The sequence below is a fragment of the Patagioenas fasciata genome, chromosome 7 (assembly GCF_037038585.1).
Source record: "Patagioenas fasciata isolate bPatFas1 chromosome 7, bPatFas1.hap1, whole genome shotgun sequence".
NCBI lineage: Eukaryota > Metazoa > Chordata > Aves > Columbiformes > Columbidae > Patagioenas > Patagioenas fasciata.
The window spans coordinates 25,790,441-25,911,507 of record NC_092526.1 but is presented as its reverse complement, the minus strand read 5'-3'; the positions used below and the strand labels follow the sequence as shown (position 1 = coordinate 25,911,507).

General features: G+C 41.3%; 2 protein-coding genes across 3 annotated transcripts; one reads left to right on the top strand and one right to left on the bottom strand.

The window, feature by feature from the left end:
• Positions 1-44,036: 44,036 nt before the first annotated feature.
• On the bottom strand, positions 44,037-100,427 carry UBE2E3 (ubiquitin conjugating enzyme E2 E3). 2 transcript variants are annotated; one of them, XM_065841308.2, is made up of 6 exons: positions 100,243-100,427; positions 98,848-99,050; positions 96,673-96,723; positions 47,685-47,817; positions 45,773-45,920; positions 44,037-44,674 (listed from the first exon to the last, which is right to left on the bottom strand). In XM_065841308.2, exons 2-6 carry the CDS (start codon positions 99,039-99,041, stop codon positions 44,577-44,579), a joined length of 624 nt encoding a protein of 207 aa, XP_065697380.1. In that variant the 5' UTR covers positions 99,042-99,050; positions 100,243-100,427; the 3' UTR covers positions 44,037-44,576. The 2 variants fall into 2 exon arrangements, with proteins under 2 accessions (XP_065697380.1, XP_071667260.1); XM_071811159.1 differs by lacking the exon at positions 100,243-100,427 and adding an exon at positions 99,802-99,822.
• LOC139828396 (uncharacterized) lies at positions 99,306-109,478 on the top strand. The gene is made up of 4 exons (XM_071810748.1): positions 99,306-99,352; positions 99,813-100,427; positions 100,590-101,378; positions 109,336-109,478. Exons 1-4 carry the CDS (start codon positions 99,306-99,308, stop codon positions 109,409-109,411), a joined length of 1,527 nt encoding a protein of 508 aa, XP_071666849.1. The 3' UTR covers positions 109,412-109,478.
• Positions 109,479-121,067: the final 11,589 nt, after the last annotated feature.

Sequence of the window (121,067 nt, the reverse complement as noted above, 5' to 3'; positions counted from 1 at the left end):
TGTATTTAGTGACAGCATAAGGGTTTGTTTAGTCAGAGCATAAGGGTTTGTTTAGTTGTCCACTTTGACTCTAATTCTTTTCTAAAGTCGCTGCTTTCCAAGATATAGTCCCTATGCCAGGCATGTGATTTGCATTCATTGTCCCCAGAGGTATTTTGCGTTTAGCTGTGTCTGAATCCACTTTGTTTCAACTAGCCCAGCCTGATTGTTGAGATTCACCATATTTGAGTCATCTGTAAATTTTATTCACCGTGGTTTTATGTGTACTTTCCAGTGTGTTTATGTGAATATTCAGTACTGGTAGAAATGGTTGCAAATCCTTGTAAACTTTGCATAAAACTCCTGCTTAAGTCCCAGCTGAAAAGTTAATGATACATTGTATCAATAAATCACATATTAGATTATTTTATTAGACAAATCTAAACAAATATCTGTCAATAGGAACACTGTGCCAAATGTCTGACTGCAGCTTCTTACGTTTATGCAGTTACTTTTACCAACCACATTTTAAAGATTTTCAGGGACTGAAATCAGGCTCTTGAAGTAATGAGACAATATGGAAAATTTCCAGAAGACTGAAGAAAGCTCCTTTCTTGCTTTGGGACTCTGTCTGTGAGTATTGTAATGTTCCTTCCTGCTACTGGCTGAGTGATTCCAACATTTTACTACTCTTAAAACTACTGTGCAATTAGTGGGTCACTGTAACCAAAGAGATTCCCTGTGTAAATGATGACAAAAAGCCATCTGAAAAGGTGAGCTATCAGATCAGAGAAGGTGGGAGAGACAAGGAAGAACTGAGCATCCTTCAGTAGGAGACAGCATGACTGACTCACATGTTTGCTAACACTTATCAAGTTTAATCAGTACTGGTAAATGTCTGTTTGACTGGATTTAAACTATAAGCCTTGGTTACATTTAATGAGCAAAAGGAAAAAGAATGGGAAGCCCAATAGGGGTCTGCAAACTGTTTAAATCACTGAAGTCCCCTCTTATCCTAGCTACAGTGTCTGACTCGCTTTCAAAGAAAGCAAGACCTGAAGGGCACAGTCTATGACTAATCACAGAATCATCAAATAGTTTGGGTTGGAAGTGACATTCAAAGGCCATCTAGTCCAAGCCCCTTCAAAGAGCATGGACATCTTCAACTAGATCAGGTTGCTCAGAGCCCCATCCAGCCTGGTCTTGGATGTTTCCAGAGATGAGACATCTACCACCTCTCTGGGCAACCTGCAGACCCATATGAGCACTGCATCTGGGATCCTTTTCTGTGGCACTTCATCTTGATTAATTGTTCAGTTTATTCCTCTAGTGATGCTGGCTAAGCTATTTTTGGAAATCAGCATCTGCAAGCCATGTGAGACACACACAATCCATGCACTGCAGTCCATTCCCTGCAGCAGTGTTTCTTGGGTAGTCCAGCAAAAGCTTGAGGTGCTTCTCAACAAAGATGAAGCTGGAAGGAGGAGAGGGATGGTCACTGGATTCCAGCTGGCCACCACTGCTGAAAGACAGTGGTCTCAGTTTCCCCCCCTCCAAATCCCTTTCCTCCACAATTCCACCTGCTTACATTCATTATTCACATGGTGCCAGCTATGATATTCTTCTGAACTGCATGAGATGCAGCAGCTCACTTGCAAAAAGACAAAGTAGCCAGTCTTTTGCTATGCTGTTGGAAGTTGCTTGTAGAAGGAGGTTGTGAGTGTTGGGAGCTGTGCAGAGCCGGGAGCCAGGCGCAGAGGCAGAGCAGAGCAGCAGGGCAGGAAGAGTAGGAATGGGACCTCCCTCAATGGCTGCTGGGTACCAGAGTTACTCCATGGTCCTGGGCTGCTCTCCTGAGTCCTCCAGAGCCAGAATGTGCAGTGCAGCTCCTGCCCACCAGCCATCCGACAGGTGTGGGCAGCAAAACACCTGCTTGGAAAAACCTTTTTCCCCAGAGGTTATTTAGACTAGCTGGTTTCAAAATGTTTGTGTCTAAGATTTCTCTTAGCTATAGAAAGGCTGTACAAATGACGTAAACGCAAGTAGCTGCATACCAAGTCAATCAGTATTACTGTCTTTAACTAGGAATTTCCCTAGGTTATTCTCCTCCGTATTTGTTACAAAGCTTTGGGCTTTCAATTTAAGGAGATGAAAGGGCATTCATTGTGAGATGAGACAGGGAATTATTTTATAAGTGGACATAAAATCTGTGCCTCATAATTTGGAAGGTTTCATTTTCTGATTTACTAAGCTTTTGTTGGAGTTTTGATTTATACTCTGGTTGATTTAATTTGCAAAATTTCTTATTCTGACAATTACTAATATTATGTGGGTGGAGAACAAGACCTTGTTTCTTCAATTCCCACAGGAAAACTACAAGGATTAAAGGACATCCATACAGAGAAACAAATGCCCTGTCTCCTGGGGTTCTTGTAAACTGGCACCCACTTAAATTTCCTTTAGGCTACTAGAGACCAATTCAACATTAAAACTTCTATTTTTTTTTTCCTTTTATCCTCTGTAAATAAAGGACCTTCCATAGATATTTGGGTTGAAACACTGAATATTCATTTCGTAACAGCTCTTTTATAGGCTACTGTGGATGATAATGATATAATTACAATCCTTTTAAGCCTGTATTGTCTACATGAAAAACTAGCAATTACCTGATTAGAAAAATTCTGGAGACCAATATTAAGTATACAATAGACCACAAGTCTCGTCAGCCATGCAGTTATGGAACCAGAACTCATGCTGTTCCTAATCAAAATTTATCTAAAAGCAGTGCTTTGTGCATGTGCAAAACACAAGTTTAAAACCTGGCTGTCTCATTTTCCTTTAATAATATTAAACAGTAACAGATGTTAGTTTGAGTTGAAATTTGTTTTATTTTGTCCATTTCTTTTAAAGTTCATTCTAGTTTTACACTGCTACAAATCTGTCTTAATTTTATAGTTGACACCATTGTGAAATGCCACTTTTAGCCCAACTCATTTGGAGGGATGGAAATGTATCCAGGCTTCGCAGATGACATATTGCTGTGTGAGGTCAGAGCAATCTTCCCAGAAGGTAGTTCTTGAACAGAGTATGCAAGAAAGTTATTAACATGTTGATCTTTTTTACATGTTATACAATCAAAAGCTATAAAAATATCAGCTTCACTGCAGCAAGAACATTCACTGTTAGAGAGAGATCATTAAAGTGTTGATAATGCTGAAACCAGTGAGAATGGCAGATGTGGTGAATAACAGAGACACAAATGAGCAGGAAGTTTCACATGCTTGATTGAAAAACATCCGGTAGGTTGGCCATACTTTGAGCAGTTCTGCCCTGCTTTTCCCATGACAAGGAGCATGAGACAGGCGAGGGGAGACTGGAGAACTGCACAGACCCTGGGTCAGTGCCTTAAACACATGAACCTGCTCCATCAGATACAAAGGTTTGAGGTTGAAGTAACTTGAGGTAATTTCTGCAAAAATGAAAAGATCTCAGACCACTAAGAACAAGCCTAGAAAAACTATTACAGTTAAAAAACAAACAAACAAACAAAGTTTCACTCAACTTCCCTGAAAATTAAACTCTCAGGAGAAGTACAGAAATAATTTGAATCACCTTTTGGATCCAATGTAAGCTTAACTGTTTCTATATTCTTCAGCGTCTCAAGGACTTTTTGGATGTGTAGTCACTAGCATCATGTGATTTAGATCTGCAGTAAAGCTTTCAGGACAGGAAAGTTTAAAAGCTGGAAGCTGGAAACAACATTAGACCCTCTCAGTGTGGGGGAAGATTTAGGTAAATCATTTTAAGTATAATATAGGGGCAAAATAATCAATAAGGATGTAGGAACAGGGGAACTGAAGGAAGAAGTGACCCAAAATTGGAAACAGGGTAGATGTGTTAAAGGAAACAGGAAAGCAAAGCCATACCCACAGAGAGTGGAAAACAGTAACTCAAATGCAGGATACTCTGTTTTAGAGTCTGGTATCTGGTATCTGTGACATTAAAACTGAAGTGGCATGAGGCTTGCCTGAAGAGTCTGGAAGGGGAATAACTGCATGTCCTAGAGACTGGCATGCCCTACAGAGAATGCAGGGTCTTGGGGAACATCTCCACCCTGGCAAAAGCAAGGCAGCTGTGCTACTGTTCAGACTGGGTATGTGTGGTTTGCCCATGGTAATAGAGCTGAGAATACCTAATGCTGATGATGCTGGAAGTGGCAGGGAAAAGGCGGCTGGGCACCTGGGGTAGGAGCATGACAGCTCCTGTCCAAGCATGTCTTTCATATATCTGTGGTGGAATCAGCCACATATTTTGGAAAAGTTTCTGTGCAAACATACCTTACTAGAACAGAGATCATCTCTGTCTTTTTTTTTTTTTTTTTAAGAGTAAGCAACATCTGTGGGAAGAATGATCATCTAATGCTTACAAATCACGTATCAGCATCTGAGCTGATCTTACTCAGGCACTGTGTCACTGTTAATGGCTTGTCTTTGTGAAGTCTCACGTCACTGAGGATTATGCACAAGTGACCCCAGTATCCAAAAGGCAGTGTATGCAAAGATTTGGAAGGGAAGTAATTTTAATTCCAAGTTCCTTTTCTGCGCCTGAACTGTAATAATAATAAAAACTATAATAACCCTATAATCCGAGTTTTTAAGAAACACTGTTTCAGGCAGTTTAGTGATGTGTGTATGAGAAACTGACATTTACACGTACATTTTTGTAAACCAAAATCATACCAGCTTCAATGTCAATAAAAATATATGACCCTATATCTTGAAATTTGTCTGTGTCCTGGGAAGTGCCCCTAGAACTGTTCTTCAGTAACACAATTTCTGGCTTGGATCTCAAGCTGTATTTGATGGCAGTATTTCCCATTTGTGACAGAAACAGGCTACTCTCCTACCATACACATTTGTGAGTTCATGAACTATCAGAGGAAGTTTTCATATTGTGAACATCTGTTTTTTCACCATTCAGCTGCACAGCTACAGCTGGGAAAGACATGAACTGAGCTATTAGTCATTTCTGAAATAAAAATAGATATAGTCTATGACTTTATACTTTGGCTATGAGCCTGAGACAATCATTTAAGGCTTTCTATTCAACTACGTTGAATTACATTAAACTATCTAATTACAGGATTCTCACTTAGAAAACATTTGAAAAGAATAGAAGCAAAAACACAATCTTTTCTGATAAATTAAAACGTCTTTTAATGGGATGTCTTCCAAAGGCACATAGTTTTTGTAGTACTACTCTTCACTTGTTGACTCGCCAACACATCACAGGCAACATGTGTGGATCCAAGCAGCTGAAAAACTGGCATGCTGGTTACTTTCCTGGAAGTAGTGACTTCTGAAAGGTCATTGCATGTAATGATGTAACAGTTCAGGTATTACCTGTGCTCTCTCCTGTAGATTTAGCACTGAGTAGTATGATAATATGTAAGAAAAAATATTTAGGAATTGCTTATTATGACTAATTTTGTTTGAGAGCTAATTTCAATATGGGAAATAGGAGAGGTCCATGTATTCTTATGATGAAGTACTGGTACTGGGCAGGTTTATCCAGTGGAAACAAATGGAAAGGGTGCATTCCAACCCATCCACCTCTGCTGCATTACTGCTTCCCTGTTGGGGAGACCTGTGGATCTCTCAAGTGGAAAAGGTATGAGCCAGGACTGGGATCAAGGAGAATGAAATTTTTTTCCCCATGAAACCAGCAGAAAATTTTGAGCAAGACTAACTGATCCTCGCACATTCCTGTAAAAACTTTCAAATAGAGATGATTGCTAGAGCCTTGCTCTGGACTAATCTGACTGTGGTAGACTGACTCTGCGAGAACTGTGAGGGTCTTCTGCACAGAATGTCATAGATATCACTGGTTTTCAGATGAAACCTCCCTGCTTCTGCCAAGAAAATCTTGCCACCCAACAAAACCATGTGAGGAGGCATGTAAAAGGTATGGAAGAGCCCTTAGAACTCTCCCACTTCCTAGTTGTCACCTGAATCCTTTACACACTCGAAAGAAGCAATTTGGCTAAATGACAAACATGAAGACATACGTGTGTTTCTGTAACCCACAACATGAAGACTCATCAATGAAAGGCGCTAAGCTAGAAGAGGGTGCCAGCTGAATCTTTGCTGAGAGCTCTACGTTGTTTCTAAATTAGGCAAACTGTAAGCAAGAACCATCCAGGACACCAGAGCAAAAATGCCATTTTGCAAAGTAACCAAGGGAAATTAATACTCATCTTACTTGAAAGACAGCAACTGTCAATACTACAGATTATCTCAGTAGCATCTTGGAGTCAACATGGATCAACATGCAAAGGTGTCAAAATCTGAATTAATGAAAAATTGTTTTTTCATTAATACAATTTTCAAAGCCATTGACATAGCTGATCCTTAGATTACAAGGAAAACCAAAATAACACTTCCAGATATGTAACTGCCTTTGATTTAGTAGTATTCAAGTTTCTAAAATACCTCATGGTTAATGGTTTTCCAAGGCTACATTCTATGCTCCACTTCTCTGTCAATAATCAACCTATTTTTTGGTGATTGCAGGTAACACAGGTGTTGCTTTGTTTAGTATACTACTTACCCACCACTAACTCTAGCAGTATGAGTATTTTTACAGTTTTACAGTGATCAGTGTGCTCTCTAGTGGGAATCAACATCTTCAAGCAGCAACTAAGCAAGCTCATGAGATGCCATGACAGCAAGTACTGGTAATATTTCTGTAAACACAATTTGACAAAAAGATATTATATACTCCTATACCAACAGTCAGTCTCAGTGTTTGGACAAGATCAGATAATAAGCAAAAAAATGGCTGCTTGAAAATGAACCTCACAAAGAGATGTGACACTGATCTGCGAAGGAAATACTTGAAGAATCTGCAGACATAGTGTGGTCTTTTAATGGTACATGTGTACGAGTAAGTGGCTAAATCCATCATTGTAGTCATTCAAGTAAAACTTCTTGCTGCTTCTGGCTGGCAGGAGAAAGTGTCCCACCCTGGCAAGCGGTGGCCTCATCTTAGATATGTGTCTTTTCTAGAGGCATGGAAAACAGCAACACATCTGGCTATGAAACTGAGGCTGTAGGAAGCATTGACAAAGAGCGGAGGAGAGTGATCCCATGAGCACCGGTCTCCCAGTGAGCCTGTTCTCTTCTTTGCACTTTCCCTTCCTCACTATAAAACTCAGGAAGAGATTTGAGGCTGACAGCAGAAATCCCTGCCATGGGGCAAAAGTTCACGTATGCAGAAGACAGAGCTGCTCTGGAGTAATCGCAGCTTAGAGAACAAATCCGCACCAAACAGAACTGCTACTGCCGACATCTCCCCCTCCTCCCAAATGAAACAGCTCTGTTGCCTGTCTCCTCTCATGCAGATGCAGTGGGACAGACCTGTTTTATTTAAAAAGAAAAAAGAAAAAGAAAACTCCAAAGTACTCATTCCATTAGGGGGAGAATGGAAAAAAACTAACAATGTGATAGATATTAGTCATCTTACTTAGTACACTGTTTACTCTAACTTTTCTGTATACTGTGGTGGCAGGCATTGGTGTTAAAACTTGTATAATCTTCTGAAAATTCACTTCAAAGAAAAAAGTGGGGATCAGGCATTTTTTTCTTTAATGTTTTCCCGTAAGTGGGTTAAACGCTGTTTCTATTTACAAAATGTGTGACTAAAACACAGAGCGTGTGAGAAGTCATCACAGGAGTGAAATGGGAACTTGGACAAGCTGAGGGTGTGGCAATCATTTCTACCCACAGGCAAAGATCAGCTGTCCTCCCTCCTCCTAATCTTCCTCCTTCTGCTCTTCCCACCCCACTTCCTACTCTCCTACTGTTCTCATGTGGTGAGTTCTTCCATATGCTTCTTGTTTTTACAATTCCTCTCTCTTCTGGAGGCTGGAGTTAACTTAAATCATCATCTTCAAATATCTTCTCTTGAAATACATTTTTTCTGCAATGCTTTCAAATGAGAAATAATAAGAAGTTGCATCAGCGTAAGAGGGCAGAATATTCTGACAATAGATTATTTTCATGAGTTATCAGTTAGTGTAGATAAGAAAAGAAGAATTAATTGAGTCTTGCTCCAACAGGGAATTATATTTTGCTGATTATTTAATTGCTTTTTCTGCTTACAGGATGGCAATAATACACCTATTAACTTCCTATGTTAAAGAAATTAATAGTCATTCATACGCACATTTCCCAACCAATACATGCCACTGTTCAGATGTTCTTGATACTGATACCTCTGCCCAGACCTGTGAAACAAATCCAATCTATATAATTTAGAAGAGACCTTTTTTCTTTCTGTTTCAGCAAGAACAAGCTGCTTCTATGGTCCTTCCTCTGGCAAACCACAACACAGAGCCCCAACCTCTGGCTGAGATATGAACCCAGTACAGAAGATAGTGGAACTGCTGGTGTCCTATTCACAGGAAGAAGTACTCATTAGCAAAATTCACTTTTTGGAAATATGTGAATGTATGTCAGCACTTCTACATTTCTGTACTGTGTTGCCAGCTAATAGAAGGGAGAAGCTGGGTGGTATTGATGCACTACAGGAAACAGTGGTGAAAGAAAAGGATGATGGACAGAAAATTAGGTGCTACTGCAGCTGTGACTAGTGAGAAGAAAATATGCAAAACCATGTGTTGGTATTTCCTCTGATACATCTGCCTCTATGCCTCCCAAGACTGGAGCATCTGCACAAACTCTCCTGATTTTACTACCAAGATTAAAACAGCTGCTGTGGGAATTGCTTCATTTTCCTGCAGTACAAATAATTAATCTTTATTCAGCCCAGTTATTTCTACCAAGTATTACACAAGGTTCGAATGCCCACACAGATTAAACAGAATTTCTCTGCATATTTATCAGCAGAGTGCACAATGATATAATGAATGTGTTGAGCTTCATTTTGAACAACCACCCTACTGTTGCAACTTGAAGCACAACAAAAAGTTCAAACATTTCCTGAGGTTTTGAAAAAGTCCAGATGTCTTCTGTCAAGTTGAACTGCTCCTTTTCTGCAGCCTTTATCACAGTCTTGATGAAAACTAAGATGGTGGAATTGCAGAGGTGCTACTAGGTAATCTGTGTGAGCCACAAGCATCCAAATTGCTCTTCACAGCACAGTTTGAACAGGTCATATCCCATAACTGACCCAAAGGGAAATACACAGAAACTGAACACAAACGTGGCTTGACTTTTTCTGTTGATGTCATCTCTTCCATTTGCTGAATGTGGCTGTACTTCCTTTGGCCTCAGTGGCTCAGCTCCCAAAATCCTGCTAAGAAAAATATAACTGCAGCATTTAGTTTATTTATTTATGTTAACAAAATAGGTATATTGAAAGCAAATTGAAAAATATCCTCTTTTCCAAAGTGTTTCAATTCCTCAGCATCTGGGACACACTAACAGGAATTGTAACTGGGAGGCTAAGGGATCCCAGACAACCATCTGCAGCCTAATCACAAAAGAGGCCAAGAGCAGCCCAGGGCCACCAACAGAAATGCCTCAGGAATCTGTGGAGTAACCAGATGCTTCTACATGCAGGAGAAGTCTTTGCCATTTATGCCCCTGAGGCTTGCCTGTGCTTGGAGAGGAATCTGTACTGAGGCCAGTACACCTGCAGCATCTCTCCTTTAAAAAACACATTTATTAAAAGTCATCTCAAGTTCAAGATCACAAAATAAATGAGTAAATGGATAAATGACCGAAAAATTATATTACTGTTTTTGGAGTTACTGCTCTCATTTTCTCAATGATTAGCTAAATAAAGATGCAATGGGGATGACAGGCTCATCTCAAACTGCAAAGCAGCATATGAAGCAGGCAAAGGTTCCAGGAAACATTTGGGCATGCTCTGATTCCTTCTAAAAGAGCAGAGATTGGTGAGAAGGTCACTCCTTGATTAGTGGAGAATTTTATTTACAGTTTAGTTTCAATGTATCAATTATGCCCATCTAATTATTAGGGTTTGTGCTGTTTTGTTTTTTTTTTTCATGGCTGTGAATGTCTTATTCCATGAGGTTGATTCTTACATTCTTGAAAAGAGCTCTGATGAAAGTAAGAGCTTGCTCCAAGTTTCAGTGTTGAAAAACACCTATTCTGCAGAGCTTTCTAATGTTAATTTTTATATTTGGGTTTACTTTGACTTTGGGTGTTCAAAATCCAATGCATATTTTTATAGCATGTGCCAGCCACTGGACTTCCACAGCTGCCCAATGACAAACCATCTTTACAGCACGCTAAGATAATTTGATCTCCATCACATCTTTCTGATTCCCAGTGAATAAAGTGCAAAAGAAGGTCTGGGAGATATTTATTTTTTTATCTTGACAGCTGTGACACTGTCCATCAAAATATAAAAGTCTTTTCCTAAAATAGGGTCCCATGAATAGCTCAGATCTATTACCAAATTAGCAAATCTGATTTCAGCCCAGAACCTCTTCTTTTTGAATGAAGAGGATGTCTTTTTCATTTTACGAACTGCAACTGCACATCTTTTTATATTTTCATTTTTTTCATGAGCATTTTTGCAGGTTTGTTGAAAATAATTACCAATTCAGATTAGATCTATAGATCAAGCTCAGTGCAATAGTCGTTACATTTAAGTTTGACAGGCATTGATTTCTTTTAACATCTTGTGAAGATCTTCTTCCGTATGACTGAAGATTGTAACGTTGGTGTTCATGTTTCATCATTCAAAACATAGGTTTCTACAGAAATGTTCTACAATAAATTTCCTGCCAAAACCCCAAAGGTTGATATACTTTTGGAAGGACAACTTTCATAAAATTTCATTTACGAGCTCTGAAATATTTCCTTGAGTAACGTAGAAAAGACTTTAATCCAGAAAGAATTTGGTACAGTAAATTAAATGGAAATGCACTGGGAGCAAAGGAATACATTTGAATTGTTAGATAAAAGTTCCCTTGAAGCATTTCACAAGACAGAAATGTATAAACATTTGGCTGTGTTGTATCTGATATCCTGAATTGCTGCATGATCAGAGGCCGAGGAATTATCTCAGGACATATGGAAATTAGAATGACTACAGATCCATATGGGAAACATCTCCGAGAACAGAGCAGAGATTTACAGGCTGATGTTACTTCCTGTGTAAAAAGAAAATTCTTTTTATAGGATTTGTCCTTGTCCTGGGTGTTTCCAAAACTTTGTTTCCAGAGTTTTATGTTTAGTTGGGTATGTTTTCTTGTACCCACTGATCATTCATCAGGCTTTCGTGCTTATTATAGCATTACTATTGACTGGTTTTCTTTCTTCACAGAAGAAATTGTTTTGAAAAATTTTTATTTCCTTCCCCTACAGTATCTTTGAAATGTTTAAGCATGTAGAATAAAACTGTTTTCCTAGGTCAAATCAACAGCAGACTAGAGGCAGCAGAATATAGAAATGACTGAAGATTCCCTACGCCTCTCCTCAAATGTTATCTTAACCACATCGGGGCTTATTTTGAGCACACATAAATATGAGCATATGTAAACCTGCCTGTACACTGAGGTGTACAGCTCAGCTTGGCACCACAAGATCTCAGGACAAGAGCATCACATCTCTGCCCTGCAACTCCAATACCCAAAGTGGAGCTGAAAACATCCAAGGGAAGTGCTCGGACCCCATTAACCTTAGGATGACGTTCTTTGTTCAGGAGCAGGCAAACACAGTGCAGTGTTTGCTTACGCCAACACATGCATCTATCCAAGTGAACTCTTTCTTTCCCCAAACATACAAAGACCAACCAGATCAAGTGACTTTTTGTTTCTAAGAAAAATATCAAAACCTGTTTGAGAGAACTGGTTAGGGTAACTAGCTGTCTTCTGTTCTGAATCACTGAGGTTTAATATTTGTACAGTAGTTCATTAAAAATCCAGGTTAAAAGCAAATTTACCTGAAAATCAGCCACACAGGTAGCTTCCAGGAAAATAGAGCTTTAAAAACAAATAACAAGATTTCCTATATAGAATAAAAGAAAGAAGAAAAGACTTCAAAAAAACTTTCAAGTTCTCTAAGCTATTTGACATGAAGTAGTTTACAGCCCTCAGCTCTCAACCTGGAATCACTACAACTCAGCATCTCAGTCCTAGTGAAAATCTTACCCTTTATCTGTAGCTTAAGTGATTGATTCATTGCAGAAGGGTAAACTATAATATTTAATGACAAAACGATCTGGGATATGATGCTGAACTCTCACTTCTTGCAGTGCAAAAAAATCCCATTATACTTGCACAGTTGAACAAATGTATTTCATTGTATAGCAATTAATATGTTTGCCCTTTTTCTGCCTTTAAAACAAAGCAAACAAAAAAACTAGCACCTACAAGAATTAATTTCCATATGATTCAGGCATAGTACCAATCTTGTGAATGAAACTTTTGTGCGTCTGCACCCAGAGCAGGCAGTTGTAGGGTGGTATTGCTCAGGAAGCATTAGCAGGCAAATCTTCAGTCTGAAGAAAGAAACAGCCTTTATTATTGCACCTATACATATCTAAGTCAAAAGTGTGACAATTGTTGGCTTGCAAGGAAGGGGACTACAGAGATTCCTGGAGGGGACTGGAGGAGGCACAGAGCTGCGGCAAGGTCCGCTGTCCCACCGCGTTCTGCTCCAGGGCAGCTGTCTGACTAAGAACAAAAACTGTTAGTGTCACTTGCTGACAAATTCAGCTTTGTATCTCAGTACCCAGATGGAGAGAGGAAAGTAGAGTAAGTCATTTGGTTACCAGTCATGCTGTCAGTTGTACTGTCCGCCTTCAAAGCTGAAGCAGAAGCTCCTCCCTGCCCCCAAAACACTTCTGTGTTCAGTAAGAAACAAATACAGCAAATTTACCCTTTACAGTCTGATTTGTTTCATATTGTCAGCACTTGTAAAGTCAGTAACCAGTTTCAAATGCTGACAATGGTTTATTTTGCCTCACTCTTTGTACTAAAGAAAATAATACTGCAGTGCACTTCTCACCTCTGTCTCTCAGCTTAAAGTAATGCTTGGTACCCGAAGGCAAAAAACGCTGAGAGGCTTTTCCATCTTAGCACACTCCTGTTGCTTTTGCTACACGTCAGGTACCGATGCGTACTGCTGAGACTACATCTTTATTGCTTGGGGAAGCATAAACCGGAGAGCAAATAAGTTGTGCCTGCCCCATGCATCCCTCCCTCCCCTCATCCCAGGAACCTCCGAGAACCTCTGCCAGAACCACAGCCGTGCCCCAAGGTGTCACTGCAGCCAGCAAGAGCAGCAGCAACTTCTCTGCCCATTGCCAGCTGTAGCACTACCAGCTTGGCCTTCCTGCAGGCACGGCTATCTTATGGGGGGAGATGAACCTCAGGGCAGATGTGGCCTGTCTGAGTTCTGTGTCAGGAGCACAAGGAAAGACTCATTCACCTGTGGATATTTACAAATCCACCTAGGAGGAGAAAACTTAAATGCCTCTGCTTTGCTTTATTTCTTGTGACATGTGCATCGCATTACATCTGGATGTGTCAAAATGTGTTCCGTCACATGATGCTCTGCAACCTGGTGGCACTGAGGGTGTGTGTCAGGCTGCAGAAGTAGTTTACTCGAGACAGACTTAAAATGAACAAAAGAAAAAAAATTAAACAGCAGTTTCCAAGCCAGGAGATCCAGCAGAACTTGCACTCTTTTCTATGAAAGCATGTTAGCTGGGACATCTCTTTTCACAGAAATGTGTCCTTAGTAAAACCATCAACTATATTGCGCCACTTGTATCTAATCTTTACAAAGTGATGAACTGAAGTTTAGTAAGCAAGGGACGAAAAAGAAAATCAAGCTGAAGTAATCCTTTGTTAATTCAGAAGATTCGGGATATTTGAGGTTTTCTACTGCAAACTGTTAATTTGGCTGCATTGCACATTGTACTTCACTTCTGCCACAGTGATGTTAAATTGATATAACCAAATGTACAGTTTCAAAACACTAACTCTTAATTTCATTTACTTTATGTTATGTGGATTTTAAAACATGAATTTTAAACATAGCCTGGTGCTTGTTTTTCCATTCAGCATTCCAAAGAGAAAAAATGTGAAACTTAAAAATATCTGAAGGATCCCAGTTAACCACTGAAGCTCATATCTCACTGAAGTAACTGGATATAGGACTACCCAAAACTGTTGCAAAAGACTGAACTAAATGACGGAAGTAAATAGTAATATATGGTGGTTGGGTAATATTTGTGACTGCAAATGGTAAAAACACACCCTTCTTTTAAAAAAGAAAGCCTAATATATCTTGTATATCACGTATATACTAGAAATGGGAAGGAACTCTTAAAATACACAGTGTATATTTTTTTCTACACCCGCAGCTTTATTTTACAAAGCTTCATGTGGCAGCTTTTGCTTGCGCAGGCTCTCCTGTGTGGTTACACTGGGAGTTTACAGGCTCCTGCACACAATCAGCTCAGCCTCACCCCATGGGCTTCCCACTCTGAGTGGGGAAAAAAGACACCCCGGTGCCACAGAAGGGACTTCACAGGCCTGTAATGAAACTCCTGTAGCAGTAATGGTGTTACAATCAGCCATGACAGTCTGCTAATTCAGAAGCAGGGTTGGTTTGCAGACAGAGCCAGTATGTTTTGTTAGACTAACTAAAAATAGCAAGTGAGAAGGGAGATGTGTCCAAGCACACAAGCATGAGGTGAAGCTGAACCAGAATACGTGTCCATTTTCATAGTTTCTACAGTTCCTTCAAGGTCTTCTAATAAGATGTTGAACTTTCCAGTAAAAACCAAGGTAAAGTGCATACACCAGGGATTTGAAAAACATTTAAAAAATTCTTTTCTACCAGGATGACTTGAGCTCTTTCAGGAGGCACATTACAGAAAGGATCTATTTCTTTCAAGATGTGGGTGAAACAGCCCTTTTTAACTCCATAACAAAAGAAACTCTTGCTGTTCTTGCTGTGGAAATGGAAGAGAGGGTGTTCCTTTCAGTCCAAAACAAATTTTCCCTTTCACTTGCAGCTAAACATCAAGAGTTTTACCTTGAAAGATGATTTTTTTCTGTCTCCATGCAAGTGAAAAGAGCATGTTAAGTGTGTAACTGAGTGTGTTGTGCTGGACTGTTTGTCTCTAAACTAGTGCAGATCAGAATATATGGGTTCTTATTGGATTCTAACCATTATTGATTGAGTTTTGATAATGTGAAGATACAGAAACAAAAACCACACAAACTCATAAATTTCTTTTAGACTATTTCCATTATAATATTTAAAGAAAATACAGAAGAAAATGTGATTCTGCTTCTCTTTTTCTGCCTTTAGCGCCAAGAAGTTACAATATAGTAATGACAGTTTTATGTGTTCTTGTGATAAACAGCTAGCAATAAGTTGTGGTCGAGGAAGTGGTTTTCTGTTCCATATAACAGCAGGTACAAGTGGTTCTGCTTGAATTAGGCACAGAATTTCTATACTACTAAGAATGAGAAGTCAAAGTAAGTTCAGAAGCAAGTAACAAGAGTTACACCTTTCACACCATGAGGCATCTACTTGGCCCTGGCTGAGTGAAGCAAGGACAAGAACATTATTTGCTTGTAGCAAGTGCTGCCAAAATCTGTTTTGTTCCCAGAATTTACCTGTCCTTAGGCTTGTCATGCCTTCCCCACCCTCGGCATTACCAAGTTCCCAGGCTCTGCAAATGCAGAACTTCACACTACCTGAAAACATTCACACATATATTTCCCACCGTTTAGCCCTAGCTCATCAATATATACATATTACCTTTCAACAGGATGCAGGCCTGATATTTTACTGCTTCAAGACTGTTCCAGTTTGGCTATGTTGTGCTTATTTGCACCTTTAACAGGCCACAGTAAAACCCTAATTTGCACCTTTCAAGGGAGGAAATTCAGAGGCAAAAAGAGAAAGGTGTTACTGTTGAAAAGCTGTCAAAACAGAAACTTAATCAGGGAAATCCATATAAAAGGGAATGTGGGGCAGTATGTGATGACAGCCTCTTGTTACAGTGCCTGTGCACAGCATGGGGCTCCAGGATCACACTTCTGACGCAGCTCAGACACCCAAGCTCAGACACACGCTCTGCTTTCCAGGTGTCTAAGCTAGGTAAAGCAAGCTCTTCAGCATCCCACTTCTTCTAGAATGTGATCAAATCCATCATTCCTTTTGTTATCTCCTTTTGTGCTTGCTTTGTGCTACAGTAATTTGCTAACTGCAAAATAGGCAAGTGCTTTAAAAACATACAAGCCTGATGCGAGTCGTACTTATCAGATGTGCTGGTAGTGAATCATGCTGACAGATTGGCTCTGTTTACCTCAAACAAACTGTCAGAAACATTCAGTACCCGAACCAAAGCATGGAAAAGGATTTCAAATGCACACGCAGAGCAGATCATAGCCCAGCGTGTCATATTTTGCATATTTCATAAAGATATCACACGTACATTTGCATGTAAGAATCCGAAAGATACAAAGATATTTGGTATCTCTACAAGAGAAAGCAATTAAGACTCATGTAGCTAATGGGGCAGGAGTGGATTTTCCCTCTCTCATTCTGCCCAGTGAGGCTGGCTGGGGGCTGCAGGAGCTGCTGAGCTGCAAACGTGGCTGTAGTTCCTCCAATGTTCTGTCCCTCCACTTCATACAAGGTCCCCAGTGGTTTTGTGCCACCCTGTGCTGCACCGGAGCTCCCAATGGACTGTAGGACCACGGGGCAACCTGGGATACGGGAGGGCGGACAGCACAGTCTGCTCGAGTGGCCAGAGAACTCATTTGCTGCAGGCAACAAGCAGCATTAAAATGTGTTTGCTTTACATTGACTGGGAATTTCCCCCTCTATAAGGGCCTGTATATAACAATCTTGCTTCTCTTTCTCTGCTTTAGCCTCACAATTCTGGTTCTAAGATTAGTTTTCTTAGCAATTTTAGAAACATTTTTAAACTGAGTTTCTTGAAAAGACACATTCCTTCAAAATGATCACATTTCCAAAGTTGTAAACACATGTGCACACAGCTGTGATTTCTGATAACAACCATTACCTGCCTGCCACAGAGACCCCTCTGCACATGGCTGGAGGTTGGGAACCCAACATTCTTAAAATAACCCTTAGATTGGTAAGATTGGTGTGATTTTATTTCCATTTTATTTTCTTTTAAAAGAAACCCCTTCTTTGTTTTAAAGAGTTTTTAAAATAATCTACATCCCTGCACAAGATTCAGAATTAAGAATACAATGATACAAATCCTGGTTGAAATTTATACTTGCAAAGTTCAATACTGTAAAATCCAGGTAACTAAATAGGCCATATTAAACAACTTATACATAGCCTTGCTCAGTGTCTAAATGGAAACGAAGTGGGATGATCTGAGGCTAGAGCAGACGGCACAGCAGAGGGTTGTTTTGTTTTTCACTTCTTGTTTTTTTGTGGGTATTGGTTGGTTGGTTGGGAGGGGAGTTGTTTGTTTGTTTGTTTTTGTTTTTCTAGCTGTGAAAGTGTCAGAAAGCCTCCCTCCATGGCTCTGAGGCATCATTTCTAATTTCCATGAGCATGGACCAACCCAAGAAGTTCCAGAACTGCACTTACCCAAAGGGGCAGGGAAGTGTTTAAAATTCGAGCAAGGTTTCTCATTAGAAAGAAATATAAATCAGGCGTTTAGAACCAGGAACATCCTGGTGAGAGAGCCAGCACTAGTTGCAGTTTATTTATGTGTGCAGGAATTCAATTAGGATCAACTTTGACACCCACCGACATTGTTGAGACAGGATGACTTAGGAGACAAAGGCTTTCCAGGGCTGGACTCTGCCATAAGAAGTGGCTTGGAGCTGCAGCACCTGTCCCATCCCCAGGGCTCCGTGCTCCCCGGGGAGCGGCAGCTTGTCTGCATCCTGTGCCACTGGACGCAGCACACAGGGCACTCTGGAGGCTGCTGTGGCTCGACTCACAGCCAGTGGATGTGATACTAGTGCCTGTTTTGTGTTTATGATCCAGACCAGGATTAGAAACTGACATCTGGCCACTCCTGACAATAATTAATTAAACTTATTTTCCCCTATCTATTTTACTTCTAGTGAAAAATGGATTTGTTAATATAGGGGAAAAAAAAAAAGGAGGAGACGCTAAATTCTTGACTTTGTAGGGAACCTGGTAACAGTTCTTTCCTGCTAGGTGAACAGAACTCCTGACTTACCCAATGTGTAGTTTTAAAACCATCATCATATTATGAAAGTGACAGAGAAGACCACGGTGCTGTTATTTTTTGCGCTTTACTTCCATTGTGTTAGTTTTTCTTTGGTATTACTTTTTTTTGATCTCCTGCCATCACCACCTTCAGCCATTACTTGTCAACAGCAAGGGAGGAAATGGCGAGGTGTTCTAGACAAAACACCTCCAGCATCCTGCTTGCTGGCAACTTCGTTTTCCCCACTTTTATAATTATCTGTTACTTAGGGGAGACTAACATTTGTAGATGAGAAGAAGAGCGGAGTCTAGAGAGATTCTTGTGAGTCTTTCAGATCCTTTTACAACTGTTTTTTTAAAAGGATCTGTGACCTGCAGAAATCCACCAGAAAGACAGAACTACAGGCAGACACAAAAGCTGCCTGAAAGATTTCTTTACATAGACATTTCTTTCTCTCTGTTTTCAAGGCATTTAGCAACAGCATTTTATTCTCATAAATGTGTCAGATAGACATTTTTCTATTTTTATACAGCTTTTCACCTCCGTAAGTCTGGAAATGATGTGCAACTTGCCAACTCCAAATGAAAATGCAACCTTCTGTTCCCTCTTGAGTAGTATGATCTGTATCTATAGTACAGGCTAAAGGAATGGGGGGAAGAAAGCTAATTAAGACATTCTTCTCACTCTATGATACTAAATCAAACTGCAGATACATTAAAAATATTCCCTTCACAGTACTTTGCGTGTTATATAAAGTCCTGGGAACGAATCGTCCTTAGACAGATGATATTTTTAAATGACAAACTAAAATGCAAAAAGTTTCCGATGACATTGACATAGTTCTGTGAAGCAGACCCTGCTCAGGCTTCAGCTTTGGGCTGAGCATTTAAGTGACTGAATCTGTCAATCACCAAAGGGCCGTGGGCTCTTTCTTGTCTCCTTGGGTTTGTTGACAGCAGCTTCTCAAGTCCCAGTGCCCTGATGCACCACCTACACAGATGTACTCACAACATTTAAAGTAGTAAGATAACTTGAACTGTGTTTTGGAAATAAACACAGCTTTTTCTTAGTGGGTGAAAACAAAATTGTTGAGGAATATTTTTAATGTTTTTACAAGTGTAATTATTTAATTGTTCCCTCCTGGTTTTCGTTTTTCTTGCTGAAACCTTTTTTTTTTATTTTTGTTCCCTGATGAAACTACTAAAAACTCTGTCTTTGGGACACCAGAGGGGGGCACCTTTCACATCAGCAGAAAAAAAAAAAGGCTTCACAACCAAAGGGTCTGGTGCGAGACAGATATGTTAACATCTGTCCTCCTAGCTCTCTTTCTTTATAATCTCTAATATCTAGCAGTTGCAGTGGAATCTTTCAGTTCTTCTTCATGCTGTGAGATGTCACAAGCTGCTTATAAAAATGAAAGATACTGTGAGTCATGAGTCTCTTTTTCCAGTAATAAACCTGAGTAAGCTCAGGGTCTATTTGACCCCTGGTTTATCAGGTTTTATATTGTATAAGACACAGGAGATGAAAAGATTCTGTTTTGTTCGGATGTGTTACCTAGTTCACTGGAACTGCTTGTGTTTCAGGTACAAACAAACTTTCCTGCAACTAGCTGAAGATGCCACGTGGAAAATTCCTGTTCATTTACTCATCCTAGAACTGTCAGTTTTTGCATGTTCTGTAAACCCCTAGTTCTGCCTCCCTCCCTCATTTCCCCACCACCACCTCTAGAAAGTAGCATTCTGCTTTCCTGTGTTGCTATGACAACATTAACACTTGCCTTTTGAAGGCAAAATATGTGGCTTCCTTCCATAGTTTTGTCAGCGTGCTCTTGTGTTAGAGGGACACATAGGGGAATGAAAGCAATTGCAGATAAACCTTTAAGCAGCAGGCTACAACTTTATTTCTCAACATAGAGGGCATTTATGTGGGTCTAGCATGGATTTACCTATGATATAAATCCTCAGTGTAGCCCTAAGACAGATTAATTCCGTTCAGTCTTCTGAATCTTCTTCCTTGGTACACGAGAAAATTAAAGGAGAAACAGTGAAAACTTCAGATCTGCCTCTCTCTCCTACCTCCTCTCCTGCAGGCAGAAAGAACATGAGCAAAATGCACAGTGACCTCTACTTTTAGGACTTGTCAACTAATTCCAAAAGGGAAGAGCAGCTAAAAGGAACTGAAGGTTACAAAAGGATGCAAGCTACTTTTTAAATTGATCAGGAGGCAGAAACAAAGAGAAAAAGCCCTTTCCTTCGCCCCTCAGCTGCTCAGAGGAAGGCCTTTGCGAATGCGGCATATTGCACCGCACAATATAGGAACTAATGCTTGTACCTGATAAGAGTGACGGTTGGTTACAGGGGCAGAGAGGGCTGCTGTGCTCCAGCTCCCAAAGGCTTCCTCAGTGCCACTACTTGCCAATGACTTTCAATATTATGACCAGCCTGACTGACCTCTGCCCTTTCCCAGGTCGAGAAGCTGGCTGGTATCTCCTCTGCAGCAGAGGTAAAGGACAACTTGAGTGAAAAGGCAGGTGGAGCAGGAGCCTCTCAGTTTGCAGACTTTTGCCCTTGCAGAAGGCCATTCCCTCACATGGCCACGTTTGCCCTCATGGAGGGCAAAGAGCAGCTCTGGAGGGGACATGTTTGGGAACAGTCTCAGGTGTAGCGGCAGGAGCACCCTGGGCACACACCACAGACTAATCCCTCTGTGCCTCAGTCCTGCTGCCTCTTTCCCAACCAGCCTTTATGTCTCTGCACAGATTGACTGTGGTGCATTTATATCCAGCAGCATTCCTCCACAGTAAGGGGTTCTTTGTTGTGAATTTATGGCTGGATTATGTTCTTCTTTAAGCCACCTCATAGGACAAGACAGCTGTGACACATGGTCCCCACAGCCCTCCCGCACTGGAAGCAGGCGTGAGCGTTGGGCACTACTCTCACTCTCTATTATGTTTTGTCACAACCAACCCCTCTAATGTGGTAAGATAATTAGGCAACACCCTTTTCCCTGAAGTAAGCAGTTTTAAAGTTCGTGTTTCAACCTAGTGGTGTAAGAAAAATAGGAAATGAAAGATACATATCTCCTGAAAGCATATTTTCAAAATTTGAGCTGTATGTGCAGTTTTGGTTTGTGTTGCATCATTCCTGCCTAAAACCCCACTCCATTTTAAAAATCCACAAAATAGGTACACAACAGCCAAGTCTTCCTTATTTTTCTTTTTTTTTTTCCTGACTCCTGAGTGACATTACTGCATGAATGCAGATAAAAGTATATTTATTTGTCCATGGTGCTCTCTCTCAGCTCATTTTTCTATCCCAAGAGAGCAGTCTCAGAATTTTAAGTTTCCTAAATCAAATAATACTAAAAAAAATACTTCAAGCTAGGGACAGTAAGGATTACTAGCTCATGCAAAGTTCCCAAATCAGAAAGGGCAGCTGCTGTACTGCGATGTGGCCACGTCACACCATGTGTATATTCTTAAAAGACTAAATAATCTGTACCTGTAGCTCCCATCAGGTACATACAATAAGATATTGCTTTTGTTCTGATCAGCACAAAACGTCAGTTTGGAGACACACACGTAGATGCAGAAGCTGCAGCCAATGCCTAACCCATTTAGGGCGTGCTGGTTGCTGGTTTTATTAATAATTTGGTTGCTTTGTTTTCATTTTAAGACACAAGCAATGAAATTATCCTCATCAAGCATGGGAAACAGTTCATAGCCTGACATCTTCTGTAACAAGGGATCTCTTATTTTCAGTCTTAATTTTCTTTCCTTTAATTTCTACTTCTTAATTGGAGTAGTGCATGACATGCTAACTAATTTCTCTCCATCGTTAGGTTGTAGTCCTGCACGTATTTATGCACATGATTAACTTTGTTATCACAAAGAATCTGAAATGAAGGTGGTAAAGCAATAAACGTATGTATATGCATAGTGTGTTGGGGATCTGAACCTCCTCAAATATCTGTTGACTCGGACAGCTATAATCTCCTTAAACGCTGCATTGTCAGCCTACGTATTTTGTATAGGTTAGTCTCTTTTCCAAAAGCAATCCATCCAGATCATTAAACATGTAGTAACTTTTACCTGTTAAATATCCAGTCTCTTCAGTTAATTAAGTAACCAAATAGGAACACTATGAACACAATATTCCAGGTGTGATTTCTTCACATCTGTCCATCATCATATAAGATGCATTCACACGATTTGTCACAACCATTGATGTACATTCATGTTCAGACAGATACAGCTCCCAACTGGAAATGCTCCCGGGGGTGAACAGCATATGTTCCATTTTATGACACTGGAATAGATGTGCATTGCTCAAAAATTTTCCATACTTTTTAAAATGCACGGAATACATTAAATAAGAAAGAGTAAGAAGATTTGGTAGAGCAGAGCATTATCTATCAGGAGGAATCAGGCAAGTATAAAGGAGCAGTGTTATTTACAATGCTCTAAACTAGAATTCATAATTTAATGTAATTCAAAGTCTTGATCTCAAGGAAAAGCACTAGAAGTTCCAGAATTTCATGGTGTTTTCCTTATGCAAAAAAGCATAAGGAATAAATAAATAAATAGGAAGTGCAAGAATATTAAATAACACCAGCGTAATCACTTTGAGTATAGGAAGAATTAAATGAATAAATAAACACTTATGTAACCCTCATTCTCACACACTCCTAATGTCTTTCTCAAACACAGATGATCTGACATTAATATCCAGCAAAATCCAGGCTCTCTACAAGTGCAGTGCAAAACTGGGAGCCATCCCTAGGTTTCAGTTGGCATTTACACAAGACAAGAGCAAAAAAGAAAGTTCCATGAGCTCTCACCACTACTGCAGCCCCTGCAAGCAGGTGGAAAGTCTTAGAACAAATTCACAGTGCTGTCTCTTTTAATCATGATTCTTCCACACATTATAATACATTTAAGTGCTGTGCTTGCTCTTTAAGGCGACCTCATCTTGATAATCAATGTAGCCAGTCTAGCGAAGTGCCACTTTCCTGCTGTGAGAAAGCACAATCCTTCTTACTGCCACAGCCCCCTGCTGACCTGTTTTACAACATTTAAGCAGGAAACTGTTAAACCTTACTTCTCTTTCTTTCCTCTGTACAGAGAGAAATCTTCTTTCCTGCTGGTTTCTCACTTGGATTAAGAGCCGTTAAGATATGCCCTGGCTTTTACCCTGAGAATTGCCCTAATTTTAACCTTGTGTGACAGTTATCTTAATTTTACTCAGATTTTAAAAAATGACTCATTCAGTAAGACAAACTGTGAAAGTGTCTGGTAAAAGACTGGATTTCCAATAAGCACGGTTAAAAGGTCACCTACACTAAGTTTTCTTCAGAGGCAAGAGGCAGCTTCAGCGCGTTCACTTACAAACCACATCAAGTCCATTCGAGGCGGTCTTGTTGCTGTGAAAAATGCCAAAAGCAAAGACACTGGACTTGGAAATTTGTGTCTGCAACATCAAGCACGTGTTTCTGTGCCGTGAGCCCCCCTTTTCCCCAGCAGCACTTTTAAAGAAGGGGAAAATGAAGCTTAGCGGCTGATAGCTCTGTCAAGCTGAAAAAGCACTATTAATACATGTTGAGGTTTATGACTGGGAAGCTGATACAGGTGCAAGTTTTATGAGTTTTAAACTTTACCTTGACCTGATGGGTAAAGTTAAATCCAGAGGCTTTTATGCCATTATGAGTGGCTCTGTCAGTGAGCGTTGTAATCTAATTAGTTTTGATGCAGCAAATCAGCAAAGCCACTACTGGTTATGACCTCTGCCAAGAGCACGAGAGAGCCAGACAAATGAAGCTTAAGATGTTATTAGTTGTTCTGTCACAAAATTCCAGATAAAATATGACAGGATGTTGTTTGACTTCGGCATCGGTTCTCCAGATGGCACTCAGCACTGGCTTGTAGCAAGGCTCGCAGGGAGGCTGCCACATTGTCTCTGTCAAAATGAAACTTTTCCAATTACAAAGAGATAATGCAAAGAGATGCAAACTTAATCTCCTGAACGAAAGGTTGCAAGCTGCGTAACAGCAGTTGAGGGGAGAGATTTCACATAGTTCACTTGCTTTAAATACTGCTGTTCAGGAAAGCTTTATTCTCCTGCCCAGTGAAACAAAGAAATCAGAGGCACTTGAGTCTGCGCGTTAGGGCAGCTGTGGCTGGACACAGCCTGGCCACTGCAGCGTTGGTGGAGTTAGTGGGGCTGATCCTCCTGAGGGGCTGTTGGTGTAAATCAGGAACAGATGCCACTGAGACAGAACGGTGTAAGACGGATCAAAAAGAAAAATTAAGGGCCTTTGAAATAGTGGAGAGCTGTTCACTTTTATTTAGTGGTAGATCAGGTGACTTCTGCCAGTTTGGTTGAGGGAAATAATGTATTTTCTTTCTCAAATTTTTATGAAATCTTTTGTGGAAAAAAGAAACAGAATGTTATCTAAGTGGTGAGCTTACAGGATTTGACACTGATGTTACGAGATACTATCTTCATGTTTATAGATCTGTACAATGCATGTGGAAGTAATTCAGTAGCCACAGTGACAGAATGACACGATAATGGCCTGATAACCAACAGAAACAGCATCTCACCTAAGGATCATTTTCAGCTGCTGGGAAGCATGGGGAATTGTATAATGACTAGAAAATATGGTAAAGAAACTATCCTCCACTTGACCTGTGTACATAAAGAACTCTTGAATGAATGTACCACATCCAATTTTAAAAGCTCTTAGTAGCCTAGCTTTTATATATCACTCAGAGCCATGACTGTGCCTTTTAGGGTGTGAGCATCCTCTTCCATCTGACATTCTTCTGATGTTTGAAGGCAACATGTTTCAGGAACATTATTTTAAATACTCCAACACAATACATCCCCTTTAAGCATAACAGAAAAACCCGCATCCTGTGAGTGTGGTCAAATGCTGGCACAGGCTGCCAAGAGAGGTTGTGGAGTCACCATCCCTGGAGATGCTCGAAGCCCAGCTTGGCTGGGGCTGAGCAGCCAGTTCCAGCTGACTCAGGTTGGGCCAGAGGTGGACTGGACCAGCTCTAGAGGCACCTTCAGGCCCAGCTGTTCTGGGTTTCTATGAGTCTAATCAAATTACCATCTAATAAAAATTATCATCCATTGCCAAACCAATTTAAAAAGAAAGTCAAAATCAATTCAAAAAGAAAGTCACATTCTTTATCTGATTATAGGGGTGTACTTTTGACAGGAAAATACATAAACAGAGGCAAGCAAACAGCAGCATTATTTTAGATTCTCTGGTCTCTAACTAAAAGTCACCCGAAACGCCCCACCAGCGCAGAAAGGGGGTGATTTCTGCCGGCGCACAGGTGAGCACCAAAGCAGCCATGAGCGGCTCGGGCCGCACGCACCTTCCCGTCGGGACAATGAGCGCTTTGTGCGTTTCCAGGGACGACTCCACCCCGCAGCCAGCTCAGCCCAGGCCTCTGCCCCGCCAGCGCCGAGCGCCCCGCGCCCGCCTCCCCGCCCCGGCCTCTGCTGAGCGCGCAGCGCCTCCTAGCGGGCAGCGCCGCTCCCGGCCCGGCGGGGCAGCGCTGGCGGAGCCTGCGCGCTTCTTCCTCCGCATCTGCGCGTCCCGCTGTGCCGTGTCTGTAATCACCTCTGGGGGGAAAAGTGTCCAAAATTGCCCCACGCAGCAGCGCACGGTTCACCCTGCGGGTGCTCGGCAGCGCTCCACCGGGCCCCCAGCGGCGGGTTTTTATCTCGAACCTGCAGCGTTTATCCGACGTCTCCATAGTGCCCTCCGCCCGGGTGCTCTGTGCCGCTACTCGGGACGTGGGGACAACCCTCCCCACGGGGGTGGCAGCAGCCAGGGGCGAGAGAGGCACCAGGGCGGCTTTCCTGCCTGGTGCTCACCGGGCACTGCCGGGGAAGGGAGGAGTAGGCGGAGGATGGGGAGGCTTGAGGGGGCTTTTCCCTCTGTTGGGCTTTTCCCTCTTTCTGACCTAGCAATATTGAAGCTGTGTGAGGTGGAGGTAGGAAGACACTACCCTAACTAAGTGGTGTTACATTTTTCCTTTTTGGAGTACTAGTTGTAAACATAAGGATGACAAGGGAAAAGGACTTCGAGGGCTACAGGGAAATCTGGATTGTGTCACCTGCAAGGAAATCTCCAGGCAGGTCTTCAGGAGGGGCATTCCTGTGCTTTTTTTTTCAGCCTAGTGCAAAGAGCAAGTTCAGAGACAGCAATTTCTGACTGGAGTCTGTTGTTCTAACTGCACCACTCTTGCTTCATGTGCTTCAGAATGTTTGTTTTCTAAAGTCTTTATATCCCTATCACTTAAGATAGTACCTAGATGGTCTTGATGGTACACTGATGACTGTCATAAATGCCAGTGTGTCTCTGCCCTAACTGTTTAGTAGGTAAGAAATATCTCTGCTTACTAGAATGGAGAGGGATGGTGAAATACATGCCTATGCACACAGCCAAGAACGGCTTTATTTTCAAAGATTATGTTGTCAATAGTTTGCTTTCGCGTGCTACATTCTTTTTCCTCTAGATTAGGACAGGACTTTAGCATAGGAACAAACAGCCATGACAGCCACAGTGCTGCCATCATGGAAAGTGCGGTGTTAAAGAATTAGGTCACCAAATGATACAAGGCCTTACCTGCAAAGGGCTATGCACCTTTATTTCCTGTGGAGTCCAGTGGGAATCGAATACTTTGAGAATCACCATCAATGGCATAGCTAGAGGTGCTGAAAACTGGAATCTGAAGGGAGATGTGACAGCATTTTCACTGCTTCAGAGGCACATTTATTCAGACAGCCAAAGACAGCAAGATGAGGGAGGAGATTGTCTTATAATTGTCTTATAATTGTGGGATTTGTCTTCTCTAGGGCCCAGAATGCAACTATCCTAGATTTTATTTATACATACAGTTAAAAATAAATAGTGCTTTTCCCAAAAAGCTGTCCCTAAAAGTTGAAAGAACTTTTATTGGAAATCAAAGCTGCACCACAAAAAGTGGATCCAACAAAAGAGCACAAAGTAGATAAGGGACAGCTATAACTCTACATGTGTTCATTAGTGCCTTGTAGGCAGCAGCTTGTTAGTAAGTGCTCAGCTGAGGGATGAGGCTGCTGGTGGAGCTTTATCATGGGGAGACCTCAGAAGACGGCCTGGAGCTGTTTGCTGGCAGAGCAGAGGCATGACTGACAGGGCACTGCAGCACAAGCCATCATCTGGTGAATGAAGACACAGGTCGGACATACAAAGCCTATAAAGAGACGAAAACTCTTTTGCATGTTTGATTTGATAGAGATGGGAAGGGTCTTTTTCCCTCAGCAAAGTTTAATGCTCTCTCAAGTGAGCAGCAGAGCAGGGCCTGCCACCGCTTACGGTTTGAAATTATGTTCTTCCTTTCAGCCAAAAAGAACTCTGAAAAGCATCTTAGTCCGAACCATACCTGCAAATTCAACATTAATAGTACTATAGAATAAGAGAAGGGCATTGTATTTTCATTGAAATAGCAAGATGTGAAGATCTCCAGGGCAATTGAAGCAGGACTGAAAGGGGTAGTATATAAATGGGATTAAAGAAGTAGACAAATGCAAAACGTAAAGAGAGGAAATTAGAAAGGCACACACAGAAAAGAGCAAATATCTAAAGCAGAACAGCATGGGGGAAGTGACTCTAGTTTCACATAGGTGTGGATGAAAACAAAACAGTGGTGAAGGGAAACACCCTGTAAGGTGACATCCGCATTTACTGAAAAAATTAGTAGGGCTGTGGGTTTTATGGGTCTAATTTTGCATTGTTTGCAAGATCCGCAAAACCTTTTGCCTCTAACTATTCCTGCACAATGAACTAATCTGTCTTATCTTTCTAAAGAAACTTGATTCTTGTTTCCTCATTGAGGCAATATAGGTTTGATGTAATCAAAAGTTTTGCAAGAACACATGATATTTATCAATATTATATTTTGTGGAAATTATTGAGAAATCCCCTCTGTATTTTTTGGTCACGTGAACCCACTTTGTTCTGGCTGCTTATCTGGATGTTGATAGGGGTGCTCTGGAAGACATACGTGCAAATGGTAACATCAAAGTACTCTGATCTTATCTTCGTATAATGACAGAATAAATTTGTTTTGGTATTCCCAAAGTGCATATTTTTTTCCATTCCATGAGTTTCAAAATTTCAACTCCCTTTCTTGGGGTGAAAGTAAAATCTGAAATGTTAAGCCTGTTGTTTGTTCACATCAAAGCAGCAGAGGCAGAGAGTAATCAAGGCTTAAAATTCTCTTCTATTGGACATTATGTCTGGACAGTTTTTTAATAATAAGATTCTGTGGCATGGTTGAAAACATTCTTTAACAGCTGTTGATGTGTTAATCCAGCATGGGGAAGATAAAACTGAAAAGATATTTCAGCCATAGGGTTTATATTTATATATAAAATCAGTATACGGTTAAAGCCAACAGCATGTTTACATCTGGATCCTGTATGATAGTGGTTGATACATTTATTATGGCATGTGGCACAAAACAGGATTTGATAAAGTTTTCTGCTTAGCCATGCTTCTCTTGTGCAAAATAATATTTATAACAATGTTCTCTACAAATCACACCATAATGCTGAATACTGTTTTGAAATGCCCTGTGCATCAGCAGTATTTTCCAAAGGTTATGTCCCTGTGATTTGTGCTAATTAGCAATGAGTTGGCTCTGGGGCACAAGGCATGGTCAAGGAGGATTTTCAGAGGTTTAATTTCAAAAACCCCAAATTAGCTGGTGTGAACAGACCTGAAAAATATCGGCTGGAGCAGGATCTCATATAAGATCAATCATTTGGAGATAGGTATGCAGAACTGAGAAAATAATACATCTTCATGTGAACTTTGGGAAAGCCTGTACTTAAAATCCTAGGCAAGGACCCAGGTGGTACTTCTCATCCACATGACTCACTCTTCAAGGCCTTCCAGAATCTGAAACTGCACAAATATTTTCTCGCACAGTCCTTCACAACTGCTAATTTCTGTGTGCTCCTGTTTCCGTCTCCTCAGCTCCTACAGTGCTGTCCGTCCCAAACTGAACCCATGGGAGCTGAATATGAATTTTTTGTGAAAAGCCTAACTAAATCATAATAACCTGTTCAGAGGAAACCTTCTAGCTCATATCCCAGTGCTAAGCATCTCTGTGTATGTTGCTACAGCACCTGGCAGCGTGTGCTGGAGGCTGGAGTGCCTGGCACTGGTCTCCAGTAAACAGTAAAAAACGAGTGAACATGTGAAGCAAAGGCAGCTATAGCAGGTACTGCTGATCTCAGCCCACTGGAACCTGCTACCACTACCTAGAAACAATGAGCGGATGGGCACTGAGAATCCTTTCCCCCTGCAAGTCAGCAAGAGTGAAAAATTGTGCCTGTCCATGTCCTGTACATGTCCAAGTCCACTTAAACAGACATAAACGAAGTTAAAATAGATGGAAGATAGTACTGCTAGTCATTCTCTAGGCTATAGGTATAACATGGGGTAATGTTTGATACTGTCAAAGAACACGCAATTCACAGCCCAAAGAAAAAAATATTGCCGTTTTTTCATAAAAATCTACTAAAGACTGGAAAGAAAACTGCACGCAATTTCTGTAGTCAGTAGTAAGCACTGCCGGCGTTGCTCTGTGTCTGAATAAAAATAGACACTAAATGTTATGAATATAGAAATAATCAAATATAACAGGATTTGAATTTGGAGAGAAAAATGGCTTATTTCAGAAAGTATCTTAAGTGCATTTATGAGTCATGTAGTCTAAATGATGAGAGAGTTCAAGCACCACAGACAGATAGTAAATAAAGCCCAAGAAATGCCCAGTCTGACGTGTTGGTCTATCAGGAAATGGAAGCATTCAATAGAGAGGAAAATTGATCAGCCACTGATGGGAGATAATGGACTCATCTGCTAAGGGAGTTGAGATAATGTGATATTTAATATGACATTCCTGATAACCAGTCAGGAAGATCTACCTGTGCCAGGTTTCCAAGGTTTTATTTGTAATTGAATGCAACTGAATATCACTAGAAAGCAATGTAAAGGGGAAAGAAGTCTCCTGCAATTTATTGTCAAGTGCAGAGCACCTTCAAGTCTGAAGATAGAGTCTCAATCCCAAAGAGTTTACAGGCCCCAATTTAGGACAGATTTAGATTTAAGCAAGTAGCTAAGCAGGGCAGCTCATTTTGCTGCCACTGAGAAGGGAAGATGTCTTCCTGTCCTCCCTGTCTCTGAATCTCTGTCCCTGCTCTTGGCTCTGCAGTCTCACCCACACCTGTGCGTGAGCTCTGGCACCTATTTGACCTCAAACTGAGCTCATGTAGTGTAATGCAGCTGCACAAAACTAGATCTTTTTTGCTCTATATTCCTTGTCTGCTGGTTTAATGAGCTGATTTGGTCTGTAGTTCATTTCTTAGCTGTTAGAGGGCTAGAAATTACAGCTCCTGGCAGGTACAGTCCTTAGTCCTCTGCACATGGTAGTAGCTGTCTGGACGTATGGGGGCTGGTGGGGCATCTTATAGTTATGTAACAATGCGATTCCTGAAACGTTTGGAATGATTGGGTTTTTTTCTTTAGTGTAGGGTCTGATTCCCCACATCTGCACCACTGTGGTATCTGTTGGTTTCAGTGCAGCTGGTGTAGGGCCAACAGAAAAATTAGGTTGGTAATGTTTGAATAATTTGTGAAAGACATCTGGGCTTTACATATGTGTAAAATCAAAAAACGCTCTTTTTCTGTTCTTGCCACTTTTTCTCTATAATTCCAGCAAATATGGGGTTCCTCCAAAAACAAGCATTCACATCTTAATGCTCAAGTCATTAAGAAAAGATGTAGAGAGCAAGCAAATTGTCAATAAGTGGCATGTCAACATTTAGGGATGCAGACTAAACAGTAGTGTTGATAAATCACCATAAAAATAACCTTATTTGGGCATTATGTCTTGAGCAGAGCTCCTCCTGATGTTGACAGAAGTTTTCCCCGCAGAAAGAATTTCAAATTTGGTTTAAATTGTAGCGTTCACTTTTCCATCGAGAAGATAAGCGCAAAATTAGTCTTCTGCCACATTTCTTACCTATCATGTACTTAAATAACTATTTTCCTCAGACAAAAGCCTGATATTGGCACTGTAAAGCACTCCTACTGGAAGAATACAGTGCAGTTCTGAAGTAAGAGATGATGAGAGGGAAATAAAGCATGGAATGATTTGATGACAGCTATGAGGAGAACACAAGTGGAATGGAAAACTTGAAAAAGCCCATATCCTTGTTATTTAAAACCACAAGGTTGCTAAATTAAATGAAGGGAAGCAAGCAAGCAAGCAAGCAAGCAAGATCTTGGCCAATGACAGCAGCAGCCTGCAGAGTGCAGTGAGAACCCGTCCAGGGCCGCAGGGCGGCTCTCCTTTGTGCGGTCAGTCCCTGGGTTGGATTTGTCGGTCACACCAGCCCCAGCATGAGCTACCGCACTGTGTCACCTGCACTGAGGCTGGTGAGCTGCAGCGGGTCCAGAGGCCACGGCAAGCAGGGCTGGGGCTGTCTGCACCCTCTGGTGCAGGGAAGAGAAATGTTTGAGCAGTGTGCTTCTCTGCTCGGTATGTTTCCCACAGGGCCACTGAAGCTTTGAGAGACTTTTCAGCTCTCAGTCTCTCGGGAACTCTGATTTTTGGGAACCAGAGCCTGCCTGCTGAGACCGCTGCCTCTGAGTCACTCTGTGCATAAGCCTGCAGCTGCTGGTGACTTCCCCCACCGAAAGATCTTATTTTTTTTCATTTCTGTTTTCAGAGCTGTGGCAAAACAGCCCTGCCTGGAGCTGGGTGTCAGGAATCACAACTTCATATCCATCATGCTGACTTGGCATTTGAGAAGACACTCCTTATTGAGGCCATTGCCTCTCTTTTTCTTGTCTGACAGCAGATGTTTCTGATTTACACCCATACCACATACAGTTTCAGAAATACGTATCTCTTCAATTCCAAATGATATCACCATATTTGTCAGCTTTTAGATTCATTATGAAGCTATGTATTGTGTGTTCATTAAATGGAGTGTTTCTTTGCCAGTTTGGGACTTCCTGGATTTGGCTAATTGTCTTCTGGTTTGTTCATTTTTAATCACTATTGCAACCCTCTGATTTCAACTACTGGAAAGAGTCTTGAGGTATGTTCTGGAAATCCACAGATTTCAAGATACTTTTTTCTCTGCTGGCAGGTCTTTTCCCAGGAAATACTCTTTTCTCTGCTTTTCATGGCAGCCATTGTCAGCTGTTGCACTCGGCAGAGCAGAACAGGAGAGGATGGGTAGTACTTGACATAAGCTGTTCCTGGAAGCACCAGCAGCTCAAATGAGCACAAGGGCTTACCTGGTGACTTAGGAGGGATGGGGTGCCTTGGGTTTGTGTGGTTTTGACACATGGCAGAGTGTAGCTTCAGTCACAGTGCAGGATGCTCCTCAGCATGGAAAGACAGAGCAGAAGTGCGTAACTGAATTCAGGCAAAAGACAGGAGCTGAGTTTCACCGTAAGACAATGAACTGTCCCTAATTTTGTAGTGAGCCATGATCACTCAGTACATGGACAGTGAGGGTCTCTGGTTTTCAAGAACACCATGTATTACCTCTATTTCTTTGTTAGCGTCATTCCCACCTATGCAACCACTCCTGTCCCAAAACACCTGAGCTGCCATTTAAATCAGCTCAGCATGTAATTTATTTGTTGTTATTCACTGTGTCTTTTTTTTTTTTTTTTTTCTGAAGTTGCTGAGAAATACTGAAATGGAGGATATACAGACCAGTACCTTGGAGCACTGGTCTCAGTACAGCTTGACGTGGCACAGATTTGTTAGGGGGTTGAATGTAATTATGACTCTGTAGAAGATAACAATACTGATCCACCTACAGGATTCTTGGAAGAATCTGAAAGAGAATATTTAAGCCAAAATTTCCAAATTTACATTCCAAAAGTTTAAGACGTCAATATATTATCAGCACGTGGCTTGATTTCAAAGGCCTTCTTGTTGATGTTGATGCACAGGCTGAGGCCCACCACTGCCTTCAACAGATAGGAGAAAATAAGATTAAGAATCCTTCTCTCTTGGTTATGTCTTTTGAGGAGGTCAGAGAGATAAACAAGGAACAGTAATTTCCAGATTTGCAATAAAAACCTAAGTGACATGAATCTCGGGTCTTGGGTCCAATCTGTCACTGCTCCAACCTGTACGTTTGGATCTGAGTTGAAATGGGGGAGCACGTGGCAGCAGCTGGTGGCAGCTGTCCAGCCTTAAGTACAAGGAAAAGTCAGGTATGTAGTCACAGCTCACATAAATACTTTTGTTGAAAAAAAAAACCCACATCAATCTCTGTTTCAAAGCTGTCATAACCAGAGATGGGTGTCAGGGAGTATGTTCTTTTTGTTGTTCTTTGACCTTTTCTAATCCAGCGTAGACTTCCAGCATTCCTAACCATATCCTTGAAGAAAGGAGTTTCCTAACATGCTTCCTCACTGCTTTGAGGAATATTTGTTGTCTTTAGTTTGTTTTGAGGCTGGGCTGTACTTGCTTCATCCTGGCACTGGATGAGACAGTGAGCAATTAGTCCCAGGCATCGCTCTTGAAAGGCAAGCAGCTGCTCAGATCAAATCGTGTACATAAAGTCAGATTCTTTTCCTCCTGTTTATCACTTTACATCTAAATATAATGGATTTTATTTGCTGTATTAAATCATAGTCACTGTAGGGTATTTTGATAGTTCTTCACAGTCAGCATTCCTCTTAACCACTTTGAATAACTATAAATCAGCAGCAAACTTTGTCCCCTTAATATTCAGCCCTCTATTGCTTGCTTGCTTTCATTAATACCTTCTCTTATCTTGTATCTAGCTTATTTTTTCTAAATTTTTAAAAATCTTTCCTGATCTCCAGTATGGATGCTGAACAGAAGTATATTTGGGACCCTGCAAAAGTAGCATTTTGTCTTCAGTGAGCAGAGCTGCAATGCTTCTCTGTTTCATTTATGGGTGCTTTCTATAGCTGCTCAAATCTTGCACTTCCAGTCTTCTCATCTTTTATAAAGTAAAAAGTGTGGTAGTCCCACAGCCCTGGAACCAGCTTCATCCCTAACCCTTGCCTGGGGCTAAGGCTGAGCCTGGGACCCCCAGTCATGGTCCAGAGGATAAACTGACCCAAGGACCACCAGTCTTTGGGCAGCACAGCCTCTCTCTCAGTGGTCTCCATCCAGCAGCACTCCAGCCCAGCACTGGCTTTGTCTGTCTCCCATCCCTAGCCCTAATGGGGTAAGAGCAATGAAGGCCCAGTGGGATCATGGGCATGGCAGCCAGGATGGGGAGATATGCACCTTCCCCTCCATGTCTTTTGTCTCACAGTCGAATTACCATCCCTTTCCCTAGGAGGAAAATGAGTAGAGCCATCCATCTGTTTATTTCCCACCAGTCAAGCCTAGCTCCAGCATGTCTGTTTTGTTTTCTTCACTCCCACTGTCTTGCTCCTCTTGTTTATCAGAGAAGTCCTTTAGACCAGTCCAAGCTTTTGGGTTTTATGCAGTCAGGCTTCACTTCTGCCATTTGCATTGTGTTGGATTTTTGCAGCCTCAGTGGCAGGCTGAGCTGGCCCTTGGTTACCGGCTCTCCGAGGAGCAGAGACCCCACGCTGAGCGTAGCTGGCTCCTTGCCACCTGCTCCTGTGATAGAGGAAGGGTGTCAGAACAAAGCTGGCGGCATGAATTGGCATGATGAGGTGAGAAAGTAGGGTGCATGGTGCTCCAGCTGATGCTTGCCAATGTAATTGCCCTCCAGGCAATAATTCTTGCCAGTGTGGTGGCCTCCAGGGACCCTCTGCAAACCAGCATAAGCCAGAACCGCTTCTGCTTCCCCATCACTCAGCTGCCATGAGTGTTAACCTCACATTAATCCAAGACTGAACCCTTAGATTCATGTTAGTCAGTTTTTCATAACAACAAATTGAAGGAAATTAACTCTTCTTTCAAAACCCTTAAAGTGGAAGGAAGAGAAAGCAGTAGAAATGTTTGGAAGGATGGCCTTGGGAGAAAAAGCTTTTGTACTGCTGCAAAGTATAACACCACGAGGAAGGTATGCTCACCTGGAACTCGGAGTCTGCTTGGCACTTGCTATGGTAACTTGGCTATTCTTAAACCAGCAGAAGCAGCTCCCAAAGCCACCTTCCCGATGTGTCCCTAACAGAGGCCAGGAAGGGCAGAGTCAGTTATATGGCAACAAAAGCAGGAAAATAAGAACTACTGTAAATTTAAGGCAGAAAAAGAAAATGTGGGAAAGATCTGAAAACAACAACAAAAAAATTAAATCTGAGATTCCAAGACACAGCCAGATGCTCACAGTAAAGGTCACCTCTAGTAGGTTGGAGCAGGTAGCACCTGTGGGGACTTTTAAACCTTCCCTTCTCCAGAGCATCGTGTTTCCCAAAGGCTTGAGTTTCAGGGCATCACAAAGACCTCATCCCCTGCCACCTTCTGAAGAGCTGGGGTTTGAATACCAAGGACTAGCTTGTCACTACACTTTCAAATTGCTCTCAAATAAGCGTCTCAGTTGATTCTTGTTTTGTGAGAGTTTTTTATTGAGTGTGGCAAAGGTTCTTCACTCTGGGTGACTGCTGTTATACAAATGAATTGGGTCGGGTCACAAAATGTACCTCCTCTCTTTCTAGCAGCTAGAACATCCAAAAAAGAGTGAGCAAGAAGGTCCCTTGTGAAGTAGCAACTGCCTGTACGAAGCATCTCAGTGATAGATGGGACAGATGGGTCATGGAGTGCCTGTGATAGGGGCTTAGTGCCACATGAGCTCCCACAGTGCTGCCCTGTGCCAAACTCCCAACCTGAATCCTGGCCTGACTGGAAAAAGCCTGGTCATTCTTAACCAGCTTTCCAAGCATCTCTGCTGACTGTTTCAACTATTAAATGTTTTAAAACTTCACAGCCAGGAAGTACTGGTTCCTCCCAGTGTAGTCTGTGGGACTTGGCAGGAATTCTGTAGGAATTCCAGCACATTTGAAGACCTACATCACGTTTAAAGCATAAATCTCAGCAATTTGCATGAACCGTCCCCCTTTGCACTTTATGGCTCTGTAAATGTCTTTAATAAAAAGCCTACCACAGGAAACATCTGAAGACCACTGCTATTTCACAGCGTCACTACAGGTTCCCAATGCAAGTTAATAAGGCACACACAAGACCTGACGTTTGTGATGGTAATTGCAGGGGCCTCACTTTGAATGCTGGCTGAATCTGATTGTGCATGACTTCCTTTGCAGAGTGTCTGAATTACAGCTTAGGCTGAGGCCTGAAAAATCAATGTCTGCTTTAATCACCCAACTAAAGCCTTTGAAAATCATTAGAAATTTGGTAAACTTAGAATATTTATTCATACATCATTTTTAAGCAGACAGTGGCAGACCAGCACAGCTCCATTTGTTAAACTGGGCAACTGCTGTGGGAGGAGTAAAAGAAGCAGAATTAGTGCATTATGGCTGAGTAGACAACTGTATCACCAAAGCTGAAATACTGAGAAAGTCACAAGTTACCTGTCAGCTTTACCTAATTTATAATGTTTAGCTGAGGTCACCCTTCAAGTGGCAAAATTCAAGACAAGGGCCAGGAAAAGTCTTGGTGGCTACAGAGCAGTAGTGCTCCCCAAACTGCCATGGGTGTGGATAAACTCCTGCGAGGCCCGAGGAGAAGAACAGAGGGTGCAAAGGAGAAAAGGAAGCAGTTCCATCAAGATCCTTCATTGCTGGAAAAAAACCAACTGTCTGTGAACCAGTGTTCAGAGTGGGACTTTCGGGTGAATATGGCTTATGAGAAGAGGAAGAACTTTCTAATACCAGTGGCCTAATATTTAATCAAATGAAAAAAACAGAAAGTAAACATGATATTTCAGTCCAACTGGACTAAATCCACCCATCTGCAAAGATTTAACTTTGAAAGATCTGTCTTCTTAACTTGCAAATTCATTTAACTGCTTCTTCTTTGGAAGCAGTGGCATCTAAGTGCAGTATTACTATTCTAAATATACGATCTCTCTTTCTGAGAAAAAAAGAGGTGCTCAGAGAGGATGAGCATGTAGGTTGAGAGGCACTGACCAGTACACCAGTGCTTCATGTTCCTCTAGGGCTGTCAGGCTTATGTAAGTGATATTTGATTTTGTAGAGCTTAAGGTAGCTTAACAAACTGGGGAGAGATCAAGTACTGGGCTGGTAGAGCTGTTTCAGATAATCTGTTGCAGTGTCTTATTTTGAACATTTTTGGGGTAAAACCAGACTTTAAAGTGAATTGCCTGTCCTTACAGTGCAACACAGTGGCTGTTGAGCAGAACAAGGCAGTATGTCACCCTGCTGGCCTCCCCACAAGCAGGGGCACTCCAGGCCGCCGGCCCAGCGCTCCTGTCCCAACGGGTGGCGGTGCCCGCTGGCTGCCGCCCCCGCGGCTCTGCCGGGCGAGGGGAAGGCACCGGGGCTGGCGCACCTGCACCCAGCTCCCGCTCACCCCCCCAGCTCCGGGGGTTCGCAAGCCACCTCGCAAGTCACCCACATCGGGAGGACAAGCGGCGGCCGGGTGCGTCTGGCGGGCTGCGGCTGCGGGGCAGCGGGGCACGGCCGGTGCCCTGTCCCCCCGACACCCCCGCAGGCGCGTCCCCCGTCGGGCTGGGCGGCGGTACCCGGTGCGGCAGCGCCACCTAGCGGGCTCCGAGCGCGCCACAACCGTGGGTCCGAGACATCGCCCGCCGCCCCGGGCACCCGCGCCGCTGAACTCCACGGCCCAGTGCGTTTTAAACGGCTCTGCTGTCCACCGGCAACTTGCCGGGCAAGCCAGGGCCCACCTAGCAGAGGAACAGGCAAACAGTCCGGGCCGCTCGTGAGCTGGCCGTGATGGGAGCAGGGGTGGCCACGGCGGGGAAGCTGCAGGCACCGCACTCCCGGCTCCTCCGCCTGGCTGGGGAACGCGGCCACCCCCGCTCCGCCGAGGAGCCGGGAGGGCACCTGCAGACGCTGCTAAGCCTGAGATGCTGTACTCTGTCAAGAAGCAGGCACCTGCAGGTAGCCATGCTTGGCCTAGTAGGAGCGACAGCCGCTCCAGCTGGGCTTGAAAAAGCCCACTTAAGTGAACACTTCTCAAATGCTTTATTGGGCTGTCTCCTTGGCCTGGTATTTATTCAGGTATTTATTACATTTTACTATATTTTCTGCATTTCCTCATGGAAATGCAGGAACTTAGCTGACCCAGAAAGGGCAGCATATGGTTTGATTTCTCCTAACTTTAGTTTTTCTCTAATGCAAAGTTCAGATATTTAATTTTTTTTTTATATACATGGCAGTTTCTATTTTCCTTCTCCCTCATTGCAACAAACCTCCACAATACTTCATCTTTTTCATTTATTCTGTCTGCTACTTTATAAATTCTTGGATCCAATATTATGCAGTAGACAAAGGAAAATTGCAGTAAACTCAGTTATTTACCTGTATAATATACTGAACTAGGTAACAAAGCTGCTAATAAACAGCATAATCTTCCAAAAGAACTAGTCTGTAATTGAATTCTTAGTTCAAGAAAGGTAATTCAGGTCATGCTACAGTAAAGTATCAACTAAATCTATTAATGAAGCTTCAGTGATACTTCAATGTTTTTAATTTTTCATTAATTCCAAATTATGAAAAAAATCAGCTGGAAACAGCAACACTCAGAATTTAACAGAATGAAAGATGTTGCTTGTATGTAATAACTGATCATTCCAGCACTGAAAAGATGGAAGTGAAAAGACAGCTTCACAGCTAACAGGGAAACACAGGCAATGGCAAAAAGGCACAGGATGTATTAATATTTCACTTCAGAAACTGACAAAAGATTTAAAATAATTTATCACTTTAATTCCATTACCTATAAATTAAGAACCATAAGTGCAGTCGATAGAGTCCCAGCTTGGTTCAATTTTTCACAAATATATGCAGATTTAAAATGCTGGAATACATAAACACAACCATAGACTTCCACGCTTGCAAGAAGCTGCCAGCCTTGGTATAAGAAATGCCAGCACGCACCGCTGTACTTTAACAGCTTCATTCCACTTCCATTTATTGCTTCTGCATTTCCAGCCCCACTAGTGCTGCCTGGTTCCATGAATGAACACTGGACTGCAGATTTCTAACCCAACCGTATCCTTCAGAGATACATCCAATTGTGATGTTCAGAGGAACAGTCTCCCACAGGATTTGCGATTCACCCCTGTCTCCTTATAGGATATCCCAGAAAACTAATCTCCAGGATGACAGCTCATTCAGCACTCTGGAAAATATACCCACGCTGAGCTCTTCTTTAAATAATGACCTGACATTTGTTCTGTAGAGGGAGACAAAGCCCAGACTGATGAAAACAGTTGGCAGCTGCTTTCATTTGTGCCACTCAGAAGCCAGCTGGTAATTTGTCCTCCAGGACCCATCACTTCTTGGCAGACGGACCTGTCCAGTGCACTTTGGTATTACTTTTGCTGTTACCTCCCACCCCAGTGTATGCGGCACTCACAGAGTCAATATTCAAGGCAGACTAAACTAAAACTGATTGTTAAGAGTCATAAAGGATTTCATGGTACTAAGAACTGAGGCATAAGTTAACAGATGAATTTCGTGATGATAAATACAAAGTAGCGGGTATTGGAAAAGACAAATTTGTTAGACCTACATCAAAGGTTAAATTAACTATTGCTTAGAAAAGAGATTCCAGCATCTCTGAGCACACCTTAATGAAGACAATAGCTAAGCAATGGTCAAAAAGGCAGAGTATTACAAATTACTAGGCAAGCAGACCAAACCAGAAAACATTATTCCATATGAATTGTGAGTTCACCTTTTGTGTACAGCATGCAGCTCTTGTTCCTTTAAATTAGCTGGAGCAGAATTACAAAATGTACAGACAAGGGTGACCAGGATAGTCAGAGTGTCTTCCATACAGGGAGAGATGAAATAAGTGAGTGCTTTCCAGCCTGGAAGAAAAGTGGTTACTATGGGCTGATAATAATGATGGTACATAATATCACAAGTGGGATCAAGGAGGAGAACAGAAACAATTGTTCATTATTTCTCACAGTATAAAACTAGGAGATATAAAATGAAGTGTTCACACAGTAGGTTACATGAAATAATCACATAACAATGTATTTTTTCACGCAGTCCATAATTAGGCTGTAGCATTAACTGCCAAAGGATGTTGTAGAGGGTAACAATTTAGGATGGTTCAAAGAGATGTTTATGTTGGACAACACAGTCAAAAAATGCTTCCCAATTCTTGGAAACACTACCTAAACAGATTGGGCTGCCCACACCTCACCTGCAGAAGAGCAGTACCAAGAAGAGTGAAAGAGAGACAACTACATGCTTGTTATCGATGCATGTGGTCCCACCACATCTTACATCCCTACAGATGCAGAGCCTGTGCTCAGATGTAGTCACCATGAGGGGATGAGAGATGTATCTTTTTCATAGTATGCCTTGTGCTCTATCTATTCCTGGAAGGTTTGATTTTGTTTTTGTTTTTTTTTAAAGGATACTCCAAATCGTTGCTGGTATGTTGGATGCTTTCTGTTCTACCCAGCAGCAGAGACAGTCATAACTGCACTCCAGAGAGACACACACGCAGAGAGGTAGGGGAAAACAAGCTGAGGCAGGTTTCACTCTTTAAGGATAAAGAAGCAAAAGCCCCTATGTGCTGCAAATGTTCCCAGCAATTATCTTCCGAGTGCATCATCTGCTCTTCCACCTAAGCTACAGTTGAATGTGTCTAATTATCATCGACATCAGCAAGGTCAGGCAGCGGTACAAGCAGCTGCGCTGTTGTTTCACTTCTCTTTATAAAACATGTTCTCTTTATTACATGATGTCTCCTGTTGTCTTGGGATCCTCTCCAGCCACTTTCAGTCAGGTGGTTAGTGAGGGAAGGGAGTGGTGGTTCAGCCCTGGAAGTTACCATGTGATTTGAACACAAGAGGTTCCACCATGCAGAGTTGAAGGGGATGCTGTACACAAAGCAGCGTCAAGTTCTCAAATGTATCTCCTTCCCTAGCTATGGCACAGGTCACAGAAATACAATGCTGGTTTATGGCTGAATCAAATTTCATTTTAGTCACACTACTGTCACTGTCCTTCAAAGCTGTTTTAGTTCAGGATGCCTGCACTGGCCTTCCTTCTTTCACATAAATATCCAGTGCTGAGTTTTGCTGAAGAAAATGCAGGAAAGCTGAAATTCAATCTTCAACCTGGAGACAGGAGTCCTTCCTTTGCCACCTGTGTCCACGCAGATGAAACCCCAGGGCAGAAGACCATGAGATGAATGCAGAAGCTGCTGCGGTCTCCAGCTCTCTCCGCTGCAGTGCCATGGTGACCCAGGCAGGGCCACAGGGAAGCTGCGGTGGCAGGGGGGCAGCCCTGTGGCTCAGATGTGTCCAGCTGACTTTAAGCCCTTCAGTCCCAAGCCCTTCAGCTCCTCCATCATGTTGCAACCAAGTGGAGATGCTCTCTGTTCCTCAGCAGTGTCACAGCCAAAAGCTGGGGCAGTCGGTTCCCCCACGAGATCACGGAGCCTGGTCTAGGCACCTTCCCAGCCACCGGCGCGTGTTCCTTACTCAATCTCAAAGACAACAGCGCAAGAAAAGCCCACGGAAAATAGAGAGGAAGGGGGATGTGTCTTTAGACCACCCTTTAGCTGGTCTTTTCCCAAAAAATGTCATTTCAATTCACTTTTTCTGAACCCAGCAATTGGTGATAAGAAGATGGAACTGAAAAACTGTAAAACCAGTGCAATGCTGTGCTTTGGTAGTGTCTGGTATTCACCCCAGCACAGCCAGGAAGGAAATAATTTGAAAACACCAGATGCTCTTTGCAACTGGTATTTTGGATGTATTTCCAGCAGGGATTTCTCCCCTCCCCATGAAAACAGACACACGTTCTCATTTAACAACTAATTGATTTATTTAACAATACAAATTTCTTTCTACTGCATGGTTTAGCAGAGAGAACTTGAGAAACAAAATTAGCTTCTTTTCTTTTTTTTAAAGTTTAAATGTTTACACAAAAACAACCTTTACTTCAGTAAATATAAAATTTACACACAAAAAAACTACATTAAAAAAAGAACAGAATCATGACAAACCAACAAAAAAAAAAAAAAAAGGATGGGAATTCAGTGTAAAGGATCCAATTGCAAGGAAGGCAAGATGGGGCAACACTAACAAGGCATCCCACTTGTACACCTAGGTATCTGAAGTTGTAGGTACAATACAAAACCAAAATACATTAAAATTAGGATTAAAACCTGTATTTTTATACCATAATATTTTATGATATAAATATCTGTAAATTCTGTAGGCAACACAGTTAACATGTGAAATACATAGTTAGCTCTTCACTGGGAAGTCACTGGAGTGGTGCACGGGCACCGTGTCTCCCACGAGTGCGCTAATGGTCAGCAGCAAGCGGACCCGAGACACCCAGCCCGGATGCAATAGCCCCTGGATTCTTTGCCAATCTGTGCTATTTCTCACACGTCCAGAGACGCCATGAGAAACTCTGGTCACCTGCAGCAGTGATTTCCAGCACTTCATCTCCTGGCATGAGTCTGTTACCTGACTTAGGCATATTCACCTGCCAGATCCCCCGTTTCTCATTCCCTTTTGCACTTTATAACCTGAACTCTAAAGCTATCCTGTAGCTACCAAGAGACACTGGCTTCTGGTTGAGATATTTGGGATACACAGTTCTTCAAGCCACCTTCAGGAATCTGTAGAAATCTTTAAAGTAGAGTGGACAATTTACGGTCAAAGGTTATGTGATACAAAAAACAGGGACTTATATAGTGATGGCTAACTTCAGATCTAAATCTTTAACATATTTTCTATTGCTTTAATATTTAAACTTAACATTCAGTTTTCATATATTAAATGAGCAGAGCATCTTATTGATGGAAGTGCTACATTATCTCCAAAAACACCATCTAGTAAGGGAGACTGTAAAGTTTAAAATTAAGCATAATTCTAAAAATCATTTAAAGGGATCAACTCTCTTTTTTATAATCAATATTGTGACTGGCAACTTATAAAAGCTTAAATTATAAAACTATTAGTGACTCTGCTTCTTAAACTGTATGTACTATAAAGCTGTATATCTTCGTTACTTACAGATGTTACAAAATTTCCAAGCCAGAAAGTGAAGGGGGGAAAATGTATTCTAAAAGTTTTACAGATTTCATTTTCACTAACAAAACTGTTTTTACATCATAAAAATCTGATTAAGTTTATTCTACTTTTTTTTTTTTTTTTCTGGACAGATGTCATAGTGTTCAACCATGCTTTGGAAGACCATTTTCAATGGGTAACTGTAGTTCTCTAGATCAGCGAGTCTGACTTGCTTTGCTCGGAAACAAAAGCACCAGACTATCTCTAACCTAGCCCTTGTCCTGCAAAAAAAAATACACAGCAGGACTCAGGCAGTCTGTTATGAGAGCAGGACTGGCCCTGAAGCAACCAGCTACGTTAACTTCTGGAGCAAGCATACGCTACGCTCTCATTCCACCTTGAGAAAGAGTCAAACAGTATTAAATTCAAGGAAATCGTAGAAAAGACATTTGTTCTATAAAAAACAAACCAGGGAAAATTTAATCCACAGGTGTGCATTAAACATTTAATAGCAAGCCTTTGTTTATGTATATTAATTTAAAGATTATCCACAGGGATCTGTGATACGTTGGCCCTGCCTTGTTACTATAATTAAATTTATTCAAATATTAATTTAAAATAGGAAAACAAAGAAACTACTCCTTGGGGAACATGTTTATTGTGTTTGAGATGATACACTGGGTGCTCTCTGAGCTACAAAGGGAAAAAGGAAATCCTTTCATTACAAACTGACAAAGGTAAAAGTTAAAACAGTTTTCACAACAGCATGTACCACATATTGGAAATAGATCTGGGTTTAATACAAATGACATAATTCCTAGTAATCTACAGCTACCTTTAATAACTTCATACAGATAATGAATTAGGCTAAAATGCACTATAATATTTGGTTGACTTCAGGAACAGTATCCTTAGTACATCACAAAATACATTTTGATATCCCAAAGAAGCAAGACTTGCAAGTAGGCATTTTAAACATAACTAATCTACAGCTACAAATTTCTACTCTTGATAGCATTTACCTTTTTGGGGGGCAGTATCCCAGTCTTCAAAAGGATAAAAGCAGAGTAGAATCAGTATAACATATACACAGAAGTCCGTATTGTAAAGGCTATAAAGATTTGTTGCACACTGCAAAGTTGCCTTCTGCACCTTCACACTGCACAAGTAGTTTGTCATTTATGTTGCATATCTCTTGGTCCACTGTCTGGCTATCCTGTCATGTTCTGCTCTGTTGGTCAGGTACTGAGTGGCTATGCTTCCCACCAGAGGGTCAGCTGCAAAAGGCAGGAGAAGGCACATTAGAAAGCATTCCACAATAAAAAACAAACACCAACAAACAAAACAAACACAAACCATACCCACACATAGTTTGAAATACAGAATCTATTCCAAAATATAGCCTTTGTTAGGCCAGAAAATGCTGTGAGATACACTGAGACTCTTATTACACAAGACATTTCCAAGAGAAAGCACACAAGGCATGATGAATAGAAAAAGAAAAAAGAAAAATCTGTTCTGGTTATCTGAGTCTCTCGATCCTGTCCAGCCTGGTGCGCTGCCTTCCCCCTTCAGAGGGGCCCTGGGTGCAGGGGACGCTCAGCGAGCACAGCCTGGGGTGCTCCTGTCACAGCGCTGGACAGACTAGTGGACATTGGGGTATCAGGACTGCAGGACACACACCTGGGGGATCCAATTGGCTTCAAGAGTTATCAAATTTTTGTATCAAAGAGGCTAATCCATTTCTGCCTGATCATTACCAGTCTTCTGTCAATGAACTGTCACCTTAGCACTACTGCTCAGTTCCTGCTCTGACAGCAGGCAATTAGCACTCATTGCCTAATGACACTGGTCACACAGTTGCTTCTGAGAAACTGTGCTGCTTCCAGTGGAGCTCCTCGCCCCAACAGCAGCAAGGAACTCTCTTTGAAAAAGGGAAAAATCTCTCTGAACATCGTCCCTCTCACATTCACAAGATTAAACATTTCAATTGCTATCCTATGAGAAGAGACTTCCTCTGGCCCTTTCCAACCTGCAGGATTGATGAGTTTATAACTCAAGAGAACTTTGTTGCTTTCCTGGGACCAACCACTCACTGAAGCTCCTGCAATACAGACCTTCAGTGACAGCAGCTTATTTTCTCCAGCATACCTTGGGAAAAAAAAGGCTTAACATTCTTTACTTTCTGCTGTGCCACAGGAGTGAAAAGTGCCATTAAATGTGGGACCACATTCAAGCAGGTGTGTTTCATCCCCAGTTTTAATTTTTTTTTTTTTTTAATTTAATCTGCATACATTCAAATACACAAATTACATTGCATGGCAACTAAGCCAAATGACTAAGAGTGGATACTCAGCAAATTATCAGCTCCTTACCTGGGTTGCAGTCTGTCAGAAGAGAACAAATAGACAGCAGAACCTTTGAAATAGTCAAAGCAGGGCTCCAGTTGTCTTTCAGGATATCCAGACAGATGACTCCCTGACTGTTGATGTTGCAGTGATAAATTCTGGTACGGAAAGTAACCTGGAATCACAATGTGAGAGAGAGTCAGGCAGCGCTGCCCAGGGGTGCTGCCCCTTGTCTTGCAGCAGCAGTGCCCGGGGCACTCATGATTCTGCAGAGCTGCCGCTCATTTTCTGAAACACAATCATTTAACAGAAGGGTGTGTATGTACTGTAGCCATTGCTATCTTTAAGAAACCTACCACGGAGATCTTTGGTGCATAAACTGCTTTTACAGAGGCCCTCTCTCTGGTACCCACAAAAAATGAGGGCCTACTTCGTAGTACTGTATGCTGTTTAAAGAACATATTGCATGTCATGAATGATCCAATCACAAATGTAACTTTACTGTGGATTCTGAAGGTGAAGAAGTAGACAGAAATTGGCTGCATGTGCAGTGTTAATCGACATTCTCCTTTCCTTCAAAATCCTAAATACAAACCATAAAAATTAATATTTAAAATTGCAGTATCATGTTATTCTTGTTCAAATTGGCAATGAAATCTTTGCCTTACCCTTCATTAGGCAGAACACAGTACACAGCAAAAACTATGCTATCACACTAATTAATACCATGCTTGTTTTTAAATTATTTCAGACTAGTATTGGTAGAACATGTAAACATTATTCTGCACAAATAATAAATTAGAAATATTTAAGTGTTTTAATTATATAAAGCACAAGAAGAGGAGGAAATTTCTCCCTTTCATACTAATGCAGAGGGGAAAAATCTATGATTTTTTTTGATAGTACTGAAAACTCAAAAATGATCATACTCTAGAAAAAAAATCTACAAGGTTTTAATGAGGAATTTGTCTAAAGCTCTAGATCACTTCATATAACAGTCTTGACTCAGAGAATATTAAATTTTGTGGGTTTCAGAGAAGTGTGAAATACATAGAAAGTATATTATTCTTTATATCCTTCTATATTACCTATATCCTTCAGCGAATGAAAAAAGGTATTTGATTGATAATAACAACATTATATCCCCAAGAGCCATAAGTTGTAGAAATGTTGTGTGGTAGAATGTATGGAGTCTTTGCAAATGTCAGCAGTGTCCTTACTGATGACTTGGTCAAGAGCTTTAATTTGACACTAAGGGAGGGAAGAAGCAAACAACCTTTAACTTCCTTGATATCCATCAGTAAATTATGATTTCTTAAGCGTTCATACTATTTCTGAGCAAAGAAAGGAAATTTTAGTTTAACTTTAGTTTTATTTAATAAAAAGAGCTTTTTCTTAAAAATAGTATCAAATAAGGTTGTTGGTCTTGCCAGTAGCAAATAGATTGATGTTTTACAATAATGGAAATTGTCACAGTAATCTACCCAATTTGTTACACAATACAACACTCTAGTCGTCTGTAAAAACTTACTTTAGCTTTCCATTATTTTGGTAAAAATTACATAAAGAGATATAATATAGAATCTGGTTCATAACAGAACAAAGTTTATTATACATATATTTTAGTAGCCTGAAAGAGAAGAAGGAAACATAAGAAGGTCTTTGTGCTGTTTTCTATTAAAACTAAAATTTATTGCATCTTGACTTTTGATCAGAATCATCCTCTCATTTATCACTTGTTAAAGCTTGGAAATCAGTACTGACTGTAGTAATCAGGAAATAAATTAGACACAGGATTTTTCTGAAATTGCAAGCCAAGATTTTGGACCTTGTAGTTTTCAAGAGATCATAAACAAATTCGATATTCAGAAAGCGCTGAGCACTCACTCGCTGCAAGTTGCATTCTTATGTGTGAAAAAATGATAAACCTTACCCTTACCTTTGGTGGCTTGAATGGATAGTCAGATGAAAACGTGATATCCAGGAAAAAAACACCTCCCTCATATACAGAACCTGGAGGTCCAAGTATAGTTGATCTCCATTCATAAATGTTATCTCCTTTAGGACCGGCACTGTGTAAAAAAAGAGGAGAGAGAAAGAAAGAGTCAGTTGTATCTTTGAGAGGCATTTGATGGATTTCCTTCTACATTATTTTCATTTAATACAAACCACTTGCCTATCTCTAAAATCTGCCTGATTTCCAACTGTATTCAGCAGGCTCAGTGTTTTAAAGAGGCACAAAAGCTGGGCACACCACTGTCCCTTTGGAGACTGAGCAGCAAAACAGACTGACCGTGAACGACTGGACTGTCACTGCCAAACATAACCCAGACCTGCTTTCTTGAGTATGTGGTTGCTCTGAGCATCTACATCATGCCCTTCCAGTGACATCATATCCATACGCAAAAGGAGTTGTAAATCTTGACCACATTCATCTTCTCCATGCATTAAACGGATCACACTTTCGTAAAAAATGTGACTTATGTGTATATTGATACACATTTATTGTCACTTGTTTCACAGGTTAGAGCGAAACATTACAGCCTTGGGCAGGAAAAGAAAACTGGGGATGGGAGAGACAGAATCAAGTAACCTGGAGCTGAGCTTCTTACAGCACTGTCAATCCAAATAACTGTTTACTTCAGGATATATCTGTACTATGCCTCCAGGCAATCAGCATTCAGACTACTAGCCAAAACCAGTTTATTTTAGGAGTCCAATACTGAACACATTTCTCACTAGGGGAAAGGTTATTGTGCAATTAATTATTAAAGCTTTGAAAGAAGGGATCATGAACAAGCATTTTCTCGACTTCTGAAACATCATACTTAATGCTATATTACACAGTAGCCATCTAACCTCACAAAAAAAAAAATCAAAGCACAATCTTATTTCTGTGAGTGTCAGAACAGAAACTAACCTAACCTTCTGCAAGAGGTCCTAAATCTGAACGGCTGAGATCCAGACTGACTGCTATGGAAAACACCACCACTGAGCTCAGGCGGGCATGGTGGATTTATCACCTCTATGCAGACAAGTCAATAACGTAGCCCTGCAAAAGACCTTTTTAAAATTCTCCCCACCTCAGCAGCCTCCCAGGCATCACCTACACCTGGCATACACACAGTGAAGTGTCCTCATCCTTATCCCTCTGTGGTCCCCAGGAACAGGCACTGAGGACTGCTCTATGTGATTGCACATGAAGCAGGCGACAGGGGACGGCACTGAGCTGTAGTCACGGAGTTTGTGGTTTCTGGCATTGCTCGACACTCCGAGGAGTCTCCCTACAAGTTCTCCAAGTGTTAAAGCTCTTCTCATGTCATGTCACCTCATGTATTTGCCATATATACATCTGTAGTCTGCAACATGGCATGTTGGACATTCATCCTTGTTATGCAGCCAAGCATGTGGAAAAACTCATCAGAGAAGAGGAAGATGAACAGTCTGCACTACACATCTGCAACTCTTACACCAAAAATTTAGTTATTTTTACATTGAGATCATATTTGAGAAACAACCAAAAGCTGATTTTAATTATGAATTCCTTTTCAATTCATAATTTCCCAACATGTTTTTTATCTTGTGGCCGCTTCATGTACCAAATGTTTAAACTGTGGCAGGCCTTTCATTAACGGGACAAAATAATCATGGATTTTGGCTGACATCCTATTTAATTAAAAACAAAAAATCATTTGATGGAGCTGTAGTTATTTTCCCGCTTCCAAAATGAAAGCAGGTTACAATGATATGCTGGTCTCCAGAGCACAGCTAACAAAGAAAAATTAGAAGTGCAGTCAAAATAAAGTTTAGGTCTAAAATCACAAACTTAACCTTTCTATTTGCAATGCATACACGAAAGTGGAAGAAAAACAGCAGATAAATTTTAGGGAAATCCAGAGGCAAGCAGGTCTATTTCTGATGATGTAATGAACTGTTCATATCCTCAGTCACTCCAGAAGATAATTCCATTCATGCTCTCTAAAAAGCAATTAGTGTAAGAACTGAAAATATTGGGGCAATAATGACAATATTTAAAACCCACACAGGCCACTGAAATGTTTTAATTAATTCTTGACATTCATCAAGCTTACAGCTAATTAGTATTGTGCTTGGAAACCAAATTTCTATGGAGCAATTCAATTTCAGCATTAGATGTCCTAATGACTGTTTTATAGTTTAATGCAGAGGTTAGTGCTCTTGCCTTATGTGTCAGGTACCTTTCTTTCATATACCTCTAACAGCTGGATGCAATTCAATCAGATTAATGAAAGAGCTGTATTAAATTAGTGACATATTTCAGCCCAGTGAATCAGTCACAATTAAATGCAGCACCAGTCCAGTGCCAAACTATCAGGTAATCACTCCCCAACTCAGAGCAAGGGCATCTCCCAGCCAGCAGCCACAAGCTACATGCAATAACTCTCTGCCTAGTACTGTCTATTGTCCTCTTCTATGCTACCCCTAGCAATACATAAAAGGATGGGGCTACAACATGAGAAGGGGAATCCCTAGCCTTGTGAAAGGAGAATTTGTTGTGTTCGAAAACCCTTCTATGGCTGAGAAAAGATTGATGGAATGTCAAAAGTAACACAAAGCTGTAACAATAACTGCACTCAGATAAAGGAGAAAATTGTTAAATTGAACAATTTCATTACACTTGATTGATGCTTGTGAAATTTCTATTTAACAGCTGAAGTGCTATCTTACTTCCAGTGGTGTAAAAGATATCCTTGCTTCATTAGCAACATGAAAATCCCCACAATTGCTGCGTTATTGGTGTGAGGAGACACAAGATTAAAGAGCAGAGACAGGACATCACACTTGGCTTTCTACCACCTGTGTATTTCCAGTGGCGATCACCCTCAGCCAGCCATTCCCTGCTTTATCTTTGGTATAAATACCAAGGTAATAATTTTTGGAAATGAACAAGTCCACGCTGAGGCTCAGCGAAACAAACCAGATCTATTCAGGACAGTCTCGGTCTCTGCAGTGATTTCTCCAAGGACAGGACAGTGCAGTTACACTTGCTTGGATGACTGCAGAGAAGAGCAGAAAGCGCAGCTGTGCCTCAAGCAACACCTCAGTTGTACACCCAGCTGCAAGCCAGTGCCAGGGCTGCTGTCGTCACTGACTTCGCCTCCATCACCACAGAGCATCGCTTGGCGCTGCTGAAAGCCACGGGGAGGGAACTGCACAGAGGACAGCAATAAACCTGTGCTGAAAACTGGGAATGAGGAAGCTTTACTCTGTTTGCAATTTTCTATTCCAGTGATATACCAAGAAGAAATTTTCTTCTCCTTCTGTTGGGTGCTGAAGAGGCTGGCATAGGAGGTGCTTCTAGGTTGTACTCAAGCTCTTTATTCCCAGAAGTTCTCCTGCTATTCAAGAGACTGACTCTCCTATTGCAAGCACAGGCTTCAAGCATCTTGCTCTAAACCTTGAGAGTTGTGGTGAGTGACAGCCTAGTAATCTCTCTTGCCTGCCAAACTGGACAGAAAACCCCAGGCAGAGCACAACAACAGGGAATTTCCATGGTTTTCTTCCCTTTCCTTTTTTTCACCACTGAAAGTCTCAGCTCCTTCTGAGTCCCCCACAAGGAATACATGTGGACACAAAATCCTCCTCTGTTCTGTCCTTTAAAATATAAAATCTTGATAGAGCAATAGATTTGATGACAACTTCAGTGTTTTTGGCTACACAGCATATATGTGCAGTTCATCGCCACCAGACTGCTGCCCTCCTAAATTAGTTTACAGAACATCACAAGTTCAGGAAAGGCATCACAAGCATATTCTCAATAAAAGAACCACTTAATTATTTTTTAAAATATGGGCTAAAAAAATCTCAGACAAAATAACAAAGCAAATTAATTGAAATAACAGAATATTATTTGCAATATTAAGTGGTTTTTGCTTCATACATAAAATCTGGATTGATTTTTTTATAAATAAACTAGGTAAAGTGACAGAATAAAGTTAACTGGCTACATATGCTTCCTAAGCAAATATTCATTATGCCACTTCATTGAGGGATATATACGTGATTCAGATGAGACAAAGGATTTACAACCACACTATCCCAGCTAGTCTGCTGAACAGATTTATTTTACAAGTGTGACTTCAGATGGTGAATTTAAGACATGAGGTTAAACTCTAGGAGCCCATGGGGTCACACCAGGTCCTTTAAACCTAGCTCTGCTGAACTCTGGCTCTCAGGTTTCATGAAGATGAAGAACAGCTTTTCCAGCAGAATGTTATGGGCATTCACACTGATGCAGTGGAATTCACACCTGCAAGAAGTCTGACAGACTCCTTACACATGGTTACAGAAATCAGAATTCAGCATTCAGCATTCACTCAATCAAAATGCATTAAAGCTGCCCATATGGAACTAGCTGCAGGATGAGAAACTAGGACAAGAAATTTCCTATCTACGTGATGCTAGTAGCATGCTGCTTTATGCACTTGCTAAATGTGCTTCTCCTTTCGGCAGCACTTCTCTGAAACATGGGGCTCTAAATTTGGTGACAGAAAGCAACTTCATAGTAGTGATATTGTGATAATTAAGAACCAAAAGGGTGAAGGAAAACGTAATTTAGCTAGATTTGATGTTAACTCTGTGTTATGCTTTATTACAAGAAACAGTTTGCATCTGTAATAGGATACAACTGAGAGGTAAAAAAATAATCTGTTTTTTAGGAAGCTTCCAACAGTGGAGTCTGTCAGAGTCTAAGACGGTCTCATGAGAAATATCACTGGTACCGTAAAACTAAAGCTACTGGTCTGTGTCCCAATATGCCCATGGGGGGTGCCTACACAGCACAGCTTTACGTGGTGGAATATTTTCCTACGTTCTCCTTTCAAAGGCCCCACCCTTAGGTCTGACACCCAGGCAGCTATCACAAGGGCAGCAGCTAAAAAAGCGAATGGGGTACCTGGAGTGGGAGTTACATGAGGAAAGAGCCCCCTCCAACCTCCTCAAGCTTTTATCTCAAGTAAAACTTTCAAAGCTCTTCACAGACTGTTCAACTACAGCGACTCTGTCACAATGGCACAATGGTAATTTTTACAGCAATGTAAGTGAAGACAACGCTTTAAGGAAAAAGTAAGATATCTCTTTTGGTTTTTCTTAATTCCACTAAAAGTACTAAGGAAAGGAAGAATTACTGCCCATAAGTATGTTCCACAACCTTGTGCTTGAAAAATCCACTTCATAAAGCTACACAGGGAGTTTTGCAAATTCCACAACACAGCATCAGAAATTGAGTTTTACAAATCCTGCTGCAAGAAAGGCCCTCAGCATGTTACCAGCACGAAAGGCTTTGTTTTGCACAGCAAGGTCTCAGCTAAAGCTGTTGGATGATGATTTTGTTCAGCACCGTGGCTCACAGGGCTGTCACAGATCCTCCCAGCACACCCAGCTCAGGCGAATACACAGATCCCACCTGTAGCGAGTCTGCCTGCCTCAGCATCTGAGCTGGATGAACTCATCTCCAGCAGAAGGAGAAAGCCCCAGGCTCAGGTAACTTCAAGTTATCGCAGAGGTGGGGACTCGTATCTCCCACGTAGGGAATCTAGTGTGGATTCTGATATCTGCACCTCAGACTTCCCAGACAATCAGGGTAGAGATCAGCGACTTTCTGAAGCACAAGGGGCACTTAAATACTCCCTGATACCAAGGTTCTCCATCTCCCTCTGGTTACACCAACTTTTCACTGACTGCATGGGGAACTTGGCTCCTAACTCAAGCCTATAGGCTCAGTATTTTAGAAAATCCTCCTCACCATCCAGGCAGTGAGAAAGGCTTGTCTAGCTCTGTATTCACAAGCTACGTTGTAGAACATAGGCTTTTTGTCTAGGCATAGATAAACACTGCCATGCTGCTGGTAATTAACAACAACACCAAACCAAACACAAACAAACTAACCAAAAATCAAAAAACCTTGCAAGGCACCAAAGGATCTCTGGTAAAAGGTGTCTGAGAGTTCAGCGTTACTCTGTGAAGTCTGGAGAGAACACAAATCACATACCAGTAGTTGTATTTTAATGTTAAATGTGGGAATGGAAATATCCTCAGGTTATTCTTTGCTTGGATATTTTCAGCATTTTGAAGAAAGTTTATCCATTACCTTTTTTTCTTAATCCTCTTTTCCCAGTTGTGGAGGTGCTCTTGCATTTTTGGTTACAGAGCACAAGGAAATGAAAATTAAAAGACATACGTTTGTGGCTTTCAGTTCAATAACCTTTAAAAAGACAAGAAGCACGGACAGAAATTTCCATTTTCTTTATTTTTCAATGTCTCATTTACAGGGCTTTCTGCAGCACTTATTCTCTGTACGGGTGCCTAAGCACCCTGATTGCAGAATCTGGGTAGTCTGTCATCTAGATACAGAAAGCATACTGCTTGCACTCGCAAAAGCCTCAAGTATAGCTGTAATTTTTGGATTATAGCATTTTTCTAGGATTGGACACATGTGGCTTGTCTACAGCAATATATGAAAACGTTTTTTGATAAGGTACTCACTATTATTAAGGTGCCCAGGTTATGTGCAATTTCTTACAAAGAAAAGTTTCAGTCTATTGTGTTCTTTATATAGCTACAACTGTTATTATTTTACCTGCCACTGAACAATCTGCTACATCTGTCTGCTGAAAAAGGTTATTTACTGCTTCTAGCAGATCCACAGAGGCTCTGCGTAACTGAGGATACACGGAGTCTAGTTCACTGTACAAACCTTTGTTGTTGTCACTTCTTTATAGCGTATCATGGCCTTAAGACTGAAACCTAGAAATTACTGCTGGAAAAAAAACCCCAACAGCCTATTTTTAAGTCACTGATCCCCTGGTTGTGAAGCAGTGCAGGACTTGTGCCTGAGGCCATGGGTCGACACAACAGTAAATCCAACTTGAGAGCTCCTCCTACCACATCAAAAGCAGCACAGCTACTCAAAGCAAAGTGCTGATCCAACGCAAACTGACTTGGCCAAACCCTACACGTTCCAAAAATGTCAATGGATTAGCTTTGTAACACCAGGCTTTATGCTTAATCAGGTGCCAGTTGTCCTCCTGCAGCGAGCACCAAAAGGGCATAAACTTCAGATTGCATAGTCCGGCTTAGTAACGTAATCATGTGGCCGTATTTGGTTCATGTCAAATTGCACCATTAGGGGAATCAAACTGAGTGCAGATCTGTAATTAATCACCCTAAAGAGAAAGATGTCAGATTGTAGTGTTTTAGGTGATTAAAACCTCCAGCGCTAAACTTGCCATTAGTAGAAGAATATACACTATTGTTACTAAAGGAAGCTGAGTAATAAATTACATGATAATTCCATCAAAGCTGTAATATGTAGATAAACCAAGTAATGTACTTTGGAAAGCTGATAGTTTTTCCACTGCCAAAAGCCCCATTAGGTTAGTTCATTGCTACAATAGCTTAACTTTATTTTACTCTTTGTATTCCTGCTATTTCCTGGGACCTTTCTTGCTGCTGTTAGAAGTCTGCTCAGGTTCTCTCTGTCTTCCAGAACAACCACAGCCAGTTAGGGAGGCAGAATTCCTGTAATTTTTCTTTTGAAAAATAACTAACCTCAGAACATAGTTTGCTAACTTACAACAGAAACACTAAATTTAAACCAGGTAACAAAACATCTCAGATTGTTTCTGTCTATGCTCTTGAGGGAGGAGTTGTAAATATACACTACACAGGAAATAGATAAAAAGTTTACCAAACATGAACTGGTTTTGAAAACACGAAAAGCCACAGGACTCACAGGCATTAAGAAAGTTTGTGCTCAATGTCTGGTTTATTTTAAATATCCTGAAATCTGCATAGAAGTCCCTCTCACATGCCTACACTACAGAAACTATCCATACTCCCTATTAAGGCACAGAACAGGACAGTCAGTAAAGGGAAGCATTTCTTGCCACTTTGCTCTGTGTTCATATTAACAAAGCTGTAATTTAGGATACAAGACCAGCTTCCTGCCATCAGTGTTGAAAAAGCAGTAGTATAGTAGCAAAACGTGTGCTATTTTCTTGCTGTTGGTATAAAACTCAATTTATACTGAAGCCAAATCACTTCTTCAAATAAATTTGTCAACCAGATATACAGTTCACATCTTCCTTCCACTCAAAATTACTGATGAATTTCTGTTTAGTAAACATGGCAAATTTTGCTTTTCTTCCATGAGAAAGGATCCTCAACTCCCTAACACAAACAAAACTCATTTGGGATATACGCATATTTTATCTTTCAGTATGTATTTAGCCTCCATACTGATGCTAGCAACCTATACTGAAAGAATTACATGGTACCTGAGAAATGGTGCAGCCTTAGTTTAACATGTCTGCCCACAAATACACAAAACGGAGGCACTCAAGACACCAGATTGTTGGCCCAACATCATCCAGAACACATGTACTGTGGAGTAGGATTGCAGTGTAAATCTTCCAAACCCCAGGCCATCACCTTACTCACTGGACTGAGATGACACTATTAGTTGTTCACTCAATAGTTCCGTGGCACCCGTGTGTTTTAGACGTCAGTTACCTCCATCATTCACGGTAAAATCTTCATGTCAAAAAGATAAGTGACACTGAGAAATCCAGTTTAGAGTTCCCTACCAATATTTTCAATGACACTTTCAACATCAACGAAGAAAATCTATTATTCCCAACATCCTTTATGCACACACTTTGGATGCAGGAAGAAAGAACAACTAAAACAATTAATTTCACTAAAGGATCTAATTAATCTAAATATACAACTGGCTTTAAAACTGTAGTAAACTTATAAAGATTAATGCCTAGGAACAATAACTGGGCAATTTTCAACAGACTAAGCCTGCAAGTCAACTAGAGCTGTTCAAATGAAGTCCCCAGCTGTCAATCTACCCAAAGTACCTAAACATTAGGCAATTTAAAATACTGATCGAAGTATTAAAAAATGTTCCACTGCTCTGTGGATTCTGTTTTGTTTTTTAAGGAACCCATCTTCAATCAAAAATTGAAAGGAACTCCACCTATGAACACAGTGCTTTACAAGACAGAAAGCACATCGGTGAATTAGAGAATCAGAACAGTCTGACAATTCAAGTCCAAAGGCAGACTCCGTGATTAAACTTGTGAATGGTGGTAATGTTGTGGAAAAACTTTTTTTCTAATATTGTAAAAGGAGAAAGTGCAGCTTAGTGAACACGCTTTATTCAAGGACTTCATGAAGGACCAAGAGAGAGAGAATTGCTGGGAAGTCACCTTCACTGGAATGTGGGTGTACCCACCTGTCAAGAAGAACACCTAAGGTGCCTCATGCTACCACAGTGGAACCTCCTCCTCTAGGACGTCCAGGATTGGGCTTCTCCACCACTTCACAGCAATATATAGCTAAAAGTTGCCTTTCCTCCAACTCCAAAAAATCAGCTTTCAACTTCAGCAACAGAGTTACAGCTTGCCCACACCAAGATGGGAAAAAGTCAAAACCAGTCGGCCTGCCTCCATTAAAGCACTTTCATACTCCAGATAAGAAGAACCTACTTAGGGATTTAATGATATGATACATGCATATGAGTTTCATACTTTCAATTGTTTCATATTAACTTCTTGAAAGTTTCCCTGGAGCAAGCACTGAACACTTTCCCTAAAAAGAAGTCTATGTTGTCATCTTCTAAGTCAGTTCTCAGTTCAGTATTCCTCACCTTCTAGCATGGGCTTTCTTCCAAATGTAATTCTATTATTGCTTTTAAATACTTCCTCCTCTTGCCTCCAGCCATTTCCACATCACACTGTACAGTCTAACAAAACAGAAAATGCTGCACCACAGCTCTCTGTGTTGGATGCCTAACCCAAAGCCATAAAAGTCTGATGGAAATCTTTCTAACTAGTATTTCTCAAAAATAAAATTGACCTTTCTCAGTTCATAAACAAAGGCCTTCCACACCTCTGCACAATAAGGATGATTTCTCAAGTCCGGCTCCTTTCTGAACATGGCTGAGGTCTCTACATGCCTTTTGTCACCAGCTGCTTCGTCTGAATTGAAAAAAAAGTCAGCTGTTTTGAAGGGGTCTGAATCTGGTTAGTCAAAAAACAAAAACCCTGTTCAACCTAACAGCCCAATGTTCAGAAGTCCTGCCTTTACTCCTGTTCCCCCACTGTTTAACAACATTTCTTACACTGAGGATTGATTAAATACGATTTTCACTTTTTCACAAGATTCATGGTCTGAAATGATCATGGGAGTTCTGGCTACAGGCTTTAAACTCTGCTTCAAGCAAAATGATGACAAGCTTCACATTCAGTGCAGGGCATGAGTTTATAACTGTTTACAATTTTTATATATTTAATCTATTATTTTATATTAGATTTTTTACCTTTGTACTTTTAACAATAAAACAATTCCGCAAATCAGCTTTTGCCAATCTGAACATATAAAGCAAACCTCTGGGGCATAACACATTCCAGTAGACCTGAGTGTGAGATGACGGGTGCTGTCCCACAACCAGTTAACCCAGCAAAACCAGTTGTAGAGTGACCCAACTGATGAGCAGCAGCTGCCCCATACTGAGCACAAGGCAGACTTGATTCAGGTGCTAAACCATTAGCCCAACAATGTACATTTCACTAGTTGAATATAACAGTTTGGAGAGTTTCAAAACAAAAGCAGCTGAGGATAGGAGTCTGTTTTGTATAATGCAGAACTGGAGACAGCTGAAGCAACACTTAGTACAGAGTAGATGTAACTTGTGTATTAAAAGCGTTAAAAACCCCCATGAATACCAGCTTTAGTTCAAAAAGCACAGCAATTCAAAGGAATGGAGAAAGCATCATGCATGCAAATAAACAGAAATCAATGTCTGATATGAGATCATTTTACTCCACAAAAGTGTACTACACTGAAGAAAAATGTGAAAATAATAATCATTCCAGGGAGAAAAAAAGTCAATAAACATCTAAGGAAACAAGCCTCACTCAGTAAAATCCGTTTATTGAAAAACAGCTCCAGCCCAACTATTTCTCCCCCTAACTCGTTAATCTAACAAGTAACTTCCAAACGAACGTTCTGCATGGAGTCAGCTGCAGCATGTGGAGCAGAAGCTGCCTGGGTGAGCCAGGGAGAGGGTCTTCACACCCTCCTCTAAGGCAGCTGTCACCACTAAGGATGAGCTAAGAAAACAGTGACCTGCACAGAGCTTTGCTGTAGACCTTGGACCACTGGTACCGGTAGACTAAGATACACTGCAGCTTCACCTTTTTACACCTCTGTCTGTTCAGAACTGTAATTGAAAAGGATAAATTCCCCCCCGCCAGAGGCAACTCGGGCTGCTGAAGGCAGCTGTCAGAAGCGGCAGTTCCTGCCTGCAGTAGGACACAGCAACTCAGGCCTTGGGCAAAGCAGAAGCACATGGACAGCACTGGTCCCCTCCTGGGCGCTAAGTCCTGCTTCCTCACAGATCAGGTTGCAACACCAGTTGCACAACATTCAGGAATTAGATACCGCTACAACATGGACACAGAACGGCTGTAACCTCAAGAAGAGAAGCCTCAGACTGTGTATGGTTTTTATTTGAGACTATAGGCATGATTTACCAGTGCAAAGAATAAACTTAATTACTACTGTCGCAAAATTCATTGGGTTATATACAAATTACGTACAATCTCTTCCAACATGTCTTAATACTATATACTGATACATAACTCTACTTCCTTCATATTCTCAGTCAGTCATAATTTAGTGAATTCCATTAACTTTAACCACACATTTGCAATCTAGGAAAAATAATGTTATTTCTGATCACTGATCTCAATGAAGCGCTTTCTTTGCTGTAAATGCCTCACTTTAAAGTACAGCACTGCTGGAATAATTGAGACAGGCTCCCTGCTCATTTACTTAACAGATTCAGAGCTGAAAGAATAAGCATTTTTACTACCAGTTAGCCTGCTGGGACTGATTACTGATGTTTAGATTATTAAATACTTGTAATGACAACAACAAGAAAGTAGTGGTAAATGTATAATTTTTATCTTAAACATTTTTACCGAAAGTGTCTAAGACAAGATGAATATTCTATTTTAGAAACAGAGTAATAAGTATAACAGGGCAATAACTTGCAAAAAGTGACTTTATAGGTAAGGGACAGAACAGGGTACAGAAGCCAAGTCTCCCAAATCTCTGAGAAATAACTAAAGCACCAAGTCCCAGCAACGCCCATTCAGTGCTTGAAGGGTCATATGCCTGAACATCAGGAACCACACAAACACACCTTATCCTATAATCAGGGCGTGGAAAAGGGCTCCCAAGAGACAACTTACACAACAAATCCAAACGGAAACTTTTTTCTTGTTGAAATCTTCCTTAATGAGTTTTAAAAAATAGTGCTGGAAAATAACAGTAGTCATAGTAGTAATAGTAATAATAGTAATAATGATAATAATAATAATGAAAGGATGAAGCTCTGTGGCCTGGTTCTGGGTCCCTTGCACCCAAGTGCGCTGTTGTCACTCCCTGGGGAAGGTTCCTGATGAGGTGCCCTGCTCCAACACCTGTCCCCAGCATCCCGGGCATTTTGGGCCAGGCAGAGGGAAGTGACTCCAGTCAGTCACACTCCAGCGACCCACAGCTGCTGCGCAGTCCCCAGGGAGCACAGCAGCTGGTGTGGGGTGCACTGGCAGACTGGCCCAGGTGGGGAAACAGCTCTTTGGTAGCGTGCTCCCCCTCCCTGACTGCACCAAGCAAGTGCCAGCAGAGGAGACAATCCTGCCATGGGAAAGATGCTGGGCAGATTTTTGTGGGAGGTAGTTTTCCAAAGAGGTACCTAGAGACTCTTCAATAGCCCACTGATAATTTGCGAACACAAAGATCTTGCTGTTCCAGGTTACGCTTCAACTCCCCCCCTGCTCCCCCTCCAGTGCAAGCAGCAGCAGCTTTCCCAGGGCAGGACTCCATAGGAGCTGGAAGCTAATTACCAGATGTCTTGTAAATCTTTCCAATGTGCACAACTACATCCAGTCTGTAATGCTTAACATCAGTTCTTTTGGAACCTTTTCATCCTTATTTTTGTGTAACAAATTTTCAACAAGCCAGGAGTTCTTTGTTCCCTCCTAATAAAACAACCTAAAATGTTAACAGTTCAGCATGAAACTAATGAACTAAATGCACTTTTCTGGAGATGTGAGCAGAAGTAAACAGGCATTTCCAGATTTATGTGAAAATTGATTAATTCTGGAAAAAGTGTTTTGGGCTGCTTCTTTAAAATAACTTTAGAACTAAAAAAATTAATATAAACGATGGCTGTAAATTATTTATATGTTTTGCCAAACAGATGGCCACTCAAATGCTGTGCTTATTGAGGACGACTTAAATGAAAATCTTAAAGGAGGCTGAAAAGAGATGAGGACCAAGTCAGATGTTTCCTTGGATGCAACTGCTCTGTCCACAACATCTCGTTTCAAATAACTGCCAGTGGCAATGCAGAGTTATTCTGCAGGGCGTTGGGCATCCAAATCTACAATTTACAAGCATGGAAATGATGTTGAATTGCCTCCTCTTGGTGGATATAGTGAAAAAGATGAAGAGTGAAGAGTTAGTCAGTTTAATATTTCTGCTCCTGCAATACTGCTGACACAGGAGACTGACTGTCAGTTCTCCCTGACCTATTTCAGTGGGATCCATACCAAGAAACCATATGGATTTAGTATAAGGCACGAAAACAGACCCACACTCACATGAATACTCCAGCTAGGGGAGCTGGGAGAGGCTGGAACCACCCCAGAAGAAGGCTGGTAACATCTCCGTAGGTGCAGCTAACTGCAAAGCGAATACCTGACCATGACATGACACGACTGTGCTATGGAAGCAAAGATGACTCTGAACTACCTAGGAAACATGTCTTATGCCCAGGGCCAAGAGGAATGGGTGACATAATAGCCTTCTGCTAGCTGTATAGTGGGAATGGCCTGTTTAACATCGAAGTTGCTTTATTTAAACTTCTTCAGCCAAAAGAAACAAAACAGGAACATTTACCTCAGGCAAAACACTCCGGCTGCTGGATGCCACCTGCTCTGGGAAGACTGTCATGACTAAACTGGAAACAGCACCTTCACTTCTATTCTGTACAAATTCTACCCTGTGGATGCTGCAGATTATGTGGTGTAAAAATAAATAACCTTTGCCAGCACTCAGTATTAAATGTATTTAGATGCATGCATATTGGATGATAAGCCTAAAATACACTGTACTTCTTGGTAGTTGAAGACCATCTGCTAAAAGTAGCACCTTTCCCCCCTGCAAAATACAAACTTAAGTACCTAAAATATTGTTCTCAGTAGATCATATTCACAAAAGCATTCAGGAAGCATCAAGTTTACAGGAATTGCCACTACAGAAGGAGTACCTATGCCTCAAACCAAGTGACACTTAAATCGCAATCTTCATTTGAGCTGCTGTTGCAAGCAAACAGTGGTAGTAACTACAAAACCTACAAAAAACTAAACAAAAAAAAAAAAAGTGGCAAACATATAATTAGTGGCTGTGTTCACATGTGCACAGCTATCCAGGAGGACGAGAGTTACATGAAGTTCCCATTTTGGCAGTCTCAGAACGATGTGATCCATCCATCCCTGGTACAGCCACAGGTCCCAAGCAGCAAAACTGCATGAGAGAGAACCAGACCTTTCTATCATGTTATGAACCTCCTGCCTTCAGAAGAAAGGAAGAAAGAGGCCTCATTCATTCAAAAAGAATTTGGGACAACAGGGTAGAAGAGTTGGCCCCATTTACAGAAGGGCAAGTGCAGAACCTTAAAGGCAGAGCTGTTCCTGAACTGCATGAGTGGGATGAACCTGAAGTCCATGTGGATATGCCGTACCGGAGCCAAAAGTCATGTGCTACGGCAGCAACAGTGTTTTTTCTTCCAATCACACTAAAAGCAATAAACTGTTCAAAATATATTCTAGGAACGGAAGTACTGCAAAATCTGGTACTATTCTCCTACTGTAAGTTCATGGTGAAGTGATGACACCAGTATTTTCTATGAGACTTTTCCCACATGCTTTTCTTGGTTCAAGAACAGTCACTCTTGTCAGCTCTAAGGAGCCCACCATAAGTTTAAAGATAAAAAAAAAATTACACTGTTCTCCTCCAGGGCACTAGGCTCCCCATGCTATCCTGAATGCCTGAAACACTTATGAGTGCTTCTTTTCTTTAAATGTTAACAAATTTCAGTCATTATTACAGCAATTTTATGAGTGTGGCTTTGTGAAAAGATAAATCTCCTAACATGCTCTCAGTGAATCTGCAGCACTTCTATGCACTTCTTGAACACTTCAGAGCAGGCACATCCCTTTAAAGATCTGCCCTGGAGAGACCTACAGCACCCAGCACGACCTCATTAACCACAGGCTCATCTGAGCCCTGAGAGAAGCAGTAGTCCACATTAATACGAGGCACTAAACCATCGAAGATATAAAGACAGTGCTTAGCAATATGAAGAGGGGCATATCATGATGATGTGCTTGATGATGCTTCCTCGCTTTCTTCTTTCCATTTTTAAAGCTTTATATATATTCTGCAGATTGACATTTCTGTGCTTCTCAGATCAAGTTAGTGGGTATGCCAAGTTTTCCTACAAGCAAGAATTACATTAGTCACTTACACATCAAGTGCCTACACACTCATAAACTAATCCACTCAGCTCAAACATACTGCAGTTACAAATCTAACCAGACCTGATGTCCGATGGGGAGAACTTTGTGGAGCACAGAAAAGGGTGAACGCGCTGGGCTCTGGGGAGCACGTGCCACCAGGACACACCTCGGACACGCAAGCATCCTCCCCTCTCTGGTTTGGAACAGAGAGAAGCCATCTCTCAAATACTGGGGCACTGAAAATCTCTAATGCTCTGAAGGTCAAGCTCGACCTCAAATCCATTTAAAAGCCAGGAGGCAATTTTGTTGGCACTCCCAATAAAATGCTGCCTAACAAACAGGCAGTGGCTGGATTTTAGTTTCTGAGCAGCCTCCAGGCACAGCTGCAAGCAGTAGAGTCACGGCACAAGGTGGAGCAGGTACGGATAAGAGCCATGTTCAAAGCAACACAGTACACTCCATATGCCAAGCACAAATAAACTACACGTAGTTGTCTATTTCACACCAGGGAGCATCCAACAGAAAAATAAATCCCAACTTTCAAACGCTGACTTTCCTTCACCTTTACTTGCTGTTTGATTAATTTTGACGTTAGGTCCACAAAACTAATGTACTGCTTCTGCAGATTGTACGTTTCCAAACTCCTCATAGTTCACATTTTCAAGCTCTTCTACACCTTCCCACTCCATTCACAGCCTCTCAACCTCCCTTCAGGAATGCAAGGGAAGTCTGTGTCTCCCGCTAAAATCTCAGCCAGCAGAGACCAACCGCGGTTCCCCCAGAATGCGCCTGCATTTGCTCCACCTCTCTCCCTCCATCCAGCTCAGCCAAATGCTTCCAAACCACTCTCAAAAGCATCTTCTTCCTCTTCCCTTGAATATGTCCCTAGTACCACTTCAAACTGCTACTCTTCTTACAATTAAAACAATCTCCATCTCATGAAGGCAGAATTCCTTTTCCTTGACAATCTCACAGACTCAAAGAAGAAATATTGATTATAAATGACATTGTTATCTGCCTCATCTCTATTGAAAATATTCATTAGATGGACAGACAGCAATATCTAAGTATCTTTCACCGTGACTGATTTCAACACAGATTGAATTATTCACCTTGGACTCATATTCGAACTGGAGAAGTTTTGTTTATAAAACTTTTCTTCCGAGCACGCCTGAGATAACCACATAACAACCAGAAATTACTGAAAACTAGAGTATTTTTCTTGCTGGATTTCTAGTCAAATGAATGCAATGATCCTCTTTGTTCATGGTAAAATAATTCTTAATTGGTTTATGTCTGTTACATAATAAGGTAGAAATATTCTATCACGTTTTTACTATAAGTCTAAAGAGGATGATGAGCTGCCTCTAGCTGTTTGAGTGTTAGTCTCTAAAAATTTTATTGATGCAAATCTGCTGTAGTTACCTGAAATACTTTGATCTGTTAACAGTGCCTGTATTTCTACTGTCAACATTTATTTCTCCTTAAAAGTATTTCTTTTTAATCTGGAAGTATTTCAATAGTGAAAAACAGAAATAGAAAAGGAAAATGACAAGTAAATATTAGAGATTGATTAAATATTCATAAACTAAATGCTGAATTCAAATACCTTAATTCTAAAGTTTCCTCTAAGTTCCTGAAGTTCCCTTTAACACCTGACTATACACTCTATCTGACATAATTTTTCACAACTTTAGAGATACTACCTCTAGAGATAAATACTTTCTATCTGTAACCTAGAAAGCAAATTGGTTGTATCCAGCTTCCTGCCAAGCGAAAATACTAAAATACCAGAGAACACTCATGGCTCATAGGCTGAGCCAAGTTCACCACTAGCCCCACTGCTACAGGGAATTACATGTTATATCATTATTAACATTGACAGGAAAGAAAAAGTCTTGGAGAATAGTGTTTTGTTTTGTTTTGTTTTGTTTTCTAGAAAAGACATCAAATCAATGCCAGTGTTAAAACAGAAGAATTATGTAAATATAAAAGCAAGAAAACATTACTGTACAAGTGTATATGAAAACAGGCAAAGAAAGCACCATCAATTTGTGAAACAACAGTAATTTAAAGGGACTGTACAGTACAGAATGGTTGTATGTACAATTTTGGAGATACTGCAAGAAGTCTGCTTAGCATAAAAAATGCATATGTATAAACATTCAGATTTGCAATTCTTTTACACTTGGGCATTTGCAATGTTATCCAAGCAGCAGCAGCAGCAGCTGCATTCCTTCTGTCCCTAGCACTCTGAATCCTCTTTTTTTTGTGAGGAAGCCGAAAAATGGTGAGGCATAAAAAAACCCTCTGACTTCTTCAGAGTAAACTTCTTCAGCCAAACACTCTGGGAGTTTTCCTGCTTGCTCTCAGTCCTCTGATAATTACACTTCATGCACCGGTCAAGCACAAGACTGTTTCCCTGCCTCCTCCTTTCTTCTGGCTACATGACACTGCTGTTATTTTTCTGCAACTTGTCAATAATTGTCAATACTCAAACATCCACAAAAAAGACAGAGGATTGATTATTTATTCTGCAGACCTTCAAGAGTGAGAACAACTTTCACCTGTAAAGAAATCATCTTATCTTCCCTCTATCTCAATAAATCAAAAAGTCTTTTTTAATGTTTTTTGGTTTTGTTTTTGTTTTTTTCCTAGTTTGGAACATGTGAACAGAAACATTTGCTTTAGTTTTAGTTTTCTCAAACACTTTATTTTGACTTTAGCTGAGGACTCGGATTCAAAATTTGTCTGTATTACTGAAGAAGAAAAAAAGTGATCCCAGCAGTAGCACATCTAACCTTAAGCCAGTTCTCCCTGATGGGCAAACAAAGTTCTTGATCAGCCTGAGGCCACATATCCCAGTCTCACAGCACAGAAATGCCCACAGAAGACAGATTAGCAAAAGCACCCAAAAATCAGTTAAAAGCAACAAAAAATTCTCAGGGACTTCTGTACAGCTACTGAATCATGCCTGAAACCTTCAAGAATTAACAGGTTCCAGCAGCAGAAACAAGCAACTAGTAAGAAGCAAGAGCAGCAGAAAACCACCAGCAAGTGGTGCACAGAAACAATCTGAATTAATATTAAAGCTGCTTTTTCCCAAACCTCACCTCAGAGCTACCACGCTGCTCTGCTCTGGGAATGCATGCCACATCAGGGACTGGGGGAGGCACGAGCTGGAATTGGCTGTGGTGACTCCATGGATGAAGCCTGGAAACAAGCCAGCTCACCTCGGAGTGCAGCATCAATCACTTCCCCACCATGCATAAGACACGTAACGCCGAGGAGAAGCTGAAACTGCGTATCCAGCGTTTATTGATTTCGGCAGTGCCCTCCTCCAGAACTGAGAGAAGTTTCCAAAGTGAAACACCACTTCCAGACTTGGACGGATCTCACAGTGGTTGTAACAACAAAAACCCAACAACAAAAGATCAGAAAGACCCCATGCCCCAAAACTCTCAGACTCCATGTGGTTGTTTTTTAAAATCACGCTTTACTCAGAAACACCAAAAATAAAGTCTGCTGAGGTAGGGAGTAATTTGCTTACTTGATGAAGCAAACCAGACTATGTCAGCAGACTCGCTGCATCCCAAGGATTTGTCATCAAACAAAGGTGCTTGCACAGGACTTTAAAGAAAGAAAGGTCTGGCTTGAAGGGAGTCGGTACTGTTCCCTCAGCCCTGGGGGCCTGGCCCCCTGTATGTCCTGCACTGAAAAGACAGACAAGGTGCCCTGTAGTAGACCCCTTCCTGCTCTTAGATGAGAACACCTGTTAGAGGAGAGGTTACAGATGTCTTTGTCCTGGCAGAAGTACTGCACACACAGCAAAAAGTGACACCAAGTCTGAAATTTGATGCCAAGACAACACTGGACTTCTTTTCTGCATGCTGACACAACATTAACTTTTGAAGCCTAATTATGATCATTGAAATGTCAATAAACTCACTCCACTGTTGATCAACAAACTGAAACGTGTTATCAGGCAGGGATTTGTTCAGAGCCACCAAGGATACATTTGGCACATCCCCCTCCTCTGTTCATTTCAGTGGGGCTGCTCCAGAACAAACACACATTCAGAAAAATTTAAATAATCTGGAGCAGCTGGATGCAGTCTTTGTTCTTAGTTAGGAGAGCAGTGTTCAAAAGCACGTCCAAAAATGAACCAAAAGCCACGTGCTCAGGTCCAGACTGAGGGGGGAAATTCACATGACCGCTGGGGAGCTGTCAGCCGTGGGAACTGGGGACAGGAGTGGAGAGGAGAGGACAGGACCACTTTCCCGGTGGTTACGGAAAGTCAGACAGCAGCTCAGTCTTATAATCTGGGAAACATTACAAATGTTAGCAGGGAGGGGTCAACTAAAAGGAGCCTTAAAATGATAAAGGAGATCAGCATAATGCACAGTATTACCTTCTATTGCTAAAGAGACAGAGTTTGTGTTGGCTGCAATAATTTTAGAAACATCCCATGCAGAACTTACTGTAGGAGGATTTTCTATTCTCCCCTTTCCTGAAGATTTACCAGAGACCTCAACTAGTTCTCAGGGAACTGGAGGGATCTAGATGGAAGAGCTGGTTTCTCACAACCAGCCACTGCCTTTGTCACTCTGATGGGCAGGTTTAGCTCTTGAGCTGTGAATGGCTTTTAGCTGCAAATCCAAGGTGCAAGAGGGCAGGAGAGAGGCAACAAAGACCAATGAAGACCCAAAACTCAGGACATTTTTCTATTTAAATGCCTTCTGGATAGAAATGAAAGAGGCAGAAAATATTTCAGCAAAGCTATTTTAATTTGTAGCTTTTCACAGGATGTATGCAGGGTGCATAGCGGTTAGTATATTTAGTTGGTATCGGAAATATTTTGCTGGAATTAGCTATGCAGACCATTATTAAAATGAACAAGTGTACTCAGTCCCTTTGACCAAGTTCTCAGTCTCATCTGAGGCTTGACTAATGTCACTGAAGTTAATGGAGTTGCTTTATACCAACACAATGATATTTTAGACACTGAGAAATGCTAGTAAGAACTAATTTACTTAATTCAAAATTCAAAAACCAAACCAAAATAGAAACTTGCGTTTTTATCTATAAACGTATAATAAAAAGTACAAAGAATATGTCAACGTATAGCTAATTAATTCACATTACTCATTAACATTTAACAATTAACAATAATTAACATTAATAATGTATAGCCAATGAATTAGTATAGCTATGAATTAATAAACAGTGTAAAACAAGGCAATAAAACTGAAAATGAAACAGGCCTCCAGTACTTCAGATAAAAATTGATTTACAATTTTTCCAGATTTAGCACTTGTTTTACAGAACAGTATCTCTCTCAGAACCTCTACAATCTCTCCAAACAAAATACAAAATCTCTTAGAATAAGATACAATCTCTTAGTAAAAGATACAAAATCTCTTCAGGTTAAGTCACTGCTCTTTTGAGCAAAGGCAAAACCCACAGTCCTATTATCTGGGTTTCTTGGTAAACAAGTTAGATCCACAGATGCAGCTCCTGTGTTACACACGCCTGTGACAACCGCTGGCATGTTGCTCAAGCAGTGCTCAAGCACACATTTCTCTACCAGTTAAGCAATCTCTCCCAAAATAAACACATATTTTCCATTATCAGAAGCCATAAAGTGGTTGAAGAGCCCTGAAATGATCTTTTCATTAGTTTGAGATGCTTAAGCATCTCAGTACTGAAACGTCCCATATAAGCTTTATAAGACAGGAAGAATATAAATCCTACTCTCCTATTCCCTTAATGAGAATGCCTAATAAAAATGTAAACTAATTCTCTTGGCTGCCACTATCCTGTCTACTGAATGAAATCTTCCTTTTCACCCTCATATATATATATATATAAAAACTTTAAAGCTACAATATCATCATGGTTGTTTGAGATTACTCATCCAATGCCACAAGCTGGCACTAGTTTATTAAATTCCCTTATTTCTTCTTGTACTGTTCATTTTGCCTTGTCTGATGCCAGACAGGATCACCCCCCTATTAGCAAATCCATCCTCTTCAAGTCAATACTGTAACAGACTTACTGAAGTCCATCCTCCATTAACAAAGAATCACAAACCCCTCAGCTTCCAGCACTTCCCTGTTGAAGGTATACTTCAGTGAACATGAATTATCTATATGATTATAAACATTTATGTGCTTTTAAACTCAAATACGTATTAAATATGCTTAAGCTGTGTTTTCCTTTCTATCTCTGTAAATGCCTCCTTGTCCTCCTAATTCAAACAAATACAGAGGGTGCTTCTCCCGCAGCATTTGTCACAGTTATCAGCTGGGTGGACACTTCTGTCTCCTGCTTACATGGAGGTTCTTGCTCAGCCCTTTCCTGGCATCCCCACAGTCTTTCCAGCGAAGAGAGAGTTTCAGGCAGGCAACAACCTGATTGTCTAGCAGCAGAAGAAAGAGGGTGGAGATTTCAGCTCATTTTCATGTTTGACCTGGAAGCCAGCCAAGAATGCCAGCAGTACCTGTGGACAATTTGAAAAGTGACAAAAGAAAAAATAATCCTAAAGCCTCCAGCTAAACCCCAGGGGTTATAAGAGAGATCCTAGAAATTCTGGAAGTGAAAGCATGCTCATTTGGTCCTGATCAGACATGAAAATAGCTGTCAAGCCTACTGCTGAGGAAGCATTTCTTCAAGCTCACTTGTGAAAGCACACACCTTGCCAGGGACCACACGGAGAGAAGGCTGCAATTCTCTTCCCTTCTGCAGTAGACTGCTGCTCTTGTAGCAGTTAGCATGTGAAAAGAAGCACTTGGGCTAACCCAAGGTACCCCCAGGGGACACAGCTGGACAAACTGGTCTTTTAGGTGTGCTTCTGCACATTCCCGCTGGGTGCCCTCCCTCTACTACCCTTCGTTTGCCAAATCACTGCTTTGGGACGGGCTGGCAGGCACCCCAGCTTGTTTCTGGCTCTCCCAGGTAAACACTCACTGCCAAGGAGATGTCCTTTCCCTGGAAACAGCGATCCTCCTGGTCCCTGTCACCCAACAGGGTGAGAAAGTGTCCCCCTGGCCAGAAAGCAGGCTAACAGACACAGAAGGAGCTCAGGAACAGAGCGCAGTGAACATCAAGAGAAAGCAGAACTGAACACCACCACTCCTTTGTGGGTTTGTACAACCAGAATCAGACCACTTAGGAGACAGCCTCAAGTTCATTTGTTTATTATAAGGTGTCTAATGCATAATTAGGCAGGGGGCCCTGCCCTTCAAAGTACCTCTTCTCTCAGCCTGCGCTCTAACCTTTTGATGAAAAACAGACAGAAGAAAGGAACCAAGTGTGTTTAGTACATGTAATATAAGCAGGTCTGGCGGCATACTGATACTTCCCAGTCTCGAAGGAGAGGATAACAGCTGTCTTGCTGCTTCAACCTCCTGCTCCTGAGTTGATTCACACAGTGTCTGGAAAAAAATAAAGCTACACCACAGTGCCTCCAGGCTGGGTATGGGCAGAGGATGGTCTCATTATGCAGCCCTACACACAAAATGCCCTACACCAACCACTCTGTCCCTGCACAAATCATGTGTGTTTCCTCCCAGCAAGCTCCAGCTGAATCTCCTTTCTGGAGCACTAGAAGATCCAAGGCAAGGGAAGAGCTTCTCCTGAGAAACGCTCTGCCAGTCTTCTCGCCCAAGGTCACTCCTGTGGTCTTCTCTGCAAGAGTACAGGACATGGAGGGGGTCTCTCTCAAGGGGACCTGTCATCTTTTCTCCCTTGCATTGGTCTCTGGTGTATTCACACAGCTCCTTACAGGACCTGCTGAGATTTCTGTACTAAGCAGTAGCCATCGAGATGAAGTTAGGCCAGCTGGTTTTCCCTGACGGCGTCCATCCCTCTGTGAAGTTCTGTCCTTGGGCAGTTTCTGCAACGGGTACTGTCCAGCTGGTAGTGCTCCTGCCCCTCACGCCTCTCGCCACCCCCCAGCAGCACGCGAAGGGCAGCACGTCGCCACCGCAGCCCTGCTCTGCGTTCCCTACTGCTGACAGCCACACACAGAGAGAAGCTCCTAGAGGAGACAGCAAATTGAGACAGACGCTCTGGGGGTTGCCTGCAAGCCTGGCCTACACTTTTTAAATACACGTGCAACTCCTCCCCCATGCCCCTCACCGCAGCCCTGCCTGCACAAGGGCTGATGCCTCTCTGACCTCCCAGCTTCCAGCACTCAATGTGACTTTCTTCCATGTTCAGAGAACAAACTCAACAAGTGTCATCCAAGTTGTTTTGTTCTGCAACAACAGAAGAGGGATGAAGTCACTTGCAGTCTCACAAAGGTGTGTGTTTTAGGCACTGAGAGCAAGCCAGAGGTTTATTTTTATTGCAACTGATTCAAAGCAAACAGAGAAATCCACATGTCCAGCACAAAGGTAAGACATCAGATCTGCTTTAGATGATCTCCTGCAATGCTGACGTTACACTGGGCAGCTCAGCTCTCCACCAAGGAAGACAACTTCTGCAGAAATGGCAGTCACTTGTAACACAGATCCTCAACCCTGCTTTTCGCACCACTAAAAACTATATTTGCTTCCATTTGACATTTTCCCCACGCTCCTGAAAACGCCCTGATGAAACAGATTTTTCTTTTTTACCGAAAAAGGTTGTGACTTAAAATAAACACATAAAGTTTCCTTTGAAAGTGAGAACTTCAGCTTGATATCAACAATCACACAACTGCTAGAGGAGCAGTGCTGCTCAGCACCCAGGCCAGGTGTCCCGGCCATGCATGGGCAAAAAGACACACAGAGCACTGGCAGCCGGGCAGACGCCTCTGGACACTGCCCATTCCTGCCTGGTGTCTGAAAGGGATGGATCTTCTTCTGGCGTGAAGCACGCTAAGGCTCATCTCCTCCCGTCACCATGGTTATGCAGACATCGCCTATTCAAGCAGGAGCTGCCAAGGAAAAGTGAATGAGGAGGATCTGCAGCAGTAGTTGCTAGGGGTTATAAGCTGCTCTTGTCACAGAAGAGGATAGCTCAGAAAGACACTCTGACTCCAAATCTGACTTTTTATTCCACCATCCACCCAGTTACAGCTTAAAGCCTTCACAGGGTACTCCACTTGGGTCATTGCCCATTTATGTGCATGGCTAACAAACACAACAGCTGCAAATCAGGCAGGGGAAGAAGGGTTTTGAGATCTAGCACTGCTTCATCTGCCTGACACCCGCATTTCTGGCATATGTGCAAAGTGCATCTGGATCTGACTTTCTTCACCACAGGAATGGCCTACATTGTGTGGAAAATGTACTTAATCAGATTCTACCAAGGACCAAGATCCTCTGTAAGACACTCTCAAAGGGGTAAGTTCTACCTCCCTACGCAGGGTAACAGCCTGAGCTCTGTTTCCTAATTATGTCTGACCTGAAGGTCAAGAGAAGCCATTCAGCCCTCTTTTTCAACCAAGCAGGAGAACCATTAGCTATAGTGGGTAAACTCTTCAGAGCAAAAACTGTCCTTCTGAACGTGTTTCTGTTGGCACTAGCACAACAAGGTACCCTGACAAGCATCCCAAGAAAAAAAAAGGAGGCATTTGCAGAGTTGAGGAGGCCTGTACGAACTGACAGTACAAATGAACAAGAGCCCATGTCACCTTCCAACCCTCTTACTTACTGGGTAGCACTAGGGGTTGCCCACCCTTCTCCCACATGTGAGCCCAGAGACGCTCCTGCCCTGAGCATTACGCCCTTCAGCACTTACTGATGACAAAAGAAGGTGCAGTTTACACTTACTTTTACAGCTCCATTAAAGGGGACCTGCAAATAAAAAAAAAAATCAACCACATTTAGTATTATGTGCTGAATGCCCCCAATAAACAGGATTAGATGAGCATTCAGCCCTCATGTAAGGATTAGGCAAAAAAACTGGTACTGAATGTTTACTTTGATTTTACCTTCATGAAAGAGTCCTTCATAACAGCGATGTAGCGACCAGTTCCTGACAACTACTGGCTTTACATTTCCACCTCTCGCTGCTTGCAGACAGCGTGCTGGGATGGAGGTGTGCCAGAAATGTTATTCCTTTGAATGGCATGTTCCTGAAACCGCCACAAGAAAGCTGGCAAAGGCAAGGGGACAGCAGGCAGGTCCCACCTTCCCCGCTTGCCCCCTCCTCACCCTGCTCAGGCACTGATGGCTATTCTTTCCAAACACACCGACCTGACACGGGGCTAAGCCCCCCGCAGAGCCACTGGTGGATCAGACATCTTTGAAGATGAGGCATTGAGACCTGTTAAAAGTATCAGCAATTCATTGCACAGCTAGAGGTAGAGCTTTCTCCTGTAACATATTGAATGCAATGGCTATTCCTGACTTGCGATTGTCACACTGCTGTCCCCTCTTCCTTCTGCCTTTGACCCCATTTAACTGACCCCACTCCGGAAAGTGTTTCTGCATGGATTTGAACCCCACTGACTTCAGAGGGAGATAAGCACATGCTTCAGTACTTTACTGAATGCGGTGTTTAAATGAACATAGACTTCTCCCACCAATGCTCTTTCTTACCAAATTTTGTACCTTTATTATCTATTATCCTGTATAAAGTGACAAAAATTAGCCCATAGGTTATTTGATTACTCCATAGCTACTCCCATTCATTCTGACCTATACACAAATAGACACATAAAAGAGGATTATGGTATTCTTATACTGGTCCCCTGGCACACAAGAGGAGGTGGTTAACCATTGTGCTGCAGTTGTCAAACAACTTTGCTCTCCTTCCAATTCTTATTTATCATTTCTCTAATGTGAGCCTTTTCAAAAAGCTACATTAACCTACAGAAATACACTGTGGTGGTGTTCACAAAGTTGTTCCAATAAGGTCTAGCACTCAGTTTCAAATCTCTTAAGTAAACAGTAGCATTGGTGACCTACTGTCATCAAAATATGTTCTGGTACGCACTTTTTGTTGGTTTGTTTAATTTGGCTTTTGCATTTCTCATTCTTTTGCAAAATCTAATAGTGCTTTATAGGTGTCCAAGCTGTTATTGCAACACTATCCTACAACTAAAACTCTTCTACAAAAAATGTTAACAGTACTGTTTTGTAAATACAAGTGTTAGAGCAACCAGAGGTGTGCGCACTCTCTACATCTAAATGTAGGATTTCAGGCAAATCAATTGACAAGAACCATTAGTTAAACTAAGAAACCCAACAAGTGAATGACACTAACTCCTGCTAATAACAATTGTTCATTTTTTAGTAGACTGACAAAGACACCTGCAATGGGTTAAGAAAGAATTTTAAAATAACTATAATTTTAAGCAGCAGATCTCTTAAATCAAAAGTGCTGGTGAACCAAGAAAAGGAAGTAGGTTACACCAAGTTCTCACTTACTTGTTAGCAGAGGCAGATGATAGAGCTGAACACACAGCACTGGACAAAAGCTGCCTGGGTTCATTACTTCTCCTTACTGTCCTCACTGAATAAACCCACCTGGCTAATGTCCTCCTGCGTGCAGCTACATCCGCTGCTGCCAAAGGCAGGTTTCCTCCTGCCTTGCCTGGGACAAAGCCACCAGAGCAGAGTGTGCAGGCACCATGCTGTCCTGCCCCTGCTGCAGCCAGGGGTATGGCAAACCACTAACAAACCAGAGGAAACCAGCCAGAAAAAAATAAACAAACAGAATAAAACTCACAAACATCACTTTTGTTGATGTCACATCACCTGTGAGCTCTCCATAAAGCAATACTGGCATGGCTTTTTGTTGTGCATCTGATGTAGAATCTTCCAATCACCCCTTCCACTCATATTTCAGCTTACAATTAAGAGAGGTTAATTGTATATAAAGAAAACCATGTGTGAGAGTGCGGTATGGGGTCTGTCTGAGCCTCAGTACTTCAGCAAGTAACTTCAAGAAGTTTTCAAGCAAGCCAAGGATGAGAGCAGAACGAGAGGAGAAACTACAGCAGACTACTTGCCTAAGAGCTATACATGCAGAAATAACACTGAAATAAAATGCCCTCTCCTGAACGAGTAGGAGCATGATTCAAAGGGGAAAAAACCTAAGATGCACATACTGAAAGATCTAAATATTTTTTAATTACTCTATCAATTTACATTAATTTCAGCTATTTTCAAACTAACACCCAACTGTTAGACTACCAGGCAACGCCATCTAGTGATGCTAGTTGAAAAAAATCATGCACCATCCCTTATTACAAAGGTTCACTCTTACAAAATTCTTGCTAGCAGAACCAGTTTCAAGAGGTGCAAAATTTTCAGTACCTATGAGCATTTTCAAACCTACAGCATTAATTTAGCACAAAGGTCTGAACCATCTTATTTACCATGAAGTAATTTACAGAACTGACAGCACAGAAAGTGAGCTGGGTTGATCACATCGGAATTTAAACATGCACACGATGTAGTCTTGAAACAACATAGTTATACAGCTTGGGAATAGCTACAGATATTATTTGTGTGATAAAATAATTTATCTGATTTTTTAAGATTTCTGTTGGTGTGTAAAAAATACCTGCTTGAAAAATTCTACCCCAGCTGTACAATCTCAAGGGAAAAGAAACCCTGTGCAGGTTTAAACTCTTTTCTTTAAGAGGTGGAACCACTCAGTCATCTGCTGGCAATAGCTGCTAGCTGTAATTAGCTTCTGCTGGAAATTGCCAGCAGACGCAACTATAAGTTTAAATCAATTGGCTCTGCTTCCTCCTTACAAGAAAACTGGTATTTCAGGGCTGCATTCCAGCGTGATGGATCTAAGAAACCAAAGCCAATTTGACAAGAAAGGGAAGTGTCCCTTTTCATGGCCTGCTTTAACCCTGAACACGCTGCATGGTCCTGGAGAGCATGTCTCATTTTTGGTTTTTTGTTGGTTTTTTTGTTTGTTTGTTTGGTTGGTTTGTTTGTTTGTTTGGTTGTTTTTTTGTTGGTTTGGTTTGGTTTTTTTAATTCCCAAAGAAAGTAGCTACGAATATACAACAAATATTCCTCCAAAAAAGCCAGCGTTCAGCCCCAATTGTTTTCACTTCACAGCTGTGAAGATGGGAGAGGGAATGGCAAGATATGAAAGTCAAAAACTGGCAATAAAGGCAGTTCGTGTAACAGGACATGCAAGGGACAGCAGAGCCCAGTGTGGGGAAAGCCAAGCAACACCATTGAGCACCGGTACTGCAGCTGGGTCACGCTTACCCCAAACACCATGGGCTCACAACCACACTGCACCTTTCCACAGCACACAGCAGTTGCTGCACAGGTCCCTGCTTTCCACCAGTTTTCTGCGTTTGATCAATATTTCATTATTTCAACATTCAGAGCTTCGTCAGCCTGTAGCAGCGTACAGGCTGTGCATTCTTGTGACCTGTTCTGACCTTGTCCTCCTTCATATGAACTTTGTGAAGCAGATACTAAATGTTCAGCCGTGATAAGTACATGGCATCATTGTTTTGCCAGCTCTGGGCTTTGTGTAAGCCTCGTTGGGATTTAACTTCCTTGTACCTAACTCATGGGGCTCCCTGAAAACCTCAAATGGTAATAAAACACTTCCCCAAGGCCACCATTAATTTGCAGTGAATACGTCTAACATGTAAGGAATTGTTTTCAACAAGGTCGGTGTTCTAACTACTCTTCAGAAATAACAACTTCTTAACAAATCAGGTAAACATCTACACCAGAGAGCTGCCAAAGTCTCCATGTCAACAGCACACATGCACACCTGCTGTATCAAACCCGGTGATATGCACACTCTAGGATTTCCGTAAGCATACCTTTCAGCACCCACTATCTGTATACTACAAAACGTAGTCAATGATGTCCGCAGACTCATCCCAAAAGAACGTGATTTGAGACATATAAGAAACTCGCATGCAAAATATACTAAATAGAGCACTTACAGCTTAATGGAACAGGGAAGAGTTTAGTCAAGCAGAAACTCATGCATGGCCTTTTTTTGACACTAGATAGACTGGTCACGCTGTAAACTACTGTAATAATGTAGATCCTGCTACAACAAAGTGATGCCAGCGACTGTTTTGATGCATTTTCTGAACAGACAGGCAGTGACAGCACAGCAGAACTGCCACAACCACTCACTCTCCAGTTGCCCCATATATGCACAACTCCCGCCTAAATATATTTTAATAGTCACTTTGTAACCCTACTTAAACAGGTCAGCTTCTGAAAAAGGTGGTGTGGGGAGATGTTTACAAGAACTTTTCCAGCAGATGAACCAGAAAAAACATGCCTGCCTGCACTTGAGTGTATTGCTCACCTGCGATATTACACGTTTCCCAAAGCAGGTTTAAGAGCACTCTAACAATTGTCCTTCCTTTATTTTTTTTTTTAATATCAAATCTCTTCCAGCATTCTGGATGGCTTTAGCTACATGGCATCTTTTCTCCTCCAATTAAGAAGAAAAAATTCTGTACATTTAACCCTACTACTGGCTTTTTCTTTCCTTTTCAAAAAGCCAACACTTGCTACTTAAATATATAAAAAAATTTGGATCTTTCTTAAGCTCTCTTCTGCTCTGCATTCCTCAGACCTAAAATTGCAATGATGTTTCCCAAGACATTTATCATGTCTTTCTTGTTAAACAGTTATTCTTCCTTTTAAACAAGCACTAAAACAAATCCTGATTTTTTCTTTAAGCAGTGGAAAAACAAAGTTTCTGCCAAAAAATTGACATAGCCAAGAATGTTAGCTAATGCACATCCATTGCTTTCAAGGCAAAAGCAGTTTGCACCAGATAGGAATCTCACCCAGGAGCTGAAACTCTCCAAGACATACGCTCTTCAGAGAGAGTGAGCAAGAGACTAAGAGCTGTACAAAGAGGAGGATGCAAAACTGGATTCATACTTAGCGCAAGGATTCCCCGCACACTTGAGCGCTGCGGAGCGCTCAGCCCTCTGATCTCCTGGTTCCACACCACGGGGCTCCATCCCTCGGGCACTGTGGGCTGTAGGACACAAACCAGCAGTTCAGCTCTCCCAGGAGTAACACGAGCCTCAAGTCTTTCCTGACGGAAAGCAGGCGGCTGCCAACCCAACGTGCTGTGTACAGCTCCTGCATCCTTCTCTGCCTCTCTAAGACAGCATTCACTCAAAACTCAACGCGATCTTCACCCAAACTATCTATCTGAGCTGAAATATGGCCCCTAGGCTTTGCTAATCCCATTGAGATCTCAGCTCGGTTTCTGCATGCTTGCTTGTTTCTAAAGGGCAGAACAAAGAGAACATTTGGTTTTAAAAATGCCTTGGAAACTGCAAATGAAAAATTACATGAAAAGTGTAGGGCTTTAATTACACCTCTCAAGGGGACTAGAAAGCATTTCTGTGTCCTCATCTTGTCTTCTCTTCGCCCTCGAAATCCATGAGACGACCAGAGGTATAAATGTTTCTGTTTGTAGGGGAAAAAATTACTTACATTACATCCTCACCAGATCATGTAAATAACAGGACGTAAAGTCTCACAGAATTAGTTTACATTTGAAACATTTTCAAAATATTGTTTTAGCTGGGTATAATAGTCCACCATCAGATGTGACACACAGCAAACACAGGGCTTCAATTAAACAGCTGGCAGGCAGCCAGGGGAAGATAAAGGCCCAGGCTGTCACTTGCTAGACAATATATATGGCTATTTTGGCAGCCAAAACCAAATGTGATAATTGAACCACGACACATTAAAAAGGCACGCAATTTTCAAGGAAAGAGTTCCCGAGCACTAAACAGGGAGCATCTATAGTGTGCTTACAGCGAACCGCAATTTAAGAGTGAGAATGAGATGGGACTGATTACAATTCAGTGGTGCAAAGCCAACCCTGTTTAATGCACTGCACCGCTGAAAGCAACTGTATACAACCAGACACAAAAATCCACGTGTGAAGCCCACAAATGCTGCCAGAAACAATGGGAATCTAAGCAGTATGTGGCACTGTCTTAAATTGTTTTGCTGCGTATTTTTCATCTTAATAAGTATTTCATACCGTACCATTCTTATCTCCAGAAATTACAGTGCATTCAATTTGACTTCCAACACCAGGAAAAGCACCGATCTATATAATTGAGTTTTACAATAAAAATTTATAATAATACATGAGGAGTAAATAACTCTTCAAAATCACACTTTTGCTGTAAAGAAAAATTACTGTTTTGTTTAAGACATGAAAAGCCTTAACACTGACAGCAATTGCTGTTTGGAAGACAAAGTCCAGGAGCTTTTCTAGGGTTTCACTGCATGTTTTATTAAATAACCTAAGGACACAACAAACAAACAAGCGTACCAAATGAAGACATGGTTTTAAGTTCACACCCAACAGTTATATAAAGCCTCCTATAAATGTGCTCCATCAAACTAACACGCTGACACCAATTGCATTTCCTTCTCCAGTAAAGAACTTGAAAGCCTGTTCACTCTCAGGTCCCAGTGCATTCGTTCACAAACATCTCACAAAGTGTAGGTACTTCACAATCTAAAATTATGCTTATATAAAAGAGAAGCTAAATTTAGGCTCTGTAATAGGAAAATCCCTATGAAGAGTTTACTCCCTAATCTTATTCTAAACTTAACCACATTAAAGATATATTCAAATTAAGGAATTACCTGTGTACCTTCCCTAACCAAAAGTTGCAGTGTATCAAGAGAGCTTAAAACAATTTATAAGAATCCACTTTTAGGCTCACTAGCACCAGTGATATCAAGATGAATGTTGCACAGCTCTTCATAATGTCAATACCAATAAACAAGAACTGAGTCCAGTGATATTGGGTAAACATTTGGAAATTATCTCCTGCACTGACCATCAGAGAAAAGGGGGAAAATACAGAGACACTAAGAAGGGGTCTTTTTAATTTAACTTAATTTCTTATCTCAGATAAAAATATCCAGGTGCTCTAAAACATGCAGATTTCCCCAAAACAAAGTCCTCCCCCACGTCAAATTCAAACACCCATACCAGGCCAAAATGAAGAATCAGCATCAACACTTGACTTTGTACTAAAAACAGTACAACAAGAAACTGTAATAATTACATAATCTACTATTACAAAATGATCTTTAATGGCTGTGATATTAACTTCATTAAGTGTCAGTAAAGGAAATGAAAAAGCTGAAAGATGAGGTCCAAACACGCACTTTTGGCTGCTTCCTCAGAAGATGCATCAAATATGTTATTTCTGTGTGAGGAGTCGCAGACTCCTGAGGGGAGCTGTTATGCAGCCCCCAAAAGAAAAATGAAATCATGACACAAATTTTTCTGATTCCCAAATTAAAAAGAGCACAAGGCGACAACTGCAAGAATAAATTAGTTGGTCTTCATCTGAAAATTTCATACTATTGCACATATAAATGGCATTTTTATAATAGTGAAATACACTAAAGAAGCATAGTCTTTAATTTTTTTGTCCCCAGCACTGCAGCAGACACACAGGCATATTATTCCATAGGCTTTGCCAAGTGATGTTTGGTGGCAGCTGAAACAGGGCCAATTCACACTCGCTTCAGAAAAGCATTTAAACATACACACGTTTTCCTGAAAAAGGTAAGAAATGTATTGTGTGCTTTTTCTGACTGAAGGCCACAAAGCAGAGAGGTAATAATTAAAAAACATAGAAACGAAAGAGGAATGAAGTCCCAGTTAATTAATATAGCTCATACATTTGCCCCTTGCTCAAATATCCTATGAAATCTCAGTAAAAAAACGAAATTTTTCATGGATTTTTATTACAGCCTGCCTGAACAGCCAGTTATGAAGAGCTCTCATGGAATCAAATGTCATCCAAAATGTAAATTTCATACAGTTTCAGGGAAAGGAAGATGGAAAACTGTTTTAGGACAACAAACAAACATAAATAAGTAGCTTTGCAGTATGAGAACATTAATGGACTGTGAATGAAACTGTGCCAGGTAGAAAAGGAAAGACTGGGTATCACAGACGAAGAGGAATACTACAAGTAGCAGATAGTTTATTTACACCTATCAGTGAATCAAGGAGTGTTTCCGGTTATGACGATGTTAACTCCACTAGTAAACAGCTGTAACTGCAAAAGAAACTTTGTCTGAAAATACAAGGAATTATAGGTAAAAGTTTTTAATCTTCTGCTGCATAAAGTAGCAGCTGTAAAAAGGTGTGTCCCAGTATAACACAGAGCACTAATCCTCCCCACAAAGAATACCCTGCAGTAGATAACATTCTCTGCAAAGCAAATCCTCTCTTTATTTATACTCTGGCACAGTTTCCTGAAGTTCATATTTACTCAACAAGCCAAAAAATTACTCAGACTTATTTTTTCTTTATATTTCAAATTTAGAAGAACAGCAAAGCTCTGAGCACCTGGACCATAATTAAATCTATAATTCATCCAGCAGCATGAAGACTAATATACAAATAAATTAACTCCACCTGCCAGAAAAATTAATAATACCGGGAACAACTTATTGCAGACACCAAAAATGAGAACAGAAAGGTTTTATGGTAAAGCTTCAAACTTCACTTAGAAAGATCTTTTTCCCCAAATTCCTATTCCAGTGGCAATCCAGACTCCAACACTGAAACTTCAGAGGCTAGAAGAAAATTGGAGACTCTACTAACAGCCTGAGGGGCACGATACCAGCCAGCACATTCATTTTGAGTCACGCTACCTGCAGAGCACAGCTACACCACCAGCACACTGGGCCAACACCTTCCTCCCCGGGAGAAAGAGGTGCCCTGGATGGAGCGGAGTTGGGGAACCCCAAGAACACACTCACTGTTTGCAATTGCAAACAGCACCCAGATGCTGCAGTTTTTACAGCCGCCCTAGGACAGCAGAGCGCAAAGGCGTGTTTCTCTGTCCTGCACTGCACACAGATGGGATAAAATCCAGGGTCTGGCTTGTGCCGAGCTCACAGCCTGTAGTCACACACTGCCGCAGTGCCAGGGTGACTCACGGCACTTTGCACTCTTCCAGCTGACTTTGTACCGAGCAGAGATGTTGCCTATGGAAGGCACAAGCAGTTGCAGCATCTCACAGACACTGCTCCTCAAGCATTCATCGCTAACGACATCTACTGCAAAACTAACCAGAACTGACCCCTCGGTTTTGTGATCAGTGAGTGACTTCAGAAGATCAACAGAATTACTTTCAGGAATAACATTCAGTGCACTACGCAGGCCACTCACTGCACAATTTAGTGTTGCCTTTTTTTTTTCCTTCAGGCTTCAGAAGTCAGTGTAAGTAAGAAAGAAACCTGGAACGCTCCTGGGCATAAATGGATTTGGACTAAGACCTGGGGCAATACGGTCTCTCATAACTACACGTTATTGGTGCAGCAGTATTTTTCAAAGAGCACTTGTCTCCACACCTCTGAAACTAGCTGCTATCACATGGGTGGGCATGTGTCATCCTTACTGGAAAGCTGCCCAGCCTCAATGGAGGATTCTAGTGGAGAGGTACCCAGCTCATCTGAGGTGCAGGAAGAGGTAGGTTCACTGTCACTGCTGTCTCCTTACTCCCATGCTTAAAAACAAAAAGAGAGTGCAAGCACAGCTGAGTCTGACAATCCAGATGAGAGATTTTATTTACATTTACTCTTCAAAGGTCAGAATCTGAGTATAGGACTAAAGAAAAATTAAGCATGCCAAATCTGTATGTAACACCACTGTTGCTGGTGAAATTTTAAAGTCTATTTTGTAGTGCATTTGTCAGAAAACGAAGCAGAGGGTTACCAAAACCTCTCTCAGTCCTGCTTGAGTAAAAAGGAGACAGTAGCCATTTGCAGCACAAATACCAAGCACGGCCTGCTCCTCAGCTAACACCACAGAGCAGCACACAGAGCAATTCAGAGGCGACGCAAATGGCCTAAATAGCATCCAGCAGGATGAGGAGTTGCATTCATTCACTGAATGGCACAATCCTGTACTGAAGCAGCCTGCAGAGGTGCAGGTGCCGCTTAGCGGGGAACGACCCGCAGGCACACAGCCCCACCACCCTGCCGGGACTCGGGCTATTTCAGTCAGCAGCGCTGTACTAGGGCTCTCAATGATGCGATGTGCCACTGCCATGTGAACCGAGCAGCCAAGAACTCTGGAAAGCTGGGTCCCAAGTTCAAAGATTCATTTTTTCAATGTTATCCACAGCCTAGGTATTTGCAAGGACAGATTAATTTTGACTTATGATTTCTAGGTTAGCAAAGCTTTGTCTGCCTCAGACTGCCCAACTCCCTCCCACACATAAATGGGACAAAGACACAGAGAACATGAAATTTGCTAATAAAATCTCAGCGTGAGACCTAAAATGTCAGCACGCAACCGTTTCACTAGCGATCACCCAATAAAAGCAGCCAGCAAACATGTCTGACCCATTCCACAATCCCCAGCCTAACTCAATCCTTCACGTTCTTCAACTTTTCTCATGGAGCACCAACCCAGATTCAAGCGTACAAGGTACATAATTAATCTTGCTCCATGCAAAGGAGAAGGTACCACCATGCAGATTTAACAAAAAAAAAGAGAATTTGTATCACCTTCTCAAGCATTTGAATTATACTGGAGCGCAGAGACACTCCAGGCTACAGAGCCCCAGGACCTGGCGGTGTGGGGATGGCACCAACGTGCTCCACGGGGCCTCTCCGCACCCACTGCCTGAAACAAAGCACTGAGCCAGAAAACCTCCACAGGTCAAACGAGAGAGAGTTTGTTGCAACCATCAATTCCCCTCAGGAAGGGACTAGAAAGAAACTTTAAGGAGCATCTGAAACCACCTGGTAACTGTATTAACAAGCCAACAGTAATGTGATTTCTCCCTGGCTGTGTCTGAAGGGATAGAAGAATAAAGGTGAAGATTAGCTAAAGCAGAAGAAACCTTTTCCATCTCTCCAGCTGACAAGTGCCCAATGGCAAGTGCCTAAAGTAGGAACCCTTTTAACTGTTAAAAAGGAGAAAAACAAGCTTTGGGTCCTCCCCCCCCAACATTCTAATACCTTTTTAAAGATTCTACTACTGAAAACAGCTTTACATATTTATCAACTATAGCTTCAGTGCTATAAACCCATGGATCTTGGGAAAAGCTCAAAACGTCTCACAGGTGCATCAACTTGCAGAGCCAGCTCCTCCTTTTCACCTCCATTAAAACCTTACAGAGAGCAGTCAGGATCACCATCACACAATGCCAGGCCAAATTAAGTTTATTAGATCTTCAGTAAATAATTATTTATAGCTTTATTTAGACATTCTATGTAAAGCATAGAAAAATCACATGTAAACAAGTGCAATTCACAGGAAGTAACAGTTCCCAGTTCCTCCTGCCCAGATCAGAATTATTCAAAGTCTAACCCAAGGCAGGTTCTTACAGAGCTTGTTTTCTGTACAGAAAGAAAAGTGATAACGAAACATCTGATTAGCACAGCTCACATGTCTCTTTATTTCCTTATTTCCTCCACCCCTGACCCCACCTTCACTAATTTCTAGGAAGGCACACTCCCCACGGTACAGGGAACTTTGCCCAGAATGCCCTTTATATCTAGGAGAACCACACAGTGCTCAGTCTGCAATAGTTGTTTTAGTATCAACAACCACCGCTGTTAGCTTGCCTTCTAACCGATAAGAAATTATCTTGTTTCTTCTATTCCTAAGACAAAAAAAACCAAGCAGGCTTAACAAAAACCAAAGACTTAACATAATCCTAGTCTGTGGTTTTACCACGAAAAATAAATAGCCAGCCAAAACACTAGAAAGAAAAATGTTGTTGCCATATTTGTTCTCAGAGAACCTAGAAAGCAATTGATTTCTCCACGTATTGATCTATTTAAGGTTTGGTGCTATATATTATCAAACAAATCACTGCCGTCATACTGCTCTGTTTTGGTAATGTACCTTTCACTTTAGTAAGTTGTTTCTTTTTCAAAAAAAACTAAGTTATGGTGTGTTTGCTCTGGTGTAAGTAAGTACACCAGCTGTACTTCTGGCTTTCAGATACCTAAAAAGAGGCAAATCAAAATCAGAACACAAGGTATCCAGGTTGCAATTGCAACTCTTCACACTACTCCAGCAATCCCAGCACTCTGCAGAGGAAGAGCAAATAGAGCTGTTGTAGAGAGCCAGGCACTACCTGCCAGCATAACATTTGTATAGGTATCACACAAAATATCTTCTCCAGACAAGCAAACACTTTCGCAGTCACAGACTGTGCTTCAAATAGTTTATCACGTGAAGATGACCCTCTCAGATTTGATTACCGTTTAATCACACTTGTAGAATTTAGGGTTGCGTAGTATTTCTACCTTTTGCATAAGAAGTTTGCATAATGACTCAGACTATGCTTAATATGCAGTAGGTTGTGCTGTGTAACTTAGATCACTTAAATTTGCTTCCACGGGAATATAGTGTTTGTTACAGCATTCATTACAAGTTGATTTTAGCCTCTTAAGACCTCTCTTTGCTTTTGCTTTATAGGCTAGAAATTAAACCAAATCTCATTTATTTTTTCCCCTCAAGATGTTGAAGTCCAAAACTCAAAACACAGAACTGAGCTTTGGCATAATGGGTTTGGTTCACGGGGCCCTTAAAGTATCTGTAGCGGGAGGTGTCGCTAAATCTGTAATGTCCCACTACAGCTTCTGCCATGGATGTTAATGAAGCAGATACAGATATGCCCCAGGTATCTATGAACAAGGTAGGATGAGCACTGATGTACAATGGTAACACAGAGTTCAGTGTTAACTAACCACCCCTGCACCATTTCACTTGTCCTGTGGATACTCCAGCCTGGACAAGGTCTCTGATGTTGGGATACCAGGGGGAAAGACAAAAGCAAGTTACAGTATGAGCATACCCCAGGTGGTGACTGCAGAGTAGACAAGTCCTTTGTTTGTTAGAAAAGATGCCTGAGTGTGGGGAGGAATCTGGCTGTCCATTATCTGCTGCAATAGCTGCAGCTTCACAGCAAGAATCACCATCAGCTGAACGTATCTCCTATTGCATAGCTACTGAACTACTGTAACACACTTTTTTTTTTCCCCCAAACTCACTCTACTCAAAGCACTTACAGTCTAAATGCTTTACTTAAATTGCAAACAAAAACAGCTTTCTGATGCTAACCTTCTGTTACAGAAAGGAAACCACCAGTGTTTCTCTTTGCTGTTCATTCTCCATTTGTCCCATGGAATCTGACCTGCTGATGCTCTACCAATTTACTCTGTCTTCAACATTTTGATGACTTCCGTGTGTAGACTTCAGAGTGAAGTAATAACCTGAGTTCAAACCTAAACCCCTGTAGCTTCAAGCTCAGTCAACTGACCTGGCATGACTGAGAGCCCCTGGCTTTCTGGGCACCCTGTCCTGCTAATCCAGCCACGGGATGGCTTGAGCACTGGGTGTAGCTGTCTTGGCTCAAGCTACGCTGAGCATCCACAAGTCAGGCTGGCTTCCCACTGAATGTACACATTAATTTGCTTACTGATTTGCACTGAAGCTACAGGAAGGGTTTCTGGCCAGGGAGGAACCCACCTCAAAGACAATTGCATTGTGAATCCTTGAGGCTGGCCTTTAGTTTTGCTGTCTGCTCTTTGCCTTTGTTGGCCACCTTCCCAGTGCCTGCACCCTTCTGCATGCCTCAGAGAGGAACTACTGAAGTTTATAGCAGCATTAACTCATCTGCTGGAAACCTGCCAGGCTGCTTACATTTTCGCTACAATCTTCAGAGCCCTGACTCCAAGGGGTGCTTAGAGATAGGATCCACAGTCAGAGAAAGGATGCTACACGACTAGTGTCTGATGTGCTCAGAACCATTTGGCATGTTGTGCACAAATGCATTAGGGCTTGCATATCTACCGCAAACTGCCCCTGTGAAGCAGGGGAAAAACGGTCCCTTGCTTTTGTTTATCACAGTGTTAGAGGTACTCACATGCCTGTGGAACAAAAGCAGAGAACCCAGGCACAGAGCACATGAAGTATCAAAACCCAGTCTCTACTGCACAACCAGTGCTATTAGTTTCTCACAAAGATGATACGCCTCGGGAGAACTGATGACATGTACCTGGCTTATTTCTATTTTGCAGAGTGTGACAACTTTGTGCAAAGAAAAGTAGGATTGGACCCAAAATGAAAACAAAGTCAAAATGCCAGGGAAAAACAAACAAAACAGAAGAAAACTAATAAATCAGCAGGAAAATCACTACACGTATACTTTTTTAACTTGACAACAGGACAACACCTGTGTGCTTTCAGTGACTTTTTAAATAATTGCTGTTACTGTTGTTGCTTGAAATCATAGAACCTGTATGTTTTCCAGGATGATTATACTACAAAATGCTGATTAAATTACAGTTTTTAAATCAGTGGAAAAATCACTTCCTGATGAACTTTCCTTTAAAATTGTCATTTAAATCCAGTATCACAGATAGCTTGGTCAGACTGGTCCTCAGAAAGTCCCTTAGTCTACTTCCTGCTTAAAGATAGAACCAACTGTATCTAAACTGCTCTAAACGTTGTTTTTAAAAACCTCTGGTGATACAGATCCACCATCTCCTTACACATACTGTCTTTATAGCTAGGTACTCCTCATGTCTAAAGCAGGTCTTCATTATGGCAATTTAAGTTGCTCTTCATAGCCACCAGACAGGACTAGCAACAATTGCTTGCTCACTCTTTCTTTCTTTCTTTCTTGCAAGCCCGTGCCACTTAGCAGTGTTGTGCTTAACACTAGATAAGCTCCTCCAGCTGGCCTTTATTAGCGCTGAACTGAATGGGATGGCTTTATATACCATGTGTCTTACATGCCTGTTTTTTTTTTCTTTTTTACTTTTAAATACACCCCCCTATTGCGACTGCTGTTCTATTTATTTCTCTTGCTCTGGCCTCATATTGGTGATTCCTGGAAAGCACATGATCCTCACAGTCGCTACACCTTTTCTGAAGAACTGCTCCTCATCCAGTCTTTTTTTGTCCTCATGGATTTGTGCAGCTGACTATGCCTACTAAAGTGCTGTCCCTTGAAGTTCTCATTATTAAATTACATGCTACTTTTCAGTTCACTTCTTATATTTTCCCACATCACTTTGCATTCTAGTCCTGTCCTCCAGTGCGCCTGCAGCACCTTCCTTCCCACTGTTACCTCCGAACGCAATATTTATACACCCTAGTCCAGTATCCATGTCAATAATAAAACCATCATTTACTGATGACTGCAGGATGGTCCTCTACAGACCCTCGCTACAGATTCTTCCAACCTGAAAGTGACCCACTGGTAACTGCAGCTCACTGGGGCATTTCATCAAGGCAATCTTGCCCCGTATTTGTTTCTGAAAGTGATGCTTACAACTGTAGTTTCAACACTGTCAACTCAATCTGTATTGAGTTCCTAAAAGATCTGGCCAGTCTGTTTTACAGTAAGTGCTATAAAATTAACAACTGCTTCAGCCACAGTTCTGAACTAGAGAACAGTATAGTGCACTCTCTGCACAGGGAAAATTAATCCAAATTAATGCAAGCAGTCTTGTTTATCACTAGTGGTTACTGACTGAAAGCAAGGCATCAATTTTAAGTTACAGCATAGTTCCTGGCCAGCTTAATGGGATGTGTGCTCCTGTCCTAGATGGCAGCTGAAGATCCTTGCCCTGCCTATTTAGCCCTGAACTTAGAAAGCTCAAAGTATTTTTCATGATGTCTTTATTACCTGTTTCAAAATATCCCACATCTATGCAAATCCTAGTTACACCTGCTCCAGGCAACCTCCACACACCAGTTTTATATGAAGCAGTCAACTCATTTTAAATAAAGGGTTTAATGTAATTTAGCGGATTCTCTTTGCACTTTGTTCATTTGAATTAAAATTAGGTGTCACGAGTCTGTAAAAGTAAAGATCAAATCAAAGAAGAGTAAGTGACACAAACAGACGAATCAGTCTTTTGGGGAAGTATTCAGTGTGCCAGGACCTTGCCATACATACTCTTCAGTACAAACTAAATATGACAGGCTGGCAGTGGTGAGCAATGCACAGTTTGAGTGTAAAAAGAAACATGTATATGTATATAGACATAGTGTATTTTAATCAGTTTTATCACAGAGCCTGAATGGTCTCTCTACAGTTATACAAATGGATATTTGAAAATATCAGTCTAAGGACACATTACTTCAGTTTGTAGAAATTTGTGCATGACAGTGCTTAAAGAATTGTTTAAAAAACTGGTCCATTTCGGGCTCTTCTATTGTTTCCAGATAAAATTTAGACATCATAAGAGTCGGTTCTCTAATGCCAATAGCTGCCAAAAAAGTATTTGAAGTATTTCCACAACTTCAGAGTAGATAGCCAGCCATTACTTTTTTTTTTTTTTTTTTCATTTTGACAGTAATGGTAATGAAAACTGCTGAAAGATTTATATGACCTTTTGACAAATGTGCAGACATTTAAGAGCATGTACAACAGCACTGTGCACACTGCTTACACAAGTGCCTAACATGCAAATCTGGAGGCATGAAAACTTACTCCCGTGAGCAGATACGTTGATTTGTGTTGCATAACCCTGTCTTAATTATGCCACTGAGATTACTTGCATGAGAAATTCACTCTGTGGGGGTTGGTAAAAAACTAGCATAGGAAAAAAGAAAAAAAAAAACAAAAAACCAACCAAAACCAAACAACAACAAAAAAACCCAAACTTGAGGCGTTTGGAATTAGTGGATCTGTCACCTACTCTCAACTGAAAAGAAAGTAATTTAAATACTCTCACAATTCAAAACATTCAGGAGTTACACAATATTCCACTGTTGCATTTTTTTAATAAAAGCATGTTAAATAACAGTGCACTCCAGCTCTTAACACTTAAATGTTTTACTGAAGTGCCTTTCTAAATTTGTTTCATCCCTGCTCCTTAAGCAGTTTCACTGACAACTGAAAAATAAGGCAGAACCCACAGTGCACACATAAAGATGGCAGAATCAGGCTGTTACTACAAATGGACAGAAATACAAAAATACCAGACTTCTGATTGCTGTGCTAAATTATACCACTCTTTACTACCCCGACCTAGACTACGCTCTTCTGGCAAGAAAGAGAGAGGGAAGAAAGAGAATGGAAGAAAATGTTTAGTAGAAATAATTCTGGATAAATCAAGACTATCACTCGATACAGATATCTTTAAAACACTGTGAGTCACTGATTTGCCTTCAGCAAGTAACAATGAGGGAATTGCTTCAGAAGGAACTGCAGGACTATGTTCAGAGCTGGACAATGCTAAAAAGTAGTATTTCAATATTCACTTGAGAGCTACTTCAAACGTTCTTACGAGAGTTGTGAACCCTCTTCATTGCATTTTTGTAACTGCAACTGCAAACTTCTGTACAGGGAAGGAAGTGTTCGAAATAATTGTGCGGGTTTGTGTTCTCCGAAAAATTCTGCAAACTTCAGCGTTCTTTTCTTGTAGCACACATTTATTGCAATCAGCGGTGAGAAAGTGTTGGATATGGAGAACCAATAGAAATTATAATGTAACTATCAGAAGATACATTATCAAGTGAGTTTGGGTGATGTTCTTAAAATTTTACTCATTCAGCTTCAGCACAGGCGTTTTTGCACATACTCCTAATACACTGTCTCTTACACACCTTAATCAACTTCTGCTTCTATAGGGAACTATTTAGTGTTCACAGTAGGGGTTTTCACTGCAGAGGTGAAAAGCAAAACTGGCTTTTTTTTTTTTTCTCAGTGGGACTCAATATTTAGCAATATGAAGATGTTTGCCTAATAAGAAACTAACAGAATAAACACAAAACTGGGGGACTACCATTGATCTGAAAAGTCAACAGTTTGGAAAAAAACCAAACAAACAGTACATGTGAAGACCAGCGCACACGTTTCTGCTACTGTATAGGGGCCTGGCATTTGACTGCATTCAGGATATTCTTCCTCCTATTGATTTCAAAAAAGCAACAGAACTAACGCCTGGCTTTGACAAAGGAGAGATGGAAACTTATTACATTTGAGAGACAAAGGGATGGATTGACTTATTAATATCCTGGTGTGTCTGACAAAATGGTTTGTGAGAACAATGCCTACTCTGAAGGGAGGGAGGAAAAATCCAGCAGAGTGAGTTTGAATCACCTATTTAAACCATTTAAGCAAACTCAGATGACTTTTTTCTTTTTTCCTCCTTTTTTTTTTCTGTCCTCCCTGGGGAGCACTGTGGAGTAATCACATGAATCTGCTTCACTTACTGACTGGAGTAGTCACCTCCATGGCAGAACTGGAGAACTGGAGCAAACCACAGCTGTGCAGTAACATCTTCAACAGGCACAACTGTTTGCAGAGTAAACATTTGCCTATAGCCTTACCGTAGATAGAGTATGCTAAGAGAAGGAGGGCTTTTACTGGCTTAGCTGCAGCACCATCCTTGCTAACACAAGGCTGCGTTAGCTCGAATCCAGCACTACCTCTGCAGGTGGAAGACCCTGCACCACCAGCACAATTGTTCATTGTTCCTCATTGTTTCAGACAGCTCAATTGAAAGAGCTTAAATTGCTGGTCTGAAGAATACCTTCACAATATTGTTTTAAATACATACTGCAATGCTTCCCCACTGATGGGGTAATAACCACAGCGAGACAGTTACAAACATCTGGATTCATGGGTCCATAACTAAACCAGTAATAGCGCTTGTCTGCCAGGGGTTTGCAGGCATTTTTCTTTGTGTCACACTCCAGACCGTGGGGTTGGGTTGGCAACACTCTGCAGCGTAGAATTAGCCCAAGATGTGGCAGTAATGAAAGGGACAAATACAGTCCTTAGGAAGCAGAAGAATCCCGTATTAAAACAAAACCCCTACATGTCTTGCTCCCATTGAGCTCAGTAAACATACTTTGGAGTGTTATTTTAAAATAAGTAATTTTAAAATTATCTACTCTTAAATTATCAACCTACTTGCAAGCCTAGGAGAGGCTACAAACAGCAAAATCATCAACCACTACCTTTTGTAGTGTTGCTCAGGAAATCACATTAGTATACATTAGCATACAAGGCCTGAAATAAATCGTAATCAAGACAGTAATCCCTATTAAGGAAAATCTTTTCAACAGACCTGTTGGGTCAGGCACTCAGTAGCAAGAGGATGAGAAAGAGCAGGGAGCCTTTGGGACAAGCCAAGCAGCTCTCCCTTAGTAAGAATTCCCATTTCTCAGCAGCTATGACGGAGGAAGTTTGTCTCTCTGATCAGTGTTCTAAGGCATGTGTTTTGTCTGGCTTTTCTTTTTTTTGCTTGTTTGATCGTTTTTGTTTTTAACCACTTGCTTTCAGATGTCTAATCTTTAATTTGACAAAGAGAAGATATTAAAGCCAACTGACAGAACAGACTATAAATTGCTTAAATTCTCCTGCCTAAGGGAAGGATGTACTATCTTAACTCACCTCTTTTTAAACTACATGAATTAAGCTCTGAGTGGATATACTGGTTTGGTGCTTGCTTTCATTTCCCACAAAGTTTATACCAAACTGGATTTGTTGTAAAATGGGTTGTAAACTATAAACTAAGCTGGCATGGGTGTTACTAAATTTACTTAATACTGGGTTGAACTTCAAAAGCTTTCCCATGAAGATGAAAAATGATTAATTTTAGAATGGAAATGAGGAGGAGTGAGGAAAGAAGGCAGGGAGTACATATTTTTGCTATTGTGCATTAGCAGGGCAGCCAGAAACAGCTAAAGGAAGCTGCTGTAAATCACGATACTCCTGGGAAGAGGCTCACTTGTGCCTGTCCCAAAATCCATGCAGAAGAGTGAGTGTTGGAGCCAGTTGAGCCCCCTCGCCACCTGAGCTGCAGCCTCCACGTTGGGCAGGTCAGATCAGCAGCCTCAGATATAACCCCAGCTACAGACTGGTGACCTCTGATCTCAACAGTTTTCTGCCATGAACTGAAAACAGTTATTCAAGATATGCCAAACCTGTTTAAGAGCATCTCTGCAGCCCAGATTTACCACACATTATGTGCAAAATCTTTGCAGCATTTTCCTGAGAATGTATAACTGTGGGGTTTGGCACTCTTCCATACCTTGAAGTATGTATCAGCGCTTGGCCATGGTTTGAAATTGAGCTGCCTAGGAGCAATAGGGCCAAGACCTTTTTAGCTTTGCTTTATGCTATTAAAAGCACAAAAGAAATTAAATACAGCACACTGAACCAAGTAGCACAGCTTTGAGATAAGCCAGCAAAAGCAAGAAAAAACAGAATCAGATACCTGTATCCTCAGTTTCCCTATGTGTGCTAGTGCTACAGTGCATGTGGGACAGTAAATGCCTCATTTCAGGCTCTTCTGTTGGACAGGAGAAAACACGAGGAGAAACCAGTACAAAATTTCCTGCCCCTTCTCCTATCTTCAGTGGCTTTAGATCAAACCTAATTTTATTTTTTCAATGCTTTATCTTTCTTGGAAATCACACCAGAATCACAGGAATTTAGAGTGTTACTGTATGTTAAAGAACAAACCTATCATCATTAAGGTATTAAGCTTTATACTTGGTACTTCCCAAGATCCAGCCCCTCTGCTGCTCACAAACATGATGAGATGCATGACAATGTGATTTTTCTAACAGTTTGTTGCCCAATTAACAGAATCAGAAACCAATCTCTACTGTTGAGACAAATAAGCAAAAACCTGCTATTTAGACATTTTTACTATGTCTGACACTCTGCTATCCCAGTGCCTAAAGTAGAAGTTAATGTGCAGCCCAGGCCTGCTCAGAACACCCAGGAATGTGGCTCCCTTGGGGCTCTGGCATTTTTATAAAACAGATGTTATAGCAGTAGATGTGAATGTGGGAAATTTAACTGCTGAGGAAACCTACACCTCTCCTGCATAAGCATCACAGTGCAACCAGACAGTGTCATTTTAAAGTAGGTAAATCAGCCCCGGATCACTCTGCTGGAACTGGACTAGGGAGCAACTCCATGTGCAGTTACACTGGCAGCGAGAAGTGGCAGCAGCCATCAGTGTTTCACACGATACAGGAGAGTTCAACGTGCTCTTCAGTATTTGTACTGTATCCCGTTAAAATAACACTTACTGTTTTATATGGCCCATTATCATATTTTAAAAATTGCTGACTTTATCACTTATGTAACTGAGTAACCAGAAGGATTATCAATGTCCAAGAGCATCAGTATTCCTGTGAAGTCTGCAACATGTGGACTACAAATGATAAGGGTGCTCTCTAGAAGCAGAGGAGAAACAACTTTGCATGAAGAAATCTCTTTGGGAGAGTTATGACACAAGCCTTTTTTTTATGAAAGCACAAGTGCATATGCTCACGTTATACAGCCTTTTAAATGTTCTTTTACAAATTAATTTTCTTTTACCAGAAATGCATAAGTAGCATTGCGCTGCTTGTTGGATGACAAGCAATGAAGAGGTGTCACACGCCTGCTGTGTTGGGCTGTTGCCTAATCTGCGCTGCTGCACCCCGTAAGAAAGCATGTTTCAAGCTTCAGCTGCTTTTGCACACAACACAGCTGCATTTACCTCCTGATATCAGAAAGGCTGCCTCTAACAAGTGAATTCCAGGGTAATGGTAATCCTTCAAGCACTGAAACTGTCCAAACTGTTCATCCTGAAAACCCAGAATTTCTGTTACAGAAGCCAAGTCTCTTGTAAATATCTTTATTTTGCAAAAGGTAAAAATGCACTTGTCATACAGTTGGTGTTGAGTAAAAGGGTTAAATTCCTCTTCAAAAACTCTTATGGGAACAAAATCACTGTCTTCCTCACTGGCAAAATATAGTCTTTTCCCCTACACTCTCTAGGAGAGAAACTTGAATAATTTCAGACACATTGCGGGGGGGAGGGCAGTGTTCATCCTCCTCAACAGCATTCCCAGACACCTGGTCGGTCCAGCTCACAAGAAAAACTCTGCAACACTCCTGTGCTAATAGGGGAGGAACATGCTTTCCTAATGAGCTATTGGAGAGTGTGAGGGGGGAGGCTTCTCCTCCTAAAAGCCAAACTGTAACTTGATGTACCCGAAACTGCTACAATTATCTTTTTAGCAACTATAAACTGTTGGTGTCCTATTTCATTTAAATACTTTCTCTCCCTTTGTATCCCCTTCGAGGGTCTAAGTAAGAACACAGAACTGGATCCCAGTAATTTATTAAAAGTTATTTAAAACAGTTATTTAAAAACAAACCAAACCAAAGCCACCTCCCCCCTAAAAAAGCCCCTAAACCAAACAGACATTTGCTCTCACCATAGAGCTTGTCTCTATTGAAGGGGGAGAGCCACCAACCTCACATGCACATATTATACATCAGCCTGACACAGGCAACACACAGCACAGTCCTCAGGGTAAGACCTTCACCACAGATCCAAAAGAACACAGCTCCAGTTAGTCCCTGCCCTCACCAACTACTCAGACAGGAGAACACCACACATTCTATCGAGTGCACAAGACCTGCACCAAACCTCTCCAACAATTCAAAAAGCCAAACAATTCCAACATAAAATCAGAAAGCACTTCCAGCATTTTTAAACATGTACAAGGCTCGCTGTTACACACGAGCTATTAATCACAAGATACCTTGCAGTCAGAAATCTTACTGAGATGCATCAAATGAAAGTAACAGTATTTAAACGTAGCTTTACTGCAAATATGCACACCGGATGCTCACAGCTAATGAGAACTTTCATGCATCCTTTAAACAAAACATGCGAAAGATTTAAAGAAATTAGACAGCTATGCTACTATTTAACTTTGCCACAGATCGAGTGTTCCAGTTACCATCACTTTAAGACTAAATCACTCCATCTTCCACGCTTACAATTTCATTTTCTAAAACCTAACAGAGGTATGTTCCCAAGCTGGGAACTTCCTTAAAAATATCCTCCATCAAGAGACTATAAATTTGACCAACATAAACTTATATGCAATACTTCAGTTTATCTGACTGCCAAGCAACACACTGAGAGAAAGCATATAAAAATCACATATGGATCTTCACCTTTGCTTCACAATTAAGTGATAACTCTATATCTGGCACTCAAAAAGCCAGTTCAAACTACATTCTGACATTAAGTCGGAAGTTTCAGTGTATTTTGAAGTTCACATAATTACTGCTTCACAAAGGCATCGACCACCTATGAAAAACCAAACCCACTGTCCTATGTACATCAATCCAACATGCAGACAAAATAGCAAACTTCAATATCAAACATTTCCTATGCTTGTTCAATCTGTTGTACATGATTTTTGTCTAACAGTCACCGGTCATAAGGCACTAAGTTTCCCATTCGTTAGCCTGAGCACATTAATCTCCTGCCACCATCCAGAATTTAAGAAGCCGTTACATACCTGCAGTTAGGAGGAGGATCAAGGGTTATTTCAGCTAGCTCCTTCTGGATTCTGTTGGTGAAATGAGAACAGACACAAAGCATTTGAGATAGTCTATAGAATAAATCAGGGAATTACACTGCCCTCTACCACCATGCAGTTAAATGCAAGATTGGGTTTGCCTTCAGTAATGCTAACATGGCTGCTTCCTCTTTGTTCTCAGAGGCATAACCCAAATCCCACAGCTCAGAAACTTTGCAGCTTTTTTCCTGCTCCACTCTGCACATAAACAGAACACTTACAACTCAGTTTGGTAGAAATTTCCCACAAGTCTTCAGAAAAGTAACTCTTTTTCACATCCGAGCACTTTTGAACAGAGAGATTTTCTTTTCAAGCTAATATGCAAATGAGGCGGGGGGGCTGTACAGGCGGATTTGACAATGACTTTAACCCAGCGCTACAGACCTGTGACTAAGGCTGAAGAAGGGGCCCGCGCTGGCAGCAGACACACTCTTTCCATGATATTTTACCTACTGCTTTGCGGTGTGTTTAAAAAGTGGATTTGCAGATCTGCCAAGCTGTCTCTGTTACTGGAATAATCTTTCTAGATCAACTTTGCTCCTCTCCATACCTTCTGCTGCCTTTCCTCCCCCAACCTTATACAGTAGCTGTATTTACAGGATAAAAAGTGATATAATAACTTGAAATAATCTGTGCTCAGCTTTACTCTATTATAACCATTCCCAACATGCTAAGATCCAGAAGAAGAGTACTGAAAACTTTTTGTCAATTTGACAGTTTATTCCATACTTAAGAGGCGGGATTTCAAAAGATGCATGGTAAATTCCTCTTAAAAATATCAAATAAGACTTCTCTTCAGAAGAAGACCCTTATCAGAAAGGTTGTGAATTTCACGTGAGTAGCAAGTGTTACAATGCAAACTAACAGAACCGGCTCTGCACACACTTGCACTAGTACCAATAAAATCAGTCAGGCTACCGAACTATTTGAGATGTATGGAATTACACTTGCAATAATTAAGTGAAATAAAGGTAAGAGGGGAAAGCTCAGTCTCGAAAGCCTGCAACTGAGGCTTTTCAAAAAAAGATAAGTAATAACAAATTGCAAAGCCTACACAGTAGTGCCAGAACTTTTCTTTCTTTAGCCATCCTATTTCAAAGGGTTTCTTTAACAAGCCCAAAAGTCATCAAAGCCACCCAGTCATACTCTGCAGCGATTTTAACACATTTCAAAAAGTATTTACTGAATTTAGGTTTAATTCAAAACGACTCAAGCGTTCCTGAAAGTTAGAACTACGGTGTTCACGCTGAATAAGCAAAACTTGAAGCCACTACAGCTACTCTACAGCATTTCTTGCTAAAGGATATTCGTAAATGTTTGTAAAGAAAAGCAACTGGAGGGAAAGGACTGGAAAGTTAGATCTCCAAAGACAACTGGAATCACAGGATTTAAAATTCGCTTATTTCACCCAGCTAAACTTACAGAAAATTACCAGAGTGCGTCTTGAGAGCTGACTGCCAGAAACCTTATATGCAAATAAAAATGCAACAGATATAACTAAAGGACATTTCTGAAGATTTTAATATTTAATGGTGGAGGCTACCTACAGAACCCCAGAGTTTGAATCCGCACATCCCAAGGGAGAAAACTTGCCTGAACTGCAGAACGAACCCATTACTTCAAGGTGTGTAACGCTCTCCCATACACTGACAAGAAAAGCTATTCACAAGGCCCACAGAAACCACTGGGGTTTTGTGACTTCTTTAATTAAAGAATATTGCTTGTCATCAGTCTACAGACCATAATAAAACACGCCAGGAGGACTCCACCCTACACCAATCAGGCACGGAAACCTAACTCTGAAAAAGATACCCGAAGCTGACACTCTCACACATTTTTGCAAATACGAAACACATTTAGGTGCCCCTTGCATCCAGCCTCTAAGCTTCCAAGTTCTCAAACAACTCTTCAAAAGAAGTATGACAAGTCTGCGTAATTATTACCCAAACAAGACTTGGATTAATGAAGGTACTGCCTGGTAGGCTCCTGTCCTACAAAAGTTGGTCCTTCACTCCTTTCCACATAGCTTTATGAGGAGAACCCTTCTGCCTTGAAAATACTGCAACTCAAAATACCGTACACAAATAATACAGAATGCTTTACTGTTGCCTTTACCTTTTAGCACTAGTAGATAGCTTAGCAGTAGTTTTGCTCGATAGTTTGGTGTTCTTCTTCTGTTGGGTGGCAGAGGGTTTCCTTTCCTCTTGCTCTTCAGGTTCAGGTGCAGGTGGATCCCTCTGATCAGCATCTGAACTACCACTGCTGGTACTTGGACTTTCATCGTCTGACCTCTGCCTATCACTGGACATCGTGGGGAACTTTTTTGGGGGAAACAGAAGAGATGAGGCAGAGTTAATAAAACAGGCAGGACTCTCTCTAGCCATTCCCCATGCTCCAGAGAACACTTGAATTAGTGACAACTCTGTTTCACCAAGAAATCATCCAAAATATACTTCTTTGTCTTGTCCCCAAAGGCTGCAGTTTGACAGCTACAAAGCAATATTTACACTTCTGAAAATACAGATATTTCCAATTTTTAAACCCACTCGCATTTTTTTCATACTTTAAACAATATGCCAATTGTCGACTTTGTTCTAAGGCATGAGACAGATTTAGCAGGGTACTTAGGCAATGAGCATTAATAACTTATGACACATGGTAAATAACAGACCTCACTGAAAATGTTTTTTAAAAAGTCACTAATACCCTGTAAATATTTACACTGGAGCAGAGCATTTTATTGGGTCCAAACGCCAGATCCCCCCACTCCCCCTCTCTCCGAGAAAATATATTGCCAATAACACTTGGGTTGATTTCAGATGGAAATGTACACTTGCTCTGTGCATTTAAAGGGCTGGGCTGGGCGGGGGGAGAACGAGGGTGTTGTTTTTTGGTTTTTTTTTTTGGTGGTGGTGTTTTGGGTTTTTTGTCTAAAAGGGAAAAACCCCGAGATGCATTTAAAGCAACTCGGGCAGCAGCAGCCCTGGTTATTTACATGGCCAGCAGCGAGAGCTGCATTTGGCCACCACGGAGCTGCCGGAGGGGGAAGAAGCATAATTCAAACTGCACCTTCTGCTCAGCTCTGCTCGCCGCCGCTCCCCGCGCCGCTCCGCCAAGCAGACCGACATTTTTCCGCCGATCGGGGGGGTGGGGGGGGAAGGAGGGGGCTGCCCCGGCGGCCGGGGGGGCCGCGGAGAGGCGCGGCGGGGAGCTGCGGCAGGGCTGGAGGCGGCCGCCCGGCCGCGCTTTGTGGGGAGAGCCCGGCGCGGCGCGGCTCGGCTGGGCTCGGCACGGCGGGCGGCGGCGGCTCGCCCGGCCCCGCACCGCACCGTGCGTGTGCACCAAGTGAGGCGTGAACTCGGGCCGGCTCCGCGCCCCCGGCCGCCGCCAGGCAGCGAGCGCCGAAAACAAGAACAAAGCTCCTCTACCAGCCCCCCCGCCTCCTCCCCGCCTCCCCCCACCGCGCTCGCCCAGCCGCCGCGGCAGCCGCCTCGCCCGCCTCTCCCTTACCTTCGCCGGCGTCCTGTCCCGCTGCTGGGTCGGAGGGGCGGGATGGCGGGGGGCCGGGCCGGGCCCGCGGCGCCCGAGGAGGGGACGGAGGCGGCCGGGGGGGCTATACGGCGGCGGCGGCGGCTCTGTGGCCGGGCAGTGTGGAACATTGAGAGCCGGAGCAGGGGGGGACGGGGGGAGGCGCGGTGCGGCCCCGCGGCCGGCGGGTGGCGCTGGCGGGCCCCGCTCTGCGGCGCGGGCTCCCGCGGCGGGCCGGGGGGCCGGGGCGGGGGGCGGCGGGAGCGCGCCGGCGGGGGCGGGGGAGGGGGCGCCGGCCGCCTCCGGCCTCCCGCCCGCGCCCGCCGCAGCGGCGCCGCCGGCGGAGCTCCCGGTGAGCGGGGGGAGGGGAGAGGGGGCGCTCGCTCCCGCCTGGCGGCCGCCGGAACGCGCACCGCTCCGGGCCGGGTGCGCGCAGGCGCTCTCCCGCCGCGGCCGAGGGCGCGCGTGCTCCGGGCCGGGCAAGGACAAAGCGGGGGCGCGCGGGGGGTAGCCCTCGACGGGCGCTCAGCCCGGCCCGTTCCGCGGGCTGTCCCCGCCGTAGCCGCCGGCCGGGCCCGGGGCCCGCGGGCTGCTGCCTCCGGCCCGCCGGTGCCTGCGGGGCACTGCTGGGACTTCGGCAGGCCGGGACCACCGACGGCTGCGCCCCCCTGGCGGCCTTGGGGCCTCCGCAGCTTCCGGGCGCCTCAGCCGCCCCGGCCTCGCACCTCACAGCTCACACCGGGAATCAGGCTGGGGGCAGGCGCCGGCTGCCGGCTCGGGAATGGGGCCGTCGGTGGTTTCTCAGCCGGCCTTTACCTTCTTCACCTGCTTCCCTCCAGAAAATCTCCACTCTTGGCACATTTTCACGCGTGGGTACTGGAGAAGCCCCTGTGCCCGGGGCAGTGTCTGCGGGAGCCCGAGCGGTGCCCTGGCTGTCCTGCCAGCCGAGCCCTGCATGGACACCCGGAGTGCCCCTGCGGCAGGAGAGCCGCCCCGATCGTTGTCCTCCTGGTGCGGTTCCAGATTAAAAACAGAATTAGGAGTTGTTCCTTGAGCAACCAGCGTGCCAAATTCTGGATGTTTTCAAGAAGAAAAGGCATAATAAATAGCAGTTGGCGGTACGTGTCACAAGAAAATGGTACACGGTGGAGATTTAGTTTATGTTCTGACCCGTTGTGAGTGCGCTGTTCTGGTGTGTACTTGAACAGCTTTACACGCGGTACGCCTAGAGTACACTGTGTGATAAAAGAAATCTGCCAATTGAAATAATGTAAATATTCCAAATTTAGAGTCTGATCATACTGGCAATAAAATCCACTTGTAAAAGAAGATTTATTCTATCTGTGAAAAGTAGATGAGGTTGTGGATGACTGGCTGCAGCAGAGAAGAAATGTACAATTACTGTAAATGTTTGTGCAATTTACATGAAATCTCAAGCTGGCAGTTGCTGTCCAGCACAAGGGCTTTCACCTTGATGACTTTTACCTCAAGGGCTTTCATTATCAACAGCCTAATGACTTAAAACCACCGTGTTTTCTTAGCTTGCACAGGATCAAGGGGTCAGAAAGTGTATATTGTGCTCTAGAGGGAATAAACAATCTTTCTGTCAGGGAATACCCTTCTCTGGGCAGCTGAAGTTAGCTTGGTTGAAAAGTATGCTGAAGGTTTGGCAAGAGAGTTGAGTGATGTGATGTGATCTGGAGGAATACTGGAGGTTTGTTTGTTAAAGTGGGCTATAGACAATTCCCACATCACCACTACAGGCAATTTGCCCCCGAGGTATGCTGTAGAAGATTCCTAGCATAAACAGTATCTGGCATGATGAGCAATCTGGGCATAATTAGTAAAAGGGAAACATGGCAATATCAAAAATCTATCAGTCAGCACTGAGAGTCTTTTTGGTTTTCCTTTTTTTCCCCCCTGTTCTGTTGGTGATGCTCCGGATGAGGCTTGCTGGAGCTTTGAAAGTCAGGATTAAGTGTTTAAATTTTTATTTTGTTTGAGGTGAAAATTAACACAGGTAGCCAAAAACCAAAAATACTGCTAGAAGAGTGTGCGTCTACAGAATGAAAGTAAGTGGATTGGCCAAGGGTTGCACACCACGTCAGCTACTGCACCGTGTGTGGCTTCTGTGGCTTTCAGGATACAAAGTAGAAATCAAGCCCTTTTAACAGAGGCTAACTGAAAAGCCAGTCTAGATTTTATTTTTTCCCAGCCTTTTGTACCTGATTAAAACAGATTTATTGCAGCAATATGTGGGTACAACAGATGTTTATTTAAATGAATATTCATTGATTTGACATGAGGCCTCAAAGGATGACACTTTCTTGTTACGATGTTGTATGTTCTTTGGATGTTTGTTATGTAGTCAAGTATAGAAAAAGTACTGCGCTGAGATGTACAGTGCAGTTTGAAGAGAGGGAGAGATGCTGATTTTAATAACCATTGTTACAAAGCTATTGTCACAATCTCTCTGGCTTTTCATATTCCTTGCGACTTGACATCAGTGTAATTTTAACTGATGTACCCATCATGAATGCTTTTTCTCCACCAGTTCATTGGGTACTTGAACTGTGAAAAGTGCAACTGGTGTGGTGAAGTGCGAAGTCTTCAGACTTTTCTGAACAGTCCTGGGCACTCAGGGGTGAGTGAGGCCTGCATTTTTTTTCCCAATCAGTTGCCTTTGTTGTTTGTGTTTCATTGTTTTGGGGGTTTTTGTTTTGTTTTGTTTTCACAAACTCTGCTCCCAAAGGCAGTTGATGGGTTTTTTTTTCAGAAGCCCAGTGTCTTTTTGGTTATGTCTTCATCCCTGTTGTCAGAGCCCAGGTATGAAGCTGCTGTCAGCATACGGAGGTTTAACAGCTGCTTTGGGCTGCACAGACATCTGAAAATATTTTTGTAGGTTTAGGAATTCACAGTTCGGTCTCTTCCATCTGACATGAAATTTTGTGATAGCAAACAACTCAATGCCTGGCACCAGAACTAGGGTGAAAGGCATTTTCCACTTCTCACAAGAAAACTATGAGGCATGGAAAAATCGTTGCTTGATCTCCTCGCCCCTACCATTTTAAGGGTGTACAGATGGTAAAATAAGGCCAGTACACATTTTTCATTATTAAGAACAGCTCAATTGAAAATGCTACTTAATGTTTACAGTCATCTACTCCATCTTCTTTATCACAAAATCATTGTTTCCTGACAGTAAATACATCTCCACCTAGCAATGCATCTTTCTGTTCTATGTATGTTCCCATGCCAGCCTGTGTTGTTCAAGCACCTGTTATAGCTCTACTATTAATACAATGCCACAGCTGGGTGGGCACAAACTGCAGAGCCAGGAAAGGAACAACATTTTTTTTTTTTTTAAGTAGATGGGGTAAAATGTAGATTCTGTTTTTATTAGTATTTAGTGTCATAGTAGCAACTAGTGCTCCCCATAAGATAGATCCTGTACAAATATCCAGCTTGTGTTTTCCTAAGATAATTAACAATATTAACAGAGAAAGCTAGGAAAGTAGATTAGGCAAAAACCTTGGGCCAGGAGGAGAGGTGGTGACTTACAGGAGTGTGTGCAGGAAGCCTGCTACAGAGGCAGTAATTGCAGCTCATCTTGTTGTGCCTTAACCTTAAAATCACTACCATAAATAGAATTATTTTTACATTGTGATACTGTAGTTTCATTTGTGTTTATGAATGAAAATAAGCCCTTAAGGAACAATGTTCCTACCATGTTTCAATTGACTTGTGTCCTCAAGGACTTACAAGAAAAGCAGAGGTATTTTTTTTTGTCCTCAAACTGATACGTAAAGTAAAGGTGGTAGTGGGCAGGCACCAGCCAGTAGGAAACCACCTCCCGGTCCCTTTGTCAGCTGGTGTTTAGCCCATCTGTTGGGTTTGCTTCGCCACCTTACAGCTCCTGGCAAGGGAATACGGTGGAGGAATGATGGAGAGCGGGGAGGGGGAAGAGTGGGAGGCAGGAGCCAGGGCACTGCTGTGCTGCAGTTGTTCCTCTTTGGAGAATGACTTTTTGGAGGCTATTGTAACTCAGCAATAATCTTGAGACTGCTCTAATGTCATGAGGCCTGGAATTCACGATGCTTCAAGGAGTTTTCAGGAAATCTACTTTCTCTGAATCCTCAGGTGCTTCAATGAAGCCAGGAGGAGAATTTTACCAACTATATTTTAACACTGGAGTGAACTAGTTAGCTGGGGTTCTTTGTAGTGTTGAACAGTGCTGTATCTAAATCCATAGAAAAATACTTAACATACGATAAGCCACTACAGATAGTGACTAATCTTCATTGTAATCCTATGAAGTAGATAGTAAGTTCTACTGTATAGTATACATTGCTTTTGACAGTTGATTTTCACACACACTAAAAGACTAAATGGTCAGTTGGGTACTAGTTTTTAATGGGCAGATTAGTGTTAAGCACTTAAAAATATAACAGGTAAATCCATGTTTTTGAAGCACAGTGTCATGTGGAAATGTTTCTATTTCAGTGTTCCTATGGAGTCCTTGTATTCTATTGTGTAAGTTCTTTCCTTGTGTGTGTGGATTATTGATGCAAGAAAAAACCATAATGACCCCTTTGGAGTTTCTGTAGTCATTCATGTGAATCCAGTGTCTGTGCATGTCAAATGAGTGTCAGTGCTTTAAAAGAGTCCATGCTTTTTATTGTTGCTGTTATTGAAAACATCTTGTATTAACCCACTTTTATCCTCTATAATTTTCATTTTGCTTGGAAAGCTGTTAGGAAAATGAGAAAAATTAAATAGATAAAATTCAGGTAGGATTGGTCTGTCTACTGGCAATAGTGATTTGTACTTTGTAAGGGCATTTCCCTCTTTAAATAAGCATTATTTCGGTGAGTGTTCATCTGCAAACACTAGTATGAAGAGATTTTTTTTCCTTAAAATTTTAATTTAAAAAATATCTTTGATATATATATATATATATGGGTAGTTTCAGCTTGCCTTTAACACAGGCTTAGTTTTTAGTACAGTATCATGGCTGTTTGACTACAGTAGACTAAAATGCAAATACCAGCAGACTTTTACATGTAGCAAAGTGTGAGAATGATGGGTCTATAAGCAACTTCATAAACTCCATAGAACAATTTTGTGGTATATATTTGACAGCATAGTATTTTAATAATAAGTTAGGAAGAACTTGGCTCTACAGATACAACTGTGGCAGACCAGCATTTTCAGAAACTTTCAGTGGGAGAATCCAACCCTTTTCTGAATGTGGGGCATAGTAAAATAACGCTGTCATTCTCAGGGTGTGATATTCTGCTAAGAAGCAGCAGCTGTTGCAGTGAATAATGTCAAAGACCTAGTAAACGTCCCATTTCCCTGCTACAAGTAGAGATCTTCTATCCCTAAACCGTCTCAGATTAAATTATAAGTATATATACAAGCATATATATTAGTGCTATCTACAGACTGCTTAGATTGGAAACCTTTGGCTCCAAACAACCAGTCTGTGCTGTTTGGGTGAAAGCAGAAAGTTAATAGGCTGGTAGTAATGGAGCTAATATCCTCTTTCATGCCAGCCAGAAGAAGGCAAGATAATTATAAAGTCAAACTCACTTGACCAAGCTGAGGTCAGAAAGGAACATGTACATGGCATGGGGTAGGCATTATTCATAAGCTGAATGATGTTTCTTAAAAAAAAATACACGGCTAAATTGATCTATCTTGAAAGTGTTATTTAAAAAAAAAAGATAATAAAAATGAACCGAACTAACAAACCAACTAAAACAAAACAGGATCCTGGACAGCTCCTTACTACTTCAGTGTGGCTAACCTATCTCCCTGGGGTGAGGTGGGTAAAAGATTTCTTTCATCACCTTTAGGGCTGACAACAATTGGCACAAACAGCTTTATCTGGCTCATCAGCAGTTTGACACATCAGCCCCCAACTGACTCTTCAAATTCTGGTTTCTGACATCCTATCGAAGAGGAAGGAACTGATCTGCATTTAAAGAAAATATTACAAATCTGTGAGCAGCCACACTCTTTAGTGATGAGTCACAGTGCTTTACATTTGCCTGCCTGGAAAGCCTGGGACACTTCTGAATGCACCTAATTATAGGGTAAGGCCCATACATATTTCCCATTATCATGTCTGCAGTGGATAAAAGGCCAGCTTGGCTGATTGCCTGTTCTACAATAAAGAAGCAATACCTTTTTTAGCGTATAAAGATTAGGATTAGCAAAGACTCCTGTGGGATTGCTTTGTGGCATCTTGCTTTTGACTAGGAACTTTACTGTCTGCATTTGTCTGCTCCCTTCCTGTGGTAAGAGCCCTCACCTCCCACAAAGGGACAAGCAAGACAGGTCAGGGCCTGATCATGGTGAATCACAACTACAAATAACTGGGCAGGGCTCATCTTCCACAGCCTGGACTCCTGAGCTTGCTGGGCAGTCTCTGCAGTGGCAGTCAGTGTTGCAACTCCCAGGAGTCTCTCTTGTGCCCTGATCAGAGGGAGTTGTTCCCATGGGAGTCACAGCAGAAGCAAATGTGTGTTAGGAGTGGGTCTCCACAGTGCTGGTGAGGGCTGAGAGGGGTTTATGTTTGTCATTGAGCATGTTGAAAGGCTTCTCTGAGGTATTTGAGTGGTGAAGTGGTGCAGACTTAGAAATGAGCTGCTTGTAGTATTACAGTCATTTTTATCACCCTCATCTGTATGATGTCAAGATGTGACTATCTTCAAGTAGCGCTTTCAGTATCACCAACCAGAAATCTTTGCACAGGAAAGAAGTTACGATTAGCAGGTATGAGACCAGTCTGATTTTAGTCTTGTCCCATGGTTTCAACAATAACCTCTCCTTTCAGCTTTCGAGTCTCCTTATAATGAGCATTTCCATTTTACATTTTGGAGCAACACCCTGCTTCCAAGTGAGAACTGAACTGGGTTCCCTCTGGAGTCCCTCATACTGCTGGGCGGGCTGGGTAGCAGCTGATGGCCACATGTGCTGCCTCTCTTGCACTCCCAGCAGAGAAAGAGTGATCGAGCATGTTCTCCATGCCCCTGCAGAGCACAGCTGCACTGTCAAGTGCGGTTATTTCTCAAGTTGCTTTTGTCTTAAATACCTAATTGTGTCATTTCCCTACCTTCATTCGCATGTATGTCAACAGACTGACTGTTGTGTGTTTTCCAGTGCAGTAGTCCCAGCTGCTACTGGAGCCCTCCTTCACAAAGTAACTGGCACTGCAGTGTGTGCTTCTACTTACAATGTTTAATAAATATGTAAATTAACATTCTCTGTCTCCTCAGGTAGGAGAGTTGTATGACTGCACTTGCATATCACTGCATATGCTATTTATGAGGATGGCACAGTGTAGAGGGGCAGGAGCTTGAGGTGGAAGTTTGAAATATAATTAGCACAGTGAAAGTGTCAGTTAAAACCTAAGTTTAAAGTGTTTCAGTGTTTCCAACTGGAGTTAGGCTGAAATGGTGCTCCTGTGTTTTGTGCAACACTGATGAGAAAGGCCAGGAAACGCCAGCTTAATACATGCCAGCTCTGCTTGGATCAGTCTAACTACAGCATTGCCTATGCGTACTTGGGTTTCTAACAGTTATCTTTTACTATCGCTTTACTATGTTCTCACTAATATTTAATGTGGATATTAACATACTATGTTTTTCAGAGCGCTTTTTGGTTAAATAAAAATAGAGGAGACTGTACTATGCCAGAACAAATAAGAACACAGTGCTAACTTCAAAACAGCAGAAAAAATATGCCAATGAAGTTGCTTCCACTCATCTAACATCAAAAGATTACTTTACTTTGTACTGTATCCATGATCTTGAAAGTAATGAAAAAATCTCTCAGGGGTATTCTTATTCCTAAGTTACCTTATGTTGTTTTAATTAATTTGCTAAATGGAGATCGTAATTCCTGAGGTCGTCTTATTTTTGTCCCTGTTTCAACTATGTGTGAGAATGAACTTTTGGCTTTTGCTGTCAGGCTGATCATGATTTTAAATAAGAATGTTCTTTCTAGTAGACTGTATTAGTCCTTCTAGTGGAAATTTTAAGATAGAGAATGTCTCGGTCAATGGAATTAAAATAATCTAATTTAGTGTTGAATTCGGGCACAGGTATTTAAAGTTAAGTGTTTAAATGCCAGCACATAAACAGGTGGCCAGATGGTTGAAAAAAGCTAGTAACTCCCATCAATATTTTACATATGGTATATTCTAATATCTGGTATAGATTTCTGACATATTAGTGTGGTACTTTTGTATTTCAGCATCAAACCAAGGATAAAGGAGACGTAGAATGGTTCCGTTAGTTGGTGAAAGCATATCCATTTAATAATGGACATTTTGCAATGTGCATTTTAAGTCTCCAGAGTACATTTTTCCTATTTAATTATCTTTCTCAAACTTAACTTTGAAATAGTTTGGTGCTAATATAGCTGTGGCTGAAACACTTGTGTGCTACTTTCAATTAACAAATACGGTGACATTAAGTTTCATTTTATCAAATTAATAGCTATTAAACTTTGATGACATGGATAAGTGACTTAGAATGTGTAAAATCCTGAAACAAACAAAAATCTTTTAAATGATACATGATTTTTCATTGTTTTCTTGTATCAAGGAAGCAGTGAAGTCAGTCTTTACATTCCCAAATTTGTCTTTCACAGAATTTTACCCAACAAGTAGACATGTACATGGAAAAATAATTTTAAAAGTGCATACCAGCTCCTTTTCCTGTCATTGTTTCTTAGCAGTTAAAATGCTAGTGATGGGATCATTCTGAACTATCAAAAAGTACAGTTCATACCAGTAATGTCTGGCAGAATAGGAAGAGCATTTATGCTGAGGCTGAGGGCCAACAGGTGATAAGCCATGGTTCTGCTCGGAGCGGGGGGGGAAGTTGGGAGAAAGCACCTATCTACCACTCCACAGTATTCAGATCAATAGATCTCCATTAGCATTGTCCTTTATTACACATTGATGAAAAAAAAAACTATGAAGGTAAATAAATGCACCTTTCTCTTGAATAATTATAGATTAATTGATTATGTCTGGAGTTTTTTGTATTTTGTTCACAGAAATCTCATGCAAGATGCAGAACTGTTGAATTTTGACCTCAGAGGTGATCTACTGCTCCACCCTGACCTTCATTAATAAAACCAGACCACATCGTCCCAGCGAGCCACAATCAGTCCACTGGGCTGTTCAGAAGAGCAGGGAGAGAAGGTATGGTCTGCCATTCAGCCACAGATGCTGACATGGTTGTAGTATCATTATAATCTATCTACCTTCAAGCCAGCTCTCAGGTCTCACAGGAGAGGAGTCCCAAGACTGGTGCCTGTAGGTTTTATATGCTGGTGAAACTCATTTCCTGAGGCACAGTCTGTACTCAGACATTCCCAAATTGTCTCTCCAATCGGTCACATGATTGTCACTCAGGTAACCAGCTTGGCCCCTGTCAATCACATCACAAACTCAATTACAAGCATAGGTGTGGCCTGAAAAGTAAAGTTGCTCATCTACCCTGGCCTGTCTGCCCTTCAGACTGAAAATCTTTCAGCTCGGATACCTTAAAGCACCCACTAAAAAGAAAATCTTCCTTTTTTTTTTTTTAGAATGGGGGGGCTCCTGCAGGTGAACACCACTTGCAAAATATTTCACTTTTCTTCCCGTCTCCTCTTCCATTTTCTTAACAGTGTTGTCAGATATAACAGGAGTGAAGCAAAACCAATTTCTTTTGTAGTTTGCAGGTAATGTAATACTTGCAGATAAACTTGCAGATAAACCCTGTCACTGGGGTTTCCACAGTCTGAAATTCATCTCTCTGTAGTATCTTGAGGCTGTGGATTAATTTCTCACACTGAGCTGTGAACTGTGGAAGAAGGACCGTACTGTAAGGAGACATGCGCATGCTTACTAGAGCAGGTCAGCCTTCTTTGGTGGGCAATAATCATACAGCAGCAGTCTCAAAACTGTTCTTGGTCTGAGTTTCATTATCTATAAAATGATGAAACCCTTCTTTACATTTCAGGGTCCTCGGAGGCATTGATTGGTGCTTATTGTTAAGGCTTGTTGAGAGCACTAGTTGGAAATACAGAATAACCTGTGTCTTCTGGGCTGTCATTTCCATCTCTCTGTATTCTAGCCAAATTCATTTAAAAGACAGGTACTGTCAGTTCAGAGTTTCTTGGAAAATAATCAACTTTAAAAATGAGAAGAAGGAAGGGTTGTTGTAAAACACATGTCTAATTTTAAAGCAGAGGAGCACTCCTGTCTGCTGTGGTACTTTTCCCCTGCTCCCCATTCCCATTAAGCACAGCCAAGCCTCAGAGATTGCTTGGGATCCTCATGGGACCTTTTTCTGGAAACAAAATTGACAGTTTCTTTTGAAGGCAAGAGAGAATTTATTTGCAAGTGCTGAAAATAAGATGGCAACCTTGCCTCTTCCCCCTATACCATATACTTTTCTTACCTCCAAAAAAGAGGATTGTTCAGCAGGTGCTGTCATAAGGAAGATCAAACTATGACATTTCTTCTGAAGAAGGTGCAACAGAGAAGTGGAGAGTGTCACCTCTGTAGGGGTAGGTGAGGCAAACAAACCTGTAGCCCTTGTGCTCCTCTCTTGATGCCTGCCTTTCCGAAGTTATGCAGGATGTGATTTACACCAGTGTTGTGATTCTGAAGAACATGGTGGGCATGGGCAGTTATGGAGGGGATTGCCTTTTACATTTGTCCTGGTTCTGGCTGTGAGAGAGTTAGTTTTCTTCCTAGTAGCAGGTACAGTGCTGTGTTTTGGACTGAGTATCAGAAGAATGTTGATAATACACTGATGTTCCCACAACTGATATTGTCCACAGGAGAATTCTTCAAACTCTTTCTTACAACTCCAAACAAGCTTCCAGTGGATCACAGGAGCTGTGAATTTTTAGGCTCTTGAAGGAGCAATGAACTCCTTCAACTTCTTGGCAGTCTACATCTGCAGCTGTTATAGAAAGCCAGTTTTCACTTCTGTGCTTTGGAAGGGCTGAGCAGATGCTGTTTCCTCAGAGAAGGGGAAGGACAACATCTCTGAGATGCCCTTCTCTTTTTCCCTGAATAATTTGCATGAAGGTGAATGATTTTGTGCTTGCAAATAATTTGAGACAATGTCCTCCAGAGGGGCTAACCGTTAAGCACTGTCAATTGTTTGTCCCCAAAAAGCCAGTTTTTATTCTCCATGTTCTCATCCATTCTCCTGTTCTCCTCTATTTATTCCTCCCTCTCTTCTCTGACATTTTCTCTCATCTTTATCTCTCCTTCTGTTTGTCTGTTTTCATCCCCTAACGTTCTCATTTGGCAGGTTAACCAACCACCTTGCTACCTCACTTAACCTTTCATTCTAGATCAGCTCTTCCCATTCAAATACCTGCTTGTCCAGCCTTGTCACCTCTCACCATAATAAAACAACCGCACCTTGTTAATACTTACTTCATCTGTTTTTAGGCCTGATTTCTTGAGGAAACAAAATTTCTGTGATTATACTGCATATATGTACTTGGAACAGGAGTAGAGGTATTTGAAGTCTCTTCAAGTTTAATTGAAAAAGATGGCCACACAGAAGAAAGGGAGTTTATTGCATGTTCCTCTGGAAAGAAAGAATGCAGTTTGAGCTCATTCTTACTTGACAATAGAAAATCCACACAGAGGACTGTGGGACTCCCATTGTATTAGGCATTACCATTTAGAGATTATATTGTTAGAGCCTTGGTCTGGGTTTCTGTCCTCTGTGGACTCTGCACATGGAAACTCTGATTTTGACTTTTCCCACAGTTGCAGCCTTCAAATTCTCCTGTGTGTATTCTTTGCTGTCCAATAACAAGTGAACTCATGGTATATTGTTGATGTTATTTAGTAACAAAACTGATCAATCACAATGTACAACTCCAACAGAAAGAAGACCTCTTGGATTCTGATAATCACAGAACTACTATTTTCTGACACTTGTTTCTTAATCTTGTCTGAGTATTGTTTAGGTCGTAAATATCTGGGATAGAGATAAACTCTGCTTTTTTGACCACTATATTTTATTGGAATATTAAGCAATTATTACAGTTAGAAAAATGATTCCCATAGTTCTTAAATGTTTCTGTACACTAAGTCTGTTTCAGGAAGATTGACGAGAACACATGCTTTCAGTTCACTGCCTTTTGACAGTAGTAAGTTGAAGCTTCCTTAAAACACACTTGGAATATTTAAGTCTCAACTTGGTAGTATGGAATTCTTAATACAGGTGTTTTTCAGAAATAGAGAACTTGCAAGTATGAAACGCGCTGTAAGAAATAATGAGATAAAGGGTAAGTAATAAAATCCCAGTTAAAGCAGAAAACAGCTAAATCATTTGACAAGGGATGAACTACAGTAAAGCAGCTGTGCAGTGTATGAAGATGAGAAGTAACGGTGGTCTACAGTAGAATGGACCCATCTTGCAGTGAGCAAGCCCAGGTCCTACAAAAATGGCAAGGAATCACTCCTGACCAGAAATATGTAATCAGACAGCATCAGAAAACATGTAAAAAAAATCTCTTTCATGTAAAGATAATTTTATGCAATTATGCCTGGAGGAATCTTGGTACACCTGTGTAACTCACCCTATTTTATCCTGAATTATGTAAGACTAATGCACACAGAGTGATATTTTTACACACACATACACGAAGCCAAAACCAAGGATACGAAAAAAATTGGAAATTGTACTTAGGTGGATTTAGTGACAGTTGAAAATGAGTTTGAGTTAAAATGGGAACATTTCTGCATCCTGTGCAGTCTGCTGTACACTCTGTGTCCTGTGTGTAATTAATCATTTACACGTGTGTGGAATGACACAATTCTTGTTTGGTAACATCTTGCCCTGGGATAAATAATACAGTAACTGCAGGGGTTTGGTAAATAAATGGCTTTCCTTATTTACTTATTATCTTTTCCCCCACCTGGAATATGTTAAACATGTTTCAGACCTGACTTGTTTTCAAGTATGAATAGGTTTTCAATAGCAACAACATATATCTTACTTGAAGGTGTGAAGAAAAGGAAGAAACAAAAATGTTTTGACTCCAGCACTCTGTTGTCATGCTTCAGCATACTTATGTCCCCTAGGTGTTATCTAAGTGATAAATGAGCACTTTTGGTGGCAAATATATTTCTCTATAACCTTCTTCACAATAAGTGACTAGTTATCAAATTTAATTGCTAACTATTCTCTGACTTTGCAAAACTTCTGAAACACCATAGAATTTCAGGGACAGGCTGGCAGGGAAAAGGCCTGAGTAGACCCTGAAAGGGGGAAAACACATGTATTCTGATTCAGTGTTAACTAAGTGGTTAATATAGGTATTTACAAATATAACCAGTTCGTTTATACAGATGCGCCACATTGTCAGCCCTGTCTTCAATCAATAGATTGCTTTCCCTTTGAGGATTGCTTTTCTATGGAAAGAGCTGTGGGAAATGCTCCATGTAGAAAATTAACCCACAGCATATTACTGTTACGTGAAGTTCCTGATAGACTACCGTGAGAGCTGAACCCCTAGCACTTTTCATTTTAGCCAGGAAACAAAAGTAATGATGATGCTGTCACCAGTTCAGCACCTTCATGAGCAACACAGAATTGTTAACGATCCCAAAGTGGCTGTTACTACCTGTCATCTTTGCACTTAGACCAACTATTGTTATCATGGGGAAAAAGGAAGAAGGCTCATTTGAAACTGGTATAAAATCCAAAAGATTCAATTCAGACACAGTTTACAGAATTTAAATGGTTTATTTCCATGGAGCTGCAATTATTATACACTGCAGCAGGTCTGCATCTGGATATGATTTCCCTGCCAGGCGCTGCTGTACTGGCAAGGGTTCTCTGAAGCAGTGTGTCAGCCGTCTCTCCTGCTTTGTCAGCTTTTGGTGGCACTAAATTGCCAAATTGCCTCAATGCAGAAACAGAGCTCTGTTTCTTTATTTTTCCTAACTATATTAACAATGTCTCATGCCGTTATCACCCCTTTGGACTGCTGAAACAGTGAATGAGTTTAGACCTTCAACGATAGCAACTTCAATACCCTTATTAAAAATGAGATTGTGATCGCTACGTCCCCCATTCATCCTACCTTGGTGTCTTTGATCACATCCTCTGTATCCCAGCCAGGCCTATGTCACTGTTTTATTTAAAGACTGATGTGCAAATCGAACTCACTGTTTCTGATGTAAAACTTACTTTAGCCTGAGTCGCTTTCTGTCCTCAAAGTTTGAAATCTCTTCTAGTCCACAACTGAGCAGTGCTGGCCTGAATATTCTCTGCATTTCTCATCCACTGTTTGTTTGTCATCTTTTATCAGTATTCAAAGGTATAAAATACAGCAAGTAGGACCTGTACAAAAAGCATTTGACCAATTAAATGTGGTCATCCCTTCCTGAAGAAAGTCAGATATTTTGATAAACTACTCACTTAGCAGGGAAGAAATGTAATCTTACAGTTGATGTCTTTTCCATATGTATTTCTTCTCTGATTATGCCAGAAACAGCTGTGTTTAGGAACCTTTAACCTTAGGAAATGTAAAATCTCTAACTTACCTAAAATAGGAAATAATCATGTTCTGTCAACAAATGCTGTGAAAGCAGTGTCTTTGCTAGGTGTGTTCTGCAAGAATCAAGGAACTTGTACAATGTGAATTTTTCAGACACATCTGAAAATCTGACCATTAACGTCTATGAGTGTATGTCTGCTGCTTATAAGGCACTTTTTTTGTAGCCTGTTCAGCACATATGGAAAAAAGTTTTTAAATGTGAAAATAAAACCCCTTACAGTTTCTCCTTCAAGATCTAATTTATATTATATGCAAACAGAAAACATTCCATGAAAAAACCCTTCACAAGACTGTATATTTGTATTGTATACAATATCATATATTATATCCTCTGTAAAATTGAAAACAAGTAGTAGTAGGAAATTAAATTTCATTTAAATTTGGACTTTTTTATTTCCCCCAGGTAAATGTGTCTTTTTCAACTCAATGATCTCTTGTGAAAATATAAACTGCCTGTCCTGTAAGAGTAGTACATTGAGGAGTGATGATGTAGCTTCACAAGTCACCACATCATCATTCACACATCATCTCCTGCTGAATACAGCACTTTATCTTCAAGAGATAAAATCAACATAATTGCAGGAAGAGAGATTTATGTTAGACATAAAGAAAAACTTCCTAGCCCTAAGTGTGGTTCAATAGGGCAGGTTGTCTTCTGAGATTGTGGAATCACTGAGGATTTCTGAGATGGTGTTAGAGGAAAATATCCATCAGAAATAGCTTAATCCTATTCTGCAGTAGGGAGATATTTTCCCGTGATTCCAGTCATGATTGTCTCATCATGAACAGAACGGCATGATTCAGCATTGGCTCAACAAATGAAAAAATTGAAGCATTTGCCTTCTGTGAGAAGATTTCATTTTTCTCTTTTAACCAGAAATGAAAACGTCACCTGTGAGAATGATGTTTTTTCACACTCTTCACATGACACTTACAGAAAAGAAAAATAGTGCACTTCCTGGAGTAGCCCACCTTGCCTAGAGGCTCCATCATGGTTGGAGGAACAGAAGAAATCTCTGCACAGTTCTGGCTTCCTCCAAGAGCAGTCTAGGTCTTGAATGGCAAAGAGCCAAAGCAGACCTGCTCCACTCGCTGGCCAAGAAGAGCTACAGAGCTCATCCGTAGGCCCTACATATAGGTCTGTGAGTGAAAACTGTTGTTACTTCTGAGTGGAAACCACTTTCCACCTGTGGAAAGGAGAACTTCCCAATGACAGGCTTATGGGCTTTCTTCTGGTCTCTGCTGCATTTCTACCTAAGAGCAAATCTGGGACTATGTTAGTATAAGGTTTTGTACACACAAGTGGAGAAATTGTTTCCCAAAATAGCCTCAACTTGTGCTTACATGGTGCTTTGTATTGCTGTGTATGCTGCTTACTTTTATCATTTAACATGTGCACTTCTCAGTGTGTTAATCTCTCTGCTCAGGGCAGCATTGCAGGTGTTGAGGATATCATAATTTTTGATTTGCTGATTTATGTTTGTATAAACTTACAGCCATACTCATCATATCAACATCTTTTGCCTTTCATTTCCTTTTCATTGAATACTGCCTCATCCTCTGAACATACTTCTTAATGCAAGAAGTATAATATTTATATGGGCTGATCCATCAAGCATGACATCTCCTCTCAAAAAAAAATTTTCTGAAGTGTTTGCTATTAGGTTAACAACAGACTTGAAATATTTAAGCTGAACTGCTGAGCACTTTAAAGCATTTTTAAAGGCTTTAAAAGTTAGAAGCACCTGGGTAGAAGGGCTTAGAAAATGTCTTCTCAACCTTAACTCTAGGGTTGCTATAGCAATGTTATGCTAGTGCCTTATTAACAGAAAACTACCTAAATATGCCTTAAAAAAAAGTGCAAATTTGTGCAATTATTTTTAATGTCAGTCCTGGTACCAAGCTTAAGACTCTGAGGACAATAGCCCCTTTGGTTTGGGCTGCTTTAAGCCAGGATGGAGCATCCTGGTTTTATCTAATTGTTTTGCTTTATTTAAGCAAAGTGGTTGTGTAAGTTTTGTAGATGACAGAAAAGGCTGGTTCTGTCTTTGTTTCCTATTTACATACATCAGCTCCATTCCCAGCTCTGTACACAGAGCACAGTGTTCTCTAAATAGTTTTGTCGCTTTAACTGGTGCCTTGCTCTGTCATCCCCTTGTCAGAATGTCAGTTGTAAAATGATCCGTTACCTCTATGCTGTGTTCTGCTTTTCCTTCTTTTGATTCTTCTCCCTCCCAGTGTGTTGGCGGCTATATAAAACCCTGGAATTGATTGGAACCAAACCATCAAACACAACAGTATTCCACTAACTTTGGTTGAAGGATCTGTCAGGTTGAGTTGGTTTTTTTTTTTTGGTTTTAGGTTTTTGTTTGTTTGTTTGTTTTTTTCCCCCTAGCATTTTCCACTCCTGTTACTGAATATAATAATGAATAACAGCCAGTGAGATGTCACACTGCATGAGAAGTTAATACATTTTTCATGCTCTTCACAAAAACCTTTTGAATGTCTACCATTGCTTTGAGGTCATGTCCTTTAAGAAGGACAAAGGCCACAGTGACCAGAAAAACAGTTTGTCCTGAGCCCTTAGAAGAGTTAGCTCCATCATCCACAAGGGTTTATTCATAGGAGCTATTGCAATTTTGATTTTTGCTGTTGTGGCCATTGCAATATAATATTTTGTGAGCTAGGCTACTTTTTCAAGATTTTCATTACTTCCCATGTTTCATACTCAGTGTTTCACCTGTAAGAGAATAAAGCAAACATGAAAAGTAGGGAAAAATGACAAAAACTGTTGATGTTATGACTCACTGATTTACTCATATTCATAAAGCTCTTTGGTAAAGGGAAATAGATTTTTCTCTTTCTGTACTGAAAACAGGCAGTGAGAATATAGTGTTGATGATAGGCTCATTCAGACTACTTAGTATTTAAAAAGTTAACAAGTACTGAATAAGATAAATGTCTTTAATTTTATCTCACAGGATTTTACACATTAACCAGAAGATATTTTAATCTCTTCCATAGAATAGGACACCTTTTCAGGAATGTCCTTCTGACTGATCAGACTTCTTAAACATTGCCATCCTTTTAATTTCGTAGTAAAATCATTCCACTACTTTTCTCAATGTTTTTGTTTAACAATTTGTCATTCAGCTTATTTTTTCCTCTTCTGGCTTGAACATTTTCATGTGGATTCTGAAAGTGATGATCAAACACTAGAAAAACAGCAGTGCTGGTATGTACAATAATTGTTTTCATTTTCCTGGCTTTCAAGTTAAGATTCCAAATAATCATAATAGGTGATGATTAAGGTTGATTGATGATTAAGATCATTAAGGTGATGTATCTTTGTGGCTGAGGACTGAAGGAGGGAAGAAGGAAGGATTTCTAGCTGGCAAAAACTTATTTTATGGTAATTTTTGACACTTATTCTTTAGAGTTGCTATAAAAGCTTTCTCCAAATTTAACATTCCTGGATTATCAGTAAATTCTGGTTCAGATAAAGTTTCTTGTGCTCATCGTTCAATTGTTTTTCTGCAACCTCTTTGTCTAATCTCTGTAGTTTCTCTGTAGTAGGCTGGCCTTTTTCATTTCTATGAGGTATGTTATTTAGGCTGTGGAGCTAAAATTATTTCAGCTTGCAGAGAAGTTAATTTTCTCTTGATTGGCTTAAGATTTTCGGAGTTGTATTCTGCTGCCTTGTGTGTTTTCTTTTTTTTTTTTTTATTATGCCATTTTCTTCTTCAAGTAATAGTTCAGTTAATTTTTAATCCAGAGGCTACTCATTACATTCAACACTGGTTTTTTCCTTCCTTTGGGGAAATTTTAATACTTCTACATGATTTTTCTGTGAAATTCTTAGAATTAGAGCTAAAAAACAGTCCTTAATTATTGACTTAATCAATGAGCACTAGTGTATCCAGTTTGATTTTTTTTGTCTGGTCTTCATATTTGCCCTGTTTCTGAATATTTACTAAAGTTTCTCAAATTTCAGAAGATACAAATATTTATCCAGACACACATATCAAATGTGTAGTTTTCACTGATTTTTCATCTCTGTTTTATTTGGACACTCTTAAATCATCCTCCAAGAATGGAAATGATCAATTCCATGCTATAAGGAATCACTATGAGTGATTGGCAAACAATGCAGAAGATTGTGGTGTGCTTACATGGAAGAAATTTGGTGTATGCCTACAAATAAAGAACATCTGTTCACAAATGATTCATGAACACTAAACGTATAGTAAATCTTATTTGCAACATGTAATTTGACCCGATACACATGAAATCAAATTTCAGTTGATGTTACTTAGCCTTTTTGTCAGATTTAACATTCCAGCTTCTTGTAATGACAGCAAAATGGATTTTATTTTAGAGCTCAACCTTCATAAACTGTTTCCACTTTAACTGAATGACTGCTCTATCCAGCTGCATCCTACATGTTCTTCACTCACAGCATGTGTAATTCCTATCCTTTAATAGAATTAACTCCTCGACTGTTATTTCAGAATCCTCTGCATTTTCACTTTCAGTCATGACACATCTATGTCCTCCAGCTGATTATATGCAAAGACCTAATGCAGCCAAAGCTCTGTGCTTGGACTGCGCCAAGGACAGCAGAGCAGTGTAAAGTCTGTGTAGGAGGGCTCTGCATCTGTAGTTGATCTCCACTGCAGCACAGAAGTGTTCTGATGCCATGTGGCCACCTGGACCCACACAGATCTCTCTCAAGGGAGGGTAATGTTCTGCATCTGCTTCTCCCTCCCTGTTAAAAGCTGATTATGAGGACAGCCAGGGACAAGTAGGATGTGTAGGTATCTTTCCACCAGTCTGTAGGACCTCAGTTTGTGATTGAATTTCGAGACCAAATTTGCAAAGGAAAACTGAACCAGGTAGCTGTCTCTTTATGTAGCTTGGCCTGTGACTCTCTAAAAATGCATTTGAGGATATTTCTGTAATTAGGAGACAAAACTGCAGGGAGCTATCTGGAAGAAAATGGAATTTTGTAATGGCCAATAAAGCACTCTTATATGCTGTAAAATGGCTGAATTTGTTATGCTACAAATTAATAAGAAATTATATATTTATTAGAATTATTGTATTAATATGAATATTACTTTTTAGGTATCATAGAAGATATTTTATATTCCAGTAAATAGTTTTGCATTAAAGAAAACCTACTGTTGGTAGCAGTTTAGCATAAATAAATGCAATGCTTTTGAAACCCAAAGTACTTGGCACCTAGAAAATTCTGATTAGAACAATATTTCTTTGTGCAGGATAACATTACCACCATGACTTATATGCTAATAGTAGCATTTTCGGGACTTTTTTGCAATCACGCTCACAAAATGTTGGCAATGGCATTTCTGACTTCCATATATTTCAACAAACAGTCCTTGCAATCGTTCTGTGGTGCTTATACAAGTGTACCCAGGCATTCTCTGTTTAACATGTATGTTAATCAAACACTATGTTTATTCCATGCGAGTGATTTTTTTTTTTTTTTTTTTTTTTTTTAATGAAGCAAGCAAACCTAGAAACTACATACCCTTTGAAGCAAGTGCTTCCCACCTTAGGGAAAGAACATATTTGCGGCCTCTTATACTCACTTGTTCTGTGGGTGTCAGAAGGCAAAGAGGAGGGAAGAGAAAGTGAAAAACAGTCCTTTTTTAAAAATTTTAATATAAGCATTAATTATCTTCAAAAATTAAAAGGGTTCCTCTGGCAATAGCTGTGTAGAGCCTGGTGCTCAAAAGGGGCATGGTGTGGCACTAAGACACAAAAAGCTGTGCATTTGTACTCCTTCTCCTTCTTCTCCTCTGTACCTCCCACTGAATATCCTTAGCAGACAAACAAAAACATTTCAGTTAGCAGTCTTTCTGTGTCTGAAGGGAACTTGCTGTTACGTACATAAGCACACATATATGCCTAAAAAGAATAGCTATAGTGCATCGTTACCTACCAAGAGAGCATAGAGAAGAAATGCCACCCTGAGATATAATTATTATGCAGATACTAAGTATTTGTATGAAACCACTGCCTGTGTTCACCATGTCTCAGCAACAGTTAGCAATGTCCATATCAAAATCTAGAGGATGATAACAAGTTAAAAATAATCAATAGTCATTTATAATTTAATTTATTACTTCTTTCTCAAATTCTGGAAGAGTGCTTGATATAATCAGCTGGGG

What these genes read in the sequence shown, in the direction of transcription:
- UBE2E3 (XM_065841308.2), bottom strand. Translation starts at nt 99,041, where the DNA reads ATGTCCAGTGATAGGCAGAGGTCAGACGATGAAAGTCCAAGTACCAGC. An exon ending in ATCCATTCAAGCCACCAAAG is followed by an intron (nt 45,921 to 47,684) that starts GTAAGGGTAAGG and finishes TTGTGATTCCAG; the next exon opens with GTTACTTTCCGTACCAGAAT. An exon ending in TCTGACAGACTGCAACCCAG is followed by an intron (nt 44,675 to 45,772) that starts GTAAGGAGCTGA and finishes TGCCTTTTGCAG; the next exon opens with CTGACCCTCTGGTGGGAAGC.
- LOC139828396 (XM_071810748.1), top strand. Translation starts at nt 99,306, where the DNA reads ATGCCAATTGTCGACTTTGTTCTAAGGCATGAGACAGATTTAGCAGG. An exon ending in CATGAGACAGATTTAGCAGG is followed by an intron (nt 99,353 to 99,812) that starts GTACTTAGGCAA and finishes CCTTCTGCTCAG; the next exon opens with CTCTGCTCGCCGCCGCTCCC. An exon ending in ATAATAAATAGCAGTTGGCG is followed by an intron (nt 101,379 to 109,335) that starts GTACGTGTCACA and finishes TTTTGTTCACAG; the next exon opens with AAATCTCATGCAAGATGCAG.